At 47.7% G+C, this 142,162-nt stretch overlaps 3 protein-coding genes and 1 long non-coding RNA gene across 8 annotated transcripts in view; 2 read left to right on the forward strand and 2 right to left on the reverse strand.

The window, feature by feature from the left end:
- Positions 1 to 1,842: 1,842 nt before the first annotated feature.
- SPOP (speckle type BTB/POZ protein) lies at positions 1,843 to 77,417 on the forward strand. 4 transcript variants are annotated; one of them, XM_070393006.1, is made up of 12 exons: positions 1,843 to 2,037; positions 29,571 to 29,629; positions 41,307 to 41,358; positions 57,782 to 57,925; positions 58,719 to 58,840; positions 60,017 to 60,168; positions 60,291 to 60,418; positions 67,082 to 67,259; positions 70,048 to 70,103; positions 70,583 to 70,705; positions 74,533 to 74,675; positions 76,196 to 77,417. In XM_070393006.1, exons 4-12 carry the CDS (start codon positions 57,848 to 57,850, stop codon positions 76,338 to 76,340), a joined length of 1,125 nt encoding a protein of 374 aa, XP_070249107.1. In that variant the 5' UTR covers positions 1,843 to 2,037; positions 29,571 to 29,629; positions 41,307 to 41,358; positions 57,782 to 57,847; the 3' UTR covers positions 76,341 to 77,417. The 4 variants fall into 4 exon arrangements, with proteins under 4 accessions (XP_070249107.1, XP_070249109.1, XP_070249105.1 ...); XM_070393008.1 differs by lacking the exon at positions 41,307 to 41,358; XM_070393004.1 differs by lacking the exon at positions 29,571 to 29,629.
- A 19,487-nt stretch (positions 77,418 to 96,904) lies between these two features.
- Positions 96,905 to 101,347, reverse strand: NXPH3 (neurexophilin 3). 2 transcript variants are annotated; one of them, XM_070393062.1, is made up of 3 exons: positions 100,621 to 100,678; positions 99,813 to 99,883; positions 96,905 to 98,664 (listed from the first exon to the last, which is right to left on the reverse strand). In XM_070393062.1, exon 3 carries the CDS (start codon positions 98,581 to 98,583, stop codon positions 97,960 to 97,962), a length of 624 nt encoding a protein of 207 aa, XP_070249163.1. In that variant the 5' UTR covers positions 98,584 to 98,664; positions 99,813 to 99,883; positions 100,621 to 100,678; the 3' UTR covers positions 96,905 to 97,959. The 2 variants fall into 2 exon arrangements, with proteins under 2 accessions (XP_070249163.1, XP_070249162.1); XM_070393061.1 differs by lacking the exons at positions 99,813 to 99,883; positions 100,621 to 100,678 and adding an exon at positions 100,953 to 101,347.
- A 2,054-nt stretch (positions 101,348 to 103,401) lies between these two features.
- On the forward strand, positions 103,402 to 110,591 carry LOC138993734 (uncharacterized). The gene is made up of 3 exons (XR_011468337.1): positions 103,402 to 103,445; positions 109,660 to 109,758; positions 110,310 to 110,591. It is a non-coding gene; the product is annotated as an uncharacterized lncRNA (long non-coding RNA).
- A 22,461-nt stretch (positions 110,592 to 133,052) lies between these two features.
- The window catches only part of NGFR (nerve growth factor receptor), an 18,964-nt gene continuing 9,854 nt past the window's right edge, over positions 133,053 to 142,162 (reverse strand). Inside the window, exons 3-6 of the mRNA XM_070393002.1 lie at positions 140,922 to 141,281; positions 137,227 to 137,479; positions 135,852 to 136,012; positions 133,053 to 135,264 (exon numbers count right to left, since the gene is read on the reverse strand). Coding sequence (XP_070249103.1) covers positions 134,963 to 135,264; positions 135,852 to 136,012; positions 137,227 to 137,479; positions 140,922 to 141,281 — 1,076 coding nt within the window. The 3' untranslated portion in view covers positions 133,053 to 134,962. The remainder of the gene's footprint in view (positions 135,265 to 135,851; positions 136,013 to 137,226; positions 137,480 to 140,921; positions 141,282 to 142,162) is intronic.

The raw sequence follows: 142,162 nt of genomic DNA on the forward strand, positions 1-142,162 counted from the left end.
TTAGTAAATTGAAAGAGAAAATGTAGGAACAAAATAATTAAAACCGAAGAGGAAGTGCATATTAAAAAGGAGAAGCTGTTTAAAATTCTTCCACCCAGGGCTTCCAAGGACATCTACAGTCATTTAATCAGATCCACACCAAATCAAAGTCCTTTGTGCAGAGGCCGGTGGTAGCACATCTCAGGCGGGCGGTATGGTCCCCACCGTGGAATGGGAGCCTCATGGCACCCGGCTGCAGATGGGGCCAGGATGCTCATGTCCTTCCAGGTCTCTGGGGACTCAGACCCAGCCTGGACAGCTGCTGGCGGACTCACTGGCACCCAGGCGCCCCCTCCCAGGCCCCAGGCAGAATAAAACCAAACTGTCACGTTAGCCCAAGTGGGGAGTATATTGCCAAGGGCTCCAGTTTCCTCTTCTTGCACCCCTTCCCCACCTCCAGTTCCTCCCTCCAAGGAATGAGTGCAGGCCTCCTTTTCTTTCTTTGCTGCTGTCCTGTGCCATCTCAAGTCAAGGACTGGCCCGTCACTCATCCCGGTTCCGGGCGACCTGTGGGGCCCTGTGAACTGTCACAAGGACTGAAACCCTTGCTGGCTCCGGCCAAAGGGATGAATGTTGGTGATGACTGGAGTGAAATCGAAGGGGACAGTTTCCCGACACCAGCCTGAGGGGTGACAAAGCTCTTTCTGTGTCAGGAGGGCCCGCAGGGTAATGCCACGCCCTTGTCGGACGGAGGATCCCCACCTCTTCACCGGGGTCCCTGCAACTCGGCCGGGCAACCTCGAGGCACCAGGGCCACTGCAACTCGGCCGGGCGAGCTCGAGCCGTCCGGCTGCTGCGTCATGGCTCCTGGAACACGCTGAGCTGCGGGGGGACAGGGGCTGCGTGCGTCCTGGAAAGTGGAGGGCAGCCTGGGGCTGTCAGGGGTTTCTCCCCGAACCCGAACCCCGGGGCTTTGCTCAGAATCCCCGCCGGCCACCTGGGTCCCCCGGCCGCAGGGCTTCCCGAGCCGTCACCCGGGATCCACACGCCATCACCCCGATCCACACGCTCTGCTGACGGTCTCATCTGCGTGTGTGTAAAGGAGCGGTGCCTGCTCTGGGTTGTTTGGCTCCATTCGGTAAGAATAATTTTTAAAGTTTAAAGAATTGTAGCAATGACGACTATCCCATCACTGACGCGACTGTAACCGGGAGATGACTTTTTTTTTTTTTTTCCTTGCAGGACCCAGACACAGACATTTTTCTTTCACAACCGCAGGAGCCATTGATCCCTGGGAGCCAGGACCCGCGGCAGCAGCGTGTCGCCGGGGCAGCTCCTTCAGGGAAGCCACCGACAGGCTCCCCCGCCGCCCCCCAAAGTGGTCCTTCTAAGTTCTTGCTTCCAAATGCTCAATGTGAAGTTACTGACAAGGGTCTCCAGCATTATCATAAAGTCTGGAAAACATTCTGACAGCTGGTTAGGAAAAAATCAGGCAATGCAAGGAAAAGCCATTGGTAATTCATAAATGACTCGCAAATATAAGATGCTGCTGTGAAGTGCGGTTATTGTTACGCGGCCCACCCCGCCCTCCCCTCGGTGCGCCTCCAGCTGGTCCTCGCACCTCGGCGAAGCCCGCGGGGGCCCTGCACGCGACCCCCTTCAGTTCCCGCCTCTTTCTTCTGAGGCCCCGACTTCTCTTCAGATCTCCGGCCCGGAGACCCCCGGGACGCATGCGCGCAGGGGCAAGTAGGCGGAGTCTTGAGGGAGAGGGAGGCGGGACCGGAGAGCCCAGGGAGGGGAGTAGAGTGGAGAGGCCGCGCGGGGTGGGGCTCGGCGGGTGCGCGCTCGCTGCGTTGACGTGCTGACGCCACGACGCCCCGGCCGGTGTGTGTCCGGGTGTGTGTGTGTGTGTGTGTGTGTGTGTGTGAGTGTGTGAGTGTGCGCGTTCCGAGTGTGTGTGTATTTGTGTATCGGCGGTCCCGCAGGTCCCGGATGTTGCGGACAGTATGAGGCGAGCGCAGGGGGACCGGGACCAGCAGCTGTCGCCGCCGCTCTGAGGTGAGTGGGGGGGAGGAGAGTCGAGGGAGAGGGTTGTCCTGTCGGAGTGGGGGGCGCCTCCCTTAAGAGGTGACTGACCCCTACTCCCCCCGCCCCCCCTCCTCCCGCCACACATATACTCTTCTCTGCCCCATATCCCACATCCCGGGTTACGTGGCTTGTAAATGCCAGAGCCTCATCAACCGTTCCTTCTCCCAATTCGAAGCATTCAGGAGACACAAACGCGCCCCCTGCCTTCAGCCCCCCCACATAATTTTCCCAGTCCCATCCCCCTTGCCAAATAGAGAGCTGTCGCCTGCGGCGAGATGGGTGACTGCGCATGCGCGAGCGCGAAGGAGCTCGGGGTGCTTGTTCGCTGCCCTCCGGGCGCATGCGCACCACTGTGTTGCAGGGACCTGCGGGATAAAAGAGCCCCTTGACCACGCGCCCGCCTTCTTCTCAGGCTGCGGGCGAGACTTACTGCCAGATAGCGAGCCTGTTGCTCCTGTCCCAGAGGGAGAATTTACGTGATCCGAGGGGCTTATTGACAAAGCACTGTTTGCATCCGGGGTTGCCTAAGTGACTCACAGGCTACAAACGCTTCCCAGAGCCAACGTGTCCCACGCTGACCCTTCTTTTGAAACTGTGACTACAACTTCTGGTTCTACCATTACTTTTCTTTACTCCCATACTTTACTCCCATGCTGTATCTTTAACGCAGACATCCCCTGAATTTTGGAATAAGGAGGTGCCCAAACCCATTCAATTATTATGGCAGGGGATTTTGGAAGGCTTTCAGAGGAGGACTAAGGGTCATAAAAAGGAAAGCAAGAGGGGGTTTCCTTTTAGCAAAATTCCTAGTTATCTTCACAGAACTAGTTAAGGTGTAGAGAAAGAACACACAATGTAAGGCTTAGAGTAGTCGTTGTAAATCAAGATATCAAGGTTCTCTCCCCTCCAGCCTTCTTATTTGTGTGACCTATTTACCTCTTTCTTTGTAAAAGAAGATCTTCCTTAGCACTTTCGTTTTAGCTGTACATTATTGATGCTCTGCGAAGGTCACATGAAAACAAAAGCAATCTGAAACTACTGGTGGATGGTATCTTACCCAGGGCAGGTTTTAACTTTAAGTAACGTAACAAACAGCAATTTAAAACTAGGAACTTTAAAGTACAGGAATATTTCAGTGATTTAGGCCCTGGGTTTTCAGTTGGCCGATTATCCATGGTCCTTTCATTTCTTCCCGTGTTGCCACTCTTTTGCATACTTTTCTTACCTCTGCCATCAGAACAGGTTTGAGGGAATGATAAACTCTTACTAACTGAAGGTGTGCTGAAAAGCACTGAAATGAATAACTAAATTGTTGGGCACGGGGCTTGAGGGGGGCGGGTGTGTATTTTTTGTGTTTTTCAGTTATCTTTACCAACCATGTCACCTGTGTGAATAATTGGGAATGGGATATATTAGTAAGCCTTCTTTTCTGTTCTTTTTCCTTTGTGTTCTTTCTTTGGTATTCTTTGCTCAAGGCTTTTTCGGCTGCCATTTTTAAATGTAGGACCTTATGTTCTTGGGCTTTAAAGTATACATTGTTTTTTCACTTCCTCATTTAACTCTGGCTTTTGCATGGTTCAGCTGTCTTTTGTGCTGTTTTCTGTTGCCATGTGGTTGCAGTGGAGCCAAGAGATGACACAGAAGAAGCATAGGAATTTGGGGCATATGTTATCCTTGCCCTGGGAAAGAGGTGGAAACTCATCTTTTTTCCCCTTATGTGAATATGAGGAGTGCTAAATTATTGTGACAATTCCCCGCTTGGGGTGCGGGTGGTTGGTGTCCACTTGGTACTTTAGTGACTTCTCCTTTTAGAGCTCTTCATAGTGGTTAGTTTGGTACTTGAAGATGATTAATGCTATATCCAGACTTTGATCAGGTTCTGGGCTAAAACCTTGAAGTGAAACTATTGAGGTAATCACTGTCCATTTCTTTTCTCTGCAGGCCTCTGTCTTTTAGAATGCTTTGTTTTTATGTGGAAACATTTCACCTGGTTCAATTTGAAGCCTCATTTAAAATTGTTATGATACTAAGGCATGATATGCTTTTAGGATTAAGATGAGTATCATTAGATAATTCTTACTGGTGCAGAGCCATGTTTAAAAACATAACTCTTTAAAACGGGTAACATGTACATACTTATAAAACAAAATTTAAAAGGTACACAGAGAGAGTGAAAAATCTCTTTTGTACTATTCTCCTTTCATCCATCTAGTTACCCTCCCCAAAGGAAATTGTTATAACCTGTATCTTATTTACCCTTTCAGAGATAGTCAGTGCTTTTACAAGCGTATACAACTACATATTCTTTGGTGCTTTTGTTAATTGTTGTTTTATGCACATGGTAAGAAACTATAGCCATTATTCTGTACTTTGCGTTTTCATTTAATATATCTTGGCCATCAGTTAATACAGTACATAGAGTACCTCTTTTTGAAAGCTGGAAGGTATTCCATTGTATAGATGTACCATAATTCATCCAGCTGTTTTTATTGGATACTTAGGTTATTTCCAGAGCTTCAATTAATTTCTTACATGTAGATTTTATGTACATGGGTGTCTTGGGTAAATTCATAGTGGGAGTGCTTTCCATAAAGGTTGTATGGATTTATATTCCTGCTAGCAGAGTATGAGTCTGCCTCTTTCCTCATCAACACTGTACTGTCAGAATTTTTTTTTCTAGCCCTGGCATGTGGCTCAGTTGGTTGGAGTGTCATCCTGTACTTGGAAAGGTTGTGGGTTGTGGGTTTGATTCCCTGTCACATACCTAGGTTGTGGGTCCAGCCCCGGTTGGGGTGCCTGCAGGAAGGCAGCCTTTTGATGTTTCTCTCTCCTCTCTCTCCCTCTCTCTCTCAAATCAATAAGCATGTGCTCGGGTGAGGATTTAAAATTATTTGTAAAAATCTATGTGCAGTCTTTTATTTAAGATTTTAAAGTTAATTATGTAGCATGTTAAGCTTCATTACATCCAGGAGTTGTGGATAAATACTGTCTCTGCTTAGCAGATGGGGGTGGTGGTAGAATATATTGTTCAACTGAAGAATAATGTCATGGGAATAAAGTCATATGCCTGGATAACACAGCAAACCCATGACAGTGTTAGGAAGACATGTAAAACCTGTATTCTAGTTTCTTTAACTTTTAGATGCCAGTTTTTCTAGGTGAAGTTCTATAAGCCCTTAAGTGAGGTTTTAAAATCTTTTGATAGCTGTGATTCAAAAACAGTTTATACAAGTGAATTGCCATTCTGTTGAGGAATTGAAATGCTAACTCACTTAAGGTGCTTTACTGAGCACCTATGCAGAATATTGGCACTAGTACTTTTTAAAAGCCTGTTGATTGCAGAATACTTGACTATGAGCTGTGAGGAAATAGAAAAGAATGAAAAGATCTGTTCCTGAAGGAGCTTACAGTCTTGTTGGAAAACTAAATCTACTGAACATATGAAATAATAAGGGAACATTAATATATTGCGTTTTATGCTGAGAGGACTTTGTAAATAAGGGATTAAGGGTTTACGAAGAGTTTTTTTGGGGTGCCTTCCTGGAAGAAGTGCATTTTGAGTCCCTACCCCCTGCCTTTTTACAACTGTTTAAGTGAAAAATTTAAACATACAGAAAAATTGAAAGACTAGTACAGTTATCCCCTAGATTCTACAGATGTTCACATTTTGTTGTATTTGCTTTATATATGTGCATGTATGTTTATATATATACACATTGTTATATTGCAGACATAACACTTTAATACTTTAAATATGTGAGATGCTTCTTAAAATACATTGTTTTACTTAATTGTTCTTACAATACATTGCCAATTGCCACAGTTTAGGCAATTAATGGTAATTTCCTAATACCATCTAATATTCAGTTCATATTCAGATTTTCCTAGTTATCTTGAAGATGAACCTTTTAGTTATTTGTATTATTTTTCCTGCAAACATGCCTTTAGTCTCTTTTAAAATCTAGAACAGTTTATATACAGGGTGTCCCCCCAAAATGTATGCACACTTTAACAGCTGTTAGTTCAGTTTTGAAAATGAAATGTATTTTAATAAACACTGCCTTTATAATTATTCAAAGTGTTTATACATTTTTTTGGGACATCCTATAGAAGCCACATGAGAAGAATTACTTCATAGGTGTTGCTCTGTACTTCATTTTGCATCACAATAAGAGAAACGTATGTTGTAATGTCCCAGTGCAGTGATGGCGAACCTATGACACACGTGTCAGAGGTGACACGTGAACTCATTTTTTTGGTTGATTTTTCTTTGTTAAATGGCATTTAAATATATAAAATAAATATCAAAAATATAAGTGTTTGTTTTACTATGGTTGCAAATATCAAAAAATTTCTATATGTGACACGGCACCAGAGTTAAGTTAGGGTTTTTCAAAATGCTGACATGCCGAGCTCATAAGGTTCACCATCACTGCACTAAAGTAATGATGCTGAGTTTGTTTGATCATTTTTAAAGATGATAAATACCTTGTGTTTCCATTGTAAAGACTTTTTTTTCTTTGTAATTAGCAAGTAATCTGTAGAGTGGTGACACTTTGGCACCATATTATTATATTTCTCCAGCATCTTTTCATCTAATGATGATGATCCTTGCCAGTTATTTCTTTGGTTGTTGCAAAATGGTAATTTTCTAATTCTCATTCCCCCAATATTTTGTAACTTTCCCTCATCAGGAATAGATTATAATTTCTACCAAAAAGTTCAGGTAAATTCTTAATTTTTCCTTTAACATTTTTTTGAGTAAGGAGACGATATAATAATTACCGCTAATGGTGGTGAATTATTTCTTTTTCTTGCTTTTTGTTTTAGTATTATTATAAACTTATGAATTTTAATTTACTCTGTTTTACCAAAAATCACTTTACTTGGATGTTCAAGATGTCCCATATTTGGCCAGTGGGAGCCCTTTAAGCTTGGTTTATGAGCACTTCCTTGCCTTCTAGTACAAGAAGTTCCTGGCTCACTGTATTTTCCTGTCCCAGATGTGGAACCTTTGCCTGTGTGTGTATGTGTGTGTGTATATGTGTGTATGTTTCACATTTTCTTTCCTTTTAATAAATTATGTTGTTCATCTCCCTATGGAGCTTCTGGAACCAAATTCTAAAAAATAGAAATGTCTTTATTTTAATACAATGCACCTAGTGTTTGACTCATTTCAGTGCCACTGGCATTGCTGGATTCTGGATCTTAGACCTCACAGATTCCTTGTCTTGAATACTCTGTGAAAGACAGGTAGTATCTCCAGCAGAAGAGAGTATTGCTTCCTTACACTCCCCCACTCCCCGTAACTCCCCCACCCCCCACTCCCGCCCTTAATATAAGGCTAGCTGTAGAAGAGACTGGGGAATTTCTTCTCTCATGAGTAGCCTTGCGTTTTTTCTGAGATGAAAGGTACACAAAATGAAATTTAGAGATTGAAATTGTGTTTATAAGCTTTCTGAGAGATGTGGAAGTTTGATTGTTATATAAAAACATCTTTGTGTGTGTGCACAAGTATATATTTGTCTTTCCTCTTTTTTCTTTGTTTACGTGCATTTCTCCACACAGTTGGAGTGTTATGTAAGATTATGCTGTAGTAGCATATTTTTTTCATTATTACTAGATTTTCATAATAAAAAAGGAGTGAGACAAATTGTTCTTAATTAGGGTAAATTTTCAGATAGGCCATGAACTATATCTAGCTGTCTTAACTCAGGCTCTGGAACAGTGCTGAATCCTATGGATTTCTATTGTGTACCGTAGACTCAGGAGAAATATTGGTGCATTCTGTGTTTTCTGGAACTCCATCACACTAATAAAGGTTAATACAAATGAAAGATACAGTGGAACTGCATTCTAAAGCTGGTTTAAGGGCTGGACTAATTCCTGCCTTAGCAGAAAATGTTTTATTGGACTCTTATGATGTAGTGGTATTTTGAGTAATCTTATTTGAGTAAACTGATTTCAGATTACTCAAATGACAGTAACAGTATTCTGATATTTATCTGAAGTCCATTTTTCTTTTCACCATCTTGTCATATTTACTTTCAGATTTTATAAGGTTAGTCTCAACCTGGTTTTATAAAACAATACTGGCCCCATATTAAATTCTGACTGTGTATTCAGGGAAGCACACCTGTTTCTGGTGTTTGTTTTCAGGCATGGTGAATCACTCTGAAAGGCTATGCTGACACATTTGCTAAGATCCACTGGTTTCTTTTACTTTTGTTTTCGATAAGCTCACATTATAGGTAAAAATATTCTAGAGTATAGCCTCTTCAGGAATTGCTTAGGTCTTCATTCCTACAGCTATGGTCATGTTTTAATAGAGCAGAAGTTGCCTACCTGCTCTGTGTGGCAAAGCTGGTCATGCCACTTTGAGAGAGCTAGATGCAGACCTCAGAGTGGGGATTAAACATTCAGTCATTAGCCCTTATTTAACATGAGGACCTTTTTTCTTGTCTGTTTCTTTCTAAGAAGCTGTTGTCATAAATCTTCTTGCTGTGGCACCAGCTACATCAAAGAAGGACTTGCAGTACTTTTCTGAAAGCCTCTGAGTCCTTCCATCTGTCTGTCTGATTTATTTATTTGTAAGAGAAAATGTATATGTAATCATTCATCTCCTTAATTTGAGATTTATGTAATTCTTAATTGGTATTTAGAAACAGGTACTACTTACTGTTTCTGTGATTTTGACTACTTTAGTTATGTCATATATGAGTGGAATCATGCAGTATTTGCCCGATTGTATGTGGCTTCTTTCACTTAGCATAATGTCCATGTTGTAGCATGTGTTAGAATCTCCTTCCTCTTTAAAGCTGAATAATATTTCATTGTATGTGTATACCACATTTTGTTTATTCATATGTCAATGGACACTTGGATTGCTTCCACCTTTTGGCTGTTGTGAATAATAAAGGTGTAAACATATCTCTTTGAGACCCTGCTTTCAATTCTTTTGGATATACTAGTATACTCAGAAGTGGAAGTGCTGAATCATATGGTAATTCTCTTTTTAAATTTTTTTGAGGAACTGCCATGCTGTTTAATGTAGTGGCTGCTCTATTTCACATTCCTACCAATAATACACAAGGATTCCAATTTCTTTACATCCTCCCTAACATGTTATTTTCTGTGTTGTTGTTTTTTAATAGTGGTCATCCTAATGGGTGTGTTTTAGTTTGTTTTTTTTTTTAACTTTATTCTTTTAATGAAACTAAACTTTAATCTTTAACAGAGTTAGATTTATTATGTTTCTCTTTTGTAGTGTGTGTGTGTGTGTGTGTGTGTGTGTTTTATCTGAATGAAGGACTCCTCCTCTATACTGAGGTAATAGTTACATACCATATTTTCTTCTAAAAGCTTTAAAGTTTTGCTTTTCACATTTAGGTCTCTATTCTACCTAGAATTTATTTTGATATTTGGTGTGAAATAGGGATCTAATTTTTCCCCCATAAGAATAAGCCTGAAGTCGGAATTTAGTTTTCTTTCCATAAGGATAACCCGCTGCCCCAGCATCATTTATTAAATATTCATGTCTGTCCCTTACCATTTTATGTTTCCACAAAACATGAGTGTTTGTACCTGCATTCTCTACCCTGTACCATGAGTCTGTTTGCATGTCTTAATTATCATAGCTTTGTAATAATTGTTCATATTGGGTAGGACAAGTCCCGCTAACCTTGTTCTTTTTCTGTTTATCAACCTCCCTGAGAAACCCTGTCGGATTGGTATATTTTATTTTATTTTTAAATATATTTTTATTGATTTTTTACAGAGAGGAAGGGAGAGGGATAGAGAGTTAGAAACATCGATGAGAGAGAAACATCGACCAGCTGCCTCCTGCACACCTCCCACTGGGGATGTGCCCGCAACCAAGGTACATGCCCTTGACCGGAATCGAACCTGGGACCCTTCAGTCCACAGGCCGACGCTCTATCCACTGAGCCAAACCGGTTTGGCAGGATTGGTATATTTTAATGAAGCCATATGCTGTCTAAGGTATCGTGATATATAGAATGGCTTTCTTCAATAAAGAAAAGAAATCAAGCCTCCCTTATCTAGCAGCTGATCATTAAATTTGTCTCTTGTGAATGAGCCTATAATTTCCATTTAATTTTTAGGTTTTTTGGGGGAATGATTTTCATTTGAGGGTATCTGATCTTTTAAATGGAGGAAAAGAAACTTATTTAAAATAGCTCATATAAAAGATTTATCAAAAGGAAGTAGCTGTCATAGAACTTAAGGAAAACCTGAACAACCAGACTTCAGCAAGGGCTGGAACAAAAACAATTCCATGGGCTTTAGCAGTCTAGTGTTCCACCATAAATAGATCTCAGTATCCATGAGGCTTAATTCAGATTCCTGAGTGATATCTGATTTGGTCAGTCTAAGGCTTCATTTCCCTTGGGCCAGATATCTTTCCCAGGTTCTACTGTGGTTGAGGACGGGGGAAGGGAGATTTGGTATAAACAGCAATGTTGGAAGTGGCTTGAATAAAAGGAAGATTATTTTAAAGCAGTGGTTCTCAAACTTTTTGATCTCAGGACTCTTTACCAGGTATACTCTGAAAATTACTGAGGACCCCAAAGAACTTTTGTTTGTATAGTGTATATCTGTTGATATTGACCAAATTAGAAAGCAAAATGGGAAAACATTTTTAGAAATATGATTGCTTTAAAAAACACACCTATATCATGTTAACATAAATAATATATTTTTATAAAGTAACTTTAAAAAAATTAGTGAGGCCCTAACTGGTTTGGCTCAGTGGATAGAGCGTCGGCCTGCGGACTGAAGGGTCCCAGGTTCGATTTCCCTCTCCCTTCCTCTCTGTAAAAAATCAATAAAATATATATTTTTAAAAATTAGTGAGAAGAGTGGCATTTTAAAAAACATTTTTGCAAATCTAAATATCCACTTAATAGAAGACAACTAAATTCTCATATCTACTTCTGTATTCAATCTGATATAATAGATTGTTTTGGTTAAAGTATATGAAGAAAATATGACCTTAAAAGATGTAGTTGGGCCCTGGCCGGGTGGCTCTGTTGGTTGGAGCGTCATTCCATACATCAAAGGGTTGTGGGTTGGATTCCTAGTCAGGGCGCATACCTACATTGCGCGTTTGATCCCCAGTAAGGTAGCATATGGGAGGTGATGGATCCATGTTTCTCACATCCATGTTTTCTCTCTTCCCCTCGTCCTCCCTCCCTGTCCCTCCCCTGCTCTCCCATCCTTTCTCTCTTTTAATAAAAATATATCTTTGGGTGAGGATTAAAAAAAAAAAGCCCTGGCCAGTTTTGCTCAATGATTAGAATGTCAGCCTGTGGATGGAAGGGTAGTGGGTTTGATTCCCAGTCAAGGACAGTACCTCAGTTGCAGGTTGGATCCCCAGCCCTGGCCTTCCCTGGCCCCCGGTGTGCATGTGGGAGGCAACCAATCAATGACTCTTTCTCTCTCATCCCCTCCTCCCTCCTGCTCCACTCTGTCTAAAAATCAATGGGAAAAATATCCTTAGGTGAGAGTTAAAAAAAAGAATGAAAGAGGTAGTTGGAAAAAGGAGTATTTTTAGACAATTGTGCATATTCTTCTATGTACTACACCAAATTTTACAGTTGGTAGTTTCTTAAACATTGTAGTGTGGAATCTGAACTAATATTGATGTTACTGTTACATTAAAATCCATTGGTCTGTCTTGCACTTTGAATGGATCTTTTACCTATACATGATTTTATATTATCATGCATTGGTTGTTGGGGAAATACTGGTTCATTGAGTTAAGCAGATCTTTCAAATGACACATTTTATAGTGCCATATTAAAAAACCACATTAGTTAATGTCATCATCCTTCTCATCAGGAAGGTTACTGGAATCTGTCAAGCAGCTACACGATTTCCAAAATTCTAATTCTTGATTAAAAGTTCTGATTTTATCATTGGCAACAAGTACTGTCAGTTTTTTTTGAAGTGACAGACTCGCTTCATTTTCAAGAAAATGTCTGCTACATAGTCATGTCTGAATAACCACAGTTTGTGCTTTGTTCCAAGTAAAAGTAGTGTTCTGTGAAAAAAGCAGTTAGTTCAACTTAAAACTCAGAGTCACAAGTGCTTTTCCTTTAAACAACCATTATACTTGAGTATCCTGTAGAAGTGCTTTTTGCATACTCATTTCATCACACAATTTTTAAAAGACCTGTTGGGGTCCAGCCCCAGCAGGTCCAGGGGTTCCCAAAGGTGTGGACGGAGTTGGCGAAGAAGGAATGACATGGAGACAGCGTTCAGTTGATCAGCATAGCGAGGTTCTTTTTTTATTCTCCTATTACATCTGTATTTATACTATTTGATCCTATAAGCATGCCTCTATAATCACATCATGGTATGTTTTGGGTAAAGTTCTACAGTTCCTTGTTTCTTATCTGACCTTTGCCAAAAATCCTGTCTCTATCTAATTCTGTTGATTTTTAAATATATATATATATTTTTTATTGAATTTTTTACAGAGAGGAAGGGAGAGGAATAGAGAGTTAGAAACATTGATGAGAGAGAAACATCGATCAGCTGCCTCCTGCACACCTCCTATTGGGGATGTGCCCACAACCAAGGTACATGCCCTTGACCGGAATCAAACCTGGGACCCTTCGGTCCGCAGGCTGAGGCTCTATCCCCTGAACAAAACCGGTTAGGGGTAGTTCTGTTGATTTTAATCTTGTCTAGGTTAATCTCTGTGTTCCATTACAAGGGCTATTCCAAGGTCACTGCTCTACTGATAGGCTACAAGGAAGTGACTGAAGGAGATTCTCCTACCCAGTAAAGGTTATGTCCTCCCAGCCTCGCTGCTTGCCTTCCCTGGAACTGCCCTGTGTCGGTGGATCTCCAGGGGTATAGGCTTTAGTGCTTTCCCTGGTGGGCAGACCCCTGGGTATGTGGGCCCAACAAGTCCCAAATTTATTGCCAACAGTCTTAGTCCAAGTTCTTCATAATAGTACATGGTATTTCTGTAACACTAGGGGGATTTACTGATTTATTTTCTTCCTTAGTCCTGTTAATCCCTAACCTGGGGAAACAACCTTTCTCTGGGAGGTGGTCCTGTTTAAAACACATAGCACTAAGAGGGGGAGCAAACATATGCCATATATGCCAGGTCTCTTGAAACATAAGCTGTGCAGATGTTTCTTCCCTGCAGCGACTGTGTCAAGCAGCAAGGGTGGACCGGCTTCCGGCAAATTCCCCCATTTTTATTTTTTAAATGACAGCGCGTGTAAATCAGTGGCCACCTCTCGGATTGGGTTGTTTAAGACTCGGAAGAAGACTTGTTTGTGACTTTGCCAACAGGTCAGTCCGAGGCTTAACCCTATATTGGCTCCCCACAAAGACCCATACTCAAGGTTTTAGAATTATAAAATTAATAATTTTTATTGCTTCATCAGGAACATTCTTAAGTGAAATAGACTTTTTACTTATTTTTTTTGTTAAATATATTTTTATTGATTTCAGAGAGGAGGGGAGAGGGAGAGAGAGAGAGATAGAAACATCAATGATCAGAGAGAATCATTGATCGGCTGCTTCTTGCACGCCCCCTACTGGGGATTGAGCCTGCAACCTGGGCATGCGCCCCGAACTGGAATCGAACCCAGGACCCTTCAGTCCACAGGCAACGCTCTGTCCACTGAGCCAAACCAGCTAGGGCTGAAATTGACTTGTTAAAATCATCGGTAAGTAGTGGTAAAAGACACATGACTTTAGTACAGTTTGATGCCATTACCTTGATTTATGCTAAGGTATCATCAGTTTTACCCATTATTGATTTTATACCACCAGTGGAAATGTCAATATAATGAAAAGGCGAGCAATGTCTTAGTATTATGAAAATAGTTTTGACTTCACCAACTTCTTGAAAGGAACCTCCAACCAGGGATATGCAGACTGCACTTTAGGTACTTCAACCTTATGGTGGGTGTGGGTAGAGAAACAAAGATATGTCAGTTGAGGTATAACAAGTGTTTCATGGTAGAATTCTACTGGGTTAATGGGATGTTACTAAACGTCACTTAACATAATGTATAAATGAATGGGATTTTTAAAAATACCATAAAATGTTGCAGATTTCTTATTGAACAGATATGTTCTTCTAGTAATTATTGTTTTCAGACAGCAGAGTTTAAGGTATTCAGGTTTTCAGCCAGCTATTCTTTCAAGTATGTGATAATCTGAGGGTAACCATTTTAATATAGCTTATGAAATTTATGTCATCATAGTAGCACATGGCAGCTTGACATTTTTTTTAAGCAGTTAAAATCTGAGCTCCAAAAATTGCATTTGGAAAGATTTTGCCTTTTCAGAAAAGGCATAGGAGGGCAGGCCATTCCAGCTTTGTATCTTTTAGTCATTATAGAGAACCCTCCTTCCTAATTTAAATATGTTTATGACAGAGATGGGAGTAATGACGTTATCTGACTTCATTTCAACAAAAATCTCTGAAGTGACTATAAAGAAAAGATTTTGTGAAAGGTGGGAAGGGATATGTTCTGAAAAGAGTAGGGGGTTGAAACCAGTATTATATATTTTGGTGTTTAGAAGAGGAAGAGATAATTCAGTTGGGGGAGTTGGGGTAGGGATCAGGGCTGTCTTTGTGAAGGTTGCATTTGAGCTGCGTTTTGAAGGATAGGTATTTTGAAAGCTGGAATTTTAATTGGCAGAGACGGGAAGGGAATTCAGGCAGAAGGAATGTCCTGAACAAAAATGTGGAGGTGGGGAAATGCAGTGTTTGTTAGTATTGGGTGTGCACCAGAAATAATGAACAGGGTAGAATAGCTGAAGCAAAAAGACATATGGGATAATGGGAAATAAGGCAAGAAAGTAAATTGGCGCAGAACATGTAAGGTTTTCTACCAAAATAAGTGATGGAGAGACTTTGAAAGTTTTTGGTTGAAAAAAATAACATGATCAGATGTGCTTTCAGAAAATGTGTTGGACCTCATTCATTTATTAATTCATTCATTGACTACTTTTAAAAAAGAATATTTTTATTGATTTCAGAAAGGAAGGGAGAGGGAAAGAGAGAGAGAAACATCAATGATAAGAGAGAATCATTGACCGGCTGCCTCCTGCACACCCCCTACTGGAATTGGGCCTGCAACCCAGGCATGTGCCCTGGATTGGAATCGAACCCAGGACCCTTTAGTCCTCAGGCCTGTGCTCTATCCACTGAGCCAGACTAGCTAGGGCCATTGATTACTTTTTAAAATAGTTACTCTGTGAGACGTAATCATAAGGAATGGTGTATACATATAATGGTGAACCAAACCAAATATCCTTATTCTCATAGAATTTACAGGCTAGGAAAGGAGCTTCAACAAATAAACATAATTACAAATTACTGTAAATGTTATGAAGGAAAGGAATAAGTTAGTATTAGGGGAATAATAGGGAAATTAAATTTAGTTGGGGGAATCTGAGAAGGCCTTGCTGTGGAGTTAAATATTAATTATCTGCCTCATGTCAGATGCTATTCTGGGTGCTAGGGATATAGTTAAGGATCAAAACATAAAAATACCTGCTCTCATGAAGTGTATAAACAAAATAAATAAAGTATATGGTACATTAAAAAGTGGTAAGTCCCAAGAGAAAAATAAAGCTGGAGAGAGAGATACGGAATGTTGGGATGGTGATGGGGTTGCAGTTTTAGATAAAATGGCCAGGGACCATCTCACTAAATCACTGTAATATTTGAGTAAATATCTATAGGAGGTGAAGGAGTGAATTAGAACTCCATACAGAGGGTATAGCAAGGGCAAAAGCCAAGAGGAATGTCGGTATGTGTCTTGCAAGTTCAAGAGACCAGGAGGAGGGCCAGGTTGGCTGGAGAAAGTGGTAGAAATTAGGTTAGAGAGGTTAGTGGGAGTCCAGAACCTGTAGAGCAGTGGTTCTCACCCTTAACTGCATGTTAAAATCACCTGGGGAGCTTTTAAAATTTTTGATGCCTAGGCCGCTGTTCCTTAAATAAGAATCTGTGCAGCCCTAGCTGGTTTGGCTCAGTGGATAGAGTGTCAGCCTGCTGAAGGGTCCCAGGTTCGATTCTGGTCAGGGGCACATACCGGAGTTGCAGACTCAATCCCCAGTGGCAGGAGGCAGCGTGTCAATGATTCTCTTGCATCATTGAGGTTTCTTTGTCTCTCCCCCTCTCCCTTCCTCTCTAAAATCAATACAGATATATTTAAAAGAAAAAAAAAAGAATCGGTGCAGGTGGGATTCAGTGGCATAGGCGATGGAGAGAAGTAGATGGATTTGAGAAGTGTGTTAAAGAAATAATTCATTTAATTATAGATTGAATGTGGGAGTTGAGGGAGAAGAAGGTGTCAAGGATGATTCCCAGGTTTCTGGCTCAAGCAATTGGATGGGTAGAGGTGCCACTTACTAAGATAGGAGTGGGGATAGAGGAATAGGAGGAGTAGGTGTGGGATTTGGAGGGAAGATCGGAAATTAGGAGTTCAATTTTAGACATGTTAAATTTCAGATGTGAATGAAGCTAAGTATAAATATGTTAAATATGATATGAGTGGAGCTTGAAGTCAGAGCTTGAGTTAATAAATTTATATGTTACCTGCTTATTGGTGGTCTTAAAAGTAACTAAATGACATCATATAGGGTAAATTTGATGGGAAATGACTGGTTAGCCTATTCCAGTAATTTAAACATGAATTGGTGATAGTGTGAACAAGGATAGTGGCAAGGGGACTAAAATAGAAAAGGGTAGGTTGGAGATTTGAGGACCTGTGGAGCCCATATCTAGTGGCAGTGGACATTAGGAAGTAATGAAAGTTAGCTTTGTGATATCAAGTCTGAATGAATTATCAGTCTATTAGCAGATATAAAATAGGCAGGAGGAACTGGTTTTGGAAAAAAGATAACGTTAGACTTTGCATGTATTGACACTTAGGAGAGGCTGGCTAGCAGGCAGGAATTTGAATCTATTGCACTGGGTTTTGGAAGAGCAGATGAGGTTTGAAACATAGATTTAGGTTTCATTTATATAAAATTTATTAATCATGGGAATGACAAATTTATGAAAATAACAACATCCAAAATCTTTATCATGACCTGTTAGATCCTCTGAAATATATATGATCCTTGCCTGTTCTTGTACAGTGTTTTCTTTGTTCACCATGTAAAGCTGCACTGGCTTTCCTTCTGTTCTTCCAGTATACCCAACTAGGTCCTCTTTCTGGGCTTTTGCACTTGATGTTTTTTCATCTTGACTCTTCCCTTCCTCTTGGTAGAAGGAATAGGAGTTCAGGGGGAAAAATTCAGAAGTTGATATCTGTAAAGTAGAGAAAATCCCAAGAGATCCTTGCTAAGGTATGAGTGTGGATGAGTAACTGAAGTGGAATGTCTATGGGAGCATTGAAGTTGAAATCCTGTCAACACAAAGACACACAGTGCCTTAGTGTTAGACTTTGCATGTATTGACACTTAGTTTACCCCAGTACTCAAATCAAACAGTGGTTGTCCTGTATACCTTGGTGGCCTGATGATGTGGAGGTGGTGGTGATGGTGGTGGTGATGATGGTTGACCTTTGAAATATAACTTGTCTTGATGATTTGACTTATTGCCATCTGTCACCTCTTATGGAAACCTATTCTATATAGACTAGAGACCCGGTGCACAACATTCGTGCACTTGGGGGTTGGGGGGTCCCTCAGCCTGGCTTGCACCCTTTTGCAGTCCGGGAGCCCTTGAGGGATGTTTGACTGATGGCTTAAGCCTGCTCCCTGCAAGGGAGCCGTCAGTCAGACATCTTAGCGCTGCCGCGGAGGCGGGCTGCTGCACTTGCCAGCCATCAGCCCAGCTTCTGGCTGAGCAGTGCTCCCCCTGTGGGAGCACATTGACCACCAGGGGACAGCTCCTGCATTGAGCATCTGCCCCCTGGTGGTCAGTGCGCATCATAGTGACCGGTCGTTCCACTGTTCGGTTGATTTACATATTACCCTTTTATTATATAGGATGAGAAACTTCCTTCAGTGAAAGTTATTGGTCAGTTATTTGAGAAACTTCTTCCTTGAAGAAACAGCATGAAAACAGCAGGGAAGTTAATTGCATGTATACTTGGATACTTCATTAGGGACTACTGCTCTTCATGAGCTAGTGTGTCACTTTTTTTTTTTTTTTAAATATATTTCTTTATTGATTTCAGAGAGGAAGGGAGAAGGAGAAAGAGATAGAAACATCAATGATGAGAGAGAATCATTGATCGGCTGCCTTCTGCACACCCCCTACTGGGGATCGAGCCCGCAACCCAGGCATGTGCCCTTGGCCAGAATCGAACCTGGGACCCATCAGTCCACAGGCTGACGCTCTATCCACTGAGCCAAACCGGCTAGGGCTAGTGTGTCACTTCTTAAGTGGTGGTGATAATAGCAAATGTGAGTAATGCACAATACACACAAATTCTTTTTTTAAAAATGTATTTTATTGCTTTTTCACAGAGAGGAAGGGATAGAGATAGAGAGTTAGAAACATCGATGAGAGAGAAACATCTATCAGCTGCCTCCTGCACACTCCCCACTGGGTATGTGCCCACAACCAAGGTACATGCCCTTGACTGGAATCGAACCTGGGACCCTTGAGTCTGCAGGCCGATGCTCTATCCACTGAGCCAAACCAGTCAGGGCTACACACAAATTCTTAAAAAGAATTTCAAAATCTACACCTTTTTTTCAGAATAACAGATTGTTTTTATTCTGTAATGAAAAAATAGAAGAAAATAAAGAAAAAAGTTCTTATAATAAAAACCTAATAGGCAAATTGAGTGAATGGCGGAACGACCGGTGGAACGACTGGTTGCTATGACACACACTGACCACCAGGGGCAGACGCTCAACGCAGGAGCTGCCCCCAGCCTGCAGGTTCCAGGCCGGCCAAGGGACCCAACAGATCAGCCCAGATCACTGGCCAGGCCTAGGGACCCTATCCTTGCACGAATTTCATGCATCGGGCCTCTAGTTAAAATATAAAAATCTTTCATGTTACTAAAAAATAATATTTTAAAGTAACTATGTAGAATTCTGTTGTATAGATGCATCATATTTTATTTGGCCAGTTCTCTACTAATGAACTTCCTTTTTCTCCAGTTTTGCATATAAATTATGCTTTGAAGAACATCCTTATAAATAAGTTATTATATACTGATCAGGAATTTCTTTGTTAAAGGGTATGCAATGTTCTATGTTTTCCCAACTTTAAGTATTTTTATAGTTAAAAGGCAGTTTAAATAGCATTAAAGGACATTTTAATAAAGGGAAAAATAAATTTTATTCTTCTATCAGCTATTTTGTTTTGATTTTTAAGTACCTATTCCTAGGTCTCATTAGACCTACCAAAAGAAAATTTGGGGGATAGACAAAGACATATACACTGGGCATCCTATGTTAATTATCAGGTAAGGTATTCTAAGTAACATTTACTAACTGCCAAGAAAGTAACAATAAGTACTATAGGAATTCAGAGTGAACTGGGGTGATTAGGAAAAGCTTCAAGGGCAAGGTGCAACTTGACCTTGATATTCAAATAGGAGGTAGGAGAACATTCCTGGCTTTAGGAATGGTATGAACAAATTTGAGGAAGACACATGGAAAAAATAAAAGACACATGGTTGTACATATGAGCTCACAAATAGTAGACTAATGGGAAAAGATGATGGCTGTTATGGTGTGGGGGAGAGAATGTACAGGATTGAAGTGATATCCCAGAGAACCAATTTTATTATTAGGACATCTGAAGTTGTACAGTATGGATCTATAAAATAAAGCAGATATTTAGATGTGGCCCAGTTTAATTGAATACATTAAAGTCTCTATTTACATGAAATATAGCTTGTTTATTTAAGTGAATTATTTAAATAATGAACTTCCTGTAGCCCTTAAAATTTCTTATCACAAGGAAAAAATGTTTTTTTATAACTATGTGTGGTAATGGATGTTAACTGAACCTATTGTGGTAATTATTTTGCAATTTATATACATATATCAAATCATATATTTTACACCTAAAGCTAATACAGTGCTATATGTCAATTATAGGAACTTCCCAATACTTAAATATTTATTTTACTTTGTAGTTTGACAGACATGTTGCAACTTTTGTGGATCTCAGTTTCTTCTATAAAATTAAAGGGTTTAGACAAGGTGGTCACCGAAATACTTTCTGGCACTGAAATTGTTACATAACCTTTCAAAAATACCTTGATTTTATGAAATAAATTGGCCTGTAGTTAGGCTGATACTCACTTCTGGCTCGTTAGGCACAATAATGCATTTCCACATTTGTGGGAGCAAAAGTCCTCAAGTGGATGATTCTCTCATGGCTTCCGAGGTCTAGATTGATTCACCTTTAAAAACTCACTTCTCATCCTTTATTTCGAAGTGACATTTAGAGATTTTCGTTTGAAAGAATTTCATAGCTAAGATTGAGCCTCAAGAGGATGCTGTGAGGTTGAGAGGAATTATATAATAATACTCAGTTTTAAATTATCATCATGTAAATTATCTGTAGGAATTTATCTCATGCTGGCTTCCTTCTTTTATGTTTAATTCACTCCCATGATGTTTTCAATGTATGGCCAAGCTATGTAAATACATTTTATTATTAATTCAGCCCAGATACAATTTGAATTATGCCATTTTTCACCTCCTTTAGTATGGATAATTGAGAGCTGGCTAGTCCTTTTTAAAACTCAGAGACTTTCCCTTTAAAGCACACAGTCATATTCAAAGCTAATTAGTGGCATACTTTAAGCATCTCCCTCATAGCATCACATTCTTTTCACTGAATTGTACTATATTTGACCAAATGTCGCCTTTTAGAGAAAACATTAGGTAAGGTGTCATAGGTGACCAGCTAGCTCTTCTTACAAGCCCTCTCAGGATGCTGTCAATTTGATGAATGTGGTCCTCAAGATTCAGGATCCACTCCATTTCTTCATCGTCACCAGAGTTGATTGGTCTCGTGGAAAGGTAGCTAACCAAACTGCAAGGGGCTGACAGATAAACCAGAATATCACTTTATTCATATACGTTGAGGGATGGTCTTTTCCATGACCAAGAAAACATGTGTCTGCTCAGTACATTCCCCTCCTAGCACTGGGTATTATTAAAAAACTAATAACAATAGGTAATGTTTACTGAGCACTTACTGCTCTAAGCATTTTACATGTATTTAACTCGTTTACTCTTCACAGTAACCTTATGGGGGAGGTATTCTTACCTGTATTTTACAGGTAATGAGTTTGAGGCACAGAGAGGTTTTTAGTAACTTGCCTGCAATTATACAACTACTGTGTTGGACTAAGCAAAAGATCACTTGGTAAGCATAGAATCTTAGCAAAGGGAAATCATTTTATCTGGGTCATAATACATTCACTTACTCATTTTTTACACATTTATTAAGTACGAGGCATCTACTATTTGCTGGACACTGCCTAGACACCAGGCTTACAAGGTGAATATAACACAGGTAAGGGCCCTCCTGGGACACTCAATAAGACAATAATTACAAAAGCAAGAGATTTACACATTGAGAGCGATGAGGAAGCATTTAATTTTACTTGGAGTGATAAGAGTAGATGTTTACAAAGATGAAAAAAAGGCATTCTGGGTAGAGGAAACACTACATGTAAAGATGCTGCAGTGAAAAAAAAAAACAACCAGCTTACTCTGCAGGAATGAAACAAGAAAGTTTTGCATTAATTAAGGTAATACTGCAGTGTACTAATGTCCTGAACTGATTAAGCTGGTTGTTGATTGTGGGGATCAAGAGGAATGGCTTATTGGGATGTATTTCTGAGGTAAAATTGACAAGACATGATTGACTAAATTGGGGGGGTAGGAAGTAGAGGTGTGGGGTAGTGAGGGAGAGTGGGGAGTTAAGGCTAACGCTAAGGTTTCTAGTTTGAGTACTTGGTTGAACGGTAGGATTATGGAAGACAAGTTTTGGGGGTGGAGAGACATGGGCTTCCATTTTGGACTTGATGAATTTGAGATGCCTTTGAGATAGCCACGAGATGTCTCGTAGTAGGAAGTTAGTCTGTGGTACAGAAGAGAAACGCTTGTACATAGTAACTGATGCCATGGGAGTTAAAGGAATGGGGGTGATTGTAGTGATTTGGATTGGCTAGAAGGCAGGAGTTAAAGTAGAGGCCAGTATTCCTCTATTTTCAGTAAATCCTTGTTTAAATTTTTAGGTCCTGTGTTATCTGCTTGTATTTGGTAGAAATCTTTTAATGTAAGATATTTATTTATTTATTTATTTATTTATTTATTTTAAATCCTCACTGGAGGATATTTTTTCCACTGATTTTTAGAGAGAGTGAAAAGGAGGGAGGAGAGGAGAGAGAGAGAAACATCAGTGTGAGAGAGACACATCAACTGGTTGCCTCCTGCACTGGCACTGATCCGGGGCAGGAGCAGACTTGCAACCGAGGTATGTGCCCTTGATCGGGACTTGAACCTGAGACCCTTCAGTCTTGGGTCAACATTCTAACCCACTGAGCAAACAGGCCAGGGCTTGATGTAAGCCCTATAGATAACTCTTATCTGTGGTTATTGTCCTAAAATTCACACAAAATCTTTTATTATTTTGATTGTGGTGGTGGTTACATGTGAATTTTGTCAAAATTCATAGACTCTAATTTCATACAAAAGAAATTTTACAATACATAAAAATGGTTTAAAAAATCCATTCAAAATTTATCTGGGAGTTTTGTGGGTGCTTTTCTCCTATAGTCTTTTAACATTATGATTAAAACGTTTCATAATGCTAAAACCTCATTTTAAGAAATTCTTCTCAACTTTATCACCAATTCTTTGACCAAGCTTACAAATAAGAGAATGGGTGGGCTTAACTTTATTCTCTTTCTACTTGGTTATCACTATTTGAAGACAGAGAGGCAACATAGGATCTGAAGAATCTACAAATTGGATAGTGAGCACTATGTTGACTCTAGTTTTTTCCCCCTGTAATAAATTGTGAATGACTTCACTGTAGATATCTACAGTATTTAAAAATTTTCTTTTTAAATAAATTTTCATCTTCAATTATGGTAGGAATTGAAATAAAGATCATACTTTCATTCTAGACTAAGGAGGATAACTATCATCTTTATTGCCAACATAATATAAAGATACTAGAGGCCCAGCACACGAAATCGCGCGAGACCCAGTGTCCTGCCGGCACTGTGGGACCCATCATTGCACCTCCTGGCGAGTCTGGTCGTTGGTCGTTACAGCGTTATGGCCACAGGCCTTTTATAATATAGATTTTGAATTAGCTAAATTTAACATCAGTTATGAAAGTCAAAGTTTATAGGTGTGCAATATTTATAGAAGTGATTGGGTTAATTATGTGGAATTCTCAAGGACATTGGACATTAAGTTTTAGTAGTTTTATGCAGCATTAGACTAAGACACATCCATTCCTCTGGACTGTGCCTTGACTACTATGTCTTGTATGGAGTACATGCTCATTAAAAACTCATACCAAAAAAACCCCACAAAACTCATACAATGGAAAAAACACCCCCAAAGTACTTATTTTTGGAAGTTATTTGCATTACATGATTGGATTGGATAAATTGTTGTGGCAAGTATGGGCTATAAACCATAAATATGCATCTTGGTTACCAGACTGTCTATAGCCAATCATGAACCATTATTTTCTTTTATGTCATAGTAGCTTGCCATGTAACATGGGAACCCAACCAAATACTGTTTTAGTTTGTTTTTGACTTATGTGCTAGCTCAGTGTTAAATTGGATGTTTTTAGATTTGATTTTTGGATTAATTTCAAGTAGTTGTTAATTTTCTTCTTCATCCATTGCCACCTAATACCAGTCTCAAGTCCAAGAAACAGATTGTGTGTCTTGGAAACAGTGGATTGTATTGAAGGACGTAATTATTTCATTTTAGTCTGAGGCCCACCACTTTATGTGATTGGAATATTTGTTTTTCTTTGGTTTATAATTTTTATTTGAAAATTCCTAACCTAAAATTTTTATCTACAAATATGTGGAATTCAGTCTGGTAGACAGGACATTGAACTCCATTCAGTAGAATTTGCTAGCACCTTAGACGACTTTTTCTTCAGCTGCAATCAATCAATCTTAAAGGGCCTATTCAAATCATATGCCTACAGGTAAGGGTTTCTTTATTAGTATTAGAATTTAGGGACCTCCCACATGACTTTTTGATAATGTCATAGGCTGGACCCTTGACTAATAACCTGTTTATCTAACTTTGTGTCCCATTTAGTTCCATTCCCCACTCCCTTTCCCAGTTGATGCCTTGTTGGAATTATGTGCTCTGAGTCCAGTGTTTGGCATTGGGTCCCATTGAACATTTGTTATGTAATCAGAACAAGGGTTGAGAAGACCACTCATTTTATTTTTAAAAAATTTTAAAAATGTATTTTTATTGATTTTAGAGAGGAATGGAGAGGGAGAGAGAGAGAAACATCAATGATGAAAAAGAATCATTGATTGGCTGCCTCCTGCACGCCCCTACTGGGGATGGAGTCCACAAGCCGGGCATGTGCCCTTGACTGGAATTGAATCCGGGACCCTTCAGTCCACAGGCCGACTCTCTATCCACTGAGCCAAATTGGCTAGGGCAAGGCCAATTCATTTTAAAAGAGATGCTTCTAGCCCTGGCCAGTAGCTAAGTTGGTTAGAGCATCATCCCATTACACCAAGGTTGTGGGTATGATCTACAGTCAGGGCACATACAAGAGTCAATGAATGCATAAATAAATGAAACAACAAATCAGTGTATCTATCTCTATTTCTCTCTATATCTCTGAATCTCTCTATCTCTATCTTTCTCTCTTAAAAAAAAATCAATAAAAGAGATGCTCCTGGCCCTCAACATAGGACTTTCTGTGGTTGGTTAGTTTTATGTATAGGTATATATAAGGATTGCCTTGATTCTGAGTGCTTCCTATAGATGCTTAAAATTGTGAGTTTCTTAAATTGATCCCCTGATAATAGAAGAAATTGGGTGCAGTTTTCTTAAGAGAATTAGTGCTGGGTATGGTTGGTTGGTTTACTTGGGTGAGGAGAAGAAATAATGTATTAGGAATAATCTCATATTGAGTGTTCCTAAATTGTATTTCCCCATGTTTCTTATAAAATTAGACAGAGCTTTTTCTGGAAACAAACATACTGCATTAAATATACTGCATTTTCCTGATTATAAATTAAAATTTTTTTTTCACATATATAGCATACTACAACTGAAGATATAATAAATACTTATACAATTGACCATTGAACAATGTGGTGTTAGGGGCACTGATCCCCACACAGTCAAAAATCCATATATAAGTTTGACTCCCCAAAAACTTAACTACAGTCATCCCTCGGTATCTGTGGGGGATTGGTTCCAGGACCTTCGTGGGTAGAAACCAAAATCTCAGGATCCTCAAATTCCTTTTATAAAATGGTGTAAAGAAATTCATAGACTTGGCTCTCCACATCCACAGAATCTAGGGATGTGAAACCTGGGGATACAGAGGGCCAACTGTATAGTTATTGAAAACGTTCTGCTTATAAGTGGACCCATGAGATTCAAAGCCATGTTGTGCAAGGGTCAGCTGTAATAGCAAATTATAGGACAGTAAAAAGAGAATGTTTGTCTATATTTATTTTATTTTTAGAAACTTAATGTATTCTCCCATACATACACACATACATACTTAAGCTCATACACATACAGACACACATATTCCTAGAGTTGCCTGATGTCCTTTGCAAATACTGTTAAATGAAGATGGTAATTTTCAAAGTGGATAGTGTGAGCAACTTAATTAACAGTTACTTATTGAGTACAGCTTGCTAGGCATTATTCCAGTTGTTAAATAAAAAACACTTTTAAAATATATCAAGAGTTGCTTCCTATGTGCTTTATTAACACTTTTATAACCTCTGGAATCATGCACTATTCCAATTAATTTTGGGGTAAAAAGCTGAACAGGAATCCTTTGTCAGTGATAAGATAAGGAACTAAGTTGACTTTTTACTGTGCTGATAATCATCTCTGGATAAAACTGGCCAGATTATATGTAGAGGAATTTATTCATACATGTTATTAATACATATCTTGATCTAAGACAGAACTGAGTCTCCTTGGAATTATAAAATCTGCAATACAAGTTGCTCACCTACTCTCCTTGTGTTTCCTCTCCACATCCCCAGAATTTATTTTCTATCATTATCTTCTTTTACAAATATCTGAAGGAAACAACTATATGTAAATCTTGTACACAGACAAGTACCACATAACATTTCTGGTATATTTTTGACCGGAGTTTTTCCACTTAATTAATGAAAGACAAATTTCTGGCCTTTTTTTTCCCTCCTTTTTTGTCTAGTCTCACTGGCTCTTCTGTGTAAAGATTTGTTTATGACTCTCTAGTCACACTGGATGAAAAGTATGTATAAAGATGGTGGATGCTCAAGTGTGGGAAATCAGGCACTTATGTGGGGAATATGTATCACTGGAACAACATTTTGTAGGGCATTTTGGTAATATCTATCAAAATAAATAATGCACAGGTTCTTGGTCTTGCTTGCACTTATTTTTAGACTAGTGGCCCAGTGCACAAAATTTGTTCACCGGGGGGGCGGGTGGTGTCCCTTAGCCCGGCCTGCACCCTCTCCAATCTGGGACCCCTTGGGGGACCTGCTTACCTGCCTTCTCGCCCCTAATCACTCTGCCTGCCAGCCTTCTCACCCTCAACTGCCCCCCCTCCCCCCCGCTGGCCTGCTCGACCCAATTGCCCCCCTGCTGGTCTGATTGCCCCAACTGCCCCCCACTGCCAGCCTGCTCACCCCCAACTGCCCCCCATTGACCTACTCGCCCCTAACTGCCCTCCCCTCCTGGCCTGATCACCCCTAACCGCCTCTGCCTCGGCCCCGCCACCATGGCTTTGTCTGGAAGGACGTCTGGAAGGTCTCCCATTCTAATTAGCATATTACCCTTTTATTAGTATAGATAGAGGCCTGGTGCACGGGTGGGGGCCGGCTGGTCTGCCCTTGAAGGGAGTTCTGGATCAGGGTAGGGGTCCCGTTGGGGGAGCGGGGCCGGCCTGGGCAAGGGGCCTGGGGTGGTTTGCAGGCTGGCCATGCCCCCATTAGGGTGGGGGTCCCCACTGGGGGCGGTGCTGGCCTGGGTGAGGGGCTGGGGTGGTTTGCAGGCCAGCCACGCCCCCATCGGGGTGGGGGTCCCTGCTGGGGGGCGTGGCCAGCCTGGGTGAGGGGCTGAGGGCCATTTGCAGGCTGGCCACGCCCCCGGCTTTGTCCGGAAGGTCTCCAGAAGGTCTCCTGGTCTAATTAGCATATTACTCTTTTATTAGTATAGATATACCTGTTTGCTACATTGCTTGCAGTAGGAAAATCCTGAAAACCACACATTAGTGTACACTAGAATTCTTTGCAAACTTTAGAAAAAATAAGGTGTATGTGTGCCTACAAGGGAATATAAGAGATAGTTTGCTGGTATGTGCCCCCTTTTTGGTTTTCTGTGGTTTTTGTATGTTTCTGAGACTAGAAAATAGTGGTTATCTTTAGGATTTGGTGTCTGGATTTGGGTGTCTATAATTTTGAATTATGTATGCTATAGTATTGTTTTTAGTTTTTAAAAAGCATACATGAAGAGAGGCAGGTATAATTTTAACAGTATTTCCAAAGGGGCATAAATATGTAGCTCTGGAAGGGACCTTAGAGATTCTTAGACAGTTGCCCTCAATTTAAAGATGAGAAAACTCAGCCCTGGCCAGGTTGCTCAGTTGGTTGGAGCATCATCCTGTGCACCAGAATGTTGAGGGTTTGATTCCCTGTTAGGGCACATACCTAGGTTGAAAGTTCGATCCTGTACAGTTGGGGCATGTACAGGAGGCAAGGGATTGATATTTCTCTCTTGCATCAATGTTTGTCTCTCTCTCCCTTCCTCTCTCTCTAAAGATCAATAAATATATATCCTCAGGTGAGGAAAGAAAGGAAGGGAGGGACGGAAGGAAAGAAATAAGGCAAGCTCAGATTTCGGAAAGTATCTACAAAGCTTGCGCTAGAGTTCAGGTCCTGAGGACTACAAAAGCTTAAGAATATATTGATTTGTTCTATTCTTAGTCTAACAGTTTATTTAAATGATGTCCTCTTCTTGTTGCAAAGAATTGATTTTGGAAGACCCAATAAAATGTTGACCTTTCTAAGTTCTTTCTTTTTTTTTTTTAAACATTTCTTCAAGTCACTATCTCTGGCAATAAAGATAAAGTGGTAGTGGTAACTCTTACGCACATTTTGGAACTTTGAAGACTCAATCCCCTAACAGTGAATTTATTTATGAGTTCTGTAAGTATTTAGTATTTGAAGTGAATTTGTGTTTAGAGTCCAAAGCTTCCCTTTTTTGTTTGAATACCTGACTATTCTAGATTTGTAAAATTGACTTTACTGAGTTTTTGTTCATCTAATACTCATCTAATTTTTGTGACTTCAAAGTGACTTGCTATTAAAGGCAAAATTTTATTTTCTATCAATTTCTTCTGTAAAAGATGGTAGTACATTTTTTAAAGGAGGAAAATTTATATATTGAGAATTTCTCAGTTCTTGAAAATATGAGCAGTTTTTCTTTTAATTATAAGTCGAGTCTTTTCCTGGCTCTTTAAGGCCAGAAACATTTTCTCTCTATTCAAATGAAATGATTGGAAAGTCATTCAAAAGAAATCTGTAGTAATGAGGCTGGTAGTTCAACATGGGACTGGACATCCAAATTGCATTCAAAGAATATTTTTTATGGTTGATTGACTTTTTCTCCCTCTCTCTCAAATCAATTTTTTAAGAAGTTTAAAAAATTATCTTTGCTTGTGAATCTACTACTTTATAGGTGGGGAATAAAATTTAATTAATCTATAGGCCTTTCTCAAAATGGATACTTTATCTTCTATAATAATAAAAGCGTAATATGCTAATTAGATTGGATAGCTGAATGACCTTCTGGACGTCCTTCTGGATGAAGCCAGGGCTGTGAGGACCAAGGCAAGCCCACCGCAGCTGCGAGGGCCGAGCCCCTTGCACGAATTTCGTGCATTGGGCCTCTAGTTTGATAATAATTTGATTAGGCTGATAAGATGAATCTTTGTTTTTTGAAGGAAAGGGTTTTTAGGAAATAAAGAAACCTTTTCCCATCTTAAGGATCAGAGTAAATCATGTCTGTACAGTTTTAATCAGTAAAGTTTTGATTGAATTGAAAGGAAGTAAAGGTTATAGAGGGCCAAGAACAAATAGAGTTGCAAATTTGTCTGTGTAACCCTGTGTACTTAGGGGTGAATCCAGTTTGTATAACTACTTTACTTCTGTTGGAATTAGGTAGTTTGACAGTTGACTTAATTTGGTTAGGTAAGACTTTAAAGCTAGGTTGGAGGATGTCAGTGTTACATGTGTTTTCTGGTTTGTTTTCAGTATCCTTTCTGATAATGGAGAGAAGAATTTGGTTGGTCCATTTGGACTCTTCAAATTGGGTAACTATTGTGCCTCATCAAGTTCTTTTCTTTTTACATTTCAAATCATTATTGAACTCAAATGTCCTTAATTATAGTTTGACTGTTTTTCACTAATGCATTATTTTTCATTTACCCACATTGAAATTTTGAGCCCAGCACCTGCATTTTTCAATGTAACTATAGGGAGATAGTAGAATAGGTTGGGTTTTGGTCTAAGTTCTGCTCCTGACCTCCTGTGTATACCATATTACATTGTGAAAGTCACTAAGCTGCTTTGGGGTTCGTTTTCCTAATCTGTAAAACAAAATCATTTGGATGTTCATTAAGTCCTTTTATATCTCTAGAATTATTTTAATAATTTCTTTATTCGCCAGATATTTATGAACACCTTCTATGTGCCAGGCACAACACAGGATGCTCTGGGTGCAAGTCCCTTGCTTCAAAGAGTATTCAGACTAATAACAAAGAACTCCCTTCACTTCATTCTTATCACTTCAGTCTTTTACTTTTGAAGAATTAAGTAGTATTAGCTAGTTTTCTTGATTTTTTATTATCATTCAATAAGGTATTTGTTAAAATTGTTGGTATTATTTACATCTCCATCTCCAAAAATGCCCTTATATCTACCTTTATTTTTCTATTTGTAAGCCAGTTTCTCATCTTGGAAAACGGACCTTGGATCCCCAGTCCCATTATGATTCGATGTTTTCTTTACTTGATAGACAGTAAGTCATGTATTATAGAGTAAGGCTTGGTGGTCAGAAAAACTGGTGATTTCTTTAAGGCAAATAAAAAGTAATGACAGAGTCTAGACCAGTGATGGCGAACCTTTTGAGCTCGGCACGTCAGCATTTTGAAAAACCCTAACTTAACTCTGGTGCCGTGTCACATATAGAAATTTTTTGATATTTGCAACCATAGTAAAACAAAGATTTATATTTTTGATATTTATTTTATATATTTTAAATGCCATTTAACAAAGAAAAATCAACCAAAAAAATGAGTTCGCGTGTCACCTCTGACACGTGTGTCATAGGTTCGCCATCAAAAAGATTAACGATGGCTTTGTTTAAAAATTTTTATACCTAAAAGAGAAAGAAAATTTCTGTTGGATGCTAAAAAGAAAAAGATGAGTGTGCAGCTTCTGACTTTGAACTGAGTATTATATTTACTCAGAGCCCCCCACTGTCTAGGTCCTGGTTTTCAGCTTTCCAGGACCAGAATGTCAGTATTATAAGTGCTCTCAGAAGAGATGATCAGGCTCTGGACTGTAAACAGTGTAGTGGATTAATTTGCATAAAAATTCACATAAAACAAATTCATAGAAGGTGTGAGTAGGACTGCTACTTTTGACTGTAGTCAGAGTAAGCTAGGTGACTTTTGAGCTAAGACCAAAATAACAAGAAGCAAGAAAAGTGAATATCTAGAAGGGTTTTCTAGGCTGAGGGAAAACAATACAAAGACCCTGTTATGGAAACAAGTGTGGCTTATTTATAGAAAGAAGGCCAGTGTGTTTGCAGTGAAGATAGGGATGTAGAAGGGTAGGTGATGAATTTGATATAGTGGGCCAGCACTTACAGCAGTGGTTCTCAACCTTCCTAATGCCGCGACCCTTTAATACAGTTCCTCATGTTGTGGTGACTCCCAACCATAAAATTATTTTCGTTGCTACTTCATAACTGTAATTTTGCTACTGTTATGAATCGTAATGTAAATATTTGATATGCAGGATGTATTTTCATTGTTACATTTCAAATCATTCTATTAAAGCATAGTGATTAATCACAAAAACAATATGTAATTATATATGTGTTTTTCGATGGTCTTAGGCAATCCCTGTGAAAGGGTCGTTCGACCCCCAAAGGGGTCGCGACCCACTGGTTGAGAACCGCTGACTTATAGGGTCAGGTAAAGATATTGAATTTTATTCTAAGTGTGGTTAAATGGAAGAGAGACATGATCTGATTTACTTTGTAAAAGTTCATTGTGGCTGCTATGTGGAGAATAGAGTGTGCTATAGAGGAAGCTGGGAGATCAATTAGAAACTGCCGGAAGCCGGTCCATCCTTGCTGGTTGACACAGTCGCTGCAGGGAAGAAACATTTGCACAGCATATGTTTCAAGGGACCTGGCGTATATGGCATACTGTTCTTAATATGTTTGCTCACCTTCTTGGTGCTATGTGTTTTAACCAAGGTCACCTCTCCGAGAAAGGTTGTTTCTCCAGGTAGAGATTTTCCCCTGCAGTTAGGGAGGGAATAAAACCCCTTAACTAAATGCCAGGTGGGTAGTTAATCACTTTAACTATGAACAATCACTCTTAAGCTACATAATCTTTACTCCCTGGAATGGAGATAAGAAACGCCCTAACCTTTGGAATAGAAATTGACAGGATTAAAATCAACTGGTATAAATACAGATGTAACAAGACAATAAAAGACAAAACTTGGCTAGAGATCCTGGCTAGAGATCCTGGCTAGGCTGCTGATCAACTGAACGCTGTCCCGTGTCATTCCTTCTTTGCCAACTCCATCCACACCTTTGGGGACCCCTGGAACTGCTGGGGTTGGACCCCAACAAGAAACCAGTTAACACTGGTTCAGGTAAGAGAAAATGGACAGAAATGGATAAAATTAAAATGGGTAGATGTGTGGAATATATTAGGGAGCAGGACAGCTGACAGGACTTGCTGGTAGATCGGATATGAAAAGATAGGTTTTGGGCCCTGGCTGGGGGCTCAGTTAGTTGGAGCTTTATCCCATACATATCCCTGCTTCCTTTCTCTCTAAAAAACAACAACAACAACAATAAAAAACCATATCCTCGGATGAGGATTTTAAATAAAAAAGGTTTTGGGTTGAGCAAATGGATAGAAGATGGTGTCACTCAGTATTTTAGTCATGTTAGATATCTGAAATGAGTATAGTTAAGTAATGATAGAAATTGTATTTTTAAATTTTGTAATCTTATGGTAAGAGAGATCTCTAGAGAAGAAAAAGACACTGGATTCTCAGAAACTCAGACTAGAAAATTACTCTGGCATGTAAGAACAGTAGACATTTTATTTTTTTAAATTAATGATTGGGGATGAAAGCATGGAAAGGCATTCTAAAAGTATTAGGACATATGATTTGTGCCCGGGGCCCAGTCTTGAAAGCAGATAGGCATGAGCCTATCAATAATTTGGCCAGGTCTTAGTAACGGTGCTTAGAATTCATTAGGACAAAGAGCATACTTTTTGACAGAGTTGCCACTTGAAAATGAAATTGGAATTGGAAGCTGGCGTATATGAATGTCTTCGTATCAGATATTTTTCAAATTCTGTATGTTGAGTTAAAGACTATCTGATCTAAGAATCACCTAGTCACATGAATTACACAGTATTGGATTAGGAGTTGAAAGACTTAAGTTCTGAACTCAAACCCCTTAATAGCTGTGTGACCGTGACAGATTGTAACCTCTGAGCTTCTGTTTCCTTATTTGTAAAATACTTGCCCTGCATGCCTCACAGAGCTGTTTAAAATCCCAAATAAGATCATGAATGTCAAAGTACTGTGAAGACTGTGAAGCACTGCTTGCTTGTGAGAGACTGCTTATATAGCCTAAAGCTTTTAACTAAAAGGACCTTGGCCTTTTTTTTTTTTTAAGAGGACCAGGAGGATGTGATGGGAGTGTATGGGTTGTACCTCTACTGTGAATCTTGAGGTTATCTTTCTACTAGTCTACAGTACTCAACTGTACATACCTGTTCTACGTGGCTTTATTATTATTAACCCAGGTGCCTTGTGAAACAGAGGATTCCAGATACTTTTAAATGCTATAAAAATGATAAAATGTACAAGCAAGTTTGGTTTTGCTCTTCCATTAGGTAGTTAGAACTTTATCCCTAGCCATAATGTCAACATGAAAGGCAGGAAAATATGGTTAGTATTTTTTACTTTAATTTTTTTCCCCCTTTACTTGACCTTTGGGCTGTGGAGTGCGATTTTGTTTGGTTTACTTGGAAATATCTTTTCCTTAAGAAGTGAAATTTATAAACATGCCAGAGGCTTGCTAGCAGTTGAAGGCAACTATTGGTCAGCAAGAGAATGGGAAGGGGAAAAACAGGTCGGGGTGGAAAAAGTAAAGGAATAGGGAGGAAAAACATATTTGAAAGAAGAGAAAAAGCTTAAATCATTTCAGAAAGTCTCAAGTTTTTTTTAAATAGGTATTAAAATTTGCAGTGATTAAAGAAGTAGGGATTGGTCCTTAGAGAGGGGCATAAGTAAAATTAGGGAAAGATGGAGGACAAGTCTACAGAAGGTTTAGAAGGTAGAATAGAACAGAGGTTCTATAGCGGTTAGAAGATTAGAAAGGAAAGAGAAGGTACTCTGTGGAAACATGGTTCCTTATGAGGATTTATAGCCTCTCTGAAGATATCCTGGATTACTATGGTAGTATTATTTTTATTTAAAATGTAATTTTTTACTGAAGTATATGAAGTCAGTCTGTTTACTCTCTCCCTTTTCAAGTAACCCTAGTGCTATGTAATTCCCAACCAGGGAAAATATTTTACCAACAAAAGCTGGACTTTTCATTATTGAGACGATAGGAACTGAATTCTTTGGCTTATTTTGTTTGTTTGATTCCAATTGCAGTATTGTCTATTTGAAATATTGCTCTGATGTCGATTTTTTAAAACTTTTCTAATTTACTTTTTCCTCTGAATTCATTGGTTTTGAAGTTTTTTCAAAAAACCAAACAAGTAGAGAGATTGTGACAAACACCTTCAGCTGAAGCCCCCTTTTTTTTCACTTGCTCAGTTCTTTTTCCCACCTTTGCTCCCCAGAGACAACCTGTTACCATAAATTCAGTGTGCATTCCTCCAGCGCAGTGTGTGTGAAATATATAAATGTATGTATAAATATATAAATAAATTCTATGGAAGTCATTTTTTTCATTTATTCTTGTTTTTCAACATCTGTTCATCTGAATACATACAGATCTAGGTCCCTCATTTTAGCTGTTTTATTTTTATTTCACTATAAGACTGTTTCACAGTTTCCCCAAATCCCTTTGATGGATATATAAATTGTTTTCATTTTTTTGCCATTAAAAACAAAGCTCCAGTGAACAAAAACCTCATACATATCCCTTATGGTTTTCTCCTCCTCTCACTCCTCCTTTTCTTCCTTCTTTTGGTTGTTGTTGCTTTGGTGTTTTGATTCTGTTCTAAGTATCTTTTTATGTGAATTCTTCCACTTGGTCTAGCACCTTGAAGAGAAGGAGGGATCATTTGAGTAGAGGGAGTAATGAGGAGAATCTTCCACAACTTGGAATGCAAATCTTTTTTTAAAAAATTAAATTTATTGGGGTGACATTGGTTAATAGGATCATATAGGTTTCAGGTATGGATTTCTGTGTTACAAGATCTGCATATTGCACTGTGTGCCCACCACCCAACAGTCTTCTTTTACTAGGGCCAGAGGCTCTGAAAATTTCTTTTCCTATGGATTCATTTTGGAATATGATAAATTTGGTTAATATTTTGTGATTTTATTGTCTCATATCCAATAGCTGTTTTTCATAGATGTCTATAATTACCGCTTCCCCTTCTCCCCCTATGTTTTCTTTTATTACTTTTTTTTTTAACTCCTAGGATATTCTCTGCCCACTAAATGTAGGCCTAGCTCCAATCCAGTTCATGCAATTCTTTTAAAAAATATATATATTTTTATTGATTTCAGAGAGGAAGGGAGAGGGAGAGAGATAGAAACATCAGTGATGAGAGAGAATCATTGATTGGCTGCCTCCTGCATGCGCCCTTACTGGAGATCGAGCCCGCAACCCCGGTATGTGCCCTTGACTGGAATCAATCCTGGGACCCTTCAGTCTGCAGGCTGACACTCTATCCACTGAGCCAAACCAGCTAGGGCAAGTTCATGCAATTCTTTTGTCACCTTATAAGTTCATCGTGATCCAAACATGGTCGATATTTATGAAGAGTTCTTGGAGTGTTCTTAGCCAATTTAAGCATTTTAAAAATATAAACCTTCACCTTAGATTAGAATTATTACAGGTAAATTTTAATCTGGGACCATATGTTTCAATGACCAGTGTTTTTCATTTATAATTTTTTTCTAGAGTCTTTAATCCACTATACTTTTATTCATTATTGTGAGGCTGAGTATATTTTTAATTCTTATATTCCATATTTCCCCTCCCACTTAAAGGTGGATTCTATTCAGAGCTTTGAGCAGTTGGAATGCTGAAGTGTTACAAATGAAAACTGTTACTCTTCTCTAATAATACACTCTGCCAGCTGCAAGTATTTGAGTAGGAATTCCTTAACTAGTTTGGGCAGCCACCTCATATATGAATATATATTAATGGTAGATTCACCTCATGAATATATCAACAATCTTAAGAATTTGAGAAGAATTTATGTGCTACATATTTTTAAAAACAATTGATAAAACTTAAAATGGAAATCTTAGTAATAAATATAATTGTACAACATGAGATGGCTGTCTATTTTTTCTAAGATTTGTTATCTTAGGAGATGGTTCAGGTCACAGGTTATTCTGGTTGGAAAGTAACCTTTGGATCTAGGCTTACTCCGAATTTAACTTGTCACCCTGTAGACTTTCTTTAGTGAATTGTCCTCCTTATGCCATTGTAATCACTGTTTGAATGGAGTTCCTTACCTGCACTTTTATCACATCAGTCCCACATTTTATGCTGTGTAGAAATGTTCCTATTTTAAATATTTCTTTAGAAAAAAATTATATTCTTGTATGGAATACTAACACCATGGAGTTTTGTTTTCCCTTCTACTCTGGAAACTCATAAAAATGTAGTTCCTAAGTCAAAAATAATTTTTTTTCTAACTATAGTTTCCTTCTTGGGCTGTTTCATCTAGATATACAACAAGAGCCTTTATTGTTTCTGTGTTAGTAAAAATATAATGTAAAGAATTTCTTGAAATAATATTTTATTTGCAAAATTTTTAAAAACCTTTTTTTTCTGACTATAAAAGTAAAACATGCTTTTTTTTTTTTTTTTTCATTTGTGGAATATAGAGAACAACATAGATTGATGAACAGGGACAGATCCAAAGACAGAGAAACAGCTATCAGACTATTAATCCCCAGAGGGAAAGTAGGGGAGGGTGGGGGTAAGGGGAAGAGATCAACCAAAGGACTTGTATGCATGCATATAAGCCAAACCAATGGACATGGACACCAGGGGGATGAGAGCATGAGTGGGGCGCAAGGGGGGGGGGGGGGGGGGAGGGATGGGGGTTAATGGGGGGGGGATGAGGACACATTTGTAATACCTTTTTTTTTTTTTAAATATATATTTTATTGATATTTCACAGAGAGGAAGGAAGAGAGATAGAGAGCTAGAAACATCGATCAGCCACCTCCTGCACACCTCCCACTGGGGATGTGCCCGCAACCAATGTACATGCCCCTGACCGGAACCAAACCTGGGACCCTTCAGTCCGCAGGCCGACGCTCTATCCACTGAGCCAAACCGGCCACGGCCACATTTGTAATACCTTAACTAATAAAGAATTTAAAGATTAAAAAAAAAGAACAGAAAAACAACAAAAAGTATAGGTAAAAGAAGCAATCACTCAGTCTTCATGCTGTATCTTGTCAGGCAGTTCCCACAGTGATTATGCCATTGTGTACCTGCACCAGCAATTCAGGGGAGTCCTTGTGTCTTTGGGCTCTCCCAGCATTGCCATTAAAACAGGCACTGCACATTTGTTAGGGGAAATATAATTTCATTTATATCAACTTTATATAAATCTTACCTGTGACTCATTAATATTAATAAGAACACAAATCTGAAACTTGTTAGTAAAACAAACTTTATTCTTTATTTTAAAAAATATATTTTTATTGATTTCAGAAAGGAAGGAAGAGGGAGAGAGATAGAAACATCCATGATGAGAGAGAATCATGGATCGGCTGCCTCCTGCAAGTCCCCCACTGGGGATCGAGTCCACAACCCGAACATGTGCCCTTGACCAGAAGCGAACCTGGGACCTTTCAGTTCACAGGCCGATGCTACATCCACTGAGCCAGACCGGCTAGGGCTATTATTAATTTTGACATATAGAAAGAGGACTTTGTTTTTTGGAGTGTATGGAATTATTGTTTAATCTTTCAAGGATAGAAATCCAAAAGAAAAGGAAATTAATTCAATCATTTATTAAGTAAGTATTTATTTCTGGTCTTCCATGTGCCAGACACTGACGGGTGCAGCAGCAAAATAGACAAGAGTCTACCTTCTTACATTCCAACTACAATAAGGTAGATGACTTCAAGTGCTATAGAAAAAAATAATGGAGGAGTACTATTGGGGCAATAGGGGTAGGGATTATATTTTTAAGTGTGTCAGGGTAGGCCTCACAGAGATGGTGACAATTACAGAAAGACCCAACAATGGTGAGGGTGTGTGCCAAGAGAATATCTCAGGGAAGAGTCGTAGAGAAAGGCCAAGTACAAAGCCCCGAGACAGGAACGAGCCTATTCTGTTTGAGGAACAAGAGTGAAGAAGGGCAGTGTGGCTGAAACATAGTGAGCTCAGGAGAATGTGATTGGAGATGAGGCGGGAGAGGAAATGATGTCCAGATTGTGCTGGGGCTTTAAGCCATTGTCAGGATTTTGGCTTTTACTTGGAGTGAGATGGGAAGTCATTGGAGGTTTCAGGCCACAATTAAACTAAAACGGTAAAACCAAACTATACTTATATCCTGGCTTTGCTTTTTCAGAGGCTTTTGTTTATTTCTTATAATACTTTGGGTATTCAGTAATGGCTCCTTGTGGGTAGCCATACATATATAGATTTAAATGTTTTTGTCTGTATTGAAAATTTTCTTGAAATACAGATCTTAGGTGTTATTACATATAAATTCAAAGAAAGCAAGTATAGTAAGAAAGCCTGTTTGTAGGTATTCATTTCTGGGTGGCCCTGCTCTGTTACCCAGTTCTCATCCTAAATTGTCTTGGGGTGGGGGGGGCGGGGAATCAAGGGTGTATTGTGCAAGACATTTATTTACTCTTAGACATTGGAAGAAGTAAATATATATTATTTATAATAAGTATTAAATAAATATATTTAGTAAGTAAATATGTAAATAAAATTTAAACACACACATAGTTGACCCTTAAACAGTGTAGGGTTTAGGGGCACCAATTCCCCCATGCAGTTGAAAATCCATGTATAACTTTGACTCCCCCAAATTAAACTAATAGGCTACTGTTGACTGGAGGCCTTACCGATAATAGTCAGTGGATACATATGTTGCATGTTATGTGTGTATATACTGTATTACGCTATAGTAAGCAAGAGAAAAAATGTTAAGAAAATAACGGGGGAAAAATACTGTAGTATTTTTGAAAAAACTCTGTTCATAAGTGGACCCATGCAATTCAAAACCATGTTGTTCAAGGGTCAACTGTATGTACACTCTTGGATTGTTTTAACATATGTTTTGAACATTTTAATTATGAAACATAATAGAGAAATAACAAAACATAACTGTATAAAGATTAATTATAAAAAAAGTACCTATATAAGCACCAATAGGACCTAGAAATATATCATTGCTACACCCTGAAGAAGCTTGCTGTGTGCCTCTCCTAGCTTATAAACCATACATTTGCTCAGAGGTATGACTAGTGTGACATTTATGATAATTACTAGTGACCTGTTAGGCAAAATCGCGGGAGACCTGGGATATCCACCCCCCCCCCTCACCCCCATGCTGTGGGATGGCCCTGAGTCCTGGAGTGCCGCCCTGGTGCCCTGCCTCCGGGTCGCATGCAGCGGCCTCGGGGCTGTGGAAACCCCGGCAGAAGCAGTGAAAAGTGGCCGCTGGGGCCTGCCAGCCCCGCCCCCGCTGTGTGTGCTGCCATCTTGTGACAGTGTTACAGCATGAGAGTCAATTTGCATGTCACCTCTTTATAATATAGGATATTCTTACTTTGTGATGTTACTATCTAGGTTTCATTACAAACCATATAGCTTAATTTTGTCTGCTTTTGAACTTTATATACATGGAATAATACTGTAAGTGTTCTTTTGTGTCTTCTTTCAGAACAAATAGTATGTTTGTAACTTTCATCCATGTCATTATGTAGAACTGTAGTTTAATTTCATTGCCATATAGCATCATATTATTTGAACATACCCCAACTTATGTAGCCATTCTAGGGTTGATGATGTTTTTGGCCGTTATGAATACTACTATTATGAACTTCTTTTTTTTATGTGTGCTGATGGAAATATGCAAGAGGAGTTTCTCTGGGCCATATTTGAGAGTGAAATTGCTGGATCTTTAGTTTTATTAGATAACAAACCGTTTTTCCAAAGTGGTTGTACTAATTTGTCCTACCAGGAGTATGAGAGTGTCCCTATTCCTCCTAATCCTTACCAGTATTGTCAGACTCTTTAAATTTTGCTAATCCTTTGGGCCTAAAACTGTTCATTCTAGCAAATTAACTGAGAAACCAAAACCTTAAACTTAAAAAACAGAGAGAGAGAGAAGAGAGAGAGAGAGAGAGAGAGAGAGAGAGAACGCGCATGCCAAGGGCTAAAGGTTTTGACTTTAAGAAACATAGATATTCAGAACATTTTTATTTAAGTTCGATGATAACTTCTGCCTAAGGAGTAGTTACTTATAAAGTCATAAAGGCATGTTATCTGTCTATACCCTCAGAAGATCAGGAACCTTGTCTGTGTTTTTTTGGGGATGTGTGTGTGTGTTTTGAAACCACTACATCTCAAATAATGACTTGCACAGTTGGTGTTCAGTAAATATTAAATAAATGAATTCAGCCTGACTCTTGCTACTCTTAAATCTTCTCATCATGATTGTCCTATTTTAACATCAGTAGTTTAAGACAATTTTTGGTGAGGGCTCATTCCATTACTGATAGTAACCAAAATAAGAGAAATTCATTTGTACCAGTGTAACAGTTAAAGATAATGTTTACATTTTCAGGAAAAGATGCCATTTTTAAGGAATTATCCCCAATATATGCAGTACTTCTTTTCCTGCAAAAGGGAAGATAGCACCAGAATTTTATGACTGCATGAGGCTCCTGAAGCTTTGCACCCACTCTTATTCCTGTTTCTATTTTGAGTCACTTTGTAGGATATGATAGATCATTAGGTAGTGCAATGATGGTGTTTAGCCAAGTTATCTCACCAGTCTTCAACAGGAACCTAATGTTACAACTGTTTATCAAAACCATAGGAAACACGGCTTTGTTTAAATGCATCTTGTTTTGGTGTAATTGACCTACAGAACACTTTTTTAAGGGGTATTTTACATAAAAACTTCATAGTAATTCTTTCAATATTTTGTGAGGGAGCTGGCAAAAGTGATCACTCCTCTCAGGTTACTGTGGGGCAAGCCACTTATTTCATTTTGCTCCATTCATAGGCCAGTTCATTAGAATAATTAGCTTTGGATTTTCCTGACTTTAATTTCTAAGTATTATCGTTTTGAAAGATCACTAAAAAAAAATAGAGCACTCAGGACCACAGATATAAGAATGGTAATTTGACTTGTAAATCCTAGCAACTGTACACCTCCTTTTGTAAGATTTCCCCATTGCAAAATAGCCAAAGTAAGCACTTGTCTGAGATTCAGAATCTAGTTAAGTCTGATTCATCATCTCTATTTCCAACAGAGATTTCCTGTTAGACAAGACAAATTGGTCTTCCTACTACTGACTTAACTTGGTGAGTTTTCATATAGTTTTATTTTAAATATAGTTTAAGATGAAGAAAAAAGTGGAATGAAATGCATAGAAATATTTACCATGACTTTAAAAAATGCACATCTTGAGTGCAATCAATCTACTGTTTCATTTCAGTGCAAATGGTATGTAAAGTTGGAAGTCATAGAAAGTAAGCAGGTAGGGTGATATTTAAAAAAAAAAAACACGAGCATAACAAACTGTGAAAGAAACCCTTTTATAAGTGCCCTCAAAATAAGTTTTATTCTACATATTCATTCCTGGAGTAAACTAGAGTTATTCTTCTGGTGACTATTTTATACAGATAGGATTGGGCTATATAATGATGGTGGAAAAGAGAAAAGATGTTTGGATTTAAAATTTTAATCAACAGTTGATAATGCATGATTTTGAAACCTTAGAGTAAGATTGTTTCTCCCTAGAAAAGATCTTCAGGGAAATTAGAATTGCAGTTTAGAAAAGGAGGTACCTTAAAGCAATTCATGGGTTTCATTTTACTCTGTAAAAGGAGTTTGATGTTGAGCAGATTGCCTTTGTTGTATGTACCCTTAGAACCCATCTCTTTGTGGGTAACTTTAAAAAAATCTTTCTATCATTCTGGCTAGCATCTTAAAATTTTTACTTTGTGGTATGAGATTCTTGCCTCAAATGCTTAAGTATGTTTTTACAGTGTTTTAGTGGGTAAAACAGGTGTTATTGCTTGTTAATCTAAATTCTGACACAAATCTTAGGGAGGCAAGAAATTCTGTTAAAGCAGACATTCTGTCTAACTTTCCCTTGTTTTGTCTGCCTGTGTGGTTTCACTTTTTCCTTGTGTCATGAATTTTGGAATGAACTTTTAAAGCTGAGAACTTCCTGCCCATCCTTTGTTCCATTTAGTTTGGTTAGAACCTTACCATTTACATAGAAATGGACTTATTTTCATAACTTTAGAATAAGAGAGAATTTATGTTCTGCCAATATTTGCTATGCAAGGAGCATGGGTTCATGTAAACAGTCATCAGATTTCTTTAGTTAAGGCCATAGTTAAAGGAGAAGATGAAAGCATATGTATACCTCAGTCTCTTATAGTTAGAGGGAGGTCTAGGTGTCTCTCATAAAGAGGTAGCTCCAGAAAATACTGAATTCCATTAAAAATGTCTTTAAACTAGATAGTATTACATTAGTTAATGCTGAAGGAAATTGATTGCCCATGTAGTAAATATACCAAACCTCTGGAGCATAGTGAGCCTTTTCAGCTTCTAAGTTAATGAACTTATTCCAAATTGTATACCTTAAGACTAACTTAGCCTTTCTTCTTTAATATGCATTCTTTGGGCCCTTTCTATAGCCAAATTGTGTTAGTAAGAAATATTTTTAAATGACTTGGCTAAAGTATAGATGGCCAAAGAGAACCACATGTTGAATTTGGCTTCTATAAAGGCTAGAGGACCCTGTGGGTTATGCAACCTCTCCCTATTTGTTTCATAAAATGACTCTTTAGTTTTTGAGGTCCTTGTAGATTGGACACACTTGAACTGTATTAGGGCCAAGCCTTTCATCTGTTTACTATTTGGATTTTATAAGGTTCCTCATAGTTGTAGTGGAAGGGAAAGAGTGAAAAACCTTTCAAATCTCAAAACAATCTTTGGGAATATAATCCTATCTAATAAAAGAGAAACATGGTAATTACCTGTACCTCCACTACCCTTCCCATTGGTTAATCAGGGCGATATGCAAATTAACTGCCAGCCAAGATGGCGGCCGGCAGCCAGGCAGCTTCAAGCGAACATGAGGCTTGCTTGCTTCAGTGACGGAGGACTCCAACGTTCCCCGCCTGCGGTTGCCGGCCTCTGAGCTTGCAGTTTGAAACATTGTTATAAATATAGAAGCTAAACAAAACCCAAGAAACCTGCTTTCAGCCAGCCGGGATCTCAGAGCTGGAGTTGAAACAGTGTATCGATTATAGAACCCAAACAAACCAGATACCTGCTTTCAGCAGCCGAGGCCTAAGAATTGGAGCCAAGCCTCAGAGCTAAAGCTGGCCCAGAATAAAAAAAAAAAAGAAAAAAAGGAGTGGTTGGGAGCTTTAGTCACCCGCCAGCCTGAAAATGGCCCTCAGCCCCTCACCCAGACTGGCCAGGCACCCCAGTGGGGACCCCCCACCCTGATTCAGGACACCCTTCAGGGCAAACCAGCTGGCCCCCACTCGTGCACCAGGCCTCTATTCTATATAGTAAAAGGGTAATATGCCTCCCGGCACCGGGATCAGCAGAGCAGCGAGGCCTCCTGGCACCGGGATCAGCGTGACAGGGGGCAGTGCCCAAACCCCCTGATCAGCCCTGCTCTGTGCCTGATAGGGGGGAGCTCCCCAACCCCCTGATCGCCCTGCGGCTCTGTGTGTGACAGGGTGTGGCGCCCCAACTCCCCCCCCTCCCCCACGGGCCCTGCTCTGTGTGTGATGGGGTAGAGCCATAACCTTCCCATCGGCCCTGCCCTGAGTGTGACAGTGGCGGCGCCCCAAGCCCCTGATCAGCCCTGCTCTGTGGGTGATAGAGGGCGGCACCCCAACCCCCTGATCCACCCTGCTGTGTGTGTGACAGGGGGTGGTACCCCAACTCCCCTGATGGGCCCTGCTCTGTGCATGACAGGGGGGAGCTCCTCAACCCCCTGATCGGCCCTGCTCTGTGTGTGACAGGGGCGGTGCCCCAACCCCCCTGATGGGCCCTGCTCTGTGCATGACAGGGGGGAGCTCCTCAACCCCGTGATGGGCCCTGCTCTGTGCATGACAGTGGGGAGCTCCTCAACCCCCTGATCGGCCCTGCTCTGTGTGTGACAGGGGGTGGCACCGCAACTTCCCTATCGACCCTGCCTTGAGTGTGACAGGTGGCGGTGCCCCAATCCCCCAATCAGCTGTACCCTGAGCGTGACTAGGGGTGGCATCACAACCTCCCGATCCGCCCTGCTCTGTGCATGACAGGGGGCGGCGCCCCAACTCCCCAATTGGCCCTGCTCTGGGCCTGACCAGGGGCTGCACCTAGGGATTGGGCCTGCCCTCTGCCACCCGGGAGCAGGCCTAAGCCAGCAGGTCATTATCTCCTGAGGGGTCCCAGACTGCGAGAGGGCACAGGACGGGCTGAGAGACCCCCTCTCCCCCCCGAGTGCACAAATTTTGTGCACCGGGCCTCTAGTTAATATATAAATAGAATCTTCTTAACCATAAGGTTTTCTTTCTCCCTCTCACTTCTCCCCCTCCTTTCCCTCCTTCCCCCTTTCCACCGCTTCTTTAATTTTAATAATTCTGTTCCAGCTCTTGTTTTAGAATAAATTTTCTCAACCTAGAGGAGAAATCTTTGATAACATGTGGGATGTGTTAAAATCTTCATCTTTTCTAACTTTGCTCTTTGTGGCCTTAGAGATTTTCGCCCAGGCCATTCTGTTGAATTAACATGCTGTTATAATTTGTGAAAAGATTGGAGTTGCTGATTGTTTAGTTTTGCCTACCCAACTTCATTTCTAAAGGTGTTTTCCTTTGGAACTGAGATCCACTTTGAAGTGAAATAGCCCTGTTATAATCAGATTTGTTTGCTGATTTGGATTCATGTCGTTCCATTTCAGACATCTCCCAAATGATGGATTTTGAAAGTAATGTGTGGAGAAGCTTAATCTGATGAACCCTATCTGCCTTTTTAAAAAAGCAGTTGGAGGAGTTTTTCTTTTTCCTAGCAGGGTTCTAATTAAGAGCAGCACCTGAGGTTTTAAGCCAGGTCTTGTGAAATTTGTGGTTATTGTAGCCATGGTTTATTCTGCTGTGTCCTCCATCCAAGTGGAGACAGGATATTTTTCTTTCATTGTTGTTTTGTAGATGTATTTAGGTCAATAGTAATTTGTATTTAAATTAAAAGCAAAAACAAAACTCAAAAAGTCTTTTTAAGGTCTAAGGAGACATAATTCTACAAGACTATTGAGTGGCATCTGCCTGTCTCTTTCCAGGAGAGGCCTCTGCATGTGGAGCAGAGCATGCATTGCATTGCCCCTGGACATATTTTGGGGGTAGAGAATTAGGCTAATATGTCTATGTCAACAACTCTCACATAATGGATAGTTTTCAGTGGAAGGGAATGATTCCCCAGACCTTAACTTAAATTGGCAATACATTTTTTTGCTCTTTGATTATTTTGCTACCTGGAAAAGTTGCATCCAAAATGAAAATTATTCCATATTTTAACCTTTGAGCTGGCTGCTAAGGTCTCCTTGGGGACAGGGACACTTTGTAGTTATTTATAACCTTAGAAAAGGGCAGTACGACTGTAAACAGCCAGCACACACTGAGGCTTGGGAGTCAGTGGAAGCATTTGTTGGTTATCTCACTACTTTCTATGAGTTGAAATTCATGTACCTTCTTGTTCATTCTGACTTTGTCCGGATGAGCCTTACTAGCCAGGCTAGTCCATAAAACTCTATCTTATAACGCTTAGATTGAGGAGAAGAAGGAAAAATAACCATTTCAGGTACAAAAGCGTATCTGATCCTCACAATCATTTTAGATTCTATGCTTGTCTAAAAGATATCTATAAACTGGGAAGATCTTAAAGGTATTGACATGCATACATAATACTATGCTTGTTTCTGAGTTTTTCTTATATACAACAGTTGCAAGAGCAATTCAACTCTTAATTAGATAAATATTTGGTAGTGGCAGAAAGTATGTTCTACATCTTAGTCTGGTATAGGAAAAAGTTACATATCTATGTATGTAACTTTAATTTGCATTTATCTTACTATGAGTGAAAGTTGAACATATTTTCACATATTTAAGAACCATTGGTATGTATTTATGTGTGTGTACATATATTTTTTATATATTTACATAATTAAAAATCTTAGATTTTTTTAATCAAAGAAGAGTGTAGTTTTTGGAATGTATTACTTCTTTAAAATTGGTGTGAGATCAACTGATAATTTTCTTTGTTTAATGTTCTGTTGTTTTGAAAGTATGCCTGGGTTCCTATGCTGTTACTCATTCAGCAACTCCCAAACTTTAACATTTTAACTAGAGCTTGTTAAGGAAAAGCTAGGATTTCAAGACAGAGTCTAGTTATTCAGCAACAATTTTATTAACAAATATTTATTTACTTTTTAATATGTTTCTATTGATTTTAGAGAGAGAAGAAGGGAAACGGAGAGAGAGATAGAAACATTGATGAAAGCGATGATCGGCTGCCTTCTGCATAACCCTCACCTGAGATAGAGCCTGCAACCCGGGCATGTGCCCTGAATAGGAATCAAACCGGGGACCTCTCAGTGCGTGGGTTGATGCTCAACCATTGAGCCACACTTGCCAGGAACAAATATTTATTGAGTGCCTACTATACCATTAGGCACATGGGGGATGCTCTTCTCTCATTGAGCTTAACTTCTAGTGGGGAAGACAATAGACAAGTAAAAAAAATTAAAACAATAATTTCAGATGGTGGTAATAAAGAACAAAATAAAATAGGGTAATATGAAGAAAGGGATGGACTAGAAGTGGGCTTTAGATCAGATGGTCAGAGAAGACCTCTCAGGATATTACATTTGATAGAATATCTAAAAGACAAGAGGGAGCCAGCTATGAAAAGAACCGAGGGAAGAAAGAGCTTTTCAGGTAGAGGAAAGAGTCTGGTGTGTTCACCAAATAGAATTAATGGCCTGAGTGGCTGGCATGGTGCTTGAGAAGGCTAAGTGTTAGATGAGGTCAAGGAGGTGCAATGAGGCCTTGGCTGTGATGACAGAAGGTACATTTTATTCGGATAGCAGGGGAAGCCACTGAAGAATTCCTGTCTTATTTCTCATGAGCGTCAGATTTAGAAGCCGTCTCATAACTTAGAAAAATTATTTGTAAATGCTGCTTATTCCTTTAAAATTTTTTACTTATTATTTGAAAAGGTAATATAGTCACATAGTTAAAAATTCAGAAAGTACAAAAGGGAATACAATGGAAATTCTTCCCAACCAAGTACCCAGTTTCTTTCCTTGAAAGTAACCAGTGTCTCTAGCTTTACATATATATATCTTTTAAAAATATATGTGAAAACAAATAGCTTTGCCCCTTTAAATAGAAAGAGCTTTCTCCTTCCTTTTTAAAATTTTTTATTTTTTTGTTAATCCTTACCTGAGGATATTTTTTCCATTGATTTTTAGAGAGAGTGGAAGGGAAGGGGAGAGACAGAGAAAGAAACATCAATGAGTTGCCTCCTACACACACCCCAACCAGGCCCGGGGATCAAGCTTGAAACCAAGGTACATGCTCTTGAGTGGAATCAAACCTGAACCCTTCAGTCTGAGGGCCAATGCTCTATCCACTGAGCCAAACCAGCTAGGGCTCTCATTCCTTTTTATTAAAAACAGATGCTTATTACATTGTCTGTATCATAATTTAATCCCCTGTTCATAGATTTTTAGGTTATTTCTATTATTTTGTGATTACAAATAGTGTTATAGTGAGAAAAATTTTATATTTATCATGTTTATCATATAGTGGGTTAAATTTCTAGAAGTGGAATTGCTGAATCAAAGAATATATGCATTTTTTATTCATTCTGATATACATTTCTCTTGATGGAGATTGTAACAATTTATGCTCTAATCAGAAATGTTCTTCTTACCCTGGACAAGTATTATCAGACATTTTGATCTTTGCAAACTCACTGGGTGAATCAATGTGCAGTTTAATTTGCATTTATCTTATTATGAGTGAAAGTTGAACATATTTTCACATATTTAAGAACCATTGGTATTAACATTCCTATAAACTATTGGCTGTTCTTTGCCCATTTTTAAAAATATATTTTATTGATTTTTTACAGAGAGGAAGGGAGAGAGATAGAGAGCCAGAAACATCAATGAGAGAGAAACATTGATCAGCTGCCTCCTGCACGCCCCCCACTGGGGATGTGCCCGGAACTAAGGTACATGCCCTTGACCGGAATCGAACCTGGGACCCTTGAGTCCGCAGGCCGACGCTCTATCCACTGAGCCAAACCAGTTCTGGCATGCCCATGGCTGTTGACTTTTTTCGCATTGATCTTTAGATTCACTTAATACTAAATACCTCTTAAAGATTTCAAAAACAAACAGTGTTATATGTCAGCTTATATCTCAATTTTTTTAGAAAGCAGCTATCTTTAACTTATAAATTGTGTTGTTGTTCATCCTCACTTTAGGATGTTTTTTCCATTGATTTTTAGATAGAGTGGAAGAGGGAAGGAGGAAGGGGAGAAGGAGAGAGAAAGAAACATCAATGTGAGAGAGACACATTGATTGGTTGCCTCCTGAATGTGCCTGGACCAAGGCAGGGATTGAACCTGCAACCCAGGTACATGCCCTTGACTGGGAATTGAACCCATGACCCTTCCATGCACGGGCCAATGTTCTAACCGCTGAGCACACCAGCCAGGGCTAACTTACAGATTTTATAAAGACCATGATAAGGGACATAAGAGAAACCAAATCTTTCCTTTGCTGATTGAGGTCTCTCTTTGATGACTCTTAGTTTTATTTTAAGAAGTATCTCTAAATTTTAAAAAAGTGCATTTAGTATTTGGTTATACTAGATTGAACTAAAAAAAAAGTTTACCTATAATAAATATTCAAAAGTCATTCAAATGTTGCAACAGAGAAAGTCAGTATGACCTATAATAATCTGTCCTTGGGGTTATGAGAAAGAAGTTATTACTTCCTGGGCTGTATATGATTGAAGACACTGTAACAGAAGAAACACAAACCCTCCTTTGAAGTCACATCAGTTTCGCAAAAATGAGTATACTCAAATCTTTTTATAGTTTAGTTTCTTCTCCCCCGCGCCCCCTTCCTCTCTCCTTCCCTTAATTGTCAACAATCTTTTTGGCTTCTTCTGTTTTGAAAATGCAAACGTCTCTCAGGTTTAAAATAGTTATGACATTGGGTTTTTCCTTACTTGGAAACTGTACAAGTCTTTAAACCAAAAGAAAAAAAAGTGACAGGCTTTAAAAAAGTCCCTAACAAACCATTCTTTGACAAGAAGCTATGTTCCCAGCCATCTAACTTGTGCATGTTTGTGTATTATGTTGAACCACATGAAATTGCCCATATTTGGCTATTTTCAGCCTACTGAACAATTACATGGATCAATCTGATATATCCACAATCAATTCTGTAATTTAAAGGCTGATGGGTAGAAGGCTAATGCATAGATATCACGTGTAGATTATGCCTGTTTTAGTTTGTTAAAAAAAATTCTCTGAATGATTAGATTAGATTGAAGATGGACGAATGCTTGTAGAGAATAAAAGAAAGATAAAAATAACTGTATAAATTGTCTAACACTTATCAGAGAGTGTGCTAGCCTAGCTCTGTGTATACTGCAGGTTAAACTATTGCAACACTTTCCCCTGTTGTATCCTGAAAGAATCCTGGTTATGTAAGAGTTTAATTCAGATTACTGATTTTTGTCTTCAGAATGAAAGAAATGATAGCCAATCCTTTTCTCCATGTAGAATGAAGATATACTTAATACTGGATGAAAAATTCACTTTACCAGGGCTGAAACTTGAGAGCGCCAGGCTAGGAGTTTTGGGCTTTGTTTATAACTCAATCAAAAGAACAAATTAATGATTTTCATTACATTGCAAATCTAATATACTCAGCACTGTTCAAAGCGCTCTTTTAGAGATATGTGAAAGAAAAAAACAGAAAAGTTAATGGACTTGAATGCAATTGGATAAATGTTTCAGCCATCAAAGTATTTTTGCTGAACGCCTTGTTCCAGGCAGCCTGCTAGGTGGTGAAGGGGATATAAGGAATAGTTGCAAGTTCCTTTTAAGGAACTTAAAGTTTACTAGAGGCAACAGAAGTGTTCATAAGTGTAAAAGAAGGCAGAAAAGAAGTGCACTGTGTAGGTTCAGTGAAAGTATCTGCATCATAATACCTGCTAGGAAACATTCTGTTAGAGATTGTTATTAGTTGCTATCTGATTATTACCTTCATTGGAATTTGAGCAGTATTACAGTTGACAGGTATTTTAAGTATATTTCTTGGTCTACTCAGAAGAGGTGTAACCTCACAGGTCAGGATTTAATAGAGTGAACAGAAAAATAAGTGGTGGTATGTAACAGATATGTTCAGCCTCAGAGTTGTCAACATACTGGGAAGTTTTGCTAAGCTTTGGAGAATAAATTTCTTATTTGAGAACTTGAAAGTTTGTCCTAACTTGTTTGAAGTTGGGAACAATATATTTTGGTGCTAGTTGTCTCCTACAAAGGTTCTCAAACCATGACCCTCAAATAGACCTCCTCTTTTCTAAAATTGTTTTTCTGCTGGGTATCTGCAGTAGTTGGCGTAAAGTGCTAGAGAGTTCATGTAACACCAGGCTGCTTTGCTGATCAACACTTCGCCCATGGTGCCTGCTATGAGTGAAATTAATTAGACTTGTGCTATCCTAGTCAATTTCCCTCTCAGCAGGTTGTGTGGTTAGAGCTCCTCAGAGTCTAAGGCTGATTCTGCAGTTCTTTTAGCTACCAGGTTGGACATTTTTTAAAAATTGGAAGAAAGGTGATATTATTAAAAAAACACAACAACAATAAAAGACTTGGCTACAAAATGAGTTAGAAGCAAAAAAGAAAAAAAAAATGGCCAAGACTAAAGTATTTTTTTTCTGGTTGTAATAATGGACCATGGTTCAATAGCAACAATTAAGCCATTAAAATAAACAGGTTTTAAAATTTGTACTTTTCTTAGACCTAGAGGATTCTTAAGTTGTTAATTATTAGATAAATTGGAACTATTTTTAAAACTTCAAGATAAACTCAAATTAGTATGTTATAATTGTTCAGGATAGAGCTGAGCCTGCACCCCACACCTCTAGAGCCACATTTTATGCTCTTAACTAACATATAAATTTTACATCTTTTAAGATTTTGAAATTTCATTCTGGCCTCTACTGGCAGTAATGGTAACTGGGATTTGTAAAACTGCTTTATGGTGATTTACTCATTGCTAGACAAACAGTTCTGTGACAATGTGTTTTCCCTCAAGTGCAAGCCTACTTTGATCATAGGTGATCCAGTATAGCATTTGGTCTCTTTTCTTGATGTTTTCATGGAATCAGGAATTGCACCAACCAAGGAGGCTCAAATGCCAATGCAATGCTTAGTTTGCTAGCTTAAGTGAAATAGTACATCATGTTTAAGATTGTTAACTCCATCTCTGATTATATGGGATGCTTTAGTTGTAAATGCCTATAGAATAGTGTTTAAAACCAGTGGGGACTCTGGTCAGACCAATGGTATTACTCTCTGAGGGCAATAACTCCTCCTCCATGATCTATAGTAATAAAAGGGCAGTATGCTAATTAGACCAGCTGTCTTCCAGGCGTCATTCCGGATGTCCTTCCTGACAAAGCCGGGGCTGGAGGGAAGCCAGCGGGTGGCCCGAGGGAAGCCAGCCTGGTCCCAGGTGCCTGCAGGTGGCCAGAGGAGGGAAGCAGCCCGGGTCCCGGGTGCTGGAGGGAAGCCGATGCCGACAGCTGGGTGAAGGAAGGCCTACTTTTGCATGAATTTTTGTGTATTGGGCCTCTAGTTATTACATAAGTGTCAGTGACTGTGTATGAGTTGAGTGATTTATTTTTTTGTAATTCATTTATACCTATTTTTCCAAATGCTTTGAGGCAGTTTCCAAAATCACTTAATAGAAAAGAATAATCAGTTGAAGGAATTACAGTAAAGGGAATAACAATGTTAAGTAAATAATAAAGCTATTATAGAATGAGCATTTAAATCTGTATAAAATATAGCATATAGAATAACCTATAGTTTCAAAAGATAGGTCACAAATTTGTCTCAGGGCGTTTTAGTAGCCAAGCAAAGAGGACAACATAATAAGATTCATATTGTCTGTCCATAGCTAAAAACAAACCAGTATTCAGGAAAGAAATTTCTTTCTTGGGTATTATAAACCAGATAGTGTGTGATATAATGGAACACATCCTTACTTTATTCCTACAATTAATACAATATATTAAAAAAAATAAAGCAGAACAGTACAAAGAATAATACACACTCAAATAGTTATCATCCCAAATCTCACAGTCATTTGTATTGTCATATTTGCCTCAGATCATCCTTGTTTTTAAAGATATATGAGAGATCAACTTGAAATGCCTTATTTTCCCAGCCTCATTGTTCTCCCTTGGTCTCCTATCATGAATCTGATGCACAGCTTGTCTTTTTTTTTTAAAAATAAATCTTTATTGTTGAGATTATTACAGATGTTCCTCTTTTTTCCCCCCATACCTCCCCTCCACCCAGTTCCCACCCCACCCCATACCCTTACCCACCGCCACTGTCCTCATCCATAGGTGTAAGATTTTTGTCCAATCTCTTCCCGCACCCCTTACACCCCCTTCCCCCCGAGAATTGTCAGTCCACTCCCTTTCTATGCCCCTGATTCTATTATATTCACCAGTTTATTCTGTTCACCAGATTTTTTTATTGACTTGATTTTTAGATTCACTTGTTGATAAATATGTATTTATTGTCACTTTGTTGTTCATAATTTTTATCTTTACCTTTTTCTTCTTCTTCCTCTTCTTAAAGAATACCCTTCAGCATTTCATATAATCCTGGTTTGGTGGTGATGAACTCCTTTAGCTTTTTCTTGTCTGTGAAGCTTGTTATCTGACCTTCAATTCTAAATGATAGCTTTGCTGGGTAGAGTAATCTTGGTTGTAGGTTCTTGCTATTCATCACTTTGGATATTTCTTGCTACTCCCTCCTGGCCTGCATAGTTTCTGTTCAGAAATCAGCTGACAGTCGTATGGGTATTCCCTTGTAGGTAACTAACTTTTTCTCTTGCCACTTTTAAGATTCTCTCTTTGTCTTTTGCCCTTGGCATTTAATTATGATGTGTCTTGGTGTGGTCCTCTTTGGATTCCTCTTGTTTGGGGTTCTCTGCGCTTCCTGGACTTGTAAGTCTATTTCTTTCACCAGGTAGGGGAAGTTTTCTGTCATTATTTCTTCTAATAGGTTTTCAATATCTTGCTCTCTCTCTTCTTCTGGCACCCCCATAATTCGGATGTTGGTACACTTGAAGTTGTCCCAGAGGCTCCTTACACTATCTTCATATTTTTGGATTCTTTTTGCTTTTCTGGTTGGGTGTTTTTTGCTTCCTTGTATTTCAAATCTTTGATTTGATTCTTGCGATCCTCTAGTCTACTGTTGAATTTCTGTATATTATTCTTTATTTCAAACAGTGTATGCTTAATTTCTGACTGGTCCTTTTTCATTTTTTTGGCATTCTTATTAAGATCCTTGAAGGTATCACTAAGTTCCTCGGAGGTCTCACTAAGTTCCTTGGAGGTTTCTAGAAGATTCTTGAGTAAACTTATTAGTGTAGTTTTGAACTCTATATCCAGTAGTTTGCTTTCCTCCATTTCTTTCATTCGTCACCTGTTTTTTTGTCTCCGCATTTTGGCTGCTTCCTTGTGTTAATAGAGTGGCTTTGTGTGGTAGGTGTCCTATAGGGCCCAGTGGCTCAGCCTCCCCAATCACCTGAGGTGGACACTCTTGGTGCACCCCTTTGTGGGCCGTGTGCACAGTCTTGTAGTTAAGCCTTGATTGCTGTTGGTATTACTGGGAGGAATTGACCTCTAGGCCAATTGGCTGTGAGGACCTGCTGTGCCTATAGTGGAAGAACTGCTGTGCTGGAGACACGCTTATGGGGCAGGACTTGCTTCAGTGGGGCTTTGGTGCTCACTGAGTCTGCCTCTTGAGTGTGTCACTTATGGATGTGAGGAGTTGAAATCTCATATCTGACCACTGGTACACTGGCTCTTGGATCTCCAAAGAGGTGCAAAGTCAGCCACTGCCTGAGGCCACCCAGCAGGAGCTACAGGGAGATCTGCAGATTTCGCCTCTTTGTTTGGAGTTTGGAAGTTTTGGAGCTCTCTGACCCAGCTGCAGTTTGTTAGGTTAGGCTGCGAAAGGTCAGGCCATTCATATGCAAAAGCAGCAGCGCACAGCTTGGGTGGGGTTGTAAATTGGGTTGGGCGGGGTCTCAGGGAATCACCAGGGCGGAGCAAACAGCGATGGCTGCCAGTCAGCCATCTCCGCGTCTCCACATCCCTGCGTCGTGCGCCCCCACGCAGGAACAATGATCGCTGCGGGCACCTCTGCGAGAAAGCCACCCTCACTTTCTGACCCGGTGCCAGACAATCCAGTTTCTCCCCGTAGGAGTCTGGGTCCCCAGAGTCTCGCCGGAAACTGGAGTTCAGAGCAGTCGGGAGCTTGTATTTCCCTTCCAATTGAAAAAAACAGCGCACCCAGTTGCCAGCCCATTTCACGTGCCTCCGTACCTCCGTTCTTGGCGCCTCCACACCTCCTCCCAGTCTCAGTGTGCTTTTTTCTTTCCTTCTAGTTGTAGAACTTCCACTCAGCCAGCTTTCCCGTGGTTCTGGATGATAGCCGTTTTGTCTTTTAGTTGTAGTTTTGGTGTGGTTGTGAGAGGCAGCACGTACAGGCATATACCTTATGCCGCCATCTTGGTTCTCCCTTGTGTCTTTTTTTTTTTTTAACTTCTGCATGCATACACCTGTAGATAATATATCATCTTAAATTTGTATAAATAATGTACTATACATAGCATTACAAAAGTTGTCTTTTTTAATTAGCATTGTGTTTGATCTCATCTCCATGGTGCTGTAGAACTAGTTAATTAATTTTAATTATAAAATATAGTTTCCCATTATATGGAAACTAGAGGCCCAATATATGAAATTCGTGCACAGGTGAGATCCCTAGGCCTCGCCAGTAATCAGGGCCGATCAGGGCCAGGCTGATGAGGGCCTGCCTGGAGAGGAGGCAACGGTCGCTGGGCCAGATGCGGAAGGAATGGACGCTGGACGCTGACGCCACCATTGTTGGTGCCTCACCACTGTGTGGTTCCCCGCCTCCTCCCCCCCTTCCCTTGCCACTGTGCCACCACCGTGGCAGGTGGGCAGCAGGGCAATCAGGGCCTGCTGGCCGGGGGGAGGGACAGAGCATGGGAGGTTGGCCGCTGGCCCCGAGGAGGGAGCTGGCCCTCAGCCCCCTTGGGAAAGGGGCCACAAGGAGGGACCACTGGAGGTTGGCTGGCCGGGCAGGGGGGAGGTGGGGGAGGGATCACGGGAGGTTGGCCGGCCGGGGGTTTGGGGGAGAGAGGGACCACAGGAGGTTGGCCAGCTAGGGGAGGTTGGCTGTGGGAGCACACTGACCACCAGGGGGCAGCTCCTGCATTGAGCATCTGCCCCCTGATGGTCAGTGCGTGTCATAGCGACCGGTTGTTACAGTCATTTAAGCTTTTATATATATACTAGTGACCCGTCGTGCAAAATCGCAGGAGACCCAGGAACGCCCCCCCCTGCCCTCCCCCCCCCCGCCGCATCATGGAACCTCCCCAAGTCCCGGAGTCCCGCCCCGTGTGGCCAGCGCACTGCAGGATGGCTCCAAGTCCTGGAGTGCTGCCGCAATGCCCCGCCTCCAGGCACACATGTGGCGCCGCAGAGACCCCAGCAGAAGACGTGCGAAGTGGACGCCAGGACCCTCGTGCCCCTGCAGGGCCACAGGAGCCCTGGCGGAAGCCGTGCAGAGCAGCCACCACCCCCACCGTGTGCACCATGTGTTATGGTGTGAGGGTCAATTTGCATATTACCTCTTTATTATATGGGATGGATAACCCAATTTATTTCTCTTCTCCTTTGAATGGATTTTCAGTTTGCTTCTAGTTTTTTCATTGTTATACACAATGCTACATTGAATACACTTGTCTATGTCTTCTTGTGCCCACGTGCAGTTTCTCTAGGGCAGTGGTTCTCAAAATGTGGTTCCAGGACCAGCATATCAGGATCATTTGGGAACTTTGTTAGAAATGCAAATTTAGAGGCTCATTCCAAACCTCTGAATTAGAAACTCTGAGGGTGAAGCTCAGTAACCATTTTCTAGGTGATTCTGACACACACAAAATTTGAGAACCACTATTCTGGTGCAGTATTATAGTTAAAAGTAGAATTACTGACCCTTAGTGTACACATATACTCAACTTCACAAGATATGACCAAATTCCCATCCAAATATACTTTCTCACCAACAGTGTATGGGAGTTCCCATATCCCCATTCATGGTTTGGTTGATTTTTCTTTCCTCCTGCAGGTCTTATAGATGTAAAATGTTTTAGAGCGACTCCCTCCCTTCCTTCCTTCCTTCTTCCCTCCCTCCCTCCCTCCCTTCCTTCCTTCCTTCCTTCTCTTTATGAACGATATTTTTGTAAGGTAGTAAATACCTTGCATTTTTGCAAGATATGGCCTTTTTCTTAATGATTTTATAGAAACAATTTATATACCAATTCATATATTAATGAAATTATTTTTTTGTCATGCATTGCAAGGAGCTTTATTTTTTCAGTTTGGCTTTGTTTGTAATACTTAAGAAAATTGTAACCTAATTCACCAATTTTTTGAGTGGCATTGGAGGGGAGAATTTTGAATGAATTTGATTTACTACTGGGACACCCTGCCAAGATATATAGCAGTTATTTGAAATGGTCTGAGCCTTATGAGAGAAGTCAAAGTTAGAGAGATTTAGGAAATATTTTTATCAAGGCAGAAATTTGACACTGTTGGGATGGATAAAATCGCCATGAAAGAGAATGTTGATTGAGAAAATGACTGAGGATTAAACCATGGGGAGCAATAGTGAAGGAAGAGCATCCAACAAAAGAGATTGAAGAATGATCATAGAACAGAGAGGGCAAGAGCAAGGAGAAGAGTCTGGAAAATTGAATAGTGATGGGGTATAAGTGGGGAGGGATCTCTGCTGCAGAGAAAGAGAAAGTAACACATCTAAGAAAGGGGTAAATGTTGCCCTTCACGAGAGCAGCTAGCAATGGGTTGAGGAATAGAAACCTACTTTTCATTAGTTTGTACTAAAGTATTCGAGAAGATGAGACAGTGGTTAGAGAGGTAACAAGGTCATTTCCCCTCAGGAGTAGAGTATTTGTGTCTCAGGTGAAGGAGCTGGTGGCATAGTTGTGTGCGGGGTTCACTATGCTATCTCCTCTTCAGGCAGCCTTTCCATAGATGTACTTCATATACCCATAGAGTAAATTCATTCGGTAAGCTAACGTTAAGTATTGTGCAGAGGATTAAAATAGGGTGATGTAATTGTTATTAGGAGACTATATTAGAATAGGCGATCTTCTCCGAGGTTAACACTTAAGTTTGGGATTGGACTTCTAAGTAGCTATTTGAATAATATGAGTAGAGAATTCTAGGCAGGAGACAAAGTTTCTAGTCTTTGTCTAGACTAGAAGGTCAAACTGAAATAGTAGGATCATGTGCCATTAATCTAAAACATCCTTTTGCTTTTTCTGTCAACCAGGGTGAAGAGAAAACAGAAATCTTTGTCCTCTGACTTTGAAAATCTTGTTTAACCTTCAAACTGGCGATGTCAAGGGTTCCAAGTCCTCCACCTCCGGCAGAAATGTCGAGTGGCCCTGTAGCTGAGAGCTGGTGCTACACACAGGTAAGTTATGTTTTCACCCTGTAAATCTTTGCATGTTGGGAGGATTTGGTGGGCAAAAGGAATACGATTTCTTTCTACATTGGGTTTTCTGCTTTCTCAGGGACATAACTGCCAGATAGTAGATAGATAAGATATTTGTCAGCTTTCCATTCCTTGGTTTTCCAAGTGGAATCTGAATACCCTAGGCCACGATTTTTCACTGGAGATTAAAAGGGGGGACTCTGAAATTAGATCCACTTACATCCTCCTTGATGGAAATGTGTTCCTGTGTTGGGCAACTCAAAAGGAAACTAGGTTTGAGATTTTCAACCCAGGTAGTGGCATCAACATCTCAATTGTCATCTGCTTTCCCAACCCTGTCCATGTTTTTCCTACTTTCCATTCAGTATTTCTCAGAAGCTGAGAAAAGTTATGAAAGCAGTTGGTCACTGTGAGACTTCTTAAAACGTGGATGAGGGCCCTGCCGGTGTGGCTCATGTGGCACATGCCCAGGTTTCAGGCTCAGTCTCCTACAGGGGGTATACAGGAGGCAGCTGATCGATATTTTTCTCTCATCGATGTTTCTATCTCTATTTCTCTCCCTTCCTTTCTCTCTCTTAAAGTCAATAAAAACATACATTTTTAAAATGTGGATGAGGGACCTACGGTGAGAGAAAAGCTGAGCCTCCATGCTGGCCAAATAGTGCAATCTTCGTCTGGGATCATGTAGAGGGAGGGAGCAGAAACAATGATCTGATCTTCAGCCTGTTTTTTAGGTCACCCACTTATTTAATTCCTGGTTTTCTATCAACAGATCAAGGTAGTGAAATTCTCCTACATGTGGACCATCAATAACTTTAGCTTTTGCCGGGAGGAAATGGGTGAAGTCATTAAAAGCTCAACCTTTTCATCAGGAGCCAATGATAAACTGAAATGGTGAGGAAGAACACATCTAGCTGTAAAAATATTTCTAAAAGTTGCCTGTTTTGCTTGGTTTTATGGGGAGATTGACTAGAATGTAAGGTCCTTGGAGATAGGGACTTTGTACTTAAAATTCCCCAGGGTCTACGACTGTGCTTGATACCCATAGGTGCTTGCTGTGTAATTGTTGAATTAATTTAATGAGTATATCAGGGATCTGTAAATTCAAATGGCTGTAGGGTAATGTAAATGAGTAAAGAGGGCCATTGTTATAAAAGATAATCCATATCTGGTGTAAGTGTTGACTATTAAGCAAACCAGCTGGTTAAGCAGTGTACAACTAAATGTTGAGAGAGAATGATTATTCATAGGCATCGTATTTAAATCTACATCTTCAACACAATGTATAGTGATATGAGTGGCATATGCACTCCCTAGAGAGGCATTGGATTGAGCCACCTGTTTGTGAGAGGTGTCATAACACTGGCGAGGCCTTGGGGATGCATATGGCCTATCTGGTAGAAGCTGTATCTGAACCACATGCAGTTCAACTGACATTTACAACTTAACTCAGTTGAACCTATTAAATTCTGTCTGAATTTTGTTTTGATTCATTGGTAACAGATTGGCATCTCTGACTATATAGCGTGGAGCTGTACCCTCGGAGTTTACTTTTATCTGTGCTTTCTCCGTGCCACCGCCTTTATTTTAATCTTATAATATTATTGCCAGATTGATAAAGTATCTGTAAAAGATTCGGTACTATTCACATATTTCTCTCAAATACTTTTTTCTTTCCCAAGGTGATATTTAAGGGCTTGTTGACATTTTTTTCATGGTTTCACCACAGTCCCAACAAAATTAGGGGCTGCCTCTCCTGAGATGGAGGATTAGAATATCCTGACTTTTAAAATATTTTAGGGGGTAGAAGTGACTTGGGAGATTATGAGGAAAGAGGCAGGGATGTAAGGGATGCGTTGTCAGATTCTAGTTGACTCAGGTTGCTCTAAAAAAGTGGCTCTGAAGTAGTCATTCTACTAAATCCGAATTTCCTAGTTATGGGGCCTGAACTTGTTTATATTTTAAACATCTCCCTCTCTTGATTCTGATGTTCTAATTCTCTCCTATCACTTTACCAGCCTATAAGCATGGATGTTTTCAACATTTTTCCCCCCTATCTGTTTTGGGCAGGTGTTTGAGAGTAAACCCAAAAGGGTTAGATGAAGAAAGCAAAGATTACCTGTCACTTTACCTGTTACTGGTTAGCTGTCCAAAGAGTGAAGTTCGGGCAAAATTCAAATTCTCCATCCTGAATGCCAAGGGAGAAGAAACCAAAGCTATGGGTAAATGTTCTCTTCTTTGTTTGATTCTTTATTTTCACGTCCAGCAACTTCATACACTGACAAGTTGTAGATTTGATCTGGTTTTTTGAGTAACCCTAAATATAACTTTTTTTTCACCTCAGAGAGTCAACGGGCATATAGGTTTGTGCAAGGCAAAGACTGGGGATTCAAAAAATTCATCCGTAGAGATTTTCTCTTGGATGAAGCCAACGGGCTTCTCCCTGATGACAAGCTTACCCTCTTCTGTGAGGTGAGTGCTTCTTCCCCACTGTGAGACTAGCCGTTCCCAGGCCTGGTCAGCAGTGGCCGATTTAATTGTATTGTATCAGGGATGGAGAATGGGAAGAACCCCCAAGTGGAATAGTGTTGCACAAACGTTATTGATGTGACTGGTTGAAAACTGCCATGATTTCAAGGTTGTTGGGCATCTAGCTTTCCACTTGTTACTGTTCTTAAAAACAAAGATTGTGTACAATCTTGGTATTTATGATTTTTGAATTGCTCGGGTCAGGATTCTGGCTTTTTCTTGGCGGGTTTTTTCAGATAGCATTTGGAAGGACTGTTACTTCAAGCTGAGGAGAATGGCCAGCAAATATATGTGTATATTTGTTCCTTAAACTTTATGGCTTCTCCTTGAGTATGAAGTCCACATATGTTTGACTGTAGATCACTTTTCTTTTCTGCTCTTTGAACTGTATGACTTATCAGGAGTTGAATGTCTCTGGATTGTCTTGCTAGAGTAATTGTGAAATAGGAAGGTGAGAAGCCTCTATTCTAGAGTGAAGGTTATATAAAGCTCTCTAACTCATAATAGCTGAGAGTTATCTGTAGTCTGCTAGGCAAGTCCTTCTCACCAGCAACTTAAAAGCCTTTTTTAGGTTTACAAGAGAAGTCTTGAAGTAAAATTCCCAAACTGAGAGTGAGTTAGAAAGTGGTTTCTTTAATGACTATTTACTAAGAAGTTGTTTCATGCTATTATCAACACATTTATAAATATTCATAAGCTCACAGTGTAATAAACGAATAAAACCTCTAGTCAACTTAGATGGCAGTGTTTCCTATACATTGTATGGCTAAGAAGCCACTTCCTGAGCAGCAGCGCTTGATGAGAATGACCACTGTATTTTCCTGGGGAGGGTGCAGGCAAGTTCCTACAGTTGATCTGTCAAGTAATAGGCGCGCACTGTGAGTTAATGACAGTCCCAAAGCATGTCACCACCTGTGCAGCCGGGGAGGGTGTCCCTTAGGAATCCTGCCCTTTAGTAGAAGAGGACTGGCCAGTGGTAGCTGGCTTTTTTCCTGAGTCACAGCTTAATTATTTCCACAGAATAGTACCTCGTGGTTAGGAAATTTTGGAAGCATCATTTATTAAGATACCACACTGAATATGTAAAATGCAGTTTTCATAATAGCTGCCTTATAATAAAAGAAGGAAATACTAACATGATGACATCTAGGTAAATACAGAAATTGTTGCAGTTGTTTTTTGTCTGATGAATGTTAAATTTGAATTCCATGTTAATCTAACTAGTTACATACTCAGTTGCCCGAGTAAGAAATGAATACAATTAGGTGGTTTTGTATGAAGTTAAATGTTATATAAACAGACCATCAATTTAATCTTCACCTATCTTAAAGACCTAAATTTCGGAAAAATTTAAATATAGTGGAAAATTCTAATTTCTCTTGGAAATGAAAGCCAGTCTTAACTGTTCTCTGAAGAAAGATATCTCCTCTAAATATTGCATCTGGTGTTTTAGGCAGTGCCTTTATTACATTATTTTTAAGTCCACAGTGGGTCCAGCCTTTTCTCATATGCCGCCCTCTCCCCCCCACCCCCCATATCTGCTCCACCTTTTATATGGACATTGTTGATTTGGAGACAAGTTGTCTTGCCCTCACTTGGCAATCTCTCGTCCTGTGGTTAAGACTGAGGCGCTCTCTCCCCCTTCGCTTCCCCATATAAAATTCTCTTAGAAGAAATCCTGTGGTTAAGTTTAGATTTGCCTTACTGACTTAGAAGGGAAGTGAGATGACACTTTGGAAGTGAGGAGATGTTGAACAGGGAAACGTCTGCTGGGTTCTGCTGATGCCATCAGTTTCTTACCATCGGACCAGGTATGCCATCTGTTCTTCTCACACTTCAGTGTTGGCCACAGGTGCTGAGTGTTGCTTATACTTGGGCTTGTGCCTAGTGAGACTCGTTTCTGTTCCAAGGCTCTCTGTGGACTTAGTAGCATTCAGCATTGCAAGACAGTTGCATGGGGGTATGTGTTGGATGTGTGGGTTTTAAAAATATATACAGCTCATCTGAGTTTTTAGCGCTTTACAAAGCTAGATTATTCTTTGGTGTAAGTCCTATCCCTTTGACCTGTTGCTTCCTTTTATCAATGGGGGAAAAATATATGTTTATTTTAGTTCATATTCATATTTTATTTATTATTGGTTTAGATAGTATTTTGTTATTATTTCGAGGCTTTGTGAAGTTGATGCCCTCATACAAATTTAGATTATGAATACTCCACTGCTCCATTCCTCATCAGTCTTTGGCCCAGACACATGTCTGTCCTGTCATGATGCAATAAGTATAGTTGTTTCATTAATTTTAAAATATTTTTTGATATTCCCAGAGGCTGCAGGAGGGAATTCATCCTAAGGTGCAAGACTAAGAATCACACATTTGTATGTCTGGGCTTTATTTTAGTAATATTACTGTTAATGAATATTTAAATGAAATTAGATTGCAAACTCTGAAAATGCCGAATGTGTGGTCTTGTTTATAATGTGCCACACTGGGTTCACATTCAATTTTCAGTGATGTTTTTGTCTGACTATTAGGAAATGTGGCAATTCTTCCAAGATGATATTGCTTAGCTAATGTATTTGGAAGCATTTTCAAAGTATTCCTTGAATTGTCTCTTTTCACAATCCTTTGAGCTAGGTTAGTTCTATTATCTTCATTTCATGTTGTTGGGGAGAGAAGCGGTGCCTGGAGAGGTCAGGTAATTTTTTCCTAACATTGTGCAGCAAATTAGTGTCAGCTCTCCATTTTCTATCTCTAGGCTGCTGTGCCACGCTAAGTGGAGCTAAATGCTATTTACCCAGGGAAACATGGGCTCGACCAGGTTTTCTTAACAGAGAGTATTTTGGTAATGAAACAGAATCATGAAAGCTTTACACTTTTAATAATTTGGACCACGGAAAATCTACTTGAAAAATCTACTTGAAAATCGACTTTTAGCTTCTGTTGACCCTTCCCTCCATTTCTTATATTGAAAACAAGTAGCTGTTAGCAATAAAGATGCACATATTCCACCTTCATTGTATATGCCTTTGATAGGTAGAAGATTTCAGAGTTTCTTTGTAATGTTGCAATTAAAGTTGAAATATGAAATATCTAGATGCTACTAAACTCTTTAAAATATATATTTTTTAATTGATTTTAGAGAGGAAAGGAGAAGGGGGGGAGAGAGAAACATCAATGATGAGAGAGATTCATTGATCAGCTGCCTCCTGCATACCCCCCACTGGGGATCAAGCCACAACCCAGACATGTGTCCTGACTGGGAATCGAACCATGACCTCCTGATTCATAGGTTGACGCTCAACCACTGAACCATGCAAGCCAGGAGATACTACTTTACTCTTAAAACATTTCTTTCCTTCTCAAACATAGAATATCCCTTCATAGCCTGGGAATATGATTTTTGCCAAATTTTAAATGTGTGGATCTATTTATTTTTTCTTTTTATTGTTATTAATAAATTATTTGGATATTTTAGTTGAACTGTGTGAAAATGCCAATATTTGATTGTTTTTGTCCTACAAAAATGGTGATTTAATATGTAACATTATTATCCTATATAATAAAAGGCTAATATGCAAATTGTCCCCTCGACTGGGAGTTCTACTGGGAGTTCAACTGGGAGTTCGACCAGGGGGTGGTGCTGGTCAGCCCTGCCCCCTTTTGCCCCCCCCCCCCCCCGCATCAGGGGCGGGACCAGCCCGCCAACCACCAGCGGCCCATCCCCCCAGCCACTGGGACCCCACCTGTGCACAAATTCATGCACCGGGCCTCTAGTAGGTTATAAAATATGATAATGTAGTAAACTTCAACCAACCCAGCAGTAACTTGGAATTAACTTGTATGTTTCTCCCCTAACCCTTAAGCCTGTTGTCTTCCCCCCTCAGGATATACTAAAGAGCTATTTTGAATTATATGTTATCTCCTCATATATTATTTGTAGCCTGAATAATATGTTGTTTTCATTTGATTGGTTTTGAGCTTTATAAAGTTGGTGTCAGAAAGTATGTAGTCATCTAGGACTTGTTCTTTTCACATTATGTTTCTAAAATTTATATTGTGGATGTAACTACCGTTCATTCATTTTTACTGCTGTATAATATTTGTGTGAATAGGCAACAGTTTATTCTCTTGTTGATGGACATTTAGGTTGTTGCTAGTCTTTTGATTAGAAGCAGTGCTGCTGCTAAAAACAATCTATATGCAGAGTCTTTTCCCCCTTAATTGTTTTAATGATACGGAAGTTAAAAAATATTATTTCCATTGGTTTTATTTTTTATGTTTAAGTAAAATATTCAGGAATTGGCACAATCTTTAGTCTCTTATGAAATATTATTTTTTAAGAAAAGTAATTGACTTTAAAAGTGAGGCCCTTTTACAGCTTGAAATTTAGAGGGTTATACAGCCTTCCTGAGACATTTTCACGCAGCCATTTGTAAGACGGCATAAATGTCACAGTCACGTCATCTTCGCAGCTGTAATTCTGAATGAGTCTCCATAGTCAACTTTATAGGCATTAAAAAAAATCTTTAGTTTTTCTCAAAATGGTTTCATTTTAGCAGCATCATTTGCAGAGGAAAACAATCCCTTTCTAAGTTAAAAGTTTGGGCTCTGAAGACTCATTTGTGAATGCCATTTAAAATTTATTTTTAATTAAGCGTATTTAATGTTGGTAAGAGGTGCCAGACATTCAGAGCTCTGGAGACTCCAGGCATCCATATATCTGCAGAACAAGTCTGGCTCAGACAGGAAAGGTACATTCTCCTTCTTGTGCGTTCCTATTTGTGTCTAGAGAGAGGAATTGTCCCTGCAAGAGGAGTCACAGTTTTGGGTGCCCCACTTACTACCAAGCATGCATCTAACCAGCAGAGGGTCTGTGGTAACCATAGTTTGAATTCACCTTATCTCTTGCCAATTCATTTTACTCAGACTAGTAAATTGCCATCAAGTGTTAATGACTTTGGGCTCCTGGCAGCCTGGTTTAATTCAGGCTTAGGACCTAGTGCCAAGAGCATTCTCCATTCCCTTCATTGGTCATCCCAAGAGAGTCCTGCCTTTCTTTATGAGGAAGTTGGATTTACTTGGTCTTTTCCTTTTTTGAAATAAATTAATCATCAGTATTTTTAAGCTATAACTGGAAACAGGCATCTTCTACTTTGATATTAATATTATATCAAAGAAATAAGAGTGTTAATATGAGAGAATGGCTGACCCAAATTAGAGATCTTACACAGGACAAGAGAGGATCTGTGCAGTAGTTTGTGCTGGGTCTCAGGCTATTAAAATAATGTTATAATCTGGCTCTGATAAATGTGCTGCTAATGCTAAGCACATTCATAATTGATTAACTTGGCTGCTTCATTGCTCAAGACTATAACAGCTCGTTTTAAACAAATGAATAAATTTCTCGACCTGGTAATAAATATCTCACTCCAGCACAGAAGGGACTGCCGGTCATTTGGATGGGGCATTAACTTTGCCTCGGGGTTTATGACTGCATTTAAGGGATGACTTCTATCTTGAAGGTTAAAAGAAATTTGGGTCATTTAGGATGTTCCTAAGCTGCCTTTCTCAACTAACTTATCAGAATAGCAAAATGGGGGAGCTGATTCTCAAGGTTTATGAATTCTGCTTTGATTTTAACATTTCTAACCTATTATGATGTAGGAGATGAAGCATAGCAGTGATTGCTAGGCAGAAGACTGATCTGCTTCAGTTTGGTAACTTACATTTATTTTGTAATGTTATATGATTTATAAATTCTTTTATTTGGTATACTAACAAGCTTACCTGACTTTCACTGACCCATCTAGAAGTTACCTTATTTTGTTTTGTTTTAAATCTAAACTGAACTGTTAATTCAACTGGTTAAAACCTGCTGCTGAAGCCATGTGGCAAGTTGGATCCCTCTTTAAACCTGTTCTCCTCGTTCTGTTCCAAAGCTATGAGTGCAAGTCTAGCAGGAGCCAGCAGTCTTGTATTTCATTGTCACAAATGACTGAGTAAGGGTATAAATGGTGTGGGTGTGGGATACCCACACAGTTATCTCTACCAGAAAGATCTTCCAAGCCTAGTCCTGTTCATTATATTAACACTTGCACGGAAGTACCAATTATTTACCAGGCCTTATGGAAGTTGCATTTTATTTTCATGTTCCAGACCTAACTAAAGTAAGTGGAATGCTTTTAGGTGTACTAGCTTTTTCTCTCTAAAGAGTTTAATTTAAATGGTAGTTTCTATAGGAGTTCTTCGTATTTAACCTTAAGGCAGAATAAGGTAAATACTTGAGGTTTAACATTTGTTTCTTTTAGTTTTTCCCTCTGGTGGTTTTGCCGAGGTTTTCAGGGAAGGGGAGGTGAGGCTTATTAGAAGTTGGAGGAGAAGGAGATTTGTGGGGCTTTCTCCCTATTTTCCTGAGATGGTGTAGACTACATATAACTGATAGATTGAAAATTATGTGATCCAGAGGATAAAGCCTTGATTTGTGGAGGTGGTTTCAAGAGAATATGACTAACGTTAGTATCTGAATGAGGTATAAATCATCTCTCTTCCTGCTGGGAAGAAAATTCCTGATAACAAAAGCTTTGGACTGTTTCCTTGTCTTTACAGGTGAGTGTGGTGCAAGATTCCGTCAACATTTCTGGCCAGAATACCATGAATATGGTGAAGGTTCCCGAGTGCCGGTTGGCAGATGAGTTAGGAGGACTTTGGGAGAATTCCCGGTTCACAGACTGTTGTCTGTGTGTTGCTGGCCAGGAATTCCAGGCTCACAAAGCTATCTTAGCAGGTTAGTATCTATTCGTAGAGAGCGTTCGTTTTGGTGAAACAAGGCAAACCAGTGGCTGCATAATGACCTGAGTAACTTCAGCCTTTTGAACTAGTGAAAAAAAATTGCAACTAAATATATTTTTATATTGTGGTGACATTAGTTGTCATAATCAAAAAGGCAACTCTCCATAAAAATGGTATTTCTATTCTTCCTCTCTGTAGTGGACTTAGGCCACCATTTTCAAGGAATGGATGATGATGTGTATTGAATGCCTTTGCACCTAGAGAACAGATGTCAAAACACTGCTTAGGATCAAGTATTAGTTCCTAGACAGGGACTTAGGATATAACAGAGAGGATTCTGGACTCAGGATGAACTACGTTCAGTTAAGTCCCCTGCCCTGGAGATCTTAGCCTTCTCTTCCATATAAACATATCAGAAGGATAAGAATATTGCCAGTGACATGGAGGATCAGGTCTTATTCTAATAATAGGCCCTTTGTCTTTGAGACCAGAAAGAGTGACACAGAGGGGAACTGATAAGGCAGGGTTGACTTTACTTCACGTGAAAGCATAGCAGTCAGCCACAAACTTCTATCCAGGCCATAAGACATAAAAGGAAATAGCATGAACCTTCAGCAACAAATTTCTTACCAAGATTCTCAGCTCTATTCTAAAATACACACCTGGCAAAACCCCACTCTGGCTCAGTCTAACCATCTTTCTGTTCCCTCTCTGAACTAGATGTTACCGTGTATTGCTAAAGAAAGTCATCAACTCTTAGGTTAGCGCTCCATACTCAGCTAGGCCCTCAGCACTGCCAAGAACTCTTCCTACAGTTAGTCAGCTCCCTTTCTTTTTCTCAACAATAGCTACTTCAAAACTTCACTACTCTCCTTTAATCTCCATCTCCTAAAAGATGACCTTGCTACTTCTTCCAAGAGAAAATTGAGGCCCTATCCCTTAGCTCTTGCCTCTCACCTTACCTGCAGTTTCCCTGCATTCTTGGTGGAAGGGGTGTTCTTCCTTGTGTCCAGAGTACTGTACTTTCTACTTCTGTTCTGTTTCATATCCCATGCTGCCTCCTTCTTCTTCTTACTCTGCCACTTATACCCTTGTTATCTGGTATCTTCATCAACTCTCTTTCTCCTATTGCCTGTTTACCCTCAGTCTATAAACAGGCTCAGGCTACTCCCCCTAGTTATTCATTCTTATTCTCATATTCATTCTCTCTCTCTCTCTCTCTCTCTCTCTCTCAGAGCTAAATTTCTTAAGTTAGCACATTTACTATCTCAGCTAGTCTCCTCTCACTATCCTCAGTTCATCTACATGCAATGAAAGCAGTTTTCCAAAGTAATATGGCCGGCTAGTTCTTACATTTGAGGGACTCTCGTTCATATATTATTTGGCTCCTTTATTCTAGTTTTCTTCTGATTCTCTGGCTACCTCTGATGTGTGGCCTCCCTCTTCTTCATGCATCCTTTTAAACATTGGTGTTCCCTCAGTTCTCTTTTCATTCTCCTTATTCTCCCTGGGTGATTTTATTTATTTCATAACCTCAGCTTCTGTCTATCCAATGATGACCCTCTAAGCATATCACTGCTTTGGACCCTTCCCCCCTTATTAAAAGCACTAGCCCTTTAGTCTTCAATTTCTGTAATGTATTTATTTAGTATCTTTTAGTCTGTAGCCCTTCTGAGATAAGAACAAGGAGAATTAATATCCTTTGGAATAGTTTAAAGCATTGAGGCTCAGAGGGTTTAGTGATTTGCCCAAGATGTGTGGTTAAAAAATGGCAGATCTAAAATTAGTCCTTCCTAACATAAACTATAAGTCAAAGTTCCAGTTACCTGTTAGCTCAAAGTCCTGTATATATTCCATCTGTTCTTCCTCTCTCGGTTAGAGATTGGTAGTCTTAACTTTCACCAAATCCCTGATTGTCGGAAAACATGATAAGATTTGAGTTATTAGCCATTTTATTACTTTCATGGTTGAAATTAAGTTTACTTATTATTTATAGTGTTCATTAGACTAGAATTGGGCATGACTTAGAACACTGTTTCTTAACCCTTTTTCATTATTCCCACCCCTCAGGGAAAAATTAAATTATCCCCAATGAGAGACATTAAATACTAAGGAATAAGATTTTGTTAGGTAGGGTTGAGCTTTTTTAAAATTTTATTTCATTTTTTATTTTTTATTAGGGTTGAGCTTTGAAGGGCTACAAACGATGTAATCCCTAAGATTTCTTTTTCTTGCCTCTTTGGGAAGTTATCAGCTCTGTTGAGAATGCAAGGCTGGAAGGACCAGAAAACCTGCCGTAAATGAGCATGCGTTTCATCTAGTTAGTGGACACCATTGAGCCTTGTTCTGGGCCTCCTTGCTGTGTGGTCCCTGGATGTGGGGAAAGTAGGTGTCTTTTTTCCAGGCAAAAATGTAGATATCAAGACATCCTGCTTAGAACCCTAAAGGACCTTCCAGTTGAACCCCCAAATCTACCCAGAGAATATCATTGTCATCCAACATACAGATAAATTTGAGTAATTTCCTTAAAACATGAATGTTTGGAATCTAGCTAATAAATTATTTTGTAAGTAGCATTTTCTTTTTTTAACTATGTATTGTAATTACTAACTTACTGATATAATATAAAAAAATGAATTTTATAATTCTGATATAATTTGAGGCTAAGACCCTTTCCTATAACAGTGTGACAGCAAAGAAAATGACCTCTTCTGCATAACAGAAGAACTGAGTGATTTACAACGTGATAACCACATCTGTCTCTGTTGCCTTTCACTTTCTAGCTCGTTCTCCAGTTTTTAGTGCCATGTTTGAACATGAAATGGAGGAGAGCAAAAAGGTATGTATCAGGATAAAAATATGTCTTCTAGCTAGGTGACTAGATTCAGATGAGTTTTCCAATTTGGCAGCAGATTTATTTTCCTAATTATCTTTTCTTACGGTGTTACTAAAGTGGATTACGAATTCCCTGAAGGGACACTTTGTGAGAGTGGAGAGAGGTAGTCCAGAAGGATTCTAGGTGGAGACTCACTCTCTCCCAGGCAGATCACCCAAAGGGTTTGGGGTGAGGGTATCAGACATGTGTTTCTACTCAAGAAAAGAAAGGTAAAAAAAATGAAAGCTATAGCTGTCTTTGAAAACAAAGGTGGTACATATGATGGAGAATATTATAATCAAATATGGCAGAGAGCAATTTTTCATTCATGTTACGTTTTAAATGATACAAGCTTCTCTCCTCACTAGAGCTTAAAATCATGAAAATTGTTTAGGGAATTTGGTTTGCTGGAATATTTCTGACTTCCAGTTTTTCTGGCATAGAATCGGGTTGAAATCAATGATGTGGAGCCTGAAGTTTTTAAGGAAATGATGTGCTTCATTTACACGGGGAAAGCTCCAAACCTGGACAAGATGGCTGATGATTTGCTGGCAGCTGCTGACAAGGTGAGATAGGAATAGAAAAATAATCACAAAAATAGGAGTTTCTGTAACTTCTTGAGTTTCATAGCGGGGCTTCTATGCTGCATTGTAAGTAAGATGAGCACATATCTTAGTTTGGCTGGACAGTCCTGTTTCATACTTGTGCTGCAGCCCAATTATTGATAGCGCCCTTTTTATTTTCAAAAGCATCCTGCTTTGAATGGTAAATTATAAATGGTCACTCTACCTATGGAAAAGAAGAAGTCTGCTAAATTACCTCTCAGATTTAACCGTAGTGATATTTAAGACTCACATTTGGATTTATAATTTGGCTTTATAATTTATAAAATATTGTTGGGTTCATTAACTTTTATTTAAACTTTTTCAATAAGAGAATAATCTTTTTCCCAGTGTCCTGGTTAGCATTTTCAACTTTCCCCTAAGTAGTTTTTGAAATATTCAAAATTGTAAGATGATTAATATCTCTTTGGGAAATAAGAGCTACTACTACAGTAAATGTATACTTTGATTGTAAGATACATTTTGGTTTGAGAAATGTTAAAGTGTGAAAGTGAAAATGGGATCTTAGCAAGGAAATTCGATTACCTAAAACAACAGACCAGTGATTCCCAAAATAAGCTGGGGGGGGGGGGGGGGGGGAGGCATGTACCTCAGTTACAGGCTCAATCCCAATGAAACACTGAGTTTAACCAAGTCAAATGCGAGGTTTTGTGTATTATTGCTATTTTATTGCAGGATTTCTCAGAACCTTTAGTATGTTCATGTGCACTATCATAGCATTTCTCCAATTTAGTTAACTCTGGAATTCTTTTCCTGAAAGATCACCCCTGGATTAGTGTTCGCCAAAACACACTTTGGGAAACTGACTTTCATTGTATAAATACATTGAAGAGAGCTCAGTGACCTGTCTGTCCTCCAAGCCTTGTGGTCTAAAGAAGTATGACAGGGGTGGGGGTGGGGGTGATTACTGTTTATCCTGTGGGAGCTTTTCTTGTGTTGGGAAGGGGGGTTGCAGCAAGAATGTCAAAGGACTTAAACCCATCCAATAGTAGACTCTCTGAGAAAGATGGTTCTCCGCTGGAAGTGTCTCTTCTTTGTGCCAGGATGCTGCAGTGCCCACCTGAGGCAGAGCTGGCTCCGCTCTGATGTAAGGGCACTTAGCGCCTTTTCAGGATTTGCTCATGGGACTAGTCTCCTTCCACCTTCCTTTGCATCCCTGAGGACAGAGGAAAGTACCTGTATTTACAGTGGAGGTTTGATCTTTATTGATCAGCGTTTTGGAGTGTTAGTAGAGGATAAGGCATGTAAACCCAATCAATGCTACAGATGAAAAGGATTGAATAATACTGTATCCTGCACGTTACCTTTCAAGACTGAATTAGTGCCGTTAAGCAATGCGAACATCCCATACCCTTTCAGTCTAGCTCAGCTCTGACCAGAGGAAACTTGCTTCCAGTGGAGACAGTAAGGAAATACACATTGTGAGCTCTGACGAAGTTGAAGGCACACAAGCCCAATACCTGCTGCTTTTGTGGTTGTTGTTGTTAATCCTCACCCGAGGATATTTTTTCCATTGATATTTAGAGAGAGTGGAAGGGAGGGGAAGAGACAGAGAGAGAGAAGCATCGATGTGTCTCACACATTGATTGGTTGCCTCCTGCACTCACCCACACCAGGCCAGGGATTGAGCCTGCAACTAAGGTACATGCCCTTGACCGGAATCGAACCTTTGATCCTTAAGTCTGAGGGCCCACACTCTATCCACTGAGCCAAACTGGCTACCACCCAATACCTGCTTTTTATAAATATGAATTTTATAGTGATTCTGACTCCTCTGCCCTTTAATTTTCACTGAAGCAGTCACTTGGTGCTTATACACAGGCGTTTATCTTCCTCTCATCTTCTAGCTCCCATGAGGGCGAGTAGTATCAAAGGCCCACTTTTTAGACCGAAATACTAAGGCTCAGAGCTGTATATTCTTAGAGCCAGGGTTAGACATATGTGTCCCTGGATTTTCATTTCTGCTCCTCAACCAGAGAACTTACTGGGAACCTACTACTGTAAGAGCTCAGAGCATAGGGATCAGCCTGAAGTGACATTCTAAGAATGGTATTTTCGGTACAATGTGTTAAGTTGGGATTTTAAAAGCTAAAGCAGTTGAATCACAGCAATACTTTAAATTTGTGAATGAGAAATAACTGAAGGGTGTGTTTTCAAATTCCATTCAGAATTTCCCATTAGACACTCCTTGCTTCAAGCTTATTGGAAAATATTCTTACCTTTATACCTCCTTGTAAGTAAGTGTCAGGAAAACAGAATAAGAAATCTTTCATGGAAGGATCTAAACCTCTAGAATTTACCCAAGAGACTGCAACAGCTTCTTCTGAGCTTTTCCAGTCTCCTGGGGACATGCGTAATTAGACCAAAAACAAAACAAAACACGTTGGCCAGGCCGGGAGACACAATTTCAATCTCTCGGGTAAGTACTGCCATTAGGCAGGTTTTTCAGAAGTATAATTAAGAAAAAAACTTGGTCCCCCAAGGGTCAGCAGTGGCTACTTCTGTCTAATTATGCAGTAGGGATCAGAGCTATTCACAGCAAAGGTCCTTTTAAAAGAAAGTATTGAGAAAGGATAAGAGGAATATTCTGTGCAGCACTGTGTAAAAACTGAACATTTACCAAACCTTTCCCAGCCTTTTAAAACAAAAACCTAATTTCTTGCTTGTCTAGTGTCATTCCTGTTTTCCATGGAAACTGTTTTCCAGTTACTCAAATGTAAAAATTAAAGCTGTACCAAAACCAATAAAATTCTCTTTTTGCTGCAGGAGATCATAGTGCCAGCAGATATGCCTCCTCACCCAGAATTCATAAAAATAAAATTGTCCTGGTTTGATTGCCATGATTCAGCTTAGAGGAATATTATGCCATTGAGTTCTGAGGCCCCTTAAGATGGGACCTGTAGGGAGACTGGAGACCCTCAACCAAACCCCTTTCCTGTGACTGATGAATGACATTTTATTTTGTGCCTCCTTTTTATGCCTTCCTCCTCCTTGTCCTTGAAGTTCCTTAGTAAGTTCATAATCTCATATTTGAGAGCAAAGAGTACAGTTGCATCAAAACAAATCAACTAAATGAAATGTGCCCAATATTAACCTAGACTTTCATTTACAAAACATTTATACCCTTTACTTGGAAGAAGTTTTAGACTGAAACTGGATCCCAGGGTCTTTGTTGCTTTGTTTTTCTACCCTGAGAATCTTAACCTCAACCCCAATAAAATAGGACTCCATTTATCCTCTATTTGAAAGGAGGGTGGGGTTGACCCTCATTCAGGAACAACTAGTGGCAGAGATGCTGGTGAAGGCACCACAGGGCTCCTTTCCACAGCCCAGTGGGCCAGTCAGGATATCCTGCCAGGCCGATGACTGTGCTTCACCCTAGTGCGGCTCTGAATGAAAGGATTGCAGACACTGAACATGTCATGTCCCTCGTGACCTGAAGCAGAATGACCTGTCATTGTGAGGGTAGGGAGTGATGGTGTAAGAAACACTTGAATAATATCGGGACAGGGTAAACGTGAGGATGTGGGTCTATTTCATAATTGCCCTTTTCCTCCTAGGTGTACTGTAGAACTGGAGTGGTAGGTATGCATGTTATTTTAGCTGTCTTCATCTCAGCGTTTGGAGTATGGTTATGTTTTATAATTACAGTCGTAGCCTTCTCACCGAATGCGCAGTTCTGTTCATGTCTCCCTTACATGATGGTACAGCTTCAGGAGCGGTCAGCCCAGAGCTATTCCTGCTCTGACAGCAGTGCTTGTGTTTTACAGTATGCCCTGGAGCGCTTAAAGGTCATGTGTGAGGACGCCCTCTGCAGTAACCTCTCTGTGGAGAACGCCGCAGAAATTCTCATCTTGGCTGACCTCCACAGCGCAGATCAATTGAAAACGCAGGCAGTGGATTTCATCAACTAGTGAGTTGGCATCTTCAAAGTTCTTCTTTCAGGGTAGTTGGGATAGCTAGAGAAATGAAAAGACTTTGCATTAGTGAATAAAATAGACGAGAAGCTTCATTTAACTTCTAGTAGTAAATATAGTTTTCATCTTTCCCTTCATCTTGACAGTGTGGAAGATGGTTTTGCTTTCACGGGTCTAATTTGATTGCTGAGTGAGGTGTTTTACTTCCATGTAGTGATCAGATTGATGAAAATGATAATGTGCTGTGTTCCCCAAATGATAGCATCTTTACTTCACATTCACTGGCCTGATGAAAGGCATGCAGATCTCTGGGTGAACAGAAGTGTGTTTTTATGAGTTAGTAAAATATATCTAATGGTCCATTGTGGAATGGGGAAAAGAGAAGGGGTCATCAGTAGAGAAAGAAATGCTTTGAGAAAGAAATGTTCATTCCAGTAGATCTGTTCCTTCAACCTTAAATGACAAATGACCTGGCCATATTACTTTCGGAAATAATTCTCAGTGGGGCATGTTCTACTCCCCTGCCTGACGGGGAACAGCATTTGGAGAAAACCCAAAAAAGAGCAGGTTTCATAAAACCCTCACAACAACCTCAGAGATGGGTCTAAGACAGCAGTTGCCAACCGGTGGTCAGCAGACCACTGGTGGTCCGTGAGGCCCGAAAGGTTGGCGACCGCTGGTCTAAGAGGTGGCCAGGCAAATAGTGAACATTATTCATCACAGAAAATGCCCCAAATCAGGAAACGATGCCCTCTAAGGCTGTTTGTAAGATTGTTTCGAAGGAGTTACCGATTGAGGAAAAAGAGGAGACCACCAAGTGATGGTCCTAGTGAGTGCTCAGTCTGTGGTGGACACTTGCTTGGTGCTTTGTAGATCGAACCATTCAAGGAAGTGTGGTTAGTGTCCCCTCCTTTTCATTCAGGTAGACCCCAGGCTCTGATCTGCTCTGTGGTTAGGGCACTAGGAAGTGGCAGAGCCAGGTGGAAGCTCTGAGCTGTCTCTTGTCTCTTCATTAGCAACATAAAGAGCATTGACAGCCCTGGCAGGTGGGCTCAGCTGGTTGGGGCATCATCGCCTGCGCGGAAAGGTTGCGGGCTCCAGCCCCTGTGTGAGTGTATGGGAGACAACCAATCATTTATTCTCTCATACACCGATGTTTCTCGCCCCACCTCCTTCCCCTCTCACTAAAATCAGTATGTCATATCCTGGGGTGAGGATTTTAAAAATGCAAAGAGCTTTGATAGTGTAGAGACTAGCCTGAGGGACATTTCACCTTGTAGTTAGTAATATAGTAGCTCTAAGTCCTGGTTTTCAGAGTCACAACAGCCACAATCTGGTCAGCGATCTGCATACCCTCTAACAAGCAAATTCTCATGCATATCAAGGGTTTTCTATCTGAGTGTTACTTGCATTGATACCCTTTACAGCAAACTCTGGGAAATTCGGCTGTCTAGGCGGCTGTTTAACCCATCCTTCACTCCCTCGGTTGGTAACCCCTCTCTCATATTTCTCCTAGTCATGCCTCGGATGTCTTGGAGACCTCGGGGTGGAAGGCAATGGTGGTGTCACATCCCCACTTGGTGGCTGAGGCGTACCGCTCTCTGGCTTCAGCACAGTGCCCCTTTCTGGGACCTCCACGCAAGCGCCTGAAGCAGTCCTAAGATCCTGCCTGTGAGACTCCGTTTATTTTCCAGAAGCAGCAGCCACTGTTGCTGCCATTGACCACCAGGTAGACAGCGCAATCTGTGGAGCTTTGACTCCACTGTGGGGGGAAGACTGCATCTCGGCCCTAGACTTTTAAAACAGCACTAAGTAACCTTGGGGATGGGGGGAGGGAAGGCCGGGACTCGGGCTGTTCAACCTAATGAAACCCTGTTGCTGCGTCACTGTGTTCCCTTCGGCCTGACCGAGTTTGATCCTGTGGGGATTCGGTTAGGCGCTGGCCCTGAGGACAGCCCTGCAGTGGTACTTGGAGAAATCTGTCTGCATCTAACTGAGCAGAACAAATCGTCAGGTGCCTGGAGCAAAAAGGAAAAAAAAAGAAGGACCGTTAGTTTTAAGAGAAGGGGAAGAAGAGGAAACAAGAAAGGATTTTTGCAGAATTTCTCAAAGATCAGTTTGTGGATTCCAGTACTATTTATATTGAGAGAAATTTCAGTCCAACCAACTGTGCTAAAACTTGGATATTTGTGAAAACTTCTCACCACCATGCAAGTATCAGAAGAGCTCTCTTGTTGTTAGCACTTACTGTTTGCAAGAACAGAATACATTCTTTTATCCCTTTATGAAAAACGACAAGCGAAGGCGAAAGGGGAAGGAGGTTATTTGATCTGGAAGATGAGTGTTCTGATGTGGTGGCTTTTGCAAAAAATCTTTATTGGTGTTGGAAACTGGAAAAAAATAATTCACCCAGAATTCATACTGTCTTGACAAGAACTATAGCTCTCTGATTTTAGATATTGTGGAAAATGTTTTTTTGGCATTTTTCTCCTTCCTCCCCCCTTTTCTAAAAAAAAACAAAACAAAAACACAAAACATAAAAAGAAGAGAAAAGAAAAGGAAATTTTATTATTAACGCTGTGTGAAAAAAATCCCAGCCCCGATTGCTCAGCTGTTCGTACCTGCGCCTGCATAGGAGCCAGTCCTGTTCCTTCCAATTCACTCCTCTTCCTACAGGAGAGAACTTCCAAATGTTAATTTTTTTTCTTTTTGAAAATATAAATAATGACTATTTTGTACTGTGTGGTATCTCTGGTCTTTTGTTTCACTCCTCTGATTGGTATTTTGGGTCTGCGTTCCTTAAGGGATTTTGAAGGCCTAGTTTGATCTGCAGTTTGCAGAGATAATGTTTGAAAGGTCTGAGCCGTGGGGTTTATTACATCTCCCTAATCTCAGGTTCCTTGGTGAGCTACCAGCATCTGCCAGTCTCTTGTCCTTGAGGATCTCACAATCCACCTCCTACTGGGGATCAGGCTCCTGCCTCTGCCAAGACAGGTAATGGAAGTGGGCTTTCTGCACCCTACACATTCTAAGATCTACTCTCAATGTCCTCCCAGTGAAATATAAAAAGATCAAGGGGACATGAATGTGGAGATTAAATAAAGGGAAGTTGTTATCTCTGATTGATTCTGTCACCGACTTGATGTGATGTCTGAATTCCCAGCGAGCTCACAGGAATGCTCTGGGCTCCTCTTCTGCCCTGGTCATAGCAGTGCGGGTCGGAAGGTGGGATACAGTGGGAAAGCATTGGCCATGTGGCCAAGGTATGTGTTATTTGACTTAGATGGAAACTCGACATATTTCATCTTCCAGTTTCCTTCAGTGACTTTAGCCTTTGCAAATATTCCAATTTTCATTTATCTTGCCACCCCTGGAATGGAGTAAATAAGATCTATTATCAATATAATCAGAGACAGGATTTGCTTGTTGGAAACCGACCAATCCATTGCACTCTTCAGTGTCCTTCTAAGCATCACCTGTGTGAGGAACCGCCCAGTTCTCCAAGTTCTGGCTGCTGTCCCCGTGCCTCCTCGGTCCTCACTTCCCAGATCAGCACACAGTTCCGGGGTTCAGGTCATACACAGAGTCTCCTGCACCCACATTGTCCCTCAGGTGACTGCATTTGCTCAGCAATTCTCAAGTTTTCAGCGAACTTTCCATGCACAGTATCTCATCGGAACTTCCCAACAGCTTGATGTTTGGTAAGACAAGTGATAAATAGCATCTTCCCATTTTATAGATGAGAGATGTTGAAACCCAGAGAAATCACGTGACACACTAAGATCGCAGAACTGTTGAGTGACAGTTCTAATGTAGAGCCCTGAAAAGATGGTCAGTCACTGTAAGAAGTTTCTTTTCTGAAGTGTTTATGGATCTAAGGTAAAGCTTCCTCCTGTGGGAACAGCAAGAGCGAAGCTCTGGGAAGGTGCCTTTGCTGCTTGCTCTCCAGAGGCTCCCGGAAGACAAACCAGACTTGAGATTGGCTTTCTTCCTCACTCAGAGAGCAATGGGACTGGGGCTGGTGAGTTCCAGGAATATGTCCTCAGGGGTGGGGATAGCAATCCTGGCACCAAGCTTCTGGCAGGACGAAGATCCTTTGTAGGATTTTTCAGTCTTTATGGAATTTCTAACGTGGACTTGACTGAGGGTACAAAGCTGTTAGGATTTCAGGTCCTGGTGAAGCCACTCCGTGCCTCTCCTGTCATTATTACATTATTTCTGGATGTGTTTGTTTTTGTTTAAATGATACAGTTGAAGCCATCTGGTTGTGACAACATCAGAGCCCCAGCATACTGTTCGTAACCCTCCCACTGCCACCACCCCCTCCCTTAGCTTCCCCACGTCTGAAATTTAATTCAAGTTAACTCCACAATCTGGGGCATGTGCTGTCACTGCAGAGATGTCCGTGCCAGTGGAACAGTTGGAGATTTCAATTCCACAAGGATATGGCTTATTTATCAAAACAATATTTCAGGCAAGCGGTTTCACAGCACCTTTGGCGTCGCTGTTTCCGGTCCAAATAAGAGTTTTCTGGCATCACTTCCCAGCTCCCCTCCTCCCCTGTGTTCAGCCCCCCTGTATCTGGACATGGAGACAGTGAGCCATCCATGAAGAATCGTTCCCATTCCCTATGTGGAGATTAAACCTCCCTGTTGTCATTGGGCATCTCAAATGCCTTTAAGGGTTTTAACAATTTAGGGAAGAGATGCTGCTTTTCCTTATCGCTGGCAAGTCAGTTGGCTTTTAGGCCTTTGAAGAGATTCTTCTTTTAAAAAGTATTCCAGCCGGGGACATTGAGATCTTTTCTTAGGCCCAAAGATCTCTGGCTTGACCACCACTCTGCGCATTTATTTATAAATCTGGTTTAAACCTATTATGGATTCTCCATATTGCATGAGTCCTGTGCAGATGAAAGAAAATAGCTTGTATGTTTATGAACAGAACAACAAACAGAGGGGGAGTTGAGCTGCACTTTGAAACTGACTGTTGCTTTGTTCTGGCTCTTCAACTCCTATAAAAGAACAACTGAATTCCCCCAACATGACTGTATTAGATCCTTCGGTTTATCTTTGTCAAAAACAAATTCTTAAAAACACACACACACAAACACAAATACTGGGCTGGAGCCCAATCTTATTTTAATCTTTTTTGGGGGGGAGGAGGGGTTAGAGATACTTTTATAACACCATAACAATCACCCTAGCCTGTTTGGCTCAGTGGATAGAGCATCAGCCTGCAGACTGAAGGGTCCAGGGTTCGATTCCGGTCAAGGGCACATGCCCAGGTTGCAGGCTCTATCCCCCGGTAGGGGGCGTACAGAGGCAGCCACTGATCAATGGTTCTCATCGATTCTATCTCTCCCTCTCCCTTCCTCTCTGGAATCAATAAAAATATTTAAAAAACAAAAAACCATAACAATCATATTTTGGATACAATTTTAATTTTACTCGAATTTCACAAAAGAAAAAAGTTGATAGAATTGCTGAATTCATATAAATATTTCCTCTAGACAAGAGATACTTCCCCTAAAATATCTCTTCAAGATTAAAAATAAAGAAACTGTGAGAACATTAAAGGTTGAAGTCATTATGATTTTTTCCAAGGACATATTTTCATTTTTGTTTGTATAGACTGACTTCTTGCTGTGAAAGAGTTCCTTGGCCCAGCCACACTGGCATGAACACGCAGTTCTGAAAATACTAAAGCCCTTCTGTACCAGTAGCTATCAGCCACTGGACTCTCCCCAGGGCTCTCCCTCTCTCCTGGCCACCCCATCCCACCGCCAGGACTAACCCCAACCCCCATCTCCCCGGGACCCAGAGCTACAGGGGAAAGAGGACCCTGGTCCCCTCTCCCAGGCCCTTCAACACCCACCACTTAACCCAGCCGTGGGCAAACTACGGCCCGCGGGCCGGATCTGGCCTGTTTGAAATGAATAAAACTAAAAAAAAAAAAAGACCGTACCCTTTTATGTAATGATGTTTACTTTGAATTTATATTAGTTCACACAAACACTCCATCCATGCTTTTGTTCCGGCCCTCCGGTCCAGTTTAAGAACCCATTGTGGCCCTCGAGTCAAAAAGTTTGCCCACCCCTGATTAACCACTTCGCCCCAAGCAGCTGAGTTTCCATCTGTTGTATATAATGGCCCTCAGGTAAGGCTTTGTTTGCAGAAAGTATTCCCTTTGAAAACCCTGCTCAAGGTCAGCCCTTGCAAGTTTGCACAGTCTGGGATTTCGAGAATGGAGGCCTTTCTCCCAAACACACTACCTCCTATGAAGTCAAGTGCACAGCTGCATCCTGGTGTGACTACCTTGCATCCAAATGGGCAACAGACACAGGCCTGCAGGTATGGAATGACCCCTGAGCCGGCCCCAAACCAGATGAGGCGGAAGGTGCTGGAGCCCAAGCTCAAGTGGAGGCGGCAGGAAGGGAGTGGGCTTTGCTCCGTGCCCAGCCCTGGGCCAGGTGCTCACGGTCCAGATCCTCTCCAGTTCTATGAAAGGTGTTTCTTTGCTCCCTTCCCTTCCTTCTGGAATTACTGAGCACCTGTCTGTGTCAGGGGTTGGGGTACAAAGGCAAAGCTAGCATCCCCAAGACCTCACAGCCCCGTGAGAGCATCATCCAGAAAACAGCTGTGACTGGGGGGGGTGCAGGATGCAGGGGGAGCCCCAAGTGACTCAGGGAAGGTTCTCCAGTGGAGTTAAAGCCCAGCTAGCATTTGAAGGATGAGGAAGGGCATTGGAGGTGGAGGGAACTGCATGTGCAAGGCAGGGAGGCAGGAAACAGCCCGCCTGGTCTGGGAACTGTGGGAGGGCGTGGAGCCCAGGTCCAGGAGATCTGTTGGGTGAGGTTGGGGTCCCAGAACCCACTACGTGGACCCTCTGCCTCCTTGACCTTTGCTCCTGGCTGCCTGGCCAGGAAGAGGTCCCCACTTACCTGCACAAAAGGAGGCTTTGAAGCTGGAGAGAGGGAGTGAGGAAGCTGGTGTGTGTTTTGGATTGTTTCTCAGAAATCTCCTCCTCCTCCTCTAATACCATGGCAACCAGGCAGCAGCTGGGGTAGCCCCCTGTGAGCTGGGCTGAGTTGAGGGGGAGGTGGGCTGAGGCTAGGGACCTCTGCTCCCCCTCTCTGAGCCTCAGTGTTGGCATCTGGAATATGGGCACCACAACCCAGTTGCTGGCTCCTGTCAACCCAGGTGCTCCAGGAAGGGAGCCCCAGGCTGGACTCATTAGGGCAGCGGTTCTCAACCTTTGGGTAGCGACCCCTTTGGGGGTCGAACGACCCTTTCGCAGGGGTCACCTAAGACCATCAGAAAACACATATATAATTACATATTGTTTTGTGATTAATCACTATGCTTTAATTATGTTCAATTTGTAACAATGAAATTGGGGTCACCACAACATGAGGAACTATATTAAAGGGTCGCGGCATTAGGAAGGTTGAGAACCACTGCATTAGGGGGAGGGCTGGGGAGGTAAGAGCGGGGCTGGGGAGTTCCCTGCATCATCCGGCAGCTGGGGGCTCGGCAAGGGGAGGAGTCCCTGAGCCACGTAGCCTGCACTGCCCACCAAGCAGCCTGCCCTGGTGTGCCCACTGCACTGTCCCTGCCAAGGAGCCCCTGGGGCAGCGAGAGACCGGACTGAGGCACAGACACAGGGGTGAATCCCCTGTGAGCCCCCGCAGTGAGAGGTCTAGGGGGTCTCCTGTGCCGGGGCACAGGGCTCAGCTGTTCTCAGAACCCAAAGCCCCAAAAGGTGGGGCAAGGAGGGGTGCATTTCCTGAGGCTGCTGCTCCCATGACTACAGACTGGCCTAAACAAACAGGAGCATGTGCTCTCCCGTTCTGGGCCCAGAATCTGCAATCAGGGTGCCTGGGGCTATGGTCCCTCGAAGGGCTCCAGCGGGGAATCTTCCTGCCTCTTCAGCTTCTGGGGGCTCCTGGCCACATCCCTTCAGTCTTCATGTGGCCCCTCTTCATGTGACCATTCGTGCTTGAACATGTGGCCCCACACCCTTGTTCAAGTGCTCTCTTCTGGTTGATCACAGCCCCCTTGAGGCCTTGCATGGTCTCTATTTCCAGGGTGCCCCCTCCTTGGTTGGCTGTCAGCTCCTGCCTCACACCAGTCTCCAGTCCCTTTTCCAAAGTCCTTCCAGAAAATCTTTCCTCCTGGGACTGTGGCAGCTGGGATTGTAAAAGAGACAGGAGAGCAGTGGCCCGTCCAGAGTCATGCAAGAGGTCCAGAGGGGCCCGTGCAGTCCCTGGAAGGCCCTTCCGAAGGGCAACCAGGTCCAATCTTATTTTTTACAATTAATAATCTTTTTAATCAGCCTGGACCCAGTGTGTTCCTTTATCCCATGACTTCTCACTGAACTCTGCCCGACATCATTTAGATTCATTTCTGATGGTTTGCTGACTAATCTCACATTCAGGTGAGTGTGGTTGGACTGCTCTTTATGTGTGTGATGCCCAAGGTGGATGTGTTTTCCCCTTTTAATTTCAGAGGTGACTGCGGCGCGTTGGGGCCTTTGACCCAATAAGCAGACACCTCGTGCAGACAGAGAGCAAGAAAGCCAAAGCAGGACGGTCAGTGTTTTGGATAATGAGCTGGGCACACTAGAAGCTTTGACCTCCAGATGAGAGTGGAAACTTGAATGTTGTTGACTGATGGGATCTTTGTGCCACCAAGCCATTAGCGAGATGATCCCTCCCCTCTAAACCCCGTAATGCTGGAGTGGAAACTGGCCTGTGGGACACTGTTTGGTTCTGATTCCTGCAACTCTAAGGAAAAAGACGTTTAGATTTGAGGGGATTCAATACATGCAACAGAAATGATTAACGAGTGGAAAGGGGTCAACTCTAGGGGAGAAACATTATCTATATATATAAAAGCTAAGCGACCAAACAACCAGTGCTATGACGCACACTGACCACTAGGGGACAGATGCTCAATGCACAGGATCAGGCTCCCTCCTGTCTGGATTGGGCCTGTGGGGGTCAAGCCAAAACCGGCTATCTAACACTCCCCAAGAGGTCCCAAATTGTGAGAGGGCGCAGGCCAGGTCGAGGGACCCACCAGTGCACGAATCCGTGCACCGGGCCTCTAGTGACGATATAGAAGGCGTAACTCAAGTGTGGGAATGTAGCACCCAGCCCACAGTGAACAGAGCTCCCTGAAGTTTGTAACACTTGTGGGCTTGTCTTGTGCAGCCCCCCTTCACCCCGGGCTTATATCTTGGGAAGGTGATCATGCCATGTCCTCAAGGTCACTCAACCTGGCTGTAAGCCAAGAAGCAACAGAAGGCAAAGGAATAGTTTTGGGGCACGGGCCCAAGGGCCAAAGAGAAAGCGAAAATCCAAGAGTTTGCCTGGCAGTAGAGGGGACATACCTGCTCCTTTTGCCCAGGTGAAGTGGGGAGAGTTTCGACCCCCTCAAGACCCTTGAAGGTGAGCTCTTAACCAGCCGAAGGGAAAAGAGGGGCCCCACACACAGTTCCCCTTCCTTTCCTGTCTGAGAAAACAGACATCCAGAAAAGTGAGGTGACAGACTCAAGGTCACAGAAATGGAAACTCAGGCCACTGGTTCTGCAAACCAGAAGGTGCCAAACATTGGGCGAGGCTGGGGGCTGAGGTGGAGGGTAGGATTTCTGCTCTAATTCAGGCTAGTCGCAGCGGTTCTCAACCTGTGGGTCGCGACCCCTTTGGCGGTCGAACGACCCTTTCACAGGGGTCGCCTAAGACCATCCTGCATATCAGATATTTACATTACGATTCATAACAGTAGCAACATTACAGTTATGAAGTAGCAACGGAAATAATTTTATGGTTGGGTCACAACATGAGGAACTGTATTTAAAGGGCCAGAAGGTTGAGAACCACTGGCTCTAGTGGAAGAGGCAGGGGAATGGCACAGGGACGGGTCGGGGGTCATAGCATTGAGGACATGGCCGTAAGGAGGTCAGTGGTTACCTTAGAGCATTTTCTGGCCACTGATGGAGGCAGAAGCCAAGGCTGAGGAGAAGGTAAGCAAACACACTGAGTATAACTCCTTTGCAGACGTCGGGCCCGGAGAGAGGAAGGGAATCTCTCCCGCCCACTCTTAAGAACTTATGTCTCAATGTAGTCAACACATTTATTTTTGTCTAGAAGTCATGGCATACAGGTTGTTCCGTAAAGTTACAGACACTTTCATAACTGGTATTTGTAATAAAAGTCATGTTTACAGGATAATTATAGCTTTAAATCGAGAAAGAAAACAAGCACCTTCAACCCCAACACAATTTTGAGAACGGTTTCCTGAAGACAGACACGTACGTGTTCCTCTACCTCTTCAACCTCTCCATCTTCCAAGTAAAGGTTTGCTCCGTGCTTACGATTAACCCTTTACAACATGCTTTCCTGAGCCAGTGGCTCGGTTCAGGGGTGTGTGATAAAGGCATAACATTTGTTTTCCCAGTTTGGTGCCAAGCCCTGACTGGTAACATTTGTCTGTCTCCATGGCCCATTTCAAACTCCCACGGTGACATTACTGGGCACGGTGTTGGAAAGGGGTCACCATTATCTCATATTTCCACCATGCAGATAAACAGATGTCTATAACCTCAAGAGCACAGATAATAGTAAAGTGTAAAACCAACAGGAAGAGATGCATGTTGAGCATTACTTTTGCTGTTAATTGTATGTTAATACATTGTTTGCGGGTAGTTTTTATCGCGCGCTAACAGGTGGCTCTACTTCTTACAGTCAACGTAAAACGTATAAATACGTTTCCCGCATACAATGTGTTCTAATACAACTTGGTGTTTAATGGGCCACTCCACAACCAGCTCTCGGAATTCCTGAAAATGTAACCATTGGCTCTAGAGAGCCAGTGTGAACCAGCTCCAACACCCCGCTCACTGACGGGGCGTCCAGTCTGTCCTCCCGCATCTGTGCACCTCGTCGTTTTCTGTCATCCCTCAGCACTTTAAAATGCACTTGCCCGGTTGCATGCCTTTTTAGGATCTATAGATACATCGACATTGATACATGAACCAATAGTCATATTACACAGGTTTAATCTCTCCAGTTAAACATTTTCCTATCTCTTACCAGTATGGGAAGTATGTATTTTATTGAACCACTGGTGACAAATGGGCATATCCCCTGGTACATTATCCAGTACAATCCTCAGTCATCGCAGGGGGTTGTGGTCCCGTAGCGCAGCCTTCCCGCCCCCTTTCCCTCTGTACATTTAAAGAGGAAGATAAAGACAGATCCGGGCATGTGAGAGTGGCCAGCATCCGAGCGGGTGATCCCTGGGGTCTTCTATGCCCACCAGAGTTTTAATAACTGTGCCTTGGTTTGGCCTTTTAAGGATGAATTTTTAGGACTTTTTTTGTTTCCTTTGCTAGTATTTCCTTTACACGTTTGACATACAATGTGCCAGGGACTGTGCTAGTTTCTATGGCTAACCGGTGAGTAAAACTGCTCCCTGCCCTCATTGGAGCTTAGCATCTAATGGGGAGATAGTGTCCCCGAAAGACATAAGGTGCAACCATGCCGCGTGCACGGGATACGGTGAGAGCCTGTGAGAGGGGAATTCATCTCGAAGGGGAGATCCAGAAAGGCTTCCCAAAGAAAGCAGCCTTTGAAAGTGAGAGCTGAAGGATGAGAAGCTGTCAGCCTGGTGATGTTGGAGAGGCGCGTTCTTCGCAGAAGAAATCGCATATATTAAGCCCTGAGTCAGGAGGGAGCTCGGTGTGTTTCGGGAGCCCCGAGCGCGGCGAGGCCTCAGAGCAAGTTAGAAGCCAGCCCGGCAGGACCTGCGCCGACGTCAGTGACGGCGAACCTATGACACGCGTGTCAGAGGTGACACGCGAACTCATTTTTTTGGTTGATTTTTCTTTGTTAAATGGCATTTAAATATATAAAATAAATATCAAAAATATAAGTCTTTGCTTTACTATGGTTGCAAATATCAAAAAATTTCTATATGTGACACGACACCAGAGTTAAGTTAGGGTTTTTCAAAATGCTGACATGCCGAGCTCAAAAGGTTCGCCATCACTGGCCTAGGTCCTAGTTAGACCTGATGGATCGTGTACTAAGAACAGTGAGAAATTGTTGATTTTTAAGCAAGAAGGGGTGACAAGAATTTCATTTTAATAAGATCTTTAGCTAGAATACATAAAAGTCAATGTTGGGAGCAGGAATGGAGGAAGGCAAGAGATAATGCAACTTGAACGAGGGAAGTGGCAGAGATGGAAATGCATAGGTATATTTGAGAGATTTAGGGGGCAAATCTGGCAGAACTTGATGATGGATTGGATAGAGTAAGGATGAAGAGCTGACTAGGATGGATTCACCAAAGCAGAGACCAATGGGAATATAAACAGGCTTGAGGGAGATTAGAGCATTCCTTTTATTTCACTTTTTAAAAGTATATTATTTTTATTGATTTCAGAGAGGAAGGGAGAGAGAGGTAGAAACATCAATGATGAGAGAGGTCCTTGATTGGCTGCCTCCTGCATACCCCACAATGGGATTAAGCCCGCAACCCCGGGCATGTGCCCTTGACTGGAATCAAACCTGGGACCCTTCAGTCGGCAGGCTGACCCTCTATCCCAGGGGTCCTCAAACTACGGCCCGAGGGCCACATGCAAATACAAATATTGTATTTGTTCCCGTTTTGTTTTTTTACTTCAAAATAAGATATGTGCAGTGTGCATAGGAATTTGTTCATAGTTGTTTTTTTTTTTAACTATAGTGCGGCCCTCCAACGGTCTGAGGGACAGTGAACTGGCCCCCTGTTTAAAAAGTTTGAGGACCCCTGCTCTATCCACTGACCCGAACCGGCTGGGGCAAGGAATTCTTCATTTAAAGGCCAGTGAAAGAAGATAAGCCACAAAGGAGGAGACGTGGCCAAAGATCAGAAGAAAACATGTAAGTGAAGAGAACCAATACAAAGTTGTTCAAAGTATCAAATGGGGTAGAATAAAAAAACGAATTTTAAAAAGCCCTTTGGAGCTAGCATCATGAAAGCCATTGGTGACTTTAGCCAGAGCCATTTCAGGGAAGGGACCCCTGCGGGGATGAGAGGAGGAGTGAGTGGGAGGTGAGGAAGAAAACAGGGAATCCGGCTTCAAAGTCTTTGAAGTTTGGCTGCGGAGGGAGGGACCAAGTTGGGGCAGTAACTGGAGGAGGGAAATGAGTAGAGGGAAGTGTTTTACTTTTTTCCTGTAGAATGAAAGTGGTGTGAGCATGTCCAAAGCTGGTAGGAAGGGCCCAGCCCAGGTTGGTGTTTGCAGAGCACAGCCTTGGAGTCCAGGAATCTGGCTCTGACCCTCCTCCACATTCATGGTCCTGACCAAAGTACTCACTTGCCTGTGTAAGCCTTAGTTTTCTCATCTGCAAAATGGGCTTTATGGAGTTCTGGGAAATTAATGAGGCAGTGCATGCCAAGTGCTCAGCAGGGATGCGAATGTTATTGTCATTGCTATTTCATTCTTGTCTGTCCTAACCGAAGCCATAAGTAATCTTCTGGGTCCATTTCCTTTTAGGATTTCTTGGAACGGAATCTAAACATGGGAGGAGACACTGAAGTGGACCCCTGGGGGAGCATGGGAATCCTGGAGCAGGATGACCTGTGGAGAAGGCATCCTGGGAGCTGTGAGGGGGAGTCCACAGGAGTCTCGGGAAAGTGCCAGCCTGCGCCACCCGGGATAACTCTTCCATTCTCCATTTACGATCATCACGGTCACGTTATCTTCTCCGAAGGCTCGGAGTGCTTGACACCAGGCACTCAGAGAGGGCGGTGAGAGGCAGGGCAGCAGCACAGCTGCTGGCAGGAGTGAAAGTCAGGCCTGGGGAGCGGATGGAAGTACTTGGGGCCCAGGAGCCCTGTTTCTTGGGCTGTTGCTGCCTCCAGGGGACCAGGAAAGACGGGTGATGCCTCCCAGCTCCTGCAAGCCCATCTTGGCTGCACCTCTTTCCCTCTTCAGCTTCTTTTCCCTTCCTCTTCTGCCCTGATCTTCCCTCCTCCTGGCGCATGGAAGCTTCCGTTTATTCCTCTCCTGTTTTCCTGGACATTTCCCTCCCCCACCTCCAGTCCTGCTCACCAGAGTGACATCTTGAGCCTGATCCTGCTGCATTAAAAAAAAAAAAAAAAGTGCCTACAACGGGCCCTCCGGTGCTGATCTCCGCTGAGATGTGGCAGATGGCAGAGCCTGACTGAGCAGCAGCGGCCCCTCCTCTCCGGCCTGGGAGCTGCCAAGACTTAGGAATGGGGCCTTTCCACTCTCTTGTACCCCTCACCTACCCCGGTTTCCCCAAACCAGCATCCTCTCACCCATTGCAGACGCCGCCCGGACCTGTGTGTGTCTTCCCCACCCCTGTCCTTGTGAAGGCACCCACGGATGCAGTTGGATCAGAGTCCATCCGGGAGTCCAGGTTCACTGGCCAGGCCTTCTGTGTCCCCCATGCACTCCGCCCTCCTCAAAGTGTGAGGAAGAAATGGGTCACGCACGGCCCCGGCCCCAGGGGCTCACTCTCGGGTCCAGTCCAAGCCGGGCACTTTTCACACTCCCAGTTCCCAGGGGTGCCAGCGAGGCCAGGCCATCCAGGCTGATGAGAAACTGGCCTGTCGGTGGAGGTGACCTGAAGATGGGGCAGGGGGAGAAATCGGGTGTGTGGGCTGGGGCAATGGGCCGGGACTGGGGAGTGCGCCTGGCTGCATTCTCTGATCGTCCTGTGAAGTGTACGGGTAGAGGTCCCCGGGGTTCTGCACACACGCACCCCCAGCGTGCCACGGGGGCTTCCGGGGTGCAGAAGTGAGATTCTGGGCCCCAGCAGCAGCGGGAATGCGACCAAGGGCCCGGTTTCTTGGCCAGAATCAAGGGAAACAAAAGTGAATGTCTTTCCATAGGTGTCATCTTCTGTCAGTTTGACAGGTTCCAGCCTTCCCTGTGGGTTTTCCCCGGCACATTCCTCCCGCAGCAGGACTGAGTGCCCGGGGCCAGTGCCCCTACTGCCCGGCCCAGGCACGGCAGGAGCCTGCCCGCAGTGCGGGTCACACGCAGAGCCCCTCCCGCGCCGCCTCGGTGCCAAACAGTTCCAGCTGCTTCACGCGGCCCCACTCGCAACGGCCCTCGGGCAGGAAGGATGGTCCTCGCTTTACAGATGGGGAAACCGGGACACAAAGGTGTTCAGTCACTTGCCCAAGGTCAACCTGGCTCCAGACCCCGTGTTCCCAGCCGCTGCGCTCACAGCCGACCCTGAAAGGAGAGAAACCAGCCTCTCCCTTCCCAGGAGACCATGGCATGCTGGGGGCCCGGGAAGTCGGTGGGGGGACAGCAGAGGGGGGCGCTGATGGCACTGGCCCCACACTGACATGATGCCACGTTCCAGGCCAGTTTGCTCCTCACAGTCGCCCGTGAGCAGGTGCGGGGAGCTCTGCCATCCAAGACCCAGGGGCAAGGTGACCAGTCAAGATCCCTTAACAACTCAGGCCCAAGCCCAGCTCTCTTGAAACACATCCCAGCTGGGCGTGGTCATGCTTCGACCCCAAGGCGGGGAGCCCAGGCGCCTTGGGACCGAGCAGGCCCCTCTTCCCCGGGTGGGGCCACCCCGCAAGCCGTAAACTCGACGTGGGGCCATGAACGAAGGGAAGAGCAGCTGCTGGGTGAGGAGCCAGAGGCCCGGCTTTCCCTGTGACTCCCCGTGCCCCCCACTGTGCCCCCGGAGCTACCCGGGGTCTCTTCTGGCCCGAGGACCGGGGATGCGAACGGCGCAGCAGCCTGTCCCCCTGTTGTCACCTCCTCTCCCAAGCTGGCAGAATGGAAGCTGTGCGCACACCCCAGCCCAACAAGGCCGACTGGGGGTTCAGGATGCTGGGCCCAGGTAGCTCACTGGATACACCTCAGAGGAAGGGCCTCCTGCCCCTGGGGAGCCTCCAGCCCCCCTGAGCTGGGCCACGTGGCCCCTCCCCTCAGGATCCTCCAATCTGAGGGGCAGATGGCTCCTGTGTCCAGCTTCCTGTTAGTCAAGGGGCGGGGACACCTCCACATCTCCTACTGCCCCACGTTGGCAGGTACATGGCACTCCAGACTCAGCCTGAATCAGAGTGAGGGGCAGGCTCTTTAGAGGGGGCTGTGGGTGTGAGGGGACCACAGAGGAAACAAGAGGGGTGCAGAGCTGCAGCCCGATGCTGGCAGAGAGGATGGGGTAGGAAGCAGGGAGCCACCCGGCTGGGACTGGGGGAGGGGGGACGTGTTCATCAGAGCAAACCACGGAGCCTCTCGGCTTCAGCTTTTGAAGAGAACCTTTGGGTTGGGAGTGACGGGCCTTGGGACTCCTCCTCTTCCCCCTGAGTTTCTCCTTCCTGTTGGGGCTTCCTCCTTCCACTCCGGCCACTGACGTCACACGGGCCCCAGCAGAACATGTCCTTTTAGGCACCGGCTCACATGTGAACCGAAGCCCCTTCCCCGGGGCTCCCGGCACCTGGAGACCAGCTGGAACTCAGAGGCTTTAGGAAACAATGGCTGTTGGATGAAAAGCACTGAGGACAGGAGGGGATGAATGTGTGATGGCCACAGGCTTCACAATAGCCCAGCCCGGCGAGCCTGGGTTTCCGAAGCTGCCCCGGCTAAGACTTGGCAACCTCTGAGCTGGCCTGGCTCCTTCCTTCTGCCTCTGAGGGAGGAGGAGCCTGCCCTCTGAAGGGGGGAGGGACCAGCGCAAAGAGGGGGTGTCCTTCCTAACCCCCAAGAAACTACACGGCCCCTCAAAGCCCACCTAGTCATTCCCTTTCGTCCCCACTCTCCGGTGGATGACACCTTGAGGACAGTCCCTGTGTGCAGGGGCCTGGCTTTTCTTTGGTGGGTGCAGAGATCCCACCACCCCCATTTCTTAAGCCATGACAATTCGGGAGGAATCAGAACCACGCCTGCTCCTATGCAGGATCCTTCCCGGGCCAGGGTCTCGGGAGAGCTCAGTTCCGTGTTTAAACAGCCGGTGCCGGTCTCCATGTAAACACAAAACCCACATTGGCAGCTTCAGGCTCGAGAGCCTGGTTCTCTGCTCCCAAAGGCCCGGTTTGCCCCACTCCCCCGCTTGGCTGTGGACCAAGGCCGCGCACGGCCGCGCTGGCTGCCCCGTGCAGCCTGTGCCCACCGGACCCCGGGTCCCCCCACCGATGGGAGGGCAGCCAGCACTCTGCCCTCTCAACCGTTCCCCTCCCGCCACAGGCCCCCTTCTGCATCGGACTTCCAAGGCTGTGTTGTCGCAGGTAATTAAAGGGTTTTAATTAAATTAGGATCCCATCTGGCTGGGATCAGTCAGGCCCTTAACGAGGATTGTGTGTCAGCAACATCAGAATGTGGATGGGGACCCAGACCTGTGGGGGCTGGATGGGGGGACTGGAAGCCTTTCAGACGGGGGTGAAGAATCCCTCTGAGCCCCTGGCGGCTCCCTGCCAGGCAGCAGCCAGTTGTTCCACCTCCCGGAATGGAGGCCGCGCGCCTTGATGGCGGAGACCAGCGCTTCCCCTTGTTTGTTCTTGCCTGCGAGTCTATAAAACCTCTGAGGTGTGGCAAGAGATGTGAGCACGGTCTCAATTCTACAGGCGAGGAAACGGGCGTCCACAGGAGTGAGGTGCTCAAACACACCCATCCAATCAGGTGGAACGAGACTTAACCGCTAGAAATGGAGAGCCAATCAGATAGAAACTTGGTAGGAAGAAGATAGAAATTTGCGTTTTCTCTAGTGGAACGGTCTGGAAGGAGGCAGCCTCGGGCTGGTGTGATATTTCTCTCCCACCAAGTTTTCAGGGAACAAGACGTTGCCCTTCATTTCTAGGCTATGGTTTTTGTCCTCATGGCCCAAGATGGCAGCTGGAGCTCCAGCGATCACATCCATATTCCAGGCAGCAGAATGGAAGATGGAACAAAGAAGAAGGGCCACACTTAAGGTTTCTGGAAGTTGCCAAATAACCCCTTTGCTATGTTACTGCTCATGTCTTAGTCCCATGGCCACATTTGGTGCAAGGGAGGCAGAGAGATGTGTTTATTTCAGGCAGCCACGTGCCCAGCTAAAACCTGAGGATGTCGTTACCATGGAAAAGGGTGGATGGATATTAGGGAACAATGAGCGGTCTCTGCCACATGCATGATGGAGCAGAACCAGGTCTCCCACCTCTGGCCCCAGCCCTTTTACCTACCCGCCAGGAGCGGGGCTGAAGTTAACGCCAACTCATCTCCAAAAACAAAGAGGAGGAAGCAGCATTTGTTAAGCAGCTCCGTTAATTTTCCCAACAATGCTGCAAGGGAGGGAGGGGCCAGTTTTTCACATAGGGCGGGTCTGGGAGGTTATATCATTTGTCCACATCCCCCAGCTACAAACTACAGACCCAGGGGTGGGACCCAGATATATCTTCCCACAGCACTCAGGTTGCCGGCTCACGGGAACTGCCAGCCTGTCCCTTGGGACTGTCCAGCGGGGTGGCCCTGAGACGATGAGCTGGGAGACTCGGCCAGGCGTCCTTCGCTTGGATTGTTGTCAGGCCAGCCTTTGACCTTGGCAGGCCAGCAGGAACCAGGGTCCCCTGTGGGACCAGAAGCCAGCCCCCCCGCTCCCCCCAGCTGAGTGCCAGGTCTCCTCTGTTATTTGTGCTTCTGTGGAGAGCGGCTACAGCGTTTGGACAAGTTCAAGCCTCGGGCTAATGAGAGGGCACGGTCCTCTCGTGGCAAAGCCTATAGTTCAGTGGTTCTCAACCTTCCTAATGCTGCGACCTTTTGATACAGTTCCTCATGTTGTGGTGACCCCCAACCATAAAATTGTTTTCGTTGCTACTTCATCACTGTAACTTTGCTACTGTTATGAATCGTAATATAAATATCTGATATGCAGGATGTATTTTCATTGTTACAAATTGAACATAATTAAAGCATAGTGATTAATCACAAAAACAATATGTAATTATATATGTGTTTTCCGATGGTCTTAGGCGACCCCTGTGAAAGGGTCATTCGACCCCCAAAGGGGTCTCGACCCACAGGTTATAGTTGGTGCCAAAGGCAATGGTTGTAAGCTTGATCTTATTGTCCCAACCTGTGGTCCCAGGTGGCTGAGTGATGTGGGCTGTGGGAGGTACAGCAAGTGCTGCCCAAACAAAGCTTGATAGAGTTCAGGTGCATGTAATTGAGTAGATTTGAAACCTGCGAGAACATTGTAAACACGCCCTTACTTTGCCTCCTGCAATCTGGCTATAAAATAAAGACTCGGCTTGCAGGCTGTGGTACTGTCTCTCCATCAGAGAGCAGTGTCCCCACCTAGCCCCAGCTTTATTCTCTTGTCTGTCTTCTTTAATCCTTCACTGCCCGCCCCCCACCCCCCAAGGCACATGCCTCAGTGACATCCCGCAGGCCGCATGCCTCGTTTATTTGGCCTGTGTTAGCCTTTGAGTTTGACATGCTTGATCTAGGACTCTGGCAGGTGCCGCCCCCACCTGATCTTGCCTCTCCCCTGTGGGCTGGTGGTGCCTCCCCTCGCCCATCCCCAGCCCCCGGTTCTCCCCACAGAACCATAGACGACTCAGAGTCCTAAGAAGGAACGTCTCTCTCCCACCCCCAGCCATGACATTGGGTCACTTTCCAACACAGAGCAACTGGTTCTGTGTCCCCTACAGCCCCCTACACACATCGCTCGATAATCCAGGTTACCCACAACCTTCGGCTGCCTCTACCCCGCACCCCCTCCCCCCACACACACACCCTTCTCTGAGCTTCCCTACCCACCCACTGCCTCGTGCATCTCTGAGCAACGGGCCTTGACAAAGGAGTGCCACATGCAAGGTCACTGGCATTCCTGCCAAGGAGGGGCGGGGGGGGGGGGGGGGGCGGTGACTCAGTTCCCGCTTGCTCATCCCAGGAAAGGAGAAAGAGGGGGAGGGAGGAGGGACTCAGGAGGAAGACTCAGCTTGCTGCCGGTGACCTGATGTGTGCTCCCTCCCATTGGCTTCACAGACTGCCAGAGAGAGTCACCCCGTTAGGGATCGGAATGCTGAGGCCCAAGCAGCGCCGGTGCCAAGTCCCAAGGGCAGAGACGCTCTCCAGGTGTCCGACGCCTGGAAAAGAACAGGAACTGTCACGTTGCAGCTCCTGCCCTCAGAGACACTCCATTCTGAGGACAGCACAGACCCTGGCCCCCGGTCTGATGCAGAGATACCAAGCCATGACCTCAAAGAGCCCCGTCTGGGAAGCCTGTCCTGGGATGGAGGAGGCGAAGACCTGCCCTGGGGCGGCCCCCGCTAGTCTGAGCAGCGGGGGCAGGGCCAGGGCCAGCAGCCTGGTCACTGCAGGGCCATGGCGGGGGGAGGACGCAGGGTGGGGGTGAGGGCAGGGCCCAGAACTTCTCCTGGGAGAGGAGCCGAGCTCCCTCCTGAGGGGCCTGCTCCCCTGTGCGAGCTTGACTGGTAAGAGGGGGTCCATCTCCCAGGGGACACCGTAGACGTTGCTCACCAGTTGGATGGACCCCTCACCCTGTGAGGACCGACGGGCTGCAGAAGTATCGTGATGGCAAGAGAAGTGGGGCCCAGCGGCTGATTGCAAACGAATTCCAATTTTGGAGGAATTCTGTCAGCAAGATCTAGCTGAGCAGAGCGCCCGGGGATGGGGAAGGCAGGAAAGGAGGACGAGACGGCGGAGTGTGCGCGCCGGTGAGATGAAGTTATTAAAATGAACCCACCCCCTGCGCGGGCAGAACTGTGTGCCAGGCTGGCCGGCCCTCCAGCTGTCGGCAGCATCTGGCTCTCCACGGGAGGAAGGAGCCAGGGGCTGGGGGGTCAGAGCGCCCCCGGTCCTGCTGTAGGTCAGCCAGGCCCCGCGGAGGAGGGCCCAGGACCACCACTTGCTGCTGCCCCGCTCTTGTCCTCCAGCACCCACCGGGCCTGGGAGGGGGTCCTGGCTGGTGTCGGTGGGTGGGCACCTGCAGGTGAGACAACCCCAAGTCCCCTGCGGCAGGCCCGGGCCCCTGGGCCTCTCTGAACACTAAGCCCCCGTCCCCAGGGCGGGAAGGAGAGAGTGGCGTGGGGCTGTGGGGGTGTCTCAGGCTCTGGCCCAGGAAACCCGGTGCAGGGCCAAGAGGCTGGGATAGGAGTGTGAGCTCATCATGTGCCCTTTCTGGGTCACGTCATACGAGGCAGCTTCTAAGGCCCCGTCCAGCTCTGCTCTGCACCGTGAGGGGCACTGGTCCGTGCTGAGCGCTGCTGGGCAGGGAAGACAGGCTGGGGGTGGCGAGACCATCTGCCCCGCATGCCAGGACACTCCTAACTGGGGCTGCAAGGCCAAAAGGGACCCAGGGTGCTATCTCCCAAAAGGGCAGAGCTAGAACGACCTCCAGAGAGGACACTGTGATCTTGGTAGTGAGGGCCCAGCCTTCCCCCTCCCTGAGCCCCGAAGGGCCCAGCCACCTCCCAGGTGAGGTGCCCCAGGCAGCCATCATTCTGAGGGTCTCCTGTGGACTGCGGCAGGGGCATGGCTGCTTTTAAGCCCCGTGTGCCGCGATCCATCCTGGCCTGTTCCTTCACCAGCAGGTCATGAGACTGAAAACCCAACCCCCGATTCTCTGAAAGGACCCTTCCCAGGAGCAGCAGGTACAAGGCGCAGCCGGGAGAGGGCATCAGAGGCATCGCTGCATCCAGGGAGCCAAGCCAGAAAGGACCTTCGAGGTCATCCGAGCGGTCCTCCAAGTGTGACCCCTGAGCCAGGAGCACTGGCCGCTACCTGGGCACGGGTTAGATGGGGACATTCTTGGGCCCCACCCAAACCTCCGTGGGATTGAAACCCAGAAATCTGTTTTAACAAACCGTCTCAGTGGTTCAGAGGCCCATCTACTATACTCGAGTCCCTCTGGGCTGGGCCAGCTCCTCATTTTATAGAAAAGAAATGAGAGTGGACTTGCCCGAGGCCACAGGGCAAAACACTGCTGGATCTGGGACCCCCTGACTGGGCCCACCCAGATAGCAATCCAGGGAGGTCACCAGGAACACCCTTCTATGGCCCATCCCACCTACCAGCTCTCCCCCACCCCCCCCTCTCCCCCACCCGCCACCTGCTTTTGCAGATGTCACCCCATCGGCTCCCACAGCTGTCCGAGCCCTGCAGCTCTGGGCCCCAGCACATGGCCTGCCACCATCTGAGAAATGCTGGCTGGACCCCGGGGCCCTTTCCCCTGACAAGGATCCAATGCCCGGGAAAGCTTTATTCCCTGCTCCAAGAACAAGACTCTGCACACAGAAGCTGACAATCAGGTGATTTCACAAGACCCCCCGCCCCCCCCACCCCCCACAGACAGACACCACGGAACAGGGCCGGCACACCCTCCATAGCCTGGCTCCCCCAGCTGCACAGCCAAGGGCGAGGCAACATCTCCATCAGCCCCAGTGCGCCAGGCAAGACTACCGAACGAAGGGTGGCTCCCCGGACAAGACGCTCGCAGAGGAGCCGGCAGGGGGTGGGGCGGAGGAGGGCCAGGGCGCACAGGCGGGCTGCGCCTATGGCCTTGGTGCTGGGAGAGCCACGGTCACCCTCTGTCTCAGCTGCAGGAAGGGCATGAGGAGGGTGGAAGAGCGATGGCAGGAGAGGGGGTTTTGGAAAGGGGTGGCCTGGCTAGAGGCAGATGATCTATTTGTCACGACATCAAAGAGTCCGAAGTCACCACGTCAGCCTCAAGCCCAGCTCAGTCCACAGTCCAGGACAAGGGGCTCAGGGCTGCCCACTGAGAGGGCCTGGGGAGTTCCTCCTGCCTCCGCCCCCAGGACTGGCTCCCAGGAGGCCCCACGTCGGCCATCTTTCACTACCTCCTCGGTGTCCACACTGACGAAATAGCCCTCTCCTTGTTGCTGTCCTGTCTCCGGGTGGCAGGGAGGGAGCCACGGTTTTAGGCTCGTCTCCATGACTTTATTGGGGCCTCGCTGGTCTGCCAGCCCCAGGGGCCTCCTGGACACAGCATCCGCCTGTCGCTCAGTGGGGACACCCGGGAGGCTGCTCGGAGACCCTCTCAGCCTCCAGTGCGCCTGCGTCCTAGGGACTCGCTCCAGGACCTCAGGATAGAGGCCAGCACGTGGGACCCCTTCCCGAACACGTGAGACTTAGCCCTGGCCCCACCCGGCATCTCCTTCTCTCCACCCACTCCCTGCCTGAGGCTCCTCCCCTTCCCTGCCCAGTGTCCAGACAGATGGCCAGGCCTGTGGGCAGGCCTGCCCTTCCAGCCCCGGCCTGGCCTCTGTGGCCCGCCCAGAGTCAGCCGGAGGGGTAGTAGGGAGTATCGCTGTGGTAGTTGTAATCTGGGCACACCTTCTGGACCAGCCTGTAGTCCGTGCTGTAGAAGGCGATGTAGACACAGACGACTTTGAAGGGCTGCGAGCAGCTCCAGGTGGCTGAACTCTGAGCGTGGTCTCGGGAGCAGGTCTTGGCTGGGTCGTGGGTGCAGAGCGAGGTCCGGCGACCCCGTTCCACCTTCTCCCACTCCATTCGGCAGTTGAAGATTTTGGAGGCCTTGGCTTCGATGTAGATCTGCTGTTCCTGGTGGAACTCCACGGCTTTACTGGGGGGCACGAGGCTGATGGAGATGTTGCCCTGGCCCGTGGCGTTGTGTCGGAAGTGGACGCTGAAGGTCCCGTTCCCGTGGTCCACGATCTTCCCGGTGACAAGCAGGTTCAGGGCGACCGTCTTGATGTTGGAGTAGAAGTCGCCCCAGCCAAAGATTTTCTTCACCTTGGCTGACGGCGGGGGGCTATGCTTCGGGTGGTTGGGGGGCTGCCCAAGGAACCCCCAGGCCTCCCCAGGTGGAGCCAGCAGCCCCAGGAGAGTAGAGCTGGTCATGGGGCGGGACTTCGGTGCGATGTGGCCCCGCTTCCGAGGCATCCGGGGCCGGGGCTGGCTCTCGGGGTCATCATGCTCAGGGTCCTCGGAGCCGGGGGGACCGTCATCCTGGCCACAGATGACCTGTGGGAGGAGTTGTGATGAGTGTGAGAGCTCTGTTCCCAGGAGTTCTGGTCCATTGCTCCCACTGCCAGCATCATCTCTCGCCCTGTCTCTCCCACTGACTTGGCACGGAGGGGCCCCTGCACTGCCCACTCATGCGGGGGGCTGGGTGTACCCACTGACGGGTGTCAGGGTCCCATCTCCTCCCCGCCACCTCCTCTCCCCACTCTCTTGCCTCTGACCATTATTTAAAGTCTAAAAGGATGGAGGAGCATTCTCTCCAGTGGACCACGGCTCCAGGGACACGGGGTCCCCCAGCTCCTGCTCTTGGGAGAGCTGCTGTGTGAAGGCAGCAGCATATCCCTGTGCTGACAGAGCCCCAGGAGTAGGAGAGGTGGAGTGAAACCCAGGCTGATGGGGGAGGCACCGCCCTCAGAGAGCCCCACCTCAGATGGAAGAGCTCCATCCCTATGCTGGGAGAACCCCCAGGTGGACAGAGGGGTACGGCCCTTGCCTCTGGGGACTCCTAGTCTGCTGGGAAGATGGGACACCATCCTGTCCTAGGACAGTTTCTACCCCCAGAGGCCATGGGAACCAGCAGACAGTGGAGCAGGAAAACAGAGCCCAGGGACATTCTCTCTCAAGTATAAATACAACAGGACTATGGGGAGACCTGGAGTGACTTTCACCCTGAGGATGGCCCAGGGCGTGGAAAGCCTAACCCTCCCACGGGGACCCTGAAGACAGGCCAGGGCCTTGCTTGCACGATGGGGTAGGCGTTATCGCTCCCATTCCACAGATGAGGACATCAGCACTCAAAGGTTACATCACCAGGAGGCGAAGTCACATGGGGTCAGCCCTCCCACTTCACCACACACTCCCAGCCTCACAGACCAGACGAGGCCTTCCATAGGGGTTTGATCCAAGCCCCATCCCCACCCCGAATCTCCTGTAAAACTGCCAAGGCTCTGCTGGACCTGCTCTGGCAGCCGGTGACACCGGGCGGCTTCCTGGAGGAGCTGGGGGTGGGGGGGGGGGGGAGAAGGGGGGGCCAGCAGGGCAGCCTGATGGAGCTGCTCAGGACAGCTCTGGAGGGCATCCAGGAGGCCAGGTTTCCTGAGGGCAGCCGCCTGGCGTGTGTCTGCTCAGCTTTTGACCAGAGCACTCACCCGAAGTGTCTATGTCACCTGCACCAGGGGCACCGTGCACAGCTGGGTGGCATCTGGATTTGCTGGTGTCCCTGGGGTGAGAATGGGGGATGCCTGAGGGCTCGGGTCTGGAGGTCCCTAAAGGGGTTTGGGGTCTTCATGCCCCCTGTTCTGGCTCTGGTCATGCCCGGGGAGGTGTGCAGTGACCCTGCCCGCCAGGCCCCAGGGGTGGGTGGGGCAGCAGGAGGGGAGGCTCCGGGGGCTGGACTAAAGGCTGCAGATCTATGTGCGCTTGGCCCCAGGGGTCACAGCGGAACGGGTGGAGGATGGGGAGAAGGGCCGCAGGTGGGGTGTGAGAGGCAACGGGGATTATTGCTTTGAGGAAAGGGGCAGGTCCAGATGTGGGGCTGAGGCTTCTCCACGACAGGGTGGGGGGTGGGGCGCGGACGGCGGGCGCTGGGTCGGCGGGAGTTAAGCCCTACGCTGGGGCCTGGGGTGGGGTTCCCCGGTGTCCTGGGCCCCCAGGCAGCCATGGGCGACAGCACGGGGAGCAGCTCTGGGCGCCCGGCTCAGCTGCCGCGAGCGCCCGGGGCGGGAGCCGCCTGCCCAGGTCCTGTGGGGCTCGGGCTGCGCGCAGCCGGGAGAAGAGAGGAAAACAACAGGCGGGGAGGGCGGGAGCGGGAGGAGCGGGAGCGAGGGACGCGGGGGCCAACCCCGCCTGGACCGGCTCCGAGCACTGGGGGACCCACGGCCCGGGGCCCTCCGGGGCCCCGAGATCAGGAAAAAGCCCCAGCCCCTGGACCTGGCGGGTCACCAGCTCACAACTCACCCCCTCTCCCCCTCCAAGCGGCCCGGGCTCCTGGAAGGGGTCGGGTGACCCTCGGCGACCTAGCGGCCGGCCTTTTCGCTGCTGCAGGTCGCACCTCCCGCCACCAGCGGCCGAATGGGTGGGCCAGCCAAGCCTCCGCTCCCCGCCCCTATTAACCCGTTCCGTCCCTCCTTCGGCCTCGGACCCGCCCTCTCCCCCAGCCTCCAGGCGTTCCCTCCATCCCGGGGATCTGGGGGGGAAGGGAGAAAGTTTCCGGGCTCGGGAGCTTCCCGCGCTGTCCCCCCCGTCCTCCGAGCCCCAGCCCTCCGCACAGCTCCCCGCGGACCGCTCACCAGATAGAGGCTGCCCTGCACGAGGAACACGAAGCAGCAGCGAGTCAGTTGCATCCTCCTCCTTGGCTCTCGCGCCCCTTTCTCTCCTCTTTTCCTCTCGGGGTCCCAGGGCCCTGCCGCACCCCGGCGCGTTTCAGGCGCGCCGTCCCATGCTCCGGCCGCCGGCGACTCGCGGCCCTGGCTCCTGCCCGTCGCCTGGGACCGACCCCGCCCCCTTCGGTCCAGCTGTGCAGCCGCCGCCCCCTTCCCCCGGTCCGGCTGAGCGCCGCGCGGCCCCCTCCGGAGGTCCCAGCTGTGCGCCTCGAGGGGTCCCAGATGCGCGGCGGCTCTGCCGCTCCAGACCCGCGCTCGGCGGCCCCTTGGGTTCCCGCGGCGCCGCTCTCGCCCAGATGTGCTGGGGACCCGCGCGCGCGCCCGTCCCTAGTGCTAATTCCCCAGACCAGACGGCCCCTCCCGCCCCGTCGCGGCGCGCCCCCTGGCGGACGCCCCTGGCCGCGCCGAACCCGGCCGCCGCTCCCGGCGCAGCACCCGCCAGACTGGAGCGCTCCCGGCGCCCAGGCGACTCCCGCTTCCTCGTCCCTCCTACCAGCGGCGGCGGCTGCGGCTGTGGCGGCAGGTACCGTGAGCTCCCCCCGCCCTCCCCGCCTCGAACCTCCGGAGTTAACTCCTACCCTGCCGGCCTGGCCCGCAGCTCCGGGACCCGGGACAAAGGGGGCAAGACTCGAGGGCGGAGAAATTCTTGGAAATGCAGTGAGAGGGTGGTGACCCGGGGTAGGGACCCTACCTTCTCCACCCCTCTAGCAGGGCCTTGGCATCTGCTGCTCTACCCTCAACCCCAGAAGCCCTGGGATCTGGAAAAACAACAACAAACAACTTCCTTATGGCAACCGCTCCCCACAGCCAAAGGCCACTTTCTGTCTGCAAGACTCGCCTCTGTGCGGAGGGAAGTTCTTCTGGGTGTCTAGCCTGTACTCCCTTTATCATGTCAGTCCCTTTCCTTTCCTACTTGACAGTTATTTGTTGTAACTGTTCTCTCCTCCCCCGGCCCCCAACACACACGTTCGGCTAAAGCCCTGCGCTGAAAAGGCCGCTAGGGGTTAGGCCGGGGTCTGGGGCTGGTCAGGGGAGAGCCTCCTGAGAAGCTGGGTGGTGAAGTGGGCAAGGGCTCCGTGGAGGCTGTTCCTGTTCTTCACTCGCATGGACCCTGTGGCCAGGCACTCGCTAGGCTGGGATGTGGGGCTCCTATTCCTGCCGGGCCCCTGGTTATCTCTAATTTCTGTAAACTTCCAGGGCAAGGAGGAAGAACAGGACCCCGATATGAGATTCCCAAAGGTGGGACTCCTCCCCCCCCCCCCCCCCACTAATCTTCACATCTCCTTCCTGGAATGTAGGGCCCCTTTAGTCCTTAGAAAAAGCAAAGGCCAGGTCCTAGCACCCTGCGAAGGCTGTGAGGGCGAGGAAGTACCGCAGCATTTGGGTGGGCACTCTGCTCGGTGGCCCTAGCAGGTCTCCGGCTGCATCCCCCCCTCTCCCCCCCACCCCCCCGCAGGCACCCAGCCTCCTCCCCCACCATCTGCCAGGCGGTGCGCTGAGAATGCAGATGAATCTTAACACCAGCCTGGGCCAAGCGCGATGAGGGAGACAGCTTCTGCAGAACGCAGACAGCATCACAGAGCCCCCTGCGTTCCCCAGGCACCCTGGGCGGTGCCAGGTGCAGCAGCCCTTCCCTGATGGTGGTGGAGGTGGTGGGAGTGTGCATGTCTAGTTAAAGACCCCAAAGGCCAGGGGAGGAAGGGACAGATAAATCCTGTTGGCCTCTGGTCCGGCTGGGAGGAAGAAGCGGTCGGCCTGAGCGTGGGCAGCTGGTTCCGGCGCTCAGCTAGGCAGAGGCATAGCCGGGCCCACTCCTTGCACGTCTCCAGAAGGCCCTGCCCCCAGGAGAGCCGTGTGGGCCAGAAGAAAGAGTACGGCTTTGCAGGCCAGGCACCTCTGGATTCCACTCCAGGCCCGGCTGTGTGACCTTGGGCAGGTGGCGTTGGTTCTCTGATGCCAGTTTCCTGATCTGTTGTTGCAAGAACTAAATGAGTCGACACGTACCAGCAAAGCTCAGGCACAATGGCTGGCAGGCAGTCGTGGGAGTGCAAGAAAGGGAAGTTCTCGCTTTTCTACTTCCCACACATTTGCTCTGGATGCTTCTCCTGACAGGCCTGCCCTCGCTGCCCTCTTGGCCATTCCTGGCTCACACTTCCTTCAAGTTTCCCCTCAGCATCCATCCATCAACCACTCATCAAGCCTGTCCTCAATGCCAGGCACCAGACCAAGGGCTGGGATACAGAGATGAATGGGGCACCATCCCTGCCTACAAGGATCTCACTGGCTAGTGCTGAGCTGAGACATGGAAATCAATGATTGTAACTCAGCGTGGTGCGTGGAATCACAGATCACTGTACCAGGCATTATGGATGCACCAATGACAGCAAAGACGGGAGCAGGGTGAGTCAGGGATGACTTCCTGGAGGAGGTGATGCTGCAGTTGTGAGAAGGAACAAGCCAGGCGAGGGCTATTCCTGGCAGGGGGCACTGACTGGTCAAAGGTCTGGAGGCCAGAAGTGGAAGCAATTTGCTGTTACTGGCACACAGCGGGGAGGAGAGGAAGCTGGAGCAGCGGGCCGGGACCTGCTGATGCAGGGTCTTATGTGTCAGGTCAAGGGGTTAGAACTTTTGTTTATGAGGATCTTTTAAAGGATTTTAATACGGGGGCAGGTGATTATAGCCAGATTTGCATTTTGGAAAGCTTGTGGAGAATTCACTGGAAAGAGGAGAGGAGAGACTAGAGGAGGGAACCAGTTTGGAGATAAATGCAATGGTCTGGAGTGAGAGAGAGGGCGAGGCCGAAAGCATATTTAGGAGGTAAAATAATCGGGATCTGGTTGTTGCTGAGATGAGGGAGGAAGGGAGAAAGGGAGTCAGGTATGATACCCTGTGGGAGCGGCTACAGCGTTTGGACAGGTTCAAGCCTCGGACTAATGAGAGGGCACGGTCCTCTCATGGCAAAGCCACGTGCAAGTCCCAGCACAATTGTAGCCAAAGGCTATCGTTGTAAGCTTGACCTTATGGTCCGAACCTGTGGTCCCACGTGGCTGAGTGATGTGGGCTGCGGGAGGTGCAGCGAGGAAACAAAGCTTGACCAGGTGCATGTAATTGAGTGGATTCAAAACCCAGGAGAACGTTGTAAACATCTTGACCACGCCCTTCCTTTGCCTCGTGGAATCTGGCTATAAAAGACTCAGCTTGCAGGCCGTGGCACTGTTTCTTTAACCAGAGGGCAGCATCTCACCTAGCCCCAGCTTTACTCTCTTGTCTGTCTTCTTTAATCCTTCACCGCCCAAGTTTCTAGCCTGGGCAACAGGCAGGATGCTGAGATGGGCACACAGGGGAGGGAAGGAAGATGGGCTCTGGGGAGAGAGGGTGGCAGCGTCCGCTATGGGTCTGTCAAGTCTGGGTGCTGTTGGCCAATCCAGGGCAGAAGAAAGCCTAACCTTGGGTGCTGAGGGTGTGGATATCCGGGATATACCAATACAAGAGGAGCAAGAAGCTTGGATGGACACTGGCATTGAAGGGGGGCGGGGGCTGAGGAAGGACAGCTCCCACAGGCCCAGGGCAGGGACAGGCAGCCAGGGGAAGGAGGGCAGGTGGGCTGATGGGCTCTCCCACCAGAGGGCACCAAGCAGAGAGGGAGTCTCTGCACGCAGATTCCAGGGCCCACCCCAGGTGGGAGCCCAGGACCATGTATTTTTAAGCCCTTGTCCCACCCCCGCTGATGGCGATGGAGGTGGCCTCTGGGCTTCTTACTTCGATAAACTCTGGTGTGTGCGAGGGGAGCAACGGGAAAGAGGGAATGAGAAGCGGCTGAAAAGAGCAGAGTGGCCTGCATAGGTAGAGACGGAACAGAAAACCGAGTTTGGCTGGGATTCCTCCGGCAACTGCATCCAATCTCAGTCCCCGCAGGGTAGGAGAACAGCGCACAGCTGTGCTGGAGGGAACCCAGGCAGGTCTGCCACCCAGGCTCACCTCTGTGTGTCCCCCAGCTCCCCTCCCCGCCCCGCAGACAGCCGATGCCCAAGGAACAGGACTTCGTGCCCCTCAGCCCACATCCAGCCGCCCCAGCGCCCCCTTGCACCCTGGCTGTGGGTTGGCTGAGCATTTGTTTGCTGAGCACATCAATACCTTCACCTGCTTCAGTCTCACCCTTGGAAGAATCCTACTTCCCTCCCCTCCCTGCCTCTCCGGTGCTGCGGGAAAGAAAACAACACAGTGGGGGCCTAATCAGTGCTTATTGAATGAATGGCAACGAGGGTTCCTGATGGTTTGAAAGGTAGAGAGTGGATGCCCTTGAGCCAGCTGGAGCAGAGAGGTCCAGGGGGAGAGGTGGGAGTAGGTCATGATCATTAATAATCATTCATGTTTACCTGACAATCTGCAGTTTTAAAGGGTGACCGTAGAGTGCTATGGAGAGGGGGCTGCCGGCGCCCAGAGGGAAACCCTCATTTAAATGAGGGGGCCAAGGACGAATCCTGGAGAAATGATCTTGTTATATATGGATCAGCCGTGGTGGGAGGGGAAGGCAAGAACCTTCCAGGCAGAGGAAGCAACTCATGCAAAAGCCAGCGATGAAAGCAAGCCTGGGAATGAAGTTCTGATGAGGACGAGATGAAAGAATCATTTGTTCTACAAATAGTTATCAGAGTGGCTACTTTTATGTCGGTCCTGGGCTGGGTGTGGGGTACACCTGTGAACAGAGAGGCTGCAGTAGTTATTCCCATGGAGAATGCGGGCTTTGGGGGAGACAGGTGAAGCAGCTGAGCACAAGAAAACACAAGCTCGGAGGGGTTGGCAAGTGGCATGAGGAAGAACTGCAAGTTCTGAGCCAGAGAAACGGAGGAGGGGTCCCTGGAAGGAGTCGGAGGGAAAAGTCTGAGAGATATGACACCCGAGGTCTAAGGATGAGGAGGCCTTGGCCAGCCGCAGAGCTGGGGAGGGGCTCCAGGCAGAGGGAACGGTGCATGCTGAGCCCGGGAGACAGAGACTTTAGTGCTTCGGAGGAGCTGAAGCAATTGAGTGGGGAGTGGAGGGGGAGCCAGAGAGCCAGGGGGGTGGGTGGGGAATGGGTCTAGGGCTTTATGGACCTAGTCAAGGTTTGGGGTTTCATCCTGTGATTAAGGTGTGTTGTTGTTGTTTTTTATTTCAAGTTTTAAAGAGGGGTCAGGTTTGCACTTTAGAACAATCCCTAGAAAGATCACTGACCATAGTGTGGAGGGTGGATTGGAGAGGCTGGGGGAAGCTGGAAGGTGATGGTGGCCTGAATTAGGGCAGAACCATTGGGATGGGAGGAGGCAATGACCTTGAAGGAAGTTTAAGGGGTGGAATGAGAGGAGTTAGACTCCAGGACACAGTCTTGAGGAATCACCAGTGACCTCCCGCCTGGGGACACAGGACACAGAGGACACAGGTCTGCAGGGGGCGGTGCAGCACCCTGACTGGGCAGGTGGCGTGGAGTGGTCCAGGGAGCTCAGGTGTGTAGCTGAATAGCTGGGTGCAGAGTGGAGTTCCGACTGCAGGTGTGTGTATGCGCCTCGAGAATCATCAGGTGAAAGCGTGAAGAGCTTGCAAAAGACCCATCTTTCCAGGTGCAAGATGGGGCTGCTGGGCCAGTCATGTAGGAGTGAGGGGAAAGAGGGGGCACCAGCGTGGGGGAGGGGCAAGGGAGCCGAGGAAGCAGGTGGGAGACCCCTGGTCTGAAAACCCAGAGGGAAGCTGCCCACTAACATCCCAAACCGCCCGCCGCAGGCGTTGCGAGGTCATTTTGTCTGTGCCGCTGCTTCTCACAGGCCTCACGGGCCCGGAGGGACCTGCTGCCCGGAAGGGCTGCCACCTGTGCTGCTGTAGAGCGGGGAGGGCAAGGACATGGCGTCCAGCAGCCCTGGATCGGGAGCCTGGCTCTGCCGTCTGCTTCCTGGGTGATCTTGGGTGAGTCTCTCATCATCTTCGGCGCCTCAGCCTCCCTGTCTGTGAAGGGGGGTCCGCCTGCCCCCCTCATAGGGTGAGGGCGCGCTGAGTGTGAGCATCTGGCTGGGCACACAGTACCCCCTGGCCTTCTGTCTGAATCGTGCCGGGGAAAGCGTTTTGAACACAGTGCCGCCCTGAACGAAAGGACTCTGGTCATGCCCCTTCCTGCTACATCTCGGGCTCCTTCTCCAAACAGGGCCTGAGCCGGGCCCCCAGACTGCCGGGGACCTGGCAGGGCGCTGACACCTGGCCTGGAGCCGACACCTGGCGCCGGGGCCCCTGTCCGCCATCTGTCGGCCGGACCCAGGTCGCTGTGGTCACCTCCAACTCCCGCAGGGGGCGATGGAGAGGCGCGCGGGCGTGGCGCGGCGCGGCCGAGGCCGGTGGGGTTCCTGCGCCACCTGGTGAGCACTTGGGGCGCCTCCTGTGGGCGCTGTGCGGGAGCAAGGAAGGAGGCGGAACCGCCTGAGCCCGCGGTCCCCAAGCGCCCGCTGGGGCTCAGGTGCTCCGCGCTCCCCGCGCGCTGAGACGCTTCGTAAAGATTCCTCACGACGAATGCTCTGGGGCCGGATCGCCCGGGCCGTAATCCCGGATTTGCCAGTGTCTTGGGCAGATGGCGTCCCCTCTCCGTGCCTCCGTTTCCTCTTGGGGACAACAGGGTCCCCACGTAAGGCGGTGAGAACAGCCTCCTGCACGTAGTAAGCGCTCAGTAAACTCTGGCCACTGCTGCACTGGCGCTCAGTTACCCGTCCAACCTCAGATTCTCAAACGCCTGCAGCGCGCGCGGGGGGCAGCTCTGTAGTGCAAATCGCCTCGACGGGGAGGGGGAGAGGTTCCTGCGAACCGGCACGGAAACGGAGCCTCCGGTCCCTTATTTGCAAAGTGGGTCAATATAACCTCTGCAGCGAGGAGTCCCGCTTCCTCTGCACTGAAGGGGCGCAGGACAGGGTAGGGGCGGAGCACCCCAGGGTCCCCAAGCGCTCCCGCACCCCTGACCCTCGGGTTTACCTCGCGAAACCCGGCCACGTCAGCCTGAGTTCAGAGGCTCTCGCCCCTCTGGAAGCGGGGCGGGGGGCATGCGGGCTGGAGCACCAAGTGGCAGCCACCTCTGGGAGGTCACGGCTTCCCTCCCGGAGTGTCCCCTCCCGCCGGCACGGGGCTGCCTGGGCGCTTCTTTCCCTCTGGGGATGCCCCGCGGGCGTCCCGACGCCTGTGCCTTCCGTTCGCAGGCCGCTGGCGACGCCTGGCGGCGGAGGGGAGCACGAGCGCGACCTCCACCCCACCAAGAGCCCCCCTACCCAGAAGCTCTTCACCGCCGGCACCGCTAGGCTAGACTGTGGGGGGACGCGGGAGGGGGGGGAGCAGGCACTGTCGGGGGGACCCCGGGGGTGGAAGGGATTCCCAGAGCAGCCCTGACCGGGGCTTCTGCTGGGGAGATGGAACCTGAGGTCTCACATCCAAATCAGATCAGAGAAGGGGCGGGGCGGGGGGGGGGGATCGTCAAGGCCCACTGAGGAAGGGGCACGGTTGGGGTGCAGCCAGATGACAGACCAGGGAGTTCAGGAGGAACATCCCCCTAGTTTTCTCCCTCCACCCCATTTGGGGTCATTACTGTTACACTTTGGAGCCCCAGCCCTCACCCCTCAAGATTTCATTGGGGGGCAATGTAGGGCAGTGCATGGGGAGACATGAGCCTGGGAATGGTCATAGCCTGAAGGGGTCCTCAGTCCTGGCAGATCCCAAGAGGAGGCACCTGCAACCACAAAGGCCCAGAGCCCAGCGGGAGATTTGGAGAGGCAGCCCTGGCTGGTTGCTGAATGGTTAGAGCATTGGCCCACACACAGAAGGGTCACGAGTAAGGAATAGAAAACCCAGAAGCCATAAAAAGAGAAAAAGAGCCCTAGCTGGTTTGGCTCAGTGCAGAGGGTTGGCCTGCAGACTGAAGAGTCCCAGGTTCAATTCCGGTCAAGGGCACATGCCCTGGTTGCGGGCTGGATCCCCAGTAGGGGGCGTGCAGGAAACAACTGGTCAATGATTCTCTCGCATCATTGATGTTTTTATTGCTCTCTCTCTCCCTCTCCGTTCCTCTCTGAAATTAATTTTAAAATATTTTTTAAAAAGAGAAAAGGAAAGATTTGGTTATGGGGGGGAAATAGTATTTTTGACTGATGTAAGTTTCCATAAACAAAATGAAAACACCAACAACCGACTGAGGGGAAAAGATTTGCAGCATGTATAACAAAGGGTTAATTAATATCCTTACTGGGAAACACTTTTTTTTTTATAAACCAATAAGAAAAAGACAAAAATAAAGGATGTGCAGAAGAATAAAAAGCAGTTGGCAGGACATACATATGAAAAGAGACGGCCTCCGCAGGAGTCGGGGAAATACAAATAAAAAGAACAGTGAGATGTGTATTTTTTTAATCAATAGACTTTATTTTTTCAGAACAGTTTTAGACGAACAGAAAAATAGAGCAGAATGTACAGAGAGTTCCCACAGTCTGCTCCCCAACTATTAACGACTTACAAATGGTACTTTTGTTACCATTAAAGAACCAATATGCACCTGTTATTAACTAAAGTGCATGGTGTATTCAGATGTCCCCAGTTTTTACCCCATGTCCTTTTTCTGTTCCAGGGCCCCATCATGATATTCGTCTCTTTAGGCTCCTTTTGGCTGTTACTTTTTCTCAGACGTGCCTTGTTTTGGATGACTTTCCTAATTTGAGGAGAACTGGTGAGATACTTTGTAAAATGCCCCTCTACTGGAATCTATCTGGGTGTGCCCAGGCTATGGGTTTCCGGGAAGGTGACCACAGAGATGGAATTCCACTTTTATCACATTATCTCAAGGCTACGTACCATCAACATGATTTATGATATTGAAGTTGACCTTGATCACCTGGCTGAAGTAGTGTTTGTCAGGTTTCTTCACTGTGAAGTTATCCCCTCCCCTCCCCTCCCCTCCCCTCCCCTCCCCTCCCCTCCCCTCCCAGCCGCCTCTTCCTATACTGCACTCTTTAGAGGGAAGGTATGGTGTGCAGCCCACGACTAAGCAGTAGGGCTATGTGCCCCCTCTTTTGGGATGAAGTATCCACATTATTTATTTGAAATTCTTTTGTGAGGGAGATTTGTCCCTTCTCTCCCCCACGTATTAATGTGTTCGGTCATTTACATATTTAAATCAGCGTGGGCTCATGAATATTTATTTTTTGCTTTAGGTTATAATCCAATACTACTTTATTTATTTGGTTGTTGTGATGTATTTTTTTTTTTTTTACCCTTCAGGTTGGAAAAATGAAAAGATTAACAACCAGGGCCGAGGCAGCAGTGGTGCTGGCCACCCAGAGAGCGAGCTGCTGCCTCTGCGGTCAGAGCTGCATGTGAGCCCTGGAAACGCTGAAGGAAAGGAGCAGAGGCAGAGCCAGGTGTGTTTGAGCCCATTCTTATATAAAATGAAGGACGAACTATCATCTATCTATCTATCTATCTATCATCTATCTATCATTTCCATTTGTCTCCCGGCAGCCACACTGGCCCACCTTCAATCCATTCTGCACCCAGTGGACACCCCAGGGGGTCCTTGTGCAACCTCCCCCTGCTCTCAGAGGCTTTCCGGTGCCCTTGATTAACTTACTCCCCTCCCTCATCCCCCCCCTCCCCCCCACCGCACTGCCCCTCACAGAGCCCTCTACTGGAGCTCAACTGAAAGGCCCACCTCAGAGACCCCTTCTCTGACAATTCCATCTACAGCAGCCTGGTCCCTGCCCCAGGCCCCATCACTCCCGGCTGATCACCGTACCGTTGCTCCCCCGGAGAATTCATTGCTATTTGAAATATTCTAATTCTCTATCTGTTACCTCCCTTCACCCTAGAATGTAAGCTCCATGAGGGTAGCGGGCACCACAGCTGTTGCGTATTTGCCCCAGTAGCTCAGGCTGAGTACAGGGCCGGATGCATAGTAGGTCTCACAACTTCTTACTTGTTGAGCGAACCTCCTCAGAGAAACGTAGGGAAAGACAACACTCCTTCAGCCACGTTAGTGACCTCAGCGTTGTGGGGCTGGAAGGGGAGAGAGGAGAAGATCAATTTTTTCTTTAGACACCTCTAGTTTAAGCCGTACAAAGAACATGTAGTGCTGCGGTTTGTAATGAAAAGGGAAATCCAATAAAGTTAATTTAAAAAAGAAAAGAAAGAAATTGAAGTTTTCATTTCCTGAGGGGGTGGGGGTGGGGGAATAAGAAAAAAAACACAGAAGGCTCGATGTGGGAAATTGTTTGGTGTTTTGGGGAGCGCAGGCTGGGAGATTGGGCTGGGCTGGAGAGGATTGAGGGGATGGGGGGCAGAGGAGGGGGTTGGTGGGGAGACAGGAGGTTCTGGAATTGTTATAGGAGGGGGCTGAGTGGAAGGGGTGGGAAATAAAGGCTGGGCTGTTGATTTGGGGTGGTTGGTGGGGAGCATGGCTGGTGGGGTGACTATGGAATCCCCCCCGACATCCTATGGCATCGCTGCTGGGACTTAACCCATCTCCCCCCTCTTGGCTTCAGTGTTCTCAGCAATAACGTAGGGGTTGGCGCAGGAGTCTCCAAGGTCCTCCCAGCTCCGTCCGGGGCTGACTCCTGGTGCGGGAACTGGCTTTGGGCCCACCTGGCAGCAGGCAGCCCCATCCCTCCCTCGACCATGAAGCTTTGAGCAGGCGGCCCCCGCCTCCGGCCAATAGAGGGCGCTGCGGTAGCGCGCATCGGGCCAGGCTCTGCGCTGCCGCTGAGGTCCTGGGTGCGTCCCTGCCCACCGGGTCCTTCTGTCTACAGCTCTCATCGCGCCAGAGTGTCCGCGGGACTCGAGTGCCCGCTTCCCTGGATCTGGGCTGAAGAGGGCAGGCTGGGTCTGGAACTTGAAGAAGCTCAAGAAGTCATTCCTTCCATGCCCCTGCCTCTAATCTCCACCACCCGGCTCCCGTCCTGCAGCCCTCCCCCTGCTGGGCCCCTCCGGGGACATCTGTGAGCAGTCTCCGCTGTGAGCTGCACGCCCCTCACTCCGTGTGTCGCCTCATCTCCTCCCGGGAAAGTTCCTCCTTCCCTGTTTCATGGCCCTGACTCTGCCCTCTCGGGCTGGTCAGGCTCTTGGGGGTGTCTCGTCCCAGGATCAGAGGAAGCTGGTCTGGTTTGTCCCCCCTGGGGTTCTGGCCATTTGGCCACCCTCCCTGAAGCTGACTGGGCACACTGCGGGCCCAGGCCCCCAGCAGGACCGTGAGGACTCTGGCTACCTGTTGGCCAAGCCGCCAGCAGGGCCAGGGAAAGGGGGCCCCCCTGGTTCCGGAAGCTGGGCAGGCCCAGCCAGACTTGCTTTATGATGGGAAGGAATCGCTCTCTGGCCTGGCTGCTGTCCAGCTGCTGCAGGGGAAACCCTTGTGCCCCTACCTCCCTGTCCCTCCGCTGCCCCCAGGGCTCCCCAGCTGGACAGAGGGCCCCATGTAGGCTGTTGGCCCAGGGTATGCAGTGGGTGGGGTGTGGCTGCAGGGAACACGCCCCAGGGCAAGCTTCCCAGGAGGAGGGTCCCGGGCTCACTGTGTGAGAGGTGGAGAGAGTCCCTCCAGCCAGCTGCTCTGGGCTGGGTGCTGATTGGGCATGTGGGCAGGATCTGGCTGACCAGCACCCTGGGCCAGTGGGGACAAAGACCCCAAACTCCAGGCCCTCACCCCGATTCCCCCTCTCCACGTGGAATCCTGTTCTCAGGATTGTACCGATGAACCTCAGTTGGCGTTGGGGATCAGGCCGACGGGCAGTCCCTTTCAGGGTGGCCCGTGCTGTCTTCAGTTTCTGAGACCAGATGGAGCACAGGCCTATGTGCCATAGGGACACAGTGAGGGGTGTGGCCATGTGTAAACCAGCGCTATCAGGCAGTCCTGGCCTGACATTTGACCCGGTTTGCCTAGAACTGTCACATCCTGACATACGGTTAAGAGTCTGCCAAATCCTTGCCCTGGCCAGTCTGGCTCAGTGGTGAGAGTGTCGGCCCTCGGACTGAAGAGTCAGGGGTTGGATTCCTGGTCAAGAGCACACACCTGGGAAAAGGCTCAGCATCCTGTGAGATCAGAATTCTAGGGTTGCTTAGAAATGGCCAACCAGGAGGCACATGCAAATCATGTGTAAATCATATGCAAACGAGCACACTTCTTCCAGGCCAGTGCTGGGGCCCAGGGAGTCCTCCTGAAGCCCTGGGGGCAGGGGAAGTGGAAAGTAGGACTCTGGGGGTGCTGGGAGCAGAGCTCCTTTCTACTTTGTTCCTTCCCAGTTTGTAGACGAAGGCTCTAAACCCCGTGAGAAAGGCCATGGCCACAGAAGCTTCCAGGTGCCACCTGCCTAGTTCCCTGCTGTGGGTGCCATGGGGAGGGAGAAGGGTGAGAGAACTGGGGGAGCTGGGTGGGAGCTCCCAGACCCACCATGGAGAATGGATGTCACAGTGACAGCTGGCCGAGGCTGCATGCACTGGTCAGGCACAGTTGTTGGGCGCCAAGGCAAGGGATTAAGGGCAGACAGAAGGCCTGGAGGTGGGTGTGCAGGGCCCCTGGGCTTTCCCTGGAGCTCAGAACACAGACCGATGGGATGGAGCTGGGGAAACCTCAACAGCCCTCGCCCCTCCCTGTGTGCAAGGTACCCACGGCCCAGGGAGGGCTTGCAGATCACCCAGCATGGCTTCATGGGGCCAAGACCCAGACAGAGACCAGGCCCAGGCCTCCCACTTTGCCGGGGCTTGGCGTCCTGACTCATGCACATGTGCTGCACGCGCAGCACACACACCCTGCACCTCACATGCTTGCAGACTCTGCGTGGAGCGTGCTCGCTAGCACCTGGGCACACCCATCCCCCAGCCCGAGCGCAGGTACAGGACATCTGCCCACAGATGTGCACACAGCCTCCAGCTGGGCTCTGACTCACCCCTCTTCCTTACACCCGTGCACATGCCCACGACAGGGGGGGGCGGAGGGGGGGTGGGTGGTTTCCTCACCCTCGTGAGCTCTCCAACATACTGCTGAGCATGTGGCCATCTCTGCTTCCCTGGTCCAGTTTCAGATTCACATGGGAGTGCGGGGGGTGGGGGGGCGTGCGCTGCCTCCGGGGTGGGGGGGGGGTTGGGGTTTGCCTGACTTCTGGGTCATTTCTCCATGTGACCGTCTTTTCCCTGAGGCAGGGCTGTGACTCCTCTGTTCCAACAGGGTCCCCTGAAGAAAGGAGCTGTGTGACCCCCTGCGATTAGAACTCCCTCGGGTCAGTGCCTGTCCCGCTGTCAGGAGCTTCTGGAAGGCAGGGGCTGTGTCTGCCCCATTAGACAGACTGGGGCAGACACCACCCCGGTGGCTGGACGGGAAAATGGCCCTCTCTTAGGGAGCCTCCAGCCTCATGGAGAAAACACTGCCCTGTCCTCGGGGAGCCCAGGTCTAACGCAGCAGTCTGTCCCACTTTCCCTTAGTCCAGTGGTTCTCAACCTTCTGGCCCTTTAAATACAGTTCCTCATGTTGTGACCCAACCATAACATTATTTTCGTTGCTACTTCATACCTGTCATGTTGCTACTGTTATGAATCGTCATGTAAACATCTGATATGCAGGATGGTCTTAGGTGACCCCTGTGAAAGGGTCGTTCCACCGCCAAAGGGGTCCTGACCCACAGGTTGAGAACCGCTGCCTTAGTCATTCATAAGCCATCCCTCCCAATGAAGTTTGTCTAATGTCTGTTTTGCCCACTGACTGGCATCTCCCTAAGACGCCTCACCTGGCCTGTTCATGGTTGTCCCAACGCCTGGCCCAGCAGATGCCATTGAGATGTGCTGAATTGCACGGCACAGGCCGCATCACAGGCCAGCTCCCGCAGAGAACCCAGTGCCACCTCTAAAGGCTCAGTCAGTCCCAGCAACTACTGATGTTCCTCCTAAACACAGACTTGGCCCCTGCCCGGGCTCCCTGCCTCCCCTGGGCCAGCCCTTCCAATCTCTTCCTCGCCGCAGCCAGAGTGATCTTCCCCAAACCCACATCTGAACAGTCACTTCTGGACCTCAGACCTTCCATGGCTCCCCAGTGCCCCAGGAGAATGTCCCACCTCTCTATCCCTGTTCCTTTCACACGTGGTCTCACAGGGCTTCCCTCTCTCATCCCAGCCTCAAACGTTCTCTCCAATAGCCCCAAGGCTGGCTTCTCCCACTGCCTGCCCAGGGATGGAGGATGCCTGCTCCTGGCTCCCGTAACCCTGTGCCTCTGAGCATTTGCCAGACTGCAAGGTCTTGGGGGCAGGACCTGGCTGCTGCTCACCTGTGACTCTCCATCTGCCCGCCAGGACCACAGTCTGGAGAGACGGGCAAACAGCCACTCTCTACACAGCCCGGCCCTTCCCACGCTGCTTCCTACCCATCTCTCCAGACTCCTGCCCACCCGCCCTGAGTTCTTTCCTGTCACCTGTCACAGCCTGGGATGATGTTACTTGCTGGTTGTTCACCTGCTCAGTGTCTGCCTGGGCCACTAGAGCAGTGGTCACCAACCTTTCGGACCTCACGGGCCACCCGTGGTCCATGGACCACCGGTTAGCGACCGCTGCTCTAGAGTGTGAGTTCAAGATGGCTCAGGCACCATCCCCGCCTGGAGCTGCGCAGCACCAAGCCTGTCCAGGTAGCACTGGCTGAGCAGGTGTGTGTGCCGGCACCAGCCTAGGGCCTTTGCACGTGTCACCTCCTTTCACCCCCGGAGCCCGGCTCAGGCAGCTCCGACACTCACTGACATCTTAGAGACAGGTTCGCAGAGACCTCAGTCACTCGCCCAGGGATGCGAGGTTAGTGGGTGAGGGGCTGAGATGGGAACCCAGGCTTCCCCCACTGCACGGTGCTGCCTCCACAGGAAAGCAACACCCTTGGGACAGGAAGGTGCTGGAGCCTCCTTCGGACCCTGCCTCTGCCGTTCCTCCTGCTCCTGCCATTTCTCCTGCTCCTGCCATTCCTTGGCCCATTTCTCGTTTCTCTGCTTGGAAGTGGAGGGGGAACTGGAGGTCAGAGAGGGGCAGTCAGCGGCTGCCACAGCAGATGGACAGTAGTGACCAAGTCAGAGAGTGGGAGCAAGGTCAGCCAACGGGAGAACTTCCAAACCCTGTCTCCTTGGGGACGAGACCTGTGTCTTATTTCTGTAACAGTGAATGAGTGAATGAGTGAATGAGTGAATGAATGAAACTGTTCCCCTGGGAACAAGGAAAGAGTCCCCTTGTCCCCTAGTTTGCTGGGATGGTGGAGGGGCGGGACATCTGGCTGGAGGGCAAGGGAATAGGAGTGATGAGTACCGGGGGGACTCCTGGGAGCTGTGCTGGGAGAGAAGCGGTTAAGCGCGCCCCCCCCCCCCCCCCCCCCCCCCCCCCGCTGCTTACTACCACCAACAGCCTGCCGAGGGCCTCTGACCAGTGTATGCTTTGGCTCGGGGAGTCTGCTATTTGTCTGAGGTGTCCCCTGCTTGCCCTCCTTCCCAGGGCTATTGGCAGGTCGGTTGTCCCACAAGCCGCTGGCCAGCTGTGCAGCTGTCTGGGGCAGTGTCTGGGGCAACGGGGCGTGAGAACATCTGGGGCTGAGTGTGCCGAACGGCCAGGCAGTGGGGTAGGGTCCCCTGGGCCTGCCATGGTAGCACAGAGGGGCAAAGGTCCAAGGGAGTCCTCATCGCGTGGGGACACGCGGTTGTGCCCCTGGCTGACTGAGGGTCTCTGTGTCTGTGCAGCCAAGTCAAGGTTCTCTTCCTCCACAGTGTGTGAAGGCACAGGGAGAGCGCTCGCTCAGAGCTGGGCACACAGGAGTACGTGCTTGTGGTCCTTGCTATGAGAGAGGATGGGGATTAGGGAGGACGGGGAGGGAGGCTGCTTTCAGACTGAAGAAGGAGAGCAGCGGGGTGCCCACCTGCTCTTTCTCTTTTCACGCCTGGGCTGTGATATACCAGCCACCACCATGGCCCACCCCCACCCCCATCCCACCCCAGGCCTCTGTGGACTCGCCAGACTAGGTCAGGCCTCTGTTCATTGCTCTTACAATACCCTGTTTTTCCTTTCCAGCTCATATTCCAGATGTAATTGATGATTTGGTTAATGTCTGTCCCTGACTCTTCTCTAAGATCCCTGAGGTCCCCTCTCTGCTGATTTAATATTGCGTTCCCAGCGTCAGCCTCGGTGTCTGGCTTGTAGTGGGAGCTCAGTATAGACAGGGAGACGGGCTCTCAAGAGGTGTCCATGACAAGATATCATCATATCCTTCCCCTGCGCACACAAGTTCACATTCACGGCTCCCTGGGCCTCCCTCATCGGCTTTCTAATTGAAAGGCCTGCAGTCAACAGCCACATTGTTCCCCAAATTCACTTCCCTTAAGCTCTCCTTTAGCCGGAACAGCCCTTTCTTCTGCCCCTCCCCCCCCCCCCCCCATTTTGGTTGTCTTCAAAATCCCAGCAGGACCAGCTCAGAGTATCCCTCCCCTGACATGCTTTCCTGGTCTCCCCTGAAGGTCTGAACTGCTTCTTTAGGTGGGGTTGGCCTCTCTTGAGGACGGATGTCCCAGTGATCAGCCGAGGTCATGGCCTCATCAACCTGCATATTCCCAGCATGCCTTGCACACATTCAACAGCCCTTTGTGTGTGTGTGGGGGGGGGGGGGGGGAGGTTAAAAAAATATATATATTTGTATTGATTTAAGAGAGGAAGGAAGAGGAAGAGAGAGAGAGACAAACATCAATGATGAGAGAGAATCATTGACCAACTGCCTCCTGCACGCCCCCTACTGGGGATTGAGCCCACAACCAGGGCATGTGACCTGATGGGGAATAAAACTGACCTCTCGGTTCAGGGGTGGGCAACCCCTGGCACACGTGCCAAACATGGCATGCCAGTAACTTTTGCTGGCACTCGAAACCCTCTCTTAAAATCTTCCATTTACATTTTTTTTCTTAATATCGACTTTTTAATTTTTCAGATAAATTCAGTGCAGGTGCGTCTTAGATAAATAAATAATTTTACATAACAAGTTATCTTAAAGACCATAGACATGGATTGATGAGAGAGGGGAAGAGCAATTTCTATGCCACTGCCTTAACTCTCCCTGCCTTCCCAGATCCGACCAGTGTTTTGGTTTCATCCACATACGCTTGTGAATCTTTGTTCTCAGTGATGAATTTTGTTAAGTCTCGTTATAGGAGTAGCCTGACGGATGAAAGTAGTAGCTCGTGCATATCTCTGAAGGTCACGAAATATAAACCTGATGTAAAATCTCTGTCATCAGTGAGAGGAAAATCTCTGTCATCAGTGATGCAGCAGCAAAAGTCCCACTGATAATATCAAACGGAGTCATAAAGTTTTCTGTCTATCAGTGTACATGCATACATTAAAAAATAAATGTATTTTTCATCATCATATACTATGTTTTTGTTGCTCGAATGAATTTTATTATTTCTTCAAGGTTCTTCACATACGTACACCTTAAGAGATATCAAGTAGGCGTAACATGTTCTCAAAAAATTAGGGTTGGCACGCAGAAGAATTTTGAATCAGAGATTTTGCTGGCTTTGGCACGCACTCACAAAAAGGTTGCCCACCCCTGTCTTGGTTCATAGGTCAATCAATGCTCAACCACTGAGCCACGCCAGCTGGGCTCAACAGCCCTTTGTTGAGTGGAAATTGAAAAAGAAAGGGCCCACACCCGGCCCCTCCATGGAATCTCAGCGGGTTCATTGCCTCACGGGTCAGAGACGGCAGAAGTCTGTGGGAGGCGACGTAGTGGCCTTACCAAGACCCTCAGTGTCTGGTGTGGCGGAGGCACCGAGCGCATAGACTCTGACAGATGCAATGAAGATTCCACATCAGTTGATTCTGAGTTAGCAAAAGGGAGATGATCCTGTTGGGCCTGGTGAACCAGGTGAAATCCCTTAAAAGGGGTATGAGAGCCTCTTGCCGGGCTTGAGAAGTAACCTGTAGGGAGGGGGCTTAGGAGAGGGCTGTGAGGCCGGAATGGTGGGTCGCCTCTAGGACAGCGGTTCTCAACCTGTGGGTCTCGACCCCTTTGGGGGTTGAACGACCCTTCACAGGGGTCGCCTAAGACCATTGGAAAACACATATTGAATATATAATTACATATTGTTTTTGTGATTAATCACTATGCTTTAATTATGTTCAATTTGTAACAATGAAAATACATCCTGCATATCAGATATTTACATTACGATTCATAACAGTAGCAAAATTACAGTGATGAAGTAGCAACGAAAATAATTTTATGGTTGGGGTCACCATAACATGAGGAACTGTATTAAAGGGTCACGGCATTAGGAAGGTTGAGAACCACTGCTCTAGGAGCTGAGAGCGCCCCTGGCTGGCAGCAAAGAAACCAGAACCTCAGTCCTGAGGCTGCAGGAACGGACGCTGCCAACAACAGCATGAGCTGGAGAGGACCTTGAACTCAGGGACAGTGCAGCCTGGCCTACACCTCGTGAGACCCCGGCAGCAGGGCCAGGTAAGTTGGACCCAGACTCTGACCCATGGAAACGGAGGGTTTTTTTTTTTTTTTTTTAATTGTGTTATTTTAAGCTACTAAATTAGTGTTAATTTGTTACTGGGCAACTAACCCGGATGGATGGGCTCAAGACAACCAGTCATAAGGAGCAATACCGAGGGAAGGGTCATGGGGTGTGAGAGAGAGAACCCTGGGAACAGGAGGCGGAATTCGGGGTTTCCCTCCTCCCGCCCCCACTCCTCTTCTACCCTGGGCCTGCCTGTGAGTCTATGTGGAATCCAGCTCGTCTCCGTGGATGACTGGCGGGGAACTTGGTTTGGGGGTCCTAGTCTCTGAGTGTCTTTGAATTCAGACCAAATTTGGGATGAAACTGTATCACAAACACCCCCCCCCCCCATCCTAACGCCAACTGTAAGGCCCCAAATTACCATAGAGGCAGGTGTAACATGGATCCTCCCCCCACAACACCCCCGTCCAGAGCCCAGGCGCCTGCTTGTGGCCCAGACAGCCCCACGCAGACAGCTGCTGCTCTCCTGGGCTCCGCTCCTGCTGTTGGGACCAGGCGGGCTGCAGGGGAAGAGTTCACGGCCCCCATGGCAGGCTGGCAGCTGGGGCTCCAGATGTGGGGGAGCCCGGAGCCTGGGGGTAGGGTTACACCCAAGTGGTCCGTTTGCTTTCCCGGGAGGGCCGGGAATGTCAGGGGGTGTCTGGGATTGGAGAATCAGGGGAGGGGCTAATTCCTACTCCCCCCCTCCCCCCAGCTCTGCTCCTAGGCCCCTTCCTGGATGTGGGTAACTGGCAATCAGCGAAAAGTGGGGCTTGATGAATGGACCCAGGTCCCCAACCAATAGGGGGACAAGCCTCCACCTGCTTGGAGTCTTTCCTGCCTGTGAAGAGAACCTGACTCGGATGTCCCAAGACCCTGCCAGAATCCTCCAGCCAGAGCAGCTGGTGAGAGGAGCCGGACCCCCTCTCAAGCCCTTCCTTTTGTCCACAGTGAATACGGCAGGATTTGGTTTCTCCACTGACACTCCTCTCCCCTCCCCTCCCCCACCCGCCCCCCAGCCCAGCCGCTGGCCCAGGGCTCCCATCCATCCTGTCTCAGGCTGGGCCTCTCCAGGACACAAAGAAGGCATCTCAGGTTCCCTTGTCGGGGAGCTTGCCCTTTGATCTGCCCCCTCCTCCCACCCTGGGGGTGCTGGGGTGCCCCAGGCAAAACTCCATCCAGGGACAGGCACCCAAAGATAAGATCTGGGATGGGAGGGAGTCCAGGGGCAGGGACTTCAGAGGAGTGCCGACAGCCCCCTGCCCCAGCTCACCTCTGCCTGCTCGCCTCGGCTCCCTTCCTGTGCATCTGCCGGTGCTCTCAGTCCTCCTCGCCCGCCAGCCTGAATCCGGACTTTACGAAGCCCTTTCACAGCTGTGGTTTCCCGTGGCTGTCTCATTGGCCCTAGCAGAGGGCCATTATTGGACCCACTTTATAGATGAGAGGACTGACACCCAAAGGTTTGCCCCAGGTCCCCTGATAGTAAGAGGCAGAGCCAAGCCGGGAGCCATAGCTGCCCCCCTGGCACCCCATCTCCTGTTCCTCCCCCGAGGCAGGCCCTATAGTGTCCACCTGGCAGCATGCTGAGTGCGCAGGTGCCCGACACCCCTTCCCCTTCCCCCTCCCCCATGGTGGCCAGGGGGTGGGGAGTGGAAGGGGGAGCACAGTGAGTTTTAGGGCAGTGAAATTCTTCCGTATGATACTAGCACGGTGGATACATGTCATTATTTGTCCAAACCCATAGACTGTACAACCCTAAAAGTGAGCTCAGGTAAATACGGGCTTTAGGGGATGATAATGTTTTCATGTAGCTTCATCCATGTCCCACATGCACCGCTGGAGTGTAGGATGGAGACAGTGGGGAGGGCTGTGCTGGGGACAGAGACCGGGGACCTATGGAAACTCGGTACTTTCCGCTCAGTTTGCTGGGATCCTAAGGTTGCTCTACACAATGAAGTCTATTAATTTTTTTAAAAGAACAGAGCCCGGAAGGAGCAGCTTCTGTTATTGATGTGGTTTTGGAGGAGTGGTGAAGATACATGAATTCTTGTTGCATGCTGAGCACGTTGACGTTGAGATGTTGAGAGAACGTGCAAAAGGCAGTATCTGACAGGCAACCAGGAGATGGGGTTTGGAGAGAGATGGTGCGGAGGTAACACACACGGGCCATTTAGAGTGGGGATGGGGCCCACACGGGCAGTGGGTCATGTGACACAGGAAGGCAGCCCGGCCTGGAGAGAGTACACGGCATAGAAGGGAACCCACACGCTCTGGGGTGGCTGCAGTGAGCGGAGGTACTGGTGGAGAGGCAGTTCCGTGTCTGGACAGCGGGGCAGGGGCAGGGGCAGGGGCAGGGGCAGGGGCAGGGGCAGGGGCAGGGGCAGCGCAGGGAAGACAGGGGTTCTGTTTCCGGAAGGTTTTCCCCTCTGATCTCAGGAAGGCTGAGAGGGTGAGGCCTAGGAGTGCAGAGTTGGATGGCACCCGGAAGGAGGCCAGCTTGGGCAGGAGAGGGGTGGGGGATTGGAGGACGGCTGGGTGCTGTTGGTTGAGGCTGGAAGGGAGGAGGGGTGAGCCTCTCTTTCCCTGAATCTGTAGTTTGGCAGGGAAGGTGAGAGGACAGGGGTTTGAGGGTGTGGGGGGTTCAGAGAAGGTGTTTATAGGATGAGGGAAGTGGGAGACTGTTTATAGACTGAGGGGACAGCCCTCAGAGGGGATCCAGAGCGCAGGTGGAGGAGTAGGGACTTTGTCATGGATTGTTTCCACTTATTGGAGAAAAAGTATTACACCAATAAAAATTTTTTTTGGGGGGGGGGCAAACACTCATAATTCCACCTCTCACCTTACTCAACGATGTCGAGTTTTTCCTGGCAGAGAGAGGCAGGGACTCCTGCTGTCCCAGGACCTCATCCTCCCCAGGGATGAGAAGAGGGGCTGGGCATTGAAGACTCACACAGCCAAGAGGGGCTTTCACATCGAATCTATCAGATTTGAGTAAAAACATTGAGCCCTGCCCCCCTCCCCCCCCCCCCCCCCCCCACACACCTCCCTCACCAGCTCCTGGTCCAGGTCCCCTCTCCAACTGCTGTCTTCCCCAGGCCACCCCTTAGCAGGGTACCACCCTGAACCCCACGTGAAGGGGGTGGAAGGGCCACAGCGCTAGCGGGGGGCTGGGTGGTAATTGAATCCAGGGGCCTTGAGACACAGGCCAATGGCTTTTCCCTGCCTAATTAGAGGGATTTTTTTTTTTTAAACCCAGGAAACAAATCCATATGGTCTGCGATTGTTTCTCAGGCTCTTTACCCTCCTGAAGTCGTAAATGTCGTGGGCTTTTTAGCACCAGAGGATTGGGAAGGGGGAGGGGCCGAGGGCTTAGGTTTCTCTGCTGGAGCCCAGTCCAGGATCTGGGGCCTCCTGGGGTCCTGCCCCCGACCCCATCCGTTCAGCCACCTCGGTTGCCTCTACAAGTCCTGGCAGGCGGCCTCCGCTGCCACCCACACAAGTTTCCCCTTCTCCCCAAGGCCTCTCCTCTGGCCAAGAGCTCTTCCCCAACCCAGCCTTTCTCCCCCTCCTACCCTGCCAGGCACATCGCTTCCCCTCTGCCCTCCCCCACATGCCCTGCACTGGTGCCCACTGCCCCTTGGCTGGCTGCCGTCCTCCAAGTGGGACCTGTTTCCACCATCAGATTGGGAGCTGACAAGAGACAAGAGAATCATGTGTTTTCCGTTAGTTGGAGCTTCTGAAGGGTTGCTCCAGGCAACCTTTATCTGCGCTGAGGACCAGAAGGCACTGAGGTTAGACCTAGGGCGGTGGGAGGGAGCGGGCGGAGCTGCAGGAAGCCTGGGACCTAGAGTCAGACCCGTGAGCTGCTGACCACACATATCACTGGCTGCCTCGCTGCACCAGGGCCTGGGGTCCCCCCTGGTGGAACCAGGGCTGGGGGTCGTGGTAGGGTTTGTGTGTTGTTGTTTTTGCAAAACTGGGAGAGAAGCTCCTTTAGTCAGTGGCCAGTGACCTTGCTCAGGGCCTTCAGAGCTAGGAGGTCATTTTGGGAGAGACCTGGGAGTTCATGGGTGGGGAGCCAGGAGCCTGCTTTATGCTCCTGAATCCTCCGGAATTTGCTGAGTTTTGGGAATTTGTTTGCAGATAATACTCTCTTGCCCTTCAGATCCTCCATCTCCAGGGCATTGTGAGAAGAGTCCAGGTATTTGGGGGTCCAAGGCCTCAAATGGGTTTCCATGTCCGCTGTGCATCCATGGTGTGAACTTGGGAGAGTCATATACCCCTCTGAGCCTCAGTTTCCTCATCTGTACAATGGGATGAGTACACTATTGTTCCTCAGCCCAGCACGGGGTGTGGGGGATTCATTAGTAAGAGCCAGTCTCCTGTTCTCAAGGAGAAATGAAGAAGAGACGTGAGTGGACATGTAAAGGGGGTTGGAGTGGAGATGGTGTGTACGAGGAGGACAGCCCAGAAGGCGGACAGGTGTCTGATGCATTAGTCTCCAGCTCCATGTCAGCTGCAGCCAAGCTCAGCCATCGTCCCTCGACTTACTCCCCCTGCCCCCAGCCTTCTTCCAGCTCCTGCCTGGAGGCCTCGGTTATGTCTGTCTCACAATTAGTGTCTGTGGGTGGCTTTTCCTTCTCTGCTTCGTGGGCCAAGAGTGGGGGAAGGCGCGAGCTGCTGGTCTGGCTGGAGTCAGAGGGACGATGTGAATGGCTTTGCCAAACCGTGTCAAGCTGGATTAAGTCCCAGGGCTGGTCCCCCATTAGCACACATCTCTCCCTGCACTCTCCCACTCTCCGTCTTTCCCTCTGAGCACAGTTGGGTTCCAAGTTCTCCTTGATTAGCAGGCTCAGTCCTGGCTGCCTGGTGGGAGGGCTCTGTGGGCAAGGAGGTTGCAATGCACAAGGGGCTGGGGGAAGGGTTCGATGGGGATAGAGACAGTGGCAGAGATGAATCAGCTTATAATTTAATATAAGATATCAAGCAAGGACTCAGCATAGAATCGAGCCCTTTCTATGCAAAGTGCCCAGGAGCTGCTGGAGGAAGTAAGAGCGAGATCCCGGAGGGCTTCCGGGAGGAGCTGGGGAAGGGACATGGCTACAGGTAGGGCTGGGGAGAGGGTTCTGCAGGCAGCCGGTGCAGCAATAAAGGCCCCAATGGGAAGCATGAGCTGTATTTGGGGAACACAAGCCACCCAGTCAGGCTGCAGCTGGGAGATAGGCCGGAAGGGCAGGGTGGGGCTCTTATGGGGGCCTCTAATGCCAGGATGGGATGACAGGGACTCAGATATCCACTGTGACCCAAGGCTGTGCTAGGTCTAGCCTTAAAGCGTTAAGTTTTACTGCAAATTTCCAAGGGAGCTGCTATTTCTTCCCATTGTGCATCTGAGAAACAAGGCTAAATGCCATATGGGACTTCCTTCCCCTCGACCCCAGCCCCGGTTTGCACCCAGGACTGTGTGACTCTTAGGCTCACATCCTTCCCACCTGAGTCCTTGGGTGATGAGGCCAAAATAACCAGCCGCCAAAGTGGGAAGGGTCTTCCCCCAGGTGGGCCTCGCGCCTCTGTTTCAGGGACCCGGGAGGGCCCAGCAGAGCCCAGAGTAGGGCGGGGGTGCGGTGTCTTGAGAAAGCAGGCTTGTCTGAATCCCAGACTGAGGGCTCAGCCCTGAGGAGTCTCCGTGGACAGGCAGCATGGGGGGCAGTTGGGAATAGGCAGAGGGGTCCGGCCAGGCCCCCCGGGGTGGGACTCGGAGCTGCACTGTGGCCATGCTGGCCCCCTGCCCCCTCCACCAGGCCAGGCCTGTGTGGCTCTGTGCCAGGCTCCCAGCGGCGCCAGCCTCCTGCAGCCTGGGTGGGGGCTGGGCGCAGGGCAGGAGCGGGGGGGGGGGCTGCTGGTGGCGGCACCAAGGTTAAGACACCAGGCTCAGAACCGGGACCCCCTTTCTTCTTCCCCTTGTGGGTGCCAGCTGTCCCTGCCACTCTTTGCAGGAGGGGGCAGGGGATTCTGGAAGGGGAATGAACCTTTGGAAATACCCAAACGGGGTATTTCCAGTCCCCACCCCAGGTTCCCAGTCTCCCCACACCAGCCCCTTGTCCCGCCCTTCATCCCTACCTCACCCTCAGCCCAATGGGGGCAGACTCGGCCTGCCTTGTGGGAAGAACAGGAGATGGGGGTGCCAGGGGGGCAGCGATGGCTCCCGGCTTGGCTCTGCCACTTACAATCAGGGGGCCTGGGGCAAACCTTTGGGTGTCAGTTGTCTCATCTATAAAGTGGGTCCAATAAGAGCTCTCTGACAGGGCTAATGAGACAGCCGTGTGAAACCACAGCTGTGAAAGGGCTTCGTAAAGTTAAGCAGTGACGCCTGAGGCCCAGTTACAGCTGCTGTGTTGCCTGGTTCCCCCACTTCAGTGGGTGTGGTTAGCCTCGGTCCCTCAGGGCCCCCTAGGTCTCCAGGTCCTCTCCCTCACTTTGAGGCCAAACCAGGAGCCAGAGTCCAAGAACTCAGGCTATGGCTCCCACGGACACCCCCTACCCTGACCCTTAACCTCACTGCAGGGCTCAGGGCACACCCTCCCAGGCCTGGACTGTGGCTGCCCCTGTGTCCTTAATGGAGATTCTCCCTTGATGGAGGGCTGCCTGGCATTTGGGCATCAAATCTGAGTTTGGGTCAGCCCAAGACAGCCTCTATGCCAGTCTGCCAAGCAGACCTCTTTCTTGCCAAGAGAGGCATTGCCATGCTCCCAGGTGGGGGAGCCAAGCCCCTGCTCCTGGCACCCATGCTCCCTCCCCTGTCCCTTGACTAGCCAGACACCGGGTGGGAGGGGGGTGGGTGCCACAAGCTGGCCTGGCCTGCAGCCCTCCCTCCCAGCCCCCACTCCTCACCTGAGTCACTGTTCTGGGTTTGCCCTGCTCTGGGGCTTCCGGCTGCCTCCCCGGAGAGGCATGGGACAGGCTCCAGCCTGACAGGCATGTGGCACTCCGGGCACGTGCCCAGCCCACGTGTTACCCCAGGAAGGGGCGGGGCTGGACGTCCAGAGCTGCCGGGGTGGCTTCTGCATGAACTTATTGTGATTCTGGCAGCTTCTTCGGTCCTGCCCGGCCTTCAGCCTTTCCCCTGGAAGGGATGGAGTGAGGCTCTCACTCCCAGAGCCTAGTGGTTGCTGAGTAGAGCCTCAGTGAGGTGGCATTTTGACAGGGGTTCTAGGTTGTGGTTCTTCTGGCAGAATCCAATCCCACTTAGATTTTCAGACAATTTCCCTCTTCATTCTAACTGAACTTTGAGCTCCTTCAGACCAAGGCACTGGTTCTTGCTCACTAATCCTGCCCCAGTGGCACTGAGATGGATGTGAGGGGGGTACAGGGCAAGATGGTTGGGACAACCAGAGAGGTAGGACCCTGAGGACCAAAGATGACCCCTTTAAGCTGGCTTGGACCCTCACACAGAGGGGCTGGCTGGTGGACCTACACTGGGGAGCCCAAGTTGAGAGGGATGGCTCAAGCCACCCAGCTTGAAACCTTTAAGCTTCCTGACCATGGAGGTCACACCCTCCTTCCTCTTCCCCACAACAAAGTCCCTCCTCATCCTAGGACATGCCCTATCTCCTCCCCCTCTCAGCAAAGCTTCAAGGAGAAACGTTTCTATACAGCGGTATCTCCATGGTCTCACCTGCCGCCTCCTCTCCCACCATTCACTGGTTTCTGCATCTCCCACGGTCCAATCCAGGGGCTCATCCCAGCCCCAGACCTCCCTGCAGCACCTGCACTGGGGTCACCTGCTGCTCCCTCCTGGAGACTGGCTCCTTCCTTAGGCCTCCTTGATGCTGCAAGATCAGGCGCCCAGATCACTGACCGGCCCTTCTTGACCATCTCTGCCTCCTCATCCTCCTGGGTCACCTCAGCAGGCCTAGCCCCAGGGCTCTCTCTCCCTCTGTCCCAGGGATCCTCACCCTGTGCCTGGCAGATGGTCACAAAGCACTCCCTGGGGTTTCCTGTGGCCCTGGAACTTTCTGGAGCTCCTGACTTGTATAACCGTGTCTCCTGCCTTTTTCCATGGAGGTCCCACCGACTTCCCAAACTCAGCAGGGAATTCTGGATCCTCCACCAAAGCCTGCCTCTCCCCCAGGCCTCTGTCTCCCCGCAGCTGCCAGCGCTGGAGGCTGGGAGTCCTGGAGACTCCCCTCCGCCTTCCTACTTCCCATCTGATCTCGTGCCAAGGGGAGTTCATTCCTCCTTCTTAATGTTTCCTGAATTGCTTCCCTCTTTTTCCTCCCCACTGCTACTTTCTGTGCCTGAAGCACACCTCCCCGCTGGTCTTCTGCCTCTGGTTCCTTCCTCCCTACACAATGCTTTGTTGCTCAACCAACCTCAGCACCAACCCGTTCAGTCCGAATTCCTCCGCCGGGCATTCCGGTCCCTGCCCGATCTGGCCTGATGGTCACCTTGTTCCCATTATAACTTATGGTCAAAGCTAACCCGTCCTCGCTCCCCGTTCTTGGGCCTTTGCTGGAAATATTCTCCCCACCCATTTTCCATCCCCGCAACCCAAATCCTGTCCATCCTTCAGAACTTCAAAACTCAGATCAAGGCCTTCCCCTCCCAGACCCTCCCCGGTCCCTGCAGCCCTGAGGACTTCCTCCTCAGATCCCCAGTGCCTCCTGGGTGCTCTGTGCCCTATGTCCGTGCTGTTTCATGATTCTTACGAGAAAGACACACCTGGGTCTAGGGGTGGGATGTCACTCAGACTGCCTGGTGAGGAGGAAGGAGCTACATTTGTTGTTTTTGGGGGCCCCCCTTTCATAATTGTACTTCAACTTCTCCCACTCTCAGTCCCCATGCTGCAGGCAGGGCATACCCCTGCCCAGGAAATGGAGCCCTGGAAATGGACCTCCACCTTAGCCAATCAGTGATTGACCTTCCTGGGGGGGATGGGCCAATCAGAACCAAGGACGCCTGAAGACTTTCTGCAGGAGTTCTAGGACTTGAGGCTGCCTTTCCCACGAGCTTGAACCTGAAGCTGTGCAGCCATTTATCAGCACAAGGGACTTGTCTATGGGAGGAAATGGAGGCAAGCGATGGAGAGGGAGACACTGGGTCCTGGGATGTTGTTTGAGCCTCTGAATCAAGCTGCGCCTGGAGTCAGCCCTGCCCCCCCACATCCCCCAATCACTTCTGAGAGTAAATCCCCTTAACCCACCCTGGGGTTGGTTTCCTCCTCCTCGCATTACAAAGAAGCTGAGCTGGTGCACAGGGTGAGAAGAGGGATCTCAGCAGCATCTTCCAGGAGGTCATGGTGTGGCCTCCCTTGGTTCCAAGGTTGAACCATGGAAGCCTGGCTGCCCTGTGCCCTGGCCGCTGGCGCCCCAAGGTCCATAGGAGTAGATGAGAACCATCTGGACCACGGGGTGAAGCCTTAGGCCCCGAGGCAGGGCTGGGTCTCCGGAATGTGGATGCTGAGCCCAGGCTCAGGATGGAGACTGTTGAGGGGGCATCAGGCTCCCACTGCATGAAACAAAAGATCCCCAGATGCTATGAGTCATTAGAATATGGGAGGGGGATGGGAGGAGACTCAATCCCACCTTTCCCAGGAGCCCTTGGGGAATATAGCTGGAAACAGCTGGAGCTGGGATTACCGGGAAGGGAGCACAGGGATTGGGAAGTGCCCGGATGCTGTGGGAAGAGGGCAGGACTGAGTGCCCTGGGAGGGGTGGGGGTTGAGAGTCGGAATGTTCCTGAATGTTCTCTCATGATAGAGCCTTAGGGAAACGCTCCTGGCCTCTCCTCTGACATGGTGGGGGGCTGGGATAGGTAGATTGAGGTGTGGAAATGGGGAGCCCTAACTTCCCCTTGAACGTGGGAGGAATCACCATAGATGTGGGGATGGAAGGGCTGCTCAGGGTCTGCCTTGGGAAGACGACTGGGTGCCCGTCTGAATGAAGGTGCTGCATCAGAGGCCCCCCAAGGATTTGTGCTGAGAACTGGGGGGTCTTTATGAGTCTGGAGAGTGATCTGGAGTCTGAGGCAGGGCCCAGGGCAGGCAGATTGTTGAAGAGGAGCCTGGTGGAGCTGGGAGGGGTCAGCATGAGGCAAGGGTGTTGGGGGAGTCAGAGATAAGGGGGCATGAGGCTGAAGGAGCCCTCCTTGCTTCCGCTCTTCTACACCCAGATTCCTGAGAGCTCGGTCTTCCCCCCTGGCCTTCTGCCCACCAGCTGCCACAGGGTGAGGGAGGAATCTGCTTTGCATTATCAGAGGAGCCACGTCCCCCAGGCATATGGTCAGCAGACCCCCCAGCCAGGAGCATCATGGGAAATGTCTTCTCCTGACCCCAGTTCTGGCCCAGCCCCTTCTTCCCCTAGAGCAGCGGTTCTCAACCTGTGGGTCGCAACCCCTTTGGCGGTTGAACACCCTTTCACAGGGTCGCCTAAGACCATCCTGCATATCAGATATTTACATTACGATTCATAACAGTAGCAACATTACAGTTATGAAGTAGCAACGAAGATAATTTTATGGTTGGGTCACAACATGAGGAACTGTATTTAAAGGGCCAAAAGGTTGAGAACCGCTGCCCTAGAGCATGGGGCTCCAAGCTCAGTGGCCCCCACCACACCCTCCCCAGTGGATGAAGAGGCTTTTCACGTCGCTCCAAGTCTCATCTGGGCTTCATTGATCTGCATGAAAGAGGGGAGGAGGGAGGCACTAGGGCAGGGGTGGGCAAACTTTTTGACTCGAGGGCCACAATGGGTTCTTAAACTGGACCGGAGGACCGGCCAGAACAAAAGCATGGATGGAGTGTTTGTGTGAACTAATATAAATTCAAAGTAAACATCATTACATAAAAGGGTACGGTCTTTTTTTTTTTTTTTTAGTTTTATCCGCCTGCTGTAGTTTGCCCACGGCTGCACTAGGGGAAGAGAAGGGGCTCTGATGGGCCAGCCAAGATGAAAGGTCTCACCCTCTAGCCTAGAGGATGAAAGAGATAAAGAGATGTTCCCCCAACCTGGGCGAAGAGGAGAGAGGCCTTGGGGATGGCGGGTGGGATGGAGGGTGGGGTGGGAAGGGAGAACTATAGGCCTCAGGCCCAAGGAGATTGACACAGGAAGAAGCAAGGGAGCACCTATCTGTCCTCTGAGCCCACATCTGGTCAAGTTCACAACTGGCTGGACCCAGAATGAGTCCTCCTCTGGGAGGATGAAGCTCTGGAGCTGCCCGAGGTGACAGCCACATAGGGCTACTGAGCACTGGCGACGGGCTAGCCCAGTGGTCGGCAAACTGCGGCTCACGAGCCACATGCGGCCCTTTGGCCCCTTGAGTGTGGCTCTTCCACAAAATACCGACTTCTGCACATGGGCCACGAAGTTTCAATCGCACTGTACATGCGCGCCCGCACGTAGTGTTTTGTGAAAGAGCCACACTCAAGGGGCCAAAGAGCCGCATGTGGCTCACGAGCTATGGTTTGCCGACCACTGGGCTAGCCCAACTGAGATGTACTGTAAGAGCAGAATACATTCTGAATTTTGAAAGCTTAGTAGGGAAAAAAAGTGACATTTCATTGGTCATTTTAAAATATTGATTACATGTTGAATGATGCTTTGGACATATTGGGCTAAATAACATACGTTAAGTAAATCTCCTCTGCTTCTTTTTACTTTTGTAAGGTGGCTACTAAAAAATTGAGGATCACATATGCCACTTGCATCCTATTTCCATCAGACAGGGCTGCTTCAGAGCACGCCACTCATTCGGTCAACAAGGTTTTATTGGGTGCTAGCTCTATGCCAGGCAAGGTGCTGGGGATTAGAAAGTGAGCAAAACCAGACCCTGTCTCTGGCTTCCTGGAGTTTACAGTAATCAAATAATCACTCAGACGGGTGCCTAATTGCAGAGAGACAAGTGCTCTAGAGAGAAAGAGTGGCGCGTGGTCTTCTCTGAACCTGGGATCAAGAAGCCCGCGTTGGGCCCAGAGTGTGGTGAGAGCTTCCCCAGCGAAGCACCGAACTGGGGGGTAACTTGGAAAAGAAGGGGAGAGAGTGTCCCAGGCAGAAAGGACAGCATGTGCTAGAGCCCCTGGCTCTCTTCTGTCTCTTAGGGCCTTTCCTGAGCTGGCTCCTCTGCCAGGGACACTGTCCTCCCCCAGCTCATTGATTCCACTCAGCCCTCAGGACTCAGCTTCCACGGCCCTTTTGTGACAGACCTTCCCTAGTGCCTGGCAGGGGCGGGTCTGGGCTGGGACCTCGCACGCACCCCTCGCGTGGCGCTGCACACGGTACGGGGCCTGTCTGCTGTGTCCCCCTCGAGACGGCAAGGCCGCTGCAGGCAGGGACTGGTGTCTCCCTTATCCACGCAGGCAGCGTCGGGCTCTCCTTCCCCAGGTGCCACGTCTCCCCCATCAGAACGGAGGCTCCCTTGGGACAGGAATGGTGCCTCCCTCGTCAGATTAGAAGTATCCTCCAGCCTGGGACTGTGTCTCCCCATCAGATGGGAGGTTCACTCAGGGCAGAGACCACCTCCCCATCACACTGCACCCTGGGTGCTACCCAAGTACCAGGGTCATTTCTCCCACCTATCGCATCCCCAACACGCCTTCCTCACAACCTCTCCGTCTGGGGGTGGAAGATGGAAGACAGCCGCCCCTCCCAACTCGAGCCTCACTCTTGGCTGGGCCCGGCTGACCCCTCCCGGGAATCTGAGGTCAGGAAGGCCGTTTGTTTTTCTTTCTGGGAAGACCAAGCCTCCCGTGCTTTTCCCAACAAGCACGAGCCAGCCCCGTCAGAGGTCAGAGGACCTGGCCGAGGGACCAGCAGGGGCTGAGCGGCTCTGACCAGCTGCCTGGCCAGCCTTGGAGAGGGGAACAGGCCTGGGGCCCGGAACCCTGCAGCTCAGGGAGCTCCCAGGCCCCCGGCCCAGCAGGGCTCAAAGCCAGGCTGGCAGGAGCCAGAGTTGGGAGAGCCGCAGGGAGGGCTTGCCTAACTCCAGGTCGGGTCAGCCAGGCTTCTTCGGGGCCATCTGGAGCCAGAGCCTGTGCGTGTGTTTGAGGAGGCGGGGGGGGGGGGGGGGGGGGGGGGCGGGGGGGGAGTGTCTCCCAGGCCGTGTGGGTGGCTGGGAGCCGCAGGGCTGTGATCTGGCCGTTCCAGCAAGCCCCTGGCTCCCCTGTGGTCACTTTCACTTCTGACATCTGGTCAAGTTTGCAGCTGGCCGGCTTTCTGCATGGCCGTGTTCACTTTCCCTCTCCCAGATCTGGGGACAAAGTGCTCCCACTCCCTCCCTACCCCACATAAATTAACTCCATGGCTGCTATACGTGCGCATTTGCTGGATTTCTGTTAAAACTTCCCCATGTGGTGTGGGTACAGGAGGGAGACAGGGCAGAGAGACGGGACGGGACCTGAGTGGGAAATGACACCTGGGTCCTTGTGACACAGCCAACCTCCGCCAACTCAAAACACATGCACTTCCAGAAAGTCGCCGCACCAGTTTTCTTTCTTTGCTATTTAATGTTCATCATTTATGTTTTATGTGTAAGTTTCAGGAGGGCCCAAGAAATGGTTACACAGGGTGCGAGGGGAAGGTGTCGGGAGTCTGGAGCTCACAGCCCCCCAGCTGGGGGGGCCCCAAGGGTTCCATCTCCGCCCAAAGGGAGGTAGGAGGGGCCCCAGAACCAAACACATGCTAAAACATACCTGCCTCCCTCCGACCGCTCCCAACTGCTGGGGCAGAAAATAAATACCCTCGGACTCTGCCCCACTCCCGGGTGCACAGGCGAGGGGCCAGCGGGTGAGTTTCCTGCTCCCATCACAGACTGAGGTCCAAGGAACGCCATCTACATACAATGTTCCCAGTCCCTGGCGAGGGGGTTGGGAGAACCCTGGGCGGGGGAGGGGGTGGCTGTGGGCGCACCCCCTGCTCTGGGCTCCTTCATGCTAAATAGAGGGGGGAGCCATTCATTCCAACATCAAGCAAAACAGAACAGGCCAGGAGGGACCTCCAGGCCCCTTCCTGGCACCAAGCTAGGGAAAAAGCTGTCCTTTGTGGGGCCCTCGAGACTTTGGAAGACCGGCCAGGGCCCGCAGTTTAACTCAGTTCCTTCTTGCTGCATTCCCAGACCGGTCCAAGTTTCTTCATCGCAACCTTGGGGGCCCAGCCAAACCCGTGGCTTCAGGGGAGGGGAGGCGGGGGCAGCATTCCTCCATGTGCAGGCCCTTGGAAGGCAGGCGCCAGCTCGAGCCTCAGCCGTCCTTGGCCCGCCAAACCCGGGGGCGAGGGAAGACGGCGGAGCAGAGTTCAATTCCCTGTGATGCTTCTCTGGCAGCTGCCCCGGGGCAGGATCCGGTCCCAGCCCAAGAGAAAGAACTCGTGGAGAAAAGATTTCTCATCCGCTGTGTGTGTGTGTGTGTGGGGGGGGGGGGGGGGGGGTCCTTAGCCCCTAACTCCGAGTACTGCCTGTGTTGGCTCTGGGTCTGTGCCGGGATGGAAGGCACCTACAGACTGGCCACACCCAAGATGCCACACTGACATGCCTGAGGGGGGCAGGAGGAGGGAAGTGGCACCCCTTCCCACAAACCCCAAGCTGACTCGGGTTATGATGGATCCATGGACCAAGCCTTGGGTAAAGCATCCTGTGTCCCCCAGGGTTGAACAGGCCTGGAGATGGTGGAGGGTGGACCGGATCTGGCTGTACAACACTCCCCGGAGGGTCGCCTGGCCCCCCTCTCCCAGTCTTTAAGCAAAGCTGGGGCTTGCACCCCTCGTTCAGAGAGGAGGAGGCCAGCCCACACTTGGCCACCCCGTTTCTGGGTGGCTTTGGGCCAGTCACTGCCTCTCTCTGGGCCTTACTGTCCTGTAGGTAAAACAAGAGGGTGGACTAGATTTCAGTACCCCCTTCCCGCTCTGACCAGCCTTCGAGCCTCTTCATCTTTGGCCAGAGTGGGGAGGTGAGGGGCTGAGGGAGGGTTTAGGCCACAATGATGCTCCCTCTTTCCCCAGGTTCACAGTGTAGAGTCCATGGCTCTGGTTCCTCAGTCTCTCTCTGAGTCTCTGGGGCTTTGTCATCACCCCAACACCATCCCTGGTGTCAGCCCCCCCAGCTCTGACACCTGCTATGGTGGGAGGAGCTGGCCCTCCTAGAAGTGTGGGGAGAAGGAGCAGAAGGCTGGAGATGGTGAGGGGCAGGGGCAGGGGGGGCAGGCAGCAGGGGCACTTCTGGCGTTGCAGAGGGAGTGTGGTCAGAAGCAATGGGGCCACAAGGGGTCAGTGGCAGGCTGTGGTTTAGGGGCCCGGGCTCCACAGCCCTGCCCGGAGGAGCTCAGCTCTGATGCTGGCCCCCGGGGGTTGGCTGGAGCATCAGTCATCGGAATGTGGGGCAGGGCAGGGGCTCCCGGGTCAGCTCACACGGGGGACGTGGCGGTAGACTCGCTGCACAGGCTCTCCACGATGTCGGCTCGCTGGATGCGGCGCAGGGCAGCCAGGAGGGCGTCGAGCGTGGCGCTGTCCTGGGCGGCCCAGCTGGCGAGCAGGGCGCGGACAGGGCAGGCCTCGTGGGTGAAGGAGTCTATGTGCTCAGGCTGGTAGCCCAGCTCGTCTGCCAGGTGCCGCCAGGTGTCCCCCGCAGAGCCATTGAGTAGCTTCTCCACCTCCTCCCGCTTGGCCGGTGGCAGGCTGCTGTAGAGGCCTCCGTCCCCCTTGAGGGCTGCCAAGAACCAGGGGGAGTCAGACACCACCCGCCAGGGCCCCTGCCCCAGGGCCTACGGGCAGAGGGATGGCCAAGATGGGGTCCTGGCTCGGTGGGGGAGTGGGGGGTGCAGGCTGCGGAGGAGGTCTGGGGGGATGCTGACTCATGTGCCTCCCCACCCAGAGTCCAGCACTACCTCCACCCCCTGACCCCTTCCCGTCCCCCAGCAATTAATCCAGACAGAGGAGGAGACAAGACTTCTCAGTCCCAGACTCAGCTGTAGCAAGTGTCCTGGAGCTGGGCCACTAATTAGGGGACATAATTAACCACTTGTTCCCCAGAAGTCCAGGGCAGGAGGCTAATTGCAGCCACTTGGGGGAGTAATTAGCCCTAGGGGGGACAATTAGCTTGATGAGTCTGGATGCTCCAGTTTGTCAAAGCCTCCATTTCTCAAGTCGCTCTGGGAAAAGGACTTCCCTCACCCCGACTCTCCCATCCTTCCACCCAGAGGCTCGGGGAGCCAGCCCCTCGGGCAGTCCTTCCTAGAGTCAATCTTCATCACCCCTAATGGCCCTGCCTCAGTCCCCTGCCCGGCCTTGGCTCACCCTGGCCCGCGGCCGTCTGCGTGTGGGGCTGCTGGTCATGCAGGCTCTGGCTGTCCACAGAGATGCCGCTGTCGCTGTGGAGTTTTTCCCCCTCAGGCGGGGGTGTCTGGTTCACTGGCCGGCTGTTGGCTCCTTGCTTGTTCTGCTTGCAGCTGTTCCACCTGGAGCCAGAGGACAGGCCCAGCCTCAGGGCGGGGGCGGGGGGGGGCGCACTGGCCATGGGGCTAAGGCATCTGGTGTGTGAGCCAGGAGCTCAGTGGGCACCCAACTATCACCCCTGCCACGGTGCCTAAGGTTCCCCTTTCTCTGCACAGCGGCCCAGGCCTGCACGGAAAGCCTCATGAGGGCAGAGGGGCGCCCAGGGCTTGGTGCACACTGCAAGGGTTCAATACATGCTCCTGGAATGAATGACGCATGAATAAACGACTTCCCAGAATTCCACTTGCCCAATCTACTCTTGTAAAATGCTCGCACGTGTGGGAAGGACACATGGAGTACGAGGACTTCCTCTGCTACTATAAGCACTAAGAAAAAGCGGCCAACAGACCAAATGTCCATCCACAGGGAACTGGTTAAATAAATTATGACCCATCCATATTATTGCGTGAGTGGTTAGAAATGACCGGATAATCTGTATGTCTCAAGGAAAGCTCGCCTGAGGGAGATTGGTGAAAAGCACGTTGTAGAATATGTAAGTGTGATCTCAGTGGTGCTAAACCTGCGCGTTCACGTGCAACTACAAAGTTTTATGTGCATGTGTTTATAAATGCACAGGACATGGTTGGAAGGGACTCAAACAGATGCCGACGATGAGAGGGGTAGGATTTGAGGAGATAAAAGGCGGCTTTTGCTTTTGGCTTCACAAGACATTACTCTTGTGTGCATTTTCCCAAACAAGCCTATATTACTTTGATGTTTTGTTTCTTTTTAAGAATGAAAAATGCACTTAAACATTTTAAAACGCTTCCTGGCAGTCCTGGACTTCTGGATGTGGATGCCACAGCCTCCCAAGTGTGACTTGGGAAGGAAAAGACGCGTGCGTGTGTAGGTACCTGTGTGGGTCAATGGGGTTCAGGGAATGAGGACAGAGGCAGTTGGTAGAGCAAGCCTACTGTGTGCAGCTCAGCTCCGGGCTGAGTCAGAGCGGGGAGAGCAGTGGGGGGGCGGGCGGAGTGGGCGGTGCTGACACCTGGAAGGACAGGGGCAGTTCCCCTCCCTGCCTGCTGACTGCCACACCCGGGAGTGGAGCAGCTGATGGTGAGTGAGGATGAGCTTGCTTTGGGGTTGAGTTAAAAGAGTGTCTGCATTTTCAGGTCGAGGTCACAGTAAAGCCCACCTTGAGAGCAAAGGTCTCTTTCTCTGCCCCGCCCCTCACCTCTTGAAGGCGATGTAGGCCACGAGGCCCACAACCACCGCGGCCAGGATGGAGCAGTAGACGGGGATGAGGTTGTCATTGGAGCCTCGGGTCACCACGGGCTGGGAGCTGCCCATCACGGTCGTCACCACATCTGCCACTGTGCTGGCCACGGGGTCTTGGTCTGGAGGTACCTCGGGCTCCTGGGTGCTGGGGGCGGTGCTGTCCGAGCCCTCTGGGGGCGTGGCCCGTGTAGTCCAGCGGCCAGGGATCTCTGGGAGGGACGGTGACAGGATTGAGCGCCCATTCCCCTCAGCCCTTCCCTTTGTGATCTGAGTCTTAAGTCCCCAGCCCACTCCAGGTGCTCGTGTGCCCAGCTGTTACCCATATGGTGGAGAGCAAGAGCCTGGGACGCAGGAGACCTAGGTCCCCTCCTTTCCCCGCCCATAGAATGGGGATATTAAGAGAGATGCTCTCTAAGCTCCTTTCCATCCCGGAGGTAGCTGTGGTCCTAGAAACTGGGGGCCCAGAACCTGGCACACAAAGAAGAGGGCGTCAGCCCCGGGAAGCCTCTAGCTGGCGTCCCTCTGGGCAATGTTGTAACCCCTCTGGCCCTAGGTTGCCCCAGTGGCCCCAGTCACCCCTGTCCTAAGGAAGGATGAGGGTACTCGGGTACTCCCCTCCCCCAATCCCCTCCCCAGAGCTGGCACTCAGCCTCCTGTCCAGTCTCTGCTGTCTTAGCTCTAGGCTTGGGCAGGGCGGGGATGCCACGCGAGCTAGCTTCTAGCCAGCCAGTCCTTGGACAGCGGCTAGCCGTTTCCTGCCCCGCGTGGTCCTTGCACCCTCTGATCTTGCCACCCAGGGAAGAGTATCAAGTAGCCCAAACCCTCCCTGGGCAGGAGGCAGGCTGTTGGTGGAGAGAGGGCGGGTGAAGCAGGTACTGCCCAGCACTTCGGGGGACGGAGACCGTGCCTCGCCACCCACCTAGGCCTTCTCATGCCAGCTGGGTATTGCCAGCCTCTCTGGCAGGGGACCCAGGTACCTCCTGGCACCGGTGGGCGGGATTTTCCACTCTGTCACCCAGCTGGGGGCAGTTCCTGGGGGTGTGGGCTCTGGTCTGCCTGGGGGTGCCTGTCTGGGCAATGCTGCTTACCGGATCCGTCTTCACTTCCCACTCCTAGGGCAGGAGGGGAAGCGGACGGGACATACCGATGGGGTGATGGGGAAGGCAGCTCTGCCCTTCAGCTCAGCCTCACCCAGCTCCCAGTTTGCCCACCCAAGTTGGAGTCAGAGCTGCCCAATGGTCTCTGGGCCTCCTGGCTCCAGACTAGGATGCTTCAAAGAGCCTTGTTTTCAGCACCTTCTGAGGGGTGAGGCCCCCAGATGTGAATCTGGAATCCATTTGGCTGGCACTGGGGAGGGGGCTGCCATCTGCTGCCCCATTCTCCCATCTCAGTCCCGGGAGGGGGCGGGGCAGACAAGGGAGGAGATGTAGCCCTGTCTTTCATAGCCCCAAAGAGGGCATTTCACCCGGGAGGGCGGGGGGCGGGGGGCTCCTCTTGTCCTGCCAGGGAACTGGGCAGGGCAGCCTGAGCCCTCAGATGACCCCACTCATCAGCTGAAGGTGTGGCTGTGAACCGGACCATCGCAGTGGGGAAGGGCTGCGAGGGGTGGCGAGGGACAGGCCCGGCTGAAGACAGAGCTGTCCCGGGCATTTCCCCACATTGCTCCAATCCCCCCGGTGGGGGCTGGGGATGAGATCCAGATGTGGCCATGTCCACTAGCATTCCAGCCCCTAAGCCCTTGGCAGGTCCTGACAGCCGTTTCCGGAATGGGAGCTGCCAGACTTGGGGGTGGGAAGAGGGACCAGGTTAGGCAATGGGGGGGCGGGGGTCCTGCCCCAAGGGTGGGGGTGTCACCATGTTGACACCTGAAATGTATATGCGAGAAAGTACAATGCACTGCAGGGGAAGGGGCAACCCAGTGAGTGAATCAAATTCCATTTCCTGAAGGGTCCCTCTGCCCCTGAGCCCACACTTAACCCTTCAGAGGCTCGAGTAGAGGGGCAGAGGGTAGACACAGCTCTCAGCGGGACCCTCCCCCTTCAGGGTGGCTGGGAAAGTGGGGTGCGATCTGGGAGGGGTCTATGAGTGCCCCCAAAGAGGCAGAGCCCACCCCTCCCCCAGCCACCACCTTTCTTTGCTTTAACCGAGCCGCTGACTAAGTCCCCCCACCAGCCGGTCTGGACTTGCCCGGGGAGCTGTGCCGGTGCCTGCCTGTTGCCAGCAGCTGAGACTCCCTCCCTGCCCTGCGCCTGGCGCCACTTGCCTGTCTCCTGGCCCAGGGCAATTGCCACCGGAACCACCATGTTCTGTACCCCCATCCTCTTCCCACCCCCCAGCCCAATACAAGGAAGCGTCACACACACACCTGGCCCAGCCCAACTGAACAGCCCCTCCGCCTGAGCCAGAGGTGTGTGTGTTGGGGGGCGGTGGCCACGGGGGGAGGGGGCAGGGAAGGTTGTGTGGGAGCCAATGTCAGACTGCAGGTTTCCCACAAGGGGGACCTACCCCCGCATCTGACTGGGGACCCACTGAAGGCAGAGGCTGTGCTGCCGCCACCAGAATGAGGGCTCTCCTAGGAATGAGTGCTGAGGCCTTGACGTCCTCATCAGACCAGGCCAAGGCTGTCTCTCTCCCATCACACTTGGGGTTCCCTAAGGAGGTGCTGCACTGCCTGCCGGGACTGAGGGTATCCTGAGGGTTAGGGGAGTAGCTAAGTGGCCCCCGCCACAGGGTGAAGCATGGCGGCCTCTCCCTGCAGCGGAAAAGCCCTCCCATCTCCCCGAGACATGGCACCAACCAGAGACCCAAACCGTCTGCTCTCGCTGCCATGGTGCTCTCCTCCCATCCCAGGATCCACCCCACCTCCTTCGGGCCTGGGCCTGGCTCAGGGGGGCACACACAACTCCCTCCCACCCTCCCCTGGGGGGGGCGGGGGCTGAGGCCTCACTGCACCCCGCCTCTCATCCTGGGGCTCCTGCCACTCCCCCTCCACCCCAAAGTCCCACCCCCACGGCTTCCTTAGTGTTCCCGGGTCCAACTTCATCCCCGACTAAACAAAACATGACTGTTGACACGCCCCCTCCCAGATGCCACAGGTTGAAGCAGGCAGGCCGCCTTCTCTAACCCACAGCACTGCCCAGTGAGGACACTGGGGTCCCAGACGGGACTGACCTCTGCAACGACTATCCCTCAGGTAGCAAGTGACAGGGTGGATTCCGTCTCAGGTCCCAGAGCACCGACCGCCATGGACCGAGACCAGGCCTCCCTGCGAAGGGGCCCAGCTCCTGGTCCTCGAGCCCCTTTCCCGGTGCAGGAAGCCGGCTCTGAGCTGTGGTCACTGTGGCCACTCCCCAGCTGCTTACCTGCCCCCTGCCCAGTGCCAGCGGTCAGCCAGATGTGGCAGCTGTGGCCTGGGAGGAGGAGGCTGGCTTTCCAAACGCTTAGCTCAAAGGAGGGAAGAGGGAGAGGGGGCCTTTGGTGAGAAGGATGGGGAGCCACCCCTCCATCAGGCCTCAGGGAAGGTGGCCCCTGCTCAAGCCAGGCCTGGCCCTCCCCGGCCCCCAGGGGGCGCCCTTCCCCAGCCTGCGGCCGGTCTGCAGCCGGGACGGGGGGGGGGGGGGGGGGGGGGGGGGCGGGCCGCGGCGCGCTCACCCTCGCACTCGGCGTCGGCCCAGCGCGTGCACTCGCGCAGCTGGCGCTCGGTGTCCTCGCACACGGTGCACGGCAGGCACGGGTCCACGTGGTTGGCCTCGTCGGAGTACGTGCCGTCGGGGCACTCCTCGCACACGGTGTTCTGCTTGTCCTGGCAGGAGTACACGAGGCCCGAGCCCGCCTCGCACACGCGGCACGCCTCGCAGCGGCCCGTGGTCTCGTTCTGGTAGTAGCCGTAGGCGCAGCGGCACACGGCGTCGTCGGCCTCCACGCAGGGCGCCGACATGCTCTGCAGCCCCACGCACTCGGTGCACGGCTTACAGGGCTCCGTGGCGCTCACCACGTCGGAGAACGTCACGCCTGCGGGCGAAGGGATGTGGGGGAGCTCTCGTGGGCCCAGATTGTAGTCGCCGGCCTGTTGGGCAGCTGGAAGGCAAGGGCTGCAGGCCCTCCCTCCCCATCCCTCCCCCACCTCTGCCAGGGCGCTGACTCCCTGGTTCAGCCTCGCCCCCTCATGGATTCCCACCCTCTCTCTCCCCTCGGGGCCCTGCTCCCAAGTCTGGGAAAGCTTGTGACAACCCACTGGGAAGGAGGAAGGGGACCAGGAGCCCCTGCTCCAGGCGGGGAAGCCATGGCCCGGAGGCTTGGCGGGGTAACCCGGCTGGGGCAGGTAAATTACTCGGTAAATTCTCTTAGAGAGTTCCCAGCAAGATTAAGGAATAATCTACAGGTGGTTCCCACCCAGCCCTCCCCGCAGGCCAGAGCTGGATTGCGAACCCGGCCCAGGCATGGAGCCTCCTGCCTCCGCTGCCCTTCCACAGGTGGGGGGAGGGGAGCTCAGGTGTGGCCCCAATGGGAGTAACTAGGGTTGGACAGCTTAAGTTCCCACCCATGGCGCTCCCCCACGCTGCTGAAAGGCTGGAGGGTAGGATGGGAATCCTGGCAAGCAAGTTCAGGTACAGCAGGAGGGATTGGAGCTGGAAAGAAAGAAGGACTTGCATATAACGTCCTCTGCCCTTTCAAAGGGCATAGAGGGGAGATTTCCAAGCTCACTCCTAAGGCAGCTCTCTCAATAATAGGGGGAGGGGTGCCAGGGGTGCCAGGTCCTCTCCTTCTGGTGCAAGAAGAGGAGGCCCAGGCTGGAGAACTCATGCCAATCTGAATCCAGGAGGATGCATCCTTGCTCCCAGGGGAGGAAGAGCAGGGGTTTAGTGACCTGAGAACCAGGGAAGGTCTGCTCA

This window comes from Myotis yumanensis, unplaced genomic scaffold (genome assembly GCF_028538775.1).
Source record: "Myotis yumanensis isolate MYYU_CA2020_CCGP unplaced genomic scaffold, mMyoYum1.0.hap1 SCAF_16, whole genome shotgun sequence".
Classification (NCBI taxonomy): domain Eukaryota; kingdom Metazoa; phylum Chordata; class Mammalia; order Chiroptera; family Vespertilionidae; genus Myotis; species Myotis yumanensis.

Bases quoted from the DNA above. Each gene is read 5' to 3' on its own strand.
- SPOP (XM_070393006.1), top strand. From the start codon at position 57,848: ATGTCAAGGGTTCCAAGTCCTCCACCTCCGGCAGAAATGTCGAGTGGC. The intron at 58,841-60,016 runs GTGAGGAAGAAC...TGTTTTGGGCAG, and splicing joins GCCAATGATAAACTGAAATG to GTGTTTGAGAGTAAACCCAA. The intron at 70,706-74,532 runs GTGAGATAGGAA...TGTGTTTTACAG, and splicing joins TGCTGGCAGCTGCTGACAAG to TATGCCCTGGAGCGCTTAAA.
- NXPH3 (XM_070393061.1), bottom strand. From the start codon at position 101,006: ATGCAACTGACTCGCTGCTGCTTCGTGTTCCTCGTGCAGGGCAGCCTC. The intron at 98,665-100,952 runs GTGAGCGGTCCG...CTCCTCCCACAG, and splicing joins TGCAGGGCAGCCTCTATCTG to GTCATCTGTGGCCAGGATGA.